General features: G+C 41.4%; 3 protein-coding genes across 11 annotated transcripts; 2 read left to right on the forward strand and 1 right to left on the reverse strand.

Moving 5' to 3' along the window:
- Positions 1 to 1,878: 1,878 nt before the first annotated feature.
- CBFB (core-binding factor subunit beta) lies at positions 1,879 to 46,938 on the forward strand. 3 transcript variants are annotated; one of them, XM_082319549.1, is made up of 6 exons: positions 1,879 to 1,963; positions 2,168 to 2,254; positions 6,837 to 6,953; positions 25,679 to 25,795; positions 31,595 to 31,721; positions 44,667 to 46,938. In XM_082319549.1, exons 1-6 carry the CDS (start codon positions 1,886 to 1,888, stop codon positions 44,687 to 44,689), a joined length of 549 nt encoding a protein of 182 aa, XP_082175675.1. In that variant the 5' UTR covers positions 1,879 to 1,885; the 3' UTR covers positions 44,690 to 46,938. The 3 variants fall into 3 exon arrangements, with proteins under 3 accessions (XP_082175675.1, XP_082175673.1, XP_082175674.1); XM_082319547.1 differs by having other exon boundaries at positions 31,595 to 31,690; XM_082319548.1 differs by having other exon boundaries at positions 31,598 to 31,690.
- Positions 46,939 to 59,570: 12,632 nt separating this feature from the next.
- Positions 59,571 to 96,754, forward strand: PHAF1 (phagophore assembly factor 1). Of its 7 annotated transcripts, none has more exons than XR_014229033.1 (18): positions 59,571 to 59,632; positions 60,021 to 60,147; positions 65,085 to 65,167; positions 69,061 to 69,144; positions 73,889 to 73,932; positions 74,230 to 74,309; positions 78,644 to 78,738; positions 80,957 to 81,054; positions 82,725 to 82,837; positions 84,877 to 85,010; positions 85,638 to 85,721; positions 86,419 to 86,501; positions 87,306 to 87,349; positions 89,376 to 89,419; positions 90,791 to 90,849; positions 92,434 to 92,506; positions 93,163 to 93,421; positions 95,049 to 96,752. XR_014229033.1 is itself a non-coding variant. In XM_082320108.1 (17 exons), exons 1-16 carry the CDS (start codon positions 60,084 to 60,086, stop codon positions 93,048 to 93,050), a joined length of 1,272 nt encoding a protein of 423 aa, XP_082176234.1. In that variant the 5' UTR covers positions 59,823 to 60,083; the 3' UTR covers positions 93,051 to 93,064; positions 93,163 to 93,250. The 7 variants fall into 7 exon arrangements, 3 of the variants coding, with proteins under 3 accessions (XP_082176234.1, XP_082176232.1, XP_082176233.1); XR_014229035.1 differs by lacking the exon at positions 59,571 to 59,632 and having other exon boundaries at positions 59,823 to 60,147; positions 95,049 to 95,398; positions 95,723 to 96,751; XR_014229034.1 differs by lacking the exon at positions 59,571 to 59,632 and having other exon boundaries at positions 59,823 to 60,147.
- Positions 96,755 to 102,894: 6,140 nt separating this feature from the next.
- Positions 102,895 to 104,142, reverse strand: B3GNT9 (UDP-GlcNAc:betaGal beta-1,3-N-acetylglucosaminyltransferase 9; the record flags this gene model as incomplete). The annotated part of the gene is made up of 1 exon (XM_082319383.1): positions 102,895 to 104,142. The coding sequence occupies one exon, from the start codon at positions 104,140 to 104,142 to the stop codon at positions 102,895 to 102,897; it is 1,248 nt and encodes a 415-aa protein (XP_082175509.1).
- Positions 104,143 to 104,429: the final 287 nt, after the last annotated feature.

Raw genomic sequence — 104,429 nt, forward strand, 5'->3', positions numbered from 1 at the left:
ACCTTTAAATGTGCTTGACATTCACAAGAATTTCACTTAAGGGTTGGTATTAATCTAAATGAATCAAGATAACAAATAACACTCATCTGTTCAGTCTCAGTGTATTTTCTTTTAAGATTTGGTTATTATTGAAGAAAGCTTTTAAAATAGTTTTCGGTGCTTTTAACTTCTGAATTTACATGTGTCTGCGTTACAGTAACATGCCAAAAATGGGAAGATGCAGCTTAAACACAGAGTTACCGCCTAAATGCAGTTCACAAATGTATTAAACATCTCTTAGAATATTTTCTACATTTAGAAAAAAAAAATTCTACAGTTTTTTTTATGAAGTCTGTATACAATTAGTTAAGGGATACAGACACTTCCCTCATTTTTTTATTAATTTGCTCGTACTTGATTCAAATCATGCCTTCTGGCTAACCTTAGCATTGCCCTCTCCCAATTTGCATGAGTACATGTAAAGTTAAGATTGTAATACTGAGAGATTAGAAAACCTCATTTCTTTATCAAAAGATCTAATACACTTTAATATTTTTATGTTGGCAATAGGTATCATAATATCTAACTGCTTTTTGGCATGTGCAGCTATTCTTACCATGCTCCAGAGCTGGTAAAAAGCTGGGAGAGTGGTTGTTAAGAAAAAAATAATCACAGTATGTATGAAAAAATGGATTTAGGGACAGGTGATGTATGTCCTGCTGTGCTCCTTGATTGAATTGGCTCCTGTAAAACGCCTCTTTGAAGATGAAGAATCCAGAGTTCAGGCTGCAGCCTTGGTGCTGGGTTTTTAGCATGTGAGTAAGTGAACTTCTTAAGGGCTGGTGAACCCAAGCGCTGGGTTTTTCGCCCTAGGCCGACACCGAGATTTCAAAGACGCCGAGCAGCCCTGCTGCACGTTTTGAAGTGGTGGGTGCTTCTGCTCCCCTGGGGAACCGGCTCCCTGCAGCCCCGGGGCCTGATGCAGCCCCGGGACAGCCGGGTCTGGGGCGGCAGCCGGGCGGCGGGTTGCGGGGGTCCTTCGGCAGCGGTGAGGTGCGGCTCTGGGACCAGCCTCGGGGCTAAGCCAGGCCTTCACGAGGCCTCCAGGGCCGGGGTCAGCCCCGGCTGGCCGGGAGGGGAGCCTGAGGAGGCCGGTGCGACGCCAGCACTGTCCCCTCCTCACCACCCCCCCCGCGGCTGGGCGGGGGGGCCACCACGCGGCCCCCTCTCCCTTCTCCCAGCCCAGGCGGGGCGGCCGTTGCAGGTGCAGGGGGCGGCCCGGGAGGGGCGGCCGAGGCCCCGCTGCGAGGGGGCAGCGCCCCACCGCCGCCGGGGCAGAGGGGGGCGGCCGCCGCCCGCCCGCGGCAGGGCTGAGGGTGCTCCCCTCGAAGCAGGAAGCCGGAAACGATCGAGACGAGCCGCGTTAAGAGCGGGGGAGCGAGGGGGAGCGACCCCGCTCCCCGCAGCGCCCCGGGCTGAGTCACCGCCCGCCCGTGGCGGGGGGCACTGACTCACACCCCCCCCGCCCCCCACCAAACGCCGCTTCCCGCCTCTGAGGGAGGCGCGGCAGCCCCGCGGCGCATGCGCGGCGGCGGCGGCGGAGTTGTGAATGGCGCGGCTGTTCGGCCGGAGTTTACGAGCCGGGAGGAAGTCGGGGGGGGGGGGGGGGGGGAGAGAGAGGAGAGAGGGCGGCGCGCGGCGGCGGCAGCGCGAGCTCCGGCGGCGGCTGCTGCTGCTGCTCTGCGCGCGCGGCGGGGGGAGGAGGGAGAGGGGGGAAGGGGGAGGAGGAGGAGGAGGGAGGGGGGCGCCGGCGGCGGGGGCTAACAAAGGGCGAGGCGAGCGCTGGGGCCGGGACAGCGCGGGGCGGGCGGGAGGGAGGGAGGGCAGCGGCGGCGGCCCCACCACCATGCCGCGGGTTGTCCCCGACCAGCGGAGCAAGTTCGAGAACGAGGAGTTCTTCAGGAAGCTGAGCCGCGAGTGCGAGGTGAGGCGGCAGCCGTGCCCCCCCCCCCCCCCCCCTCCGCCCGCCGCGGGGAAAGTTTCCGCGGGCCGCGGAGGGGCCGGGGGAGCCCCGCGCCTCGCCTCAGCCGCGGCGGGGGAGCCGAGCCGGGAGGCGCAGTCTGTGCACTCCGCTGCCCCCTTATCGCCGGGATTGGCCCCTCCTGATTGCGCGCCCTGTTCTCCGCAGATTAAATACACCGGCTTCAGGGACCGGCCCCACGAGGAGAGGCAGGCCCGCTTCCAGAACGCCTGCCGCGACGGCCGCTCCGAGATCGTAAGTGGCGCCGCGCTCCCCTCGGGGCCCGCCGGGACCGGGCCGGGGCGGCCGCCGGCGCCTGTCAGCCGCGGGCGGGGGAGCGGCCGCCCCGGCCGCTGCGCCCCGCGCTCTGCTCGCTTTGCTTTGTTTTAAAAAACGCAAAGTTTCAGGGAGGCTTTGAGGAGAAACCGCGCTTCGAAGCAACGGAGCTGGAACGGCGAGCGCTGGGTGTGGCGGGAGCGGAGGGTGCTGGACCCTGCGCGCTGTCGGTCGGGTCTGGGTGGCCGCGCCGCGCTGGAAAGTTTTCCTTCAGGAAGACAAGTGGCATCTGCCGCCTCTCAGGCGCTGAGGGAAAGGAGGCTGTCGTTAGCGGGCGGTCTTCCTTCCCCCTGAGAGCGGCGGCTTTTCGCTGAGCAGAGGCGCGGGCCGGGGCCGGCGGCAGGTGGCGGGGAGCGGGGAGCGCCGCTCCCGCCGCCCGCGGGCGCGAGTGGCTGCGCCTCCTTCGCGGGCACGTGTTGGCCCCGCAGCCGCTTGCCTCGATACTCGCCCCCCCCCCCCCCCCCCCCCCCGGAAACAGCAGCTTTCAGAAATGAGTAAAATCGGTTCAGAAGACGCTAGCTGAAAGTCTTGGAATGAGCTGTTTGATGTATTTGTGAACTGAATCAAATGCTTTTATAATCGGGCTTTGAAACTCGCAACTTCGGCCCTGTTTCCCTCATTCATTGAGGTTAGTTACAGACCACTCTCTTCGGAGCTAAGAAGTGAGATGAAGTATGGCTCGGAGTAGTCAAGAACTGACTAGTTATTTCCTGGTTTGATTTCTGCTGTGTGTTCCTTCTATAGGATCAGCATCTCATAGTATTGTTGTTAAGTTCTTAACTCCTCGCTGTTCTTAAAATGCAAAAGTAACCTCTTTTTCATTTACAGTATATAATGAAAGACAAGGTAAAAATTCCCTTCCTATAGAAAAGAAACCCTACTTTCACCGAGTTTGGTTTGTGATGATTCTTTAATTTCTTGTGGTATAGATATTGCTAGTCAGTTCACAATGAAATTATTCTTATGCACAATGAAATTATTCTTATGCACAATGAAATTATTCTTATGCACATCCAAACAAATGTAATTGAATACTAGTTACTGCAACTGATCTTGTGCATTTGCATTTGTGAGTAAAAGGATATACACTCAAGTACACAGTTATCTTTTACTGAGTAACTTTATTTTAGCTGAATCTTATCCCTGCTTGTTATCTGTAGTCTTAGAACCTGTAATATTATTCTGTGAGAGGCCCCCTGTACTCGATCTCTTAATTTTACTATTACTTTTATATTCATTTTTCGTTGTGCATGTTTGCTTCCTTTAAAAAGTCACCAGGGAAACAATGGGTACGTCAGGAAAACATAGTTTGCTAGCAGTTGACGTTCCTGAACAGGTGAAAGTGCATAGTATACCTGAGTCCTTCCCTAAAAAAAGGACATGTAGCTTATAAACTAGCTTTCTAATGTAGCCTATGTGGTTATTTATATAAATGGGAAATCACTGTAGTTTCACCTTTGTGTTTCTAAGCCTGCTGCTGTCTTTCTCTGCCAGAACTTCATCCCTTGGAAGCAACCAGTGATGCCTGTTCTACGTATTTTTACTTCTACTTCATTATAAAACAGCCTCTAAATTTCCTGATCTGAAACATCTGGTTTTGTTTTATGAACAGTGCACAAGTAGTCAGGTTTATTTAGAAATGTAGTGTGTGTAATGACTGATGTTAAAAAGAGCTAGCAATTTTGTTTTTTTTTAGTCTTGAATGTTTTTCCAGACATCAAGGATTTATTCTTTTATCTCCAAAGGGAGCCTTCGCAAATGACATTACATATTTTTAAGCAGGCAAAAAACCCCAGAGAACAGCTTAGGGATTTAATGTAGAACTGGCAGTAGGTTGTTGGTTACTTCTGTCACATAACTCTTGATCTAATAAACAAAATTAATTGCCAGTGTTACCGAGAAAATAACTGAAATATTAAATAAGATTTTGGGCTTACCGGTATTGCTTTGATAACTTGAAAATAACTTTACATGTTCAGTTTGGTTTGGGAGACTTCCTAACTACCTATTTGTTTGGAAGGTACTTGTATTAACGTTGTCTACGTGTGGGTCAGATCACCCTTGTACTACCTGATAAGCTTTTTGCAAAAGTTGAGGCATATGTGTATGATAGCATTTCAGACTGAGCTTTAAAAGGCTCTGTATAGAAAATTATAATTTTCATACTTTCAAGTTCAAGACCAAAGTAGTGGTGTGATTTTTTTAATTATTTATTTATTTTTAATTTTTTAAAATTCGCTTGTTACTAAAAGAAAATTGTTGCGTTCGGCGTAGTCCTGTGTGGTTACTAGCAAGACTGTTCTCGAGTTTTTTTCAGTATTGACTTATGATTTTGATTTGAGAAGCACGTGGGTGTTTTAATTGGATGGTTTTATCTGTTGAAAGGGAGGGAACAGGCTTCAAAAATCTAGAGAATAAATATCTACGTAGCTTTTTAAACAGTCTGTGATGTAAATGTTGCCCGCATGACTCCATGAGGATGTGGGAACTTGTGTACTTTCATTTTCTTCTTTTCTCTGATATTTTTCCCATGGTTTTTCATGGCCCTCTAGCATAGGTTGGGGGAGGCATGGGCACTTCACTGTCTCGCTCGGTTTCCCGTAAAGCAAGCACAGTACTTCTGGTCCAGTATCCTTGGGGCCTGCAGAAACTGGAGCGGTCTGGAGGGCTGCAGTGGTCAGCTGGTCTGCTCTCAAAGATCTCACTCCTTGGCGTTTTGTTTTAAGTGTACAAATGAAGGAGTATAAAACTCATATTTGCTAAAGATGCTCGGAGGTGGGAAGGTAGTTCTTGAACAGACTAAATGGTGATGACTTATGAGTCAAAAATATTTGGAGAGAGGTATAATTTTTTTGTTGATATGTAAATAGAATCACTTAGAAAAGCAAAGGGATAATACAAGCTAGTCAGCCTGGTACTGATGGTCTGCAGCCCTCACAGTTTTGATGCTTCCTGCTCATGCAAGTGTATCCTCGATGAAGCTTCTGTTACATTGATTGAAATGTTTGTCTTTGCATATTGTAGGGCAAACAGATATTAATGTACCAATACAATATCCCCCCTAGTATTAGCAGGACTGATTCGTCAATTTTAGTGACATTGAGAATGTGCTTAACAGGAGATTTAAAAAAAAAAATAAAAAAAAATCTGCTTTTAAGGATAGTCTGGAATGGAACCTGATTGCAGAGTATTAGTCTCCCTTGGCGGAGGGGAAAAAGTCAAGACAAAGCACTTCTACTTTCAAAATGGGAGGTATTAATCCTGTGACAGACAGCATTGCAGTGCGTGACCGGAACTATCTTAAATAACATGTAGAGCTATTGTGTCATAGGTAGCAGGACAGTTATACCATAAAGTTGCTGAATTCTGGGTTGCTTGAAAGGAATCTGCTTGTCAGGAATTCCAACTATTAGAGTAGTATTTGTATAGCTTTTAAGAAAAACTGTATTCTGGATTAATGACCATTTAAATCTAAGTGATTATGGTAATCAATACAGTTACTTGATTGCAACAAATCACGTTTAACCCTGGGATTTTCAGTAGAGTTATGTTGTGGGAGCATGTTCGAGTATTCACACGATTACAGGACATACTCACGTGTACCAGAGAAGGGTAGAAATACTGTGAATCCAACTTCTACTTGCAAAAATAATTTTTTATTTCATGTCTAGAAATGGACATACTCATCATGGATTGGAGTTGATAAGATACACAAATAAATACAGAGAGTTGATAAAGAAAACTGAATCTTATTTTCATTTGAAACCATAGAAAATTATTTACTTGAAAGCAATATATGCTTTTTTAATATGGTTAAGTCAGTCTCTAATGATTTTACAAAGGGCTGCAGCTGAGAAGAATTCCTATGGTTGCCTATTCTCACTGACACAGCATCTGCTGATGTGGATTTCACTGGTGTCCTAATGTGGCAAGAGGGCTTCATCCTGTGAAGTTTATTGAGCTGTATATTGATGCTGCTTGCCTGTAGACAATAGAATAGGAATATTTACGTTTCAGTTCAGATAAGTGTTTGTCTAGGTGCAAGTAGATTGTGGAAAGAAACGAGTCCTTTTCTTTCAAAGAAAGTTGTCCCTAGTAACAGGTCTCAGGAGTTAATTTTCCTTCAGCAGTACTTCTTTTAGAGATATGCAAGCTCTTTAAAAAGCATGGGCAATTTTTAACGTTGTAGGTACTAAGTTGGTGCAGGGTATCCAGACAGAACTGAAAGGACAGATTCTAATGTCAGCAAAACTGATTTGAAAGAAGTATTGATTCCATGTTGTATTTTATATCCAAAGCAGCCAATGGCAAATGTTGTCAAAATGGAATCAGATGTTTGTAACTTAATACTTAAGAAAAATGATGAGTGCATGTTTTTGACTTTAAGTATTCTCTATGCTGCCTGGCTTAAGACATAAACTGATGTAAAAATAAATGACTGCCTGCATAATTTATGTAATGTCTTGCTCCCTGATCCTGTTTGTATTGATTTTTCTAAAAGGCTTTTGTGGCCACAGGAACCAATCTGTCTCTCCAGTTTTTTCCGGCCAGCTGGCAGGGGGAGCAGCGACAGACACCGACCCGGGAATATGTCGACTTTGAAAGAGAAGGAGGCAAGGTAAGAAGGAAATTGTTGTGACTGACAGAAATTTTTATGTTGTGCTTATGATCTTATTAGAATGGGCTGCGTGTATGATGTGAAATTACTAATATTGCACATCCCTCTGCCTGTAGGTAGTCACATGAGTACAACTGAAGGCTGGTAGGGTAAAATCTGGTCTTGCTTTGTTTTAAAGCATGTTAATATTTTTGGAGGGAAACACGTGGGCAGTACTGGTGGCTTTTTATTATTTTGAAGAAGAGAACTATATTTCTACTGTCATGCTATGATAAAATTTTGGGGACCAACTTAAATTTGGTGTTGAGTAGGTGCTTCTAAAATGGTTCAGAAATTAGACTTTGGCCAATGAATTGTGGTAGACTAGTGAAAATTTGCGCTTTGAACAGGTTACTTCATTGGGTCTTAAGTTGCCAGTTGATACAGCAAGCATTCAGTGTGCTGCTTAGTGGAATGAAGCTTTTTTTTTTTTCTCGGTTTCGCCATGAGCTATAATACAGAAGAAGCATTGCTTTCAGAATTGATTTCCGAATAATTTTTTTTCTGAGGTGGTTGTCCCGTAGACTGATATCAAAGCTAGAATTCCCCAATGACAGTGATGGTTACTGTGAAGTTGTATTAGATTTAAAGTCAGAAACCTTGCTTAGTCTCATCGGGATAAAGTTACTGCAATCACTTACAGCTGATTTTGTTTTACAGGAAAAACATATCTTTAAAACGTAGATGCTGTCTTTTATTTGTGCTACTGTAGATGCTTTGGGACTGATCCAGAGATCGCTGAGCTCAATAGGAGACTTTCTGCAGACCTCAGTAGGTTTGGACCAGCACTTAAGCCCCCATAGCCTTTCTGTTTCGGGCTAGTTTCTGTATAATTTTTTTACTTCAAAGATTTTTTTAATAGACTGCAAAATTCTTGCTTTTGCCTAAAATTTTTTACCCATTCTTGTAACAAGTAACAGCTAATGCTACCAAACCTACCAGGCTGGAGGAAATATTTGAAGCATATTCAGGTTTAATGGCATATTGGGTCTTTTAAATGCTGCTAGGTGGAAGATAAATATTTCCTATAGTGGGAAAACTTGATTGGAAGGAAAAAAAATTCCTGAGGCCAGATATGGTATTTGGAATTCAAGTTAATGAGTTTTTTTGGAAAAAAATTGTTTTCCATTTAGTCCTGTGAGGCTTGCAGAAGTTTGACAAATTGGGGGAGAAGGAGTGAAGTTGGCTATGCTGGGTACTGACTGCTTTGCTAAGGAAACAGAATTGAATCTGGCTCTTATTGAAAAATATTGATTCTGGCTCACAATTGAATGAGGAATTTTTCTTGTAATGTGTAAGAAGACTGAAGTCTCTCTTCTTGCCAGTTCAAAACTAATTTTATTTACTCCTATGATTTTTTTAACTTTGTTTTCTCTGAATGAATTTTTAAAGTACTGAACTACTTCATCCATTTTCTTGTGTTGTCTTAATCATGCAAGAGCGTGGTAGATATGCTGTGTATTAAAATAGAACATGAGCCTCATTAATGAATGCCACTCCCTGTTTTATGTGTGTTTACAGTAAATTCTAGAGTGCTTCACTGAAATGTTTAGAAGAATTCATCTGAATGAGGCTAGAGGTGGACAAACTAATAAATGGGAATAGTGTTATGCTGTGGTATGAACAAATCACAAATTCACCGTTGTAATCAAACTTTACTGGTGTAAATCACATGCGAATGCAGGCTTGCTCTGCACAGAATTAAACTTGTCTGAAAGTAAGCTACTCCCGTAACTTCAGAAGAGGAATAAGCAGAAGGGGAGAGTGCTTGTTATGTTATCAACAGAAACAGTTAAATGTTTCATGTGACTTGTCTGAGATATTGTCCTCTACAGATTTTTGTCGTTTGGTTTTATTAAGAATTTCTTTCATAGGCTTCAGCAGTCTCTTAACACCATGTGATTTTTGTAGCTCTGTGCAACATTGTTTAATGAGCTTTGATTCTTGAGGCAGTGCATAATGTGTGTTTGTTCATCACTGGATTTAAGCCAGCAAGGCATGTTTTTAATTATATGAATAAAAAAAGGCTGTGGGGGGAGCTGTCAGTTAATTATTATTTTAGGCATTAGTTTGAGATCTAGAATGTAGATAAACTTACCAATGCTAGAATATTTTTATTGTGGAATTCTGCTTCAGTGTTTGGCTAAGCAAATGATGGCCCAAAATAGTTTATCCAGGGTTGAAGTATGTCACTATTGTGCCTAAGCAGTTTTGTACACAGATTGACAAAGCTGTCAATGCAGTATCTGCTAGAATTGCTTCATAAATAATTGAATTTTAGAAAGAGCAAGACCTTTGTGAATCCATGCAAAAGTCAGGATTCTGTGAATATCTGCTTCGTAAGCTTGAGGTTTTTCATTCTGGTATTTCTTAACTGAGGGTTTTTTCCTATGCTTAATTTGCCTTTTAATTTGATCCATCTGATGTTCACAATGGGTGGGTAGGCCTCTAGTGGGTACCCTGTCTTCATTAATTCAAGAATTGGATAGCTAAGTGTTCACTTAAGGTTTCTACTCATCTTAAACTCAACCTTAACATTTTTTTGAGATAGTTTTAACATTCTGTGCTGTCTTTGGCCTGTAGCAAATTTAATTGTGTGTTTGAGCCATTTTTCAGGTTTGTCATAGCAAAAGAAGAAGTAGCACTAAAAATAGGTCCCTAGATTGTAAAAAACATAGAACGTTGTATTTCATTGTGATTGTGGGGGTGAGGGGGTCAAATTCAGTGTATGTCCTGTTTCTGGATGTCCAAACCATACCTTTGTGTTGTCAGCTAATGTCCAGTTCTTTTTTAAAGAATAAATGAATAGATATTATTAAGAAATTCAGAGGCAGACAGTGTAGTAGTTTAACGTATTGCCTGAAATCTCACATAATTGAACCCTGGAATGAAATGGAGAGCTTTATTTTCACCTTGGTTCTCTATTATCATTACTTAGACTAGTTTTATTGTGCCTAATGAAGTTCTTTAATTTTTACTTCAGTTTTATATTGATACCATATGAACTTCAGGCTGAACTGTGTGTCTGTGGACTTCAGCGCTTCTTAAAAATCTAATTTTATTGAAAGTCCCCTTGTTTTGTTAACAACTGTGTGATCAGCTTTCTTTCCATGATTCATTTTGTATACTTCTTACAGTAAGATAAAATGTCCCCGGTTTTCATTTGTTACTCGAGATGTTTATATAGCTCTGGTCTTTCTTACCTGCAAGAACATTAGTTCTCAGATATTCTTTTTTTATTGTTTAAATACCAGTTACTACCCTGATGAAGTGTGTGAAGTTGTTTTACTTCCCCTCCCCTTTATAATACCATTCTCCATCTCGTTTCTAATGCAGCTTAACTTCCTGTCTGCTGTTCGGCGGCAGCTGCTCATAAACCAGAATCTTCAACACAGGCTTATTTCAGTATAATGCGCTATGAACTCCACAACTCTGGAGGAAAGCACATCAGACGTGATTTAAATTGATTGAGAGCGCCTGGTATGCCACGTGTGATGTAGCTAGGATTTCTACTTGTTAGACCATTAACTTTGTTCTAGCCATAACTAAAGATTGCTGGACTTCGTTTTTCTTTCTGAAGATGCTGAGTTTCTACTCGTGGAGTTTTTTCTGTCCTAACTAGGATATTTTATTTGGCTATAAGTTGATGTTAAGTGCTTGGATGAATCTAAAAAACTGAAAATCTCTGTTGTGCTGCAGACATTACAGCAGTTACAGAAATGTAATGAGAAAGAAAGGTCCCGTATTTGAATAAAAAGTATATTTAAATGGCAGTCAACAGCACCAGTTTTCCACTTGTGCCCTCGACAGATAGGACTTGTCTCCAAATCAACTTTTTCTTTTCTGACTTTAGCAATAAAATTTGCTAATTATTGGGATGGTGTATTGACTGCTCCGTTTTCTGAGCAAATGCAATTTCCAGTCAGACATAGGATCACAGTGTACCCAGTGGAATTTGCTTGGAAAGTGAAGGCTTAATTTATGAGAAATACCTGAATATCAGTGCTAACCTGTATTGAATTGGAAGTTTTACTTTCCGTACTTTCTTTGGTCCCCACCACTTTCTGTAGAATTTAGATGAAACATTAAGTCATTCAGACAAAGCTGGAGTAGCAGCTTTCTTTTTTCTTTCTTTAGGTACCCTTACTTTTTAAAAAAATCTGAAGGGGTGTCTGGGAAACTGATCTACAGTTTCGCTCTCGCTTTACCCTCACCATAGTGCTAAAGAGCCATATTCCTTAAGTCCCTGTATTTTCAGTCCAGCAGTATTTGGGGTTTTTGTTGCCATCTAAAATGTACTTGCAGTTAGCAGTTACTTGTATGTGTTCCCTGCAATCCACTGAGTCTCTGGACAAAAAGGATTTGGGTTTAATTTTTTTCCAGATCTGTGGGAAAGGATGTCTGATGTTAGGGATTTAGGGGGAAAAAAAAAAGTATGCTAGAGCCATAATATTAATTAAAGATCATACTGTGGTGTGCCACCAGAATAGGGTAGACCATCTCAGCCATGAGATCCATGTGGTCTTAACAGTTATTAAGGCTTCATCCTTTTATTTGTCTGTAGTAATTTAATGCTCCTTCAAATTACTGTGAAGGTCTCTGTTTAAAGCACTTCAGGAGACAGTGCTACAACCCTGAAGAGTTGGGCATCACCTAGTAAAAGTTCACGGAGCTATTTATGTGGTGGAGGCGTATGGGCATGTGAGATGTAACTTAGAAAACTAGCAAATGTCAACCTTTAAGTGGTACCATGCGTATTCTTTGTGAATCGTCTCTAAATACACGAGGACAGTTTGTTTCCCAGGAGCTGTCCTGCTCGTAAGTGGTTTCTCTTGCAAAACACTCTTGTTGCTTACAGATCTGAACTCAAGCTGAGGTTCATTGTGTAGCTCTGAACAGTCCTTGACTGATTTTTAGGCTAGTGCCTTAATGCACTGATGGGTTAGGATAAGGATATTTTGGGGTCAGATTTTTATCATGTTCATCTGCTGTTCTCTCCCTTTGTGTTAGCAGAATGATACAGAATTCCTCTTCTGGCTTAGTTTCAGCTTACTTCAGGCATGTGGGGCAGGGAAGATCTGACTGGTGCCTGTCTTCAGAGCTGGTGCTTTTCCTTAGCACCCTTAAACAACTGTTCATCCTCCTACTCGGGTCTACCTGATGACCCCACAACCCCAAAACATTGTGGTAACTGGGAGAGATTCTTCTGTGAAGAGCAGCTGGTGTTCAGTGAAGGCACATCAGCTGCTGAACCATCTGTGTGCTCGGGCTCTTTGAGGTACTTTTGCCTGCTTCAGCCGAGGGAGGTGGCGTTGCCCTGTTGAAGCCCACATCACTGTCATTCCTTTTCATCTTCCTCAGGCTTTTTCTGTAAGCTTTAAGCAAGAAAGTCAGTGTGTGGTTATTCTGATAGCAGATAAATGGATTTGGTGCTGTATCCAGTTTGTACCCAGCCTGGCTGAACAGCTTAATTTTTTCTTGGAGTTGTGTGGTGGGAGTCCTGCAAAGGCTTGGTGAATGAGAAGAATCCACTTTCCTGGATGGTCCCCTTGACCAATTTTCATCCAGGATCATCTACATGGTTTGGGTAAAATATTAGTTTTCTATAGATGCTTGTGATTCTAGATTTTATTATTGGGTTTTTTTTGTGCTTAAGAGTCTTATTTAGGAGAGACTGCTCAGTTTTTTCTTCCCCCCCCCCCCCCCCCCCTTATATGTCATTTCTTTGTTTATGTTCCTATACCATTTTTGCTTTAGAGGAGAGTGAAACTCTTTCTTGTTTTGCCTAGATACTTTGAGGTGTTATTCATTATGACCTGCTGTTGTACAGAGGAGAGCTGTTTAATTGAAACTCCATTTGAAGCCAGGTAGTCATAGTGTATCTTTGCTTATTCGCTTTCCCTCAAAATTGGGAGATGCCTCTACCTGCCTCCATTTTGTACACTGTTAACAGTTAGGAACTTGGCTTTTGGGAAGAGAAACCTTTCGAGCTCATAGCTTGTTAGGTACAAGTTGTCCTGTGCTGGCAAGCAGCCACTGGCTGAGATTTGGACAGTTGTTCCTGAAGAGTGATTTATCATAGGGTGCCCTCTGCCACTAGAGCATGAGTCAGAGCAGGCATCTCTCATGTGACAAGTATCCACAGCCTTTTCCCCATAACCCTTTCACTCCCCCCCCATCCTCCAAATACTTTTGTTACTGCACATAGCCTTCTTCATGCGTTATGGTGCATGCAGTGACGATGCCATTTTGAAACGGTGCTTGTGAACAGTACTTCCAGCACAGCTGTGCTGTTTGTGATGCCTACCTATCAACCCTTTCTGTAGGTCCTAAGCTCTTAAGATCTGCCGTCAGCAAACCTGCTTTTGATTAGCTTTTATTACATGTTGTAGAAGTAGTTATTCAGTCATATTTTATATATTACCTTAAACTTTTTCCAGTGGTCTAAATGCACCCATTAGCGTTGTATAGACAAGACTTCAAATTTACTCATACCATCCTCCTAAAGTTTCCCGGAAGAGGAACAAAAGCAGAGTTAGTGAGCTAAGTTTTGCATTTGGGAATGAGCTGTATATATGGACAGATGAGTGCTGTGTGGATGAAAGCAGTACTTGAGATCTCTGCAGCATAGATACTGGAAGAAATCCAGACATTTGGATTGTTGAATCCTCTTGTTTGCATATCAGTCTCTGCTTACTAAGCAAAGTTGTTAACATTATGCTTCTCTGCTCTTCTTATAAATGAATGAGAAAAGTAAGAGCATTGCTGCTGGAGGATGCCTGTTTCTTTGTGAAAAATCACTTAATACTTCATATTTAAAAAAAGAAAAATTCAATACGATGATGAAACATTTGCTACAAGAAACGGTAATTTTTCTGAAAGTTACTGCAATGTTTCTTCAAGTTTTATTGTCCAAAGCACAAGTAATAAAATGAGCTAATTAGCTTGCATAATTGCATATTTGATATTTAACAAGTCGGCCTGGTGAAATATGTATTGTGACAATAATACGGAAAAAAAATGAGGACTCTTGCACAAGACTGCTATTCCAAGAACATGAGTGCTAATGAAAAGATCATTTTTTGGTGAATAGCTGATGCTGCAGATGCTTTGTCTAAGCAAAAAGTCCATATATTTTCTGTTACATTAATATTGAGACTTGTATGTGAGATCCAAATTGTAGCTACTTCTGAGTAGAGCTAGAAGACCTTCTGCCTTCTTTCTGTATTTAAGGTACTTTGCTTAAACGGTTGCCCACAGCAGCTCTATGTTGTGGGACTTCTAGGTATGCAACTTTTTTTATCTGTTCATTTCATTATAAATATAGAAGATAAAACCTATGGAAGGTGACAGAAAGAGTTCTTAAACCTGGCATAATTTAACAGCAAGGGTCATTAAACTTTTAATTTTCTATTGAAGTACGGTGACTGAGGACAAAGTGTTGTCTGTCACATATTTCAAATGCTTTTTAGGTCTGAAATCTAGGGAAGAAGGCAGCAATGGAACACTGAACGGGGGCTTTTATGTCCTGGTGGAATATCTCTCGATGGCGGTTGAGGAGTAGCCAGCGTTGTTTGACAGAACAGATCGGAGGTGACAAGAAGAAATTTTTAGCTTCTTTTCAGCCAGTGTATTCCTTTAAAAAAATAAAATAGGTGAAAGAAAAAAAAGGAAAAGCTTACATTCTTTGGTAGAGGCGCTATTGGACTTTTTTCTTTTGGAAAACTAATACAAGCCTAAAGAATGCTTAAGAATAGGAAAACTAAGGCAGGAAGGCATCTAGACAAAGTAAAACAACTATAGTGGTATATTTTTTTCTCATGCTACTAAAGAGCATTTGGGGATTTCTTTATAACGCTTGTGTGCTTCTCTGATTTTTACTTTTCTTTTACTTTTCCCTTGGGTAGAGGTGTGTCGCAGATGGAGTGAGAGTGCACTTGCAAGAGCAATATGTTTATTGATAACAAAGTTTGATAATAAATGTGACAGTGTTTTAATGAGATTTGATGGCAAGATACACTTGATTATTTACTGCATAGAGAACAGGGTCAGACAAGACTGTCAGGGAGACCCTCCTGTTGAGTCATGAGGTTCAGAGAGGACCCCCTTGCTTTCTAAACTCCTTCTCAAAGAGGAGTCTAGGTGTGGCTGGATCCAATCCTAGTCCCAGACTTGGTCAATGGCTTATGTCTAAAGGATTATATATGCGCAATCAATCCTTTATATCACTTAGCTAAGATTTCAAAGTTTAGCATGCTATTAGTCACTTACTGAGGATCTGTTGTGGCAAGGAATCTCTCAACCTCGAGGAGTAACCTTGAGCGGCATCCCTACTCAAGGGGAGATCCTGGCGTGCAGCCCGCTGCCGGGCAGGAGAGCTCAAAGGACTCTTGGGCTGCTCGCTATTTATGGGGTTTAGATGATTGACTCATAGTCATATTTACATACCAACTCTGTATGTTAGTTTCTTCCAAATCTAGCTTGAGTTGGACACTGACCAGCACTGTGGTTAGGTAGACACATTGCTGTAAATTAGCCCTTGGCTGTTGTGTTGTTATCTGTCTCCCCCGAATCCACTCTGAGCTGGATGCATCCCTCACAACTGCCACTGGTGATTATCACTTGAGCAGGGCCATGGGAAAAGGTCAGATGGGGGGGCGGCAGGAGGGTACAGGGGAGCACACCGCCACAAGGTGCGGTGGGCAATCGTCTCGTGTCCAGATGCCTCCGACTCGGGAAGTCAGAGTACAGTACCCTCTAGTGTCATGGCACAGCCTGGTAGCCTGGCGGGTTTTTATCGTAGAAAACTATCAGGATTTTAGTTGTAGCACACCCGAAAGCTGTTGTTTCTAATTATTTCAAAAAGTCTTAGAACAGACTGTTCATTAAACATACAGGATGGTACTTTCTTGACAGAGCATTCAGAGAAGCAGCATGATTTTTTTTTAAGCTCTATTCTGATACCTGGAACTTGAGAATCAGACTTTTGAGGAAGTAGCACATACCTGCTATAAATTTTTTGAACTTCAAGAAAATGAATCAGTAGGTGGTTTATAGGGAATAAAAATAAATCATGCATAAGAATTTAAATCTGTTCCCCTCTCCCACGGATCATACAGTGTTGGTTCTGTCCTTTCCTGGTCTTGTGCTGGGAGAATTCTTGTTGCATTTTGGCTAACCAAAGCTGTATTTTTATTATTTGCTACCTTTATACTGTGTTGATTTTTTTCAGGATTTTGCTCTTTGAAGAACTTGGTGTTAAACATAGATCTGAAAGTGCTAATTGCTCTGTTGAAGAAAATTCACAGCCATTGCTAATGATGTTTCTCTACAGAAGCTGATAGTTTTCTACAGAATAATTATGACACTGAAATTTTGTTGGGTGACGGAAGCTAAGTAGTTGCTATGGTATACAAAAGACACAAAATTACTAACTTGCATTATTTTAAGGCTTGATGCAGTACTACTTGTTGAATAGATGTTCATGCGGTTTCTCCAGACTTGAATTCTGCTTGAGGGGGAAGGGTGAGGCTGTCAAAGTGCTCAAGAACGTAATAAAAGCCAAAGGGCAGAAGAGGCAACTTTTTTTTTGTCCCTCTCCTGCTCAGGTCAGTTCCTGGATGGTTTTTATTAGTTGCTTGCCCATGTTGTCAAAATCAGGTACCTTCTAGTTGAGTATACTTGCATTACATGTTTCAGACTTTCAGTTAAATACAGGTTTAATAGGCTATTTATTTGCACACAGGTAACGTGGTGTGTAAATGATACGGTTTGGATAAACCTCTCTTTCTAAACTCTCTATTGGAGTTTCTAGTTATAACTGCTTTTTGCTGTGCTATTTTCTAAAAGCTTGAAAAGAACTAATTTCCCAACCAATTTTGAAATTTCCGTCTGGAAAATGTGTTCTGTCAACGTGGCAGAAAACAGTGTGCGTCCCTGTTAGTTAACTGGTTTTGTGAGCATAAGCATTTGTCAGTTACATGCATGCATACTTGCAGCAGCAAAACAGCAGCAGTCTCCTGGCAATATTTTGCTGCAAAAACATTATTCTTTTCAAATGTTGTAAGTAAAAATTGGGTCTTTTTTTAACGCATGCTGTTTCAGGAGAGTAGATTTAAAATCCAGCATCTTTCTCATGTAGAATCTAGTGGTAAAGATATACCAATAAAAGACTCGGTAAAGTTTCATAGGGGAAAACCCCAGCACGTATTTGCCTTTCAGATTATCCTTATGTTCTGCTCATTGCATTTTTGTTGATTTTCAGTTCCAGCTGTATGGTCATGTTTGTCTTTTTGAAGGCAAATGGTGTGAGTCTGGGCATGAGATGCATTTCATGTTGGGAGGCATTAGACCTTTTTGTAGTGACACTGCAAAAACAAAACTTTGCTTTGTATTAGGGGTTTTTTGGTGGTTTTGGTCAAGTGTAGTGTATGTTTCCTGCTCAGTCCAGCAGTTGCAATATTTTGGAACTGCGTCTGGAGCCTTATTTGTTATTAAATGATGAGCATAATTTCTATGCAGTAGCATTTCAGTATTTTTGTCTGTTAACTTCTAAGCATAAGTACTGACCAGTGATCTTAATCCAGGAATAAAATGCCGTAGTCTCCACATACCTTAATCGCGTTTGTTCTGACATACTTAATGCTTCATATCTGTTCTTAGAGACTTGGTTTTTAGTTAACTGAAATAGTAACCTGCATAATTTAATGAAACATTGATCTGCTTTCAAAAAGGAGTCATGATTACATAGTTGAGTTGGCTACGTAGGAAAAAAACAAAAAACAATAACCTAATAATAAAAATAACTATATATATATATAACTAATAAAAATAACCTAATAAAAAAACAATAACCTAATAACCTAAAAAATACCAGGTTTTCTAAAAGTGTCTTGTAAATTCTGTCTCTCCAGTAAAGTGAGCAAGATTCTTCTGCTGTTCTTTTTTGAAGTTTTAGAAACCAAAACAAAAACCATCATTGTAGTATTTCAGTAATACAGAAAGCAAGTCGAGAGAGGTTTTGTCACAGTCCTGATACGTTAAAAATGCCGTTGTAAGTAGTGAGTCCGTACATGGATATTTTTACTACATAGAATTGTAAAATGGGTTGTGCTGCATCTGAATTTTATCTAGATGGGCATTTCCCGAAACTTTAGTTTTATTTGTAATAAAACCAGGTGATTTATATAAGCATACTTAAAAACTGGCCAAAGTACGTAATACCAGACAATCAGGTTTTGCTATGAAGTTGAAAATTGTAGCAACTGTTTTCTGAGATGGTTTTCCAGTTGTGAATTGGAGTGCATTCTTTCCTGAGGGAATACACTGAGGGAATGCTATCACTTGTTATCCAAACACCTTCTGCTATAATTGGAGAGCCAAAATAGATCTTTGTGTTGGTGGTGTTTTTGAATGGAACTTATGGCACAAGTTTAAGATTCCCCCCCCCCCCCTTGGCTGTGAAATGCCTTAAGCTAATGTTTCAAGCTGTATTTGAATCACCTTTGACATTAGCATGTATATATAGGCATGTATAAATGCATAGGTTTCCCTGGGGGGGGGAATGCATTTAAGAGTCTAAAGCTTGTATTAAAAAAAATTGCATTGCTCTGACTCCTGAATCTGGCAGGTACAGTATTTTGATAAAGGTCAGACTAAATTAAAAATCTTTCTGAGAAATTAATTCATAGTTACGACTTTTCTAATACACTTCAAGCTTTAAATTTATCTTAATAAGCTCCAGTATGCAGAAGCAGAATGAACAAGAGATATATTGCTCTAAAGGGGGGAAGATACAGGGGTTTAAAATCTTTAACAACAATTTTAACTGCTTGTATACAACAACCCCCAGCAAATAATAGTTAAATTAGTTAGCCCCGTGCTCAGCTATTTTTACTTGTTGCTGTTAAAATTCTAGTATAGGCTGTTAGCAATTTATGGGATATTTTGTATTTCAGCAAATTCTTTTCTTCAAGATATCTTGTTCCTCACAGTTGGTGAGTTTGTATTTCCACTGTTTTTGTGATCTTAAAACATCATGGTATGAAAGGCTGCATTTACAACTTTTATTTTCTTCTTTTTTTTTTAAGCATAACAGTCTAGATTGAGACTCTTAGCAAGCATACTGTTTTGTTAATATTTCTGGGTTTGCTTGAGGAATTGACCTTTGTCATAGCTGATGAAAAGGAGTAACCCTATTTCATTTTGAATGTTAAACTTAACTTTCCACAAATTCTTCTTGTGGTCTGTAAAAACGCCTGGTTTGTTGGTTTTTTTGGTTTATTTGTATTTGTTTTTTGGGCGGGTGTTATGGCATGTGTAGGTAACATAGAGGAAAGAGGAAAATTAGAAATTGAAATGAGCTTTTTCCAAAGAATATTTCATGCACTACAATAGGCTTGGTCATTCCTGATCTTACCAGGCTCTTATCAAATTATTTACACAGTCTAAAGTTGCAAGTGAAATGTCTCTGTGCGATCACAAAAAGGAAGAGCTATAGGAACAGGTCACAGGCCGAGAAACGATGGTGCTGGGCGCTGCGGGTGGGCCGTGCCCACTGTGGTGCCCCCGGCAGCCCTGCTGCCCGGCCGGCACCGTGCCGGCAGGCCCGCCGTGGCAGCCGCTGGTGGACCGGCAAGGCCCTGGTGCCGGTGGCGTGGTACAGCTGTGACACAGGGGCCACCCTTGAGGAACGTCGAGCTGTATTCATTTTGAAAGCCACAGTTCGGTCATCCATGTACAACTGTTTAGGAAAGACTCTTGTTTTGTCAGGAAGTATCGCTTCCTTTGCGTTTCTACAAAACAGCGTAAGGTTTGAATTTTAACAAAACCTCATTTTCTTGTAGTGGAAGCTGTTTCAAGATGTAGCTTTCAAAATAACTTAAAAAACATTTTCCTTTTGTGTTTAAAGGAAAACTAACGCTTTGAGGCATGAGACAGAAGGATTGATCTAAATTTGTTAGATTTTTGAGCTCCTATAGTTTGTAATGATGTGTCTATTGTTCTAAGATTAAAAACACTAAAAAGTCTATTTCACTCATAGTGACTTTCTAAATGGGATTCTTTTCATTGTTTCTATTTACTGTTTCATTCCCAGTTAAAACTATGTTACAACGTTTTTGTTTCAGACTTGGACTGACAGACTCTAAGTGCTGTAAACTCTGTCCATGGCTTGGTTATTTTTCATCAGTTTCTTTTAAAATATGAGTATCTAAAGTGTAGTCTGAAGCCTTGTATGGAGTTGTCAGCCTTTGCTGTAACTTCAGTTGTTATACTAACAAAGATACTATTCTGTTTTGCTCCCCAAATAATTGAGGATTTTAGTGTATAAATTCTGTTGCAGAGTTTTTCTGAAACTTTTTTCTTTTTTTGCCTTCCATAGATTGCTTCCTCTCTTATGCTCTGCCCCCTTTTGAAACCCAGGCTAGCAACCCGTCTCTGATTATGATACGCAAGTGGGAGCCCTGGTGTTTTTGGGGAGGGAGGGCTGACTCAACTTTACATTTCAAAACAGTCATGCCAAATCTGTATGGCAAGACTACAGCATTTTATTTATGAAAATGTATATATACGCCTTTAAGATTTCTGTTAAAGGAAACAGATGAATGCATAATTTCCTATTTTACCATTTTGAATAGATAGTCTCCTTTTACTCAGCAGTGTATACAGACCATGTTAAGAGAAGCTGAAATGATGGGGTTAGCCTTAACTGATTTAACATCTTTCTTACTTGGAGTAAATGTTTACAGCTGTTTCTTTCTTAGTGGTCAGTGTTTCATATATGAAGTCACTGGGGAGCCTGCTGTTTAAATATTTAAAAGTGGGGTATGATTCAGGGGGTGGTGGGATCAAAACTGGGAGGTACGTACTTGGCTTGGCCAAGAGAGAGGCAGCTTGTGTGCGCAGTTATGAATGGGCAGATGTGTGTGTGATGAGGCAGAGGGTGAGTCAGAACTGAGCCTCTTCTGAAAGAATGCGTTTTGCTCCAGCGTGCTGGGAAAATGAAAACAGAAGGGAGGGGACTGCACCACTTCACTGGGGACCGGTGTTTCCTGGGGGGCTGAAGTTGGTCCCAAGGGTGGCGGTGGCCGTTGCCAGCGTGCTGATTCATTAGTCAGTGGGTGGTGAGAACTGTGTGCAATCTCTGGGGGAGGAAATGGCTTGGTTGCTTTAGGGAGAAAGAACATTTTCTGTAACTGCAGGATGTGTGGATGGAGCATACAGATAGCATATCTATAGCACATCAGTTAAATACCCTGCTGTTGTGAGATAAGGATTTACTAGAGGACTAAAATAGGATGTGAAACTGAGGTTTTGGGTCTTGTGCTCAAGTAAAGCAGCTTTTTTTTAAAGTCATTGAGAACTGTCCTCTGTCTGCTTTACTATATTCAAATCAAGTTTGATTTTTAAAATATGAACGAATGGTGTTACAGGAGCTAAGTCCCTGCGTATTTTTAATAACAAAGCTAACTCCCAGTTAGTGGGAGTTGGAGGAGAGGGTTGCTCATTTAAATAGAGATGAAAAGAAATAACAGATTAGTTGAAAGAGTACAAAAAGGAAGGTGAGATACACTATATATTGAAGGTGTGGCACAGAGGTCTCTTGAGATCAAGCCAGCTGGTACGGTGAGAAGGAACAAACACAGCTCAACAACTCAGAGCCTAACGTATCCATGCAGCACCTCATCAAGTTTACGTGTGTTTATAGTGCTGTTCATCCTCCATGCAGATAATCTGCCAGGAGATAAGAGTGTTTGCTCTTGCTGGTTGTTCAGTCAGCAGGCAGAATATTTGTTCTGACACTAAAAGCCTGTTTCCAATGTAAAAGTAACGTCTACTTTTCTCACTTAAAAAATTCTAATGCTATTTTGATTTGTACTAGGAGTTTGAAATGGAAAGTGTAGTTTGAGGTGAAATGAAATTTTTGTATAACAGCCACCTGAACAAAAATTCAGCTGGTATAAGCTAGTAAAAATTGCACATTTCAGTAAGTGACAGTTTACCTCGGTCTCAAAATCTAACAAACTAATTAGCTTTGGCTGTGCCACTGTGTGGAAAATGAGGGTGCAAACTGAGGGAGAACTTGTTCTCTTCCTTCAACATGTGATAATAATGCTTAACTTAGTTCTACAACCGTCTACTGTCACTGTCAGAAAAGCCATACCTTGTCTGATTCATAGGATGGACTGTACTCTGGAAGGAGACAGATGTATAACGTATCTTTTCCTCTTGTATGTCCCTATAAGGGTGTTTCTTTATGTATCATTAAATTCACCCACTGAATATGAAATTGGTAATTGCCTGACTTCCAACCCCTCCTTCTTCCTACTGCTCTCTAGTGCTTTTCACCTAAGTGTCCGACTTTTAAAAGACTGACTTGCAGATACTATTATGAGAAGCACCTGGAGATGTGGGGAGGATTTATAAAATTATATAAATGCAGTTAATCTTGGGTTAGCAACAAAACCTTGAAAGAGTTATTCTAACAAAGACATCCTTTTATCTACTTTTAATCAAATTGTATAGCTCAGTAATATCAAGGGGGGAAGTTGGGGTCTTTATAGAAATTGTGGCTTTTGCCTTTGCTCTGTTACTGTGACTGTCTTAAGGCAACTTTCAGAATAGAGAATTCTGAAAGTTTTTAAAAGACAACTTTGTGCTGAATTTTGAGGTGCCATAACAGATCGTGTGCTCATAGATGAGCAGTAATTTATTAATAATTCTGTTAAGTTCGGAAATTGAAAGGGAACCAGCATGGCTTTATCTGAAAAGAAGGAAATATGTGGTTAAACGGTTTTGGCTGTGGTCTTAGGTGGTTTCCATTCTCCAGAAAGAGGAGAGGGGGAAAAGGAGTCTAAATTCCTTTCTCTGAAATAAAGGAAAAAGCACCAGTATGCTTTATTGTGTGTTTTAATGAGAGAAAAGTTCCTGCACAAGCGCATGTGGTTTCAATACGAATTATATTAAATTTGAATGATTGTATAGTCATTTCAAAACTCAAATATCTTGCTAAGGAATTAATCCTTTCGGAGGTGAAAAATGTTTATTATCTGAGTTTTGAAGACCTACTGAATCCCGTGGTGTAAGGCTTTAAGGGCTCTGATTCAGGAGCAAGGGCAGAGTACTTTATCTCGAAAGGTCAGGCTGCATGGCAGTGGTTCACAAGCTGCTTTCTCAGCAGCTCAGCTGTTGGTCAGTGTGCTTAGGGCAGATAGCAGGCATCGGCAATCACATCGGTCCTGTCAACTTGCTTCCCTTTTCCCCTTTGACTTCTGAAGACTTTCACAGAACTTCCAGCACTGCTCAGGCTTCCAGGCGACGCGTAAGGCGTTGCATTTGAAGTACGGAGCCCCCGGCAGCTGCTGCTGAGCTGCAGGCTGTTTGCACATGAGGCACTGGCAACTGCAGTGACCAAGGCAATTGAACAGCTGCTGAAACGAGGCAATTAGTGGCAGCATAATATTCCTAGCCAAAGAAACAAACAAAAAAATACTCTCATTCTGGACAATTTGAAAAGCTATTTGTCATATGCCCCCATGCTTTTGTTGTGGGCCGGAAGGATAGGGGAGGCCAGGTGAAATGTAAGCCCTAAATGAAGATGAGCAAAATGCTTGTTTGCTTCTGCAAAAAGTAACTAGCATTAGAGTACGGACTGTTTCATCTTTACAGACCCATAGTTAGGTTATGCTGCTTTTTTTTCCCTTTTAATTATTCTGCATTCTTCTTAGAATAGAATGACTTTTGATTCTAATAGCCTCTTTAACTGGTTTTCACTTTTAAACTAATTAAATGCATCTATTAAATTGATGGTACGTACTTCGTTTATTTCTTGTGAGATGAATGAGTGAAGACTGTGCTGAAAGGGAGTAATGTTGTATTTTGTATGCTTGAAATGATTAATCTTGAAATGAGGGCTGTGGGAGGTGGTTTCCTGCTAGTCCACATCTTACTCATGCTGATTCCGACGCCTCTGCTTGCAAAGGCTGTTGGCTGGTAGATCTGCACCCTGCATAGTGTGCTGTCATCACGGAAGACATAGGTGTGATGGCTTGCATAGCTAGTCTGTGAATACAAGGACAGAAAACCAGTCTGTGCTCTCCTTAGTGGAGACCCTGCAGTAGGAGAGCTGAAACAAAAAAAGATATGCTTGAACTAACTTTTATTTCTTTGTTGTTGAGCTACGGCATATTGTACTAATTAAAACTTCTGGAGTATATCACTTTATACTGAAGTGTGCTAAGTTGTAAAAATCAAGTTCAGAGATTAAATGTGTATTTTCTTTGGCAAATAACATTACTTCTTCGTCATTTGGTTTCATGTTATTTGTTCCCTTTCTTCTACTTATGGATTGCCTTTCATGTTGTTCAGTGCTTAATTTTACCAGGACAGCCTTTGCATAAGGAAGGCTTATCTTCCTTCTGTAACTCTTTGCCTTTCCTTTTTCTGCTTGGGTGATCTTAGCTGGTGAGTGTGGAACTGAGGAGGTAGGCACAGTCCGGGCAGTTTGAAATGCGCTGTAGCGCTAAACATCACTTATACTTTGGTGAGGATTTGACAGAAGATAGAGCTATTAGAGGAGGCGCTGTGTGAAAATTCCCCTACCTAGCTGGGCCACCCCTGAAGACCAAAAAGACTTGACAGGATTTTGATGTCTAGGCAGTCTTTCAATCTGAAGCGAGTGCTGGCCCGTATGCGTGGTTTGCCTCTCTGGCAATGCAGCATAGACAAACTTCTGTTCCATGAGGGGTTTGACTTGCCAAGTAGCCTGAAAAAACTACTGAAAGTTGGTTTTTTTCCTTAGCGATTTAGATAATTTTGCCCTTTTTTTTTTTTTCCTTTTTAAGGTTGATGTCATTAAATATAGGGCGTCAAACTCACTTAGTGTTGTATTTGCTTCTTTTTAAATTTCCTGTGTGGAGATTACTCTCTGGTCTTTAGAAGGGGAAATACTTCTGCTTTAAATCACTGTATCATCTACCATTATCTAGATGTAGGGCCTTAAGCTCATGCATTATTCCTTGGTGCAGCTCAAGGCACTGTGCATGTTGATGCTGTAAATGGGTCTTGATCATCTGGTGTTGCTTCTTTTGAAAAGCCTTCCACAAATGCTAGAATAGACACAGGAAGACTTTCTTATTTTTAGTATGGTGTATATGTGGTGTATTTTACTAAACTCTGATTAGTTTGTAAATTTGAGGAGTACTGAAACTGGTGCTTGTTCTTTGTTGAAAGAGCTCATGTATTGGGGTAAAACATAGTGCTTCTTGGGAGTAGGAAAGCCTGTGTTTGTTTAACCTTTTAAATGTGCTGTAAAGGATCCTCCCTGTCTGGCAGCATGCCACTGTCTTTGTGACACGAAGGTAGGCTGACAAGAAAAACAGTTACTTTAACTGAAAGCAGTAACAGAGTTCTAACCAAATCCTGGTGCACGCCAGTTTATAAAATGAGAACACAGCTTAAATTTATTCCATGCAGTACAGTAGGCAAAAGTTTACAGCACTCACTTGATTAAAACGGGTTCTTGGAAAGGAGGCAGGAGAAGCCGTTAAGTGGAGTCTCATGTTACCAGCTGGTTTGGATGTTCTTCTAAGAATACATATAGAAGCTTCCTGCATCAGTATTTTCATTGTGCAGGCATATGTGTAAATGCTTTCAAATTGATAGCATCTGTTTTGCTTTTATTTCAGGTGTACTTGAAGGCACCTATGATTCTCAATGGTGTCTGTGTAATCTGGAAGGGCTGGATAGATCTACAGAGACTGGATGGTATGGGCTGCCTGGAATTTGATGAAGAGAGAGCACAGGTAAGACAGTCTGCCCATGGCTACTGTGCCTTAGACATTTGTTTGTCCTTCTGGAAGGAAGCACGCAGCCAGCTAGTGATCACGCATTCTAATTTGCTTGTTTTCTGTCTTTACTTTGAGTACAAACTCTGAAGAAAATTTACAGTATAGAAGTTCAGAAATATGTGGTTGTAGCTAAACTAGTGTTTTAATTAGATCAAAATATTAGGGGCAGGAATCATCTGTAGTTTACAACTTTGTGGGTGACTTAGCATGATTACTGTGCTACAGAGTAGTAAATCTTAAAGTATGTGAAAAGCTGTGTCTGTAGCTTGAAATAATTTAACTGGCAAGTCTATTCTAGCTGTTCATTTTAAGGTGGTTTTTGTAAGCAGCTTTTTGTTTTATTACTTATGGGGGGTGTGAATAGGGTTTTTTCATTTGTTCTCTTAACAGTGGTAGACTCTCTGCTCTGTTACAGTATGGCAGCTTTTGAGAAACCTGCTTTCTACCACCAAAGTGACTGTCTAGCAGCTGCATCTTTGGACATGCACAAGAACAGAGTAAACACAGAGGAAACGACTATTTAAGTGCATATCACCGATGTTTCACTTACACAGCTGTAGGGTTCCTCAGTTTAGTCAAACTCGATACAGGCCTTTGCTTTTGAGATGTAGCTTGGTAACAAAGATACTTAACTGATATTAAAAGCACTGGGTTTGTGCGGGCTTCCACGCAGATCACCTGTCTCTGCAGTGTACAGTAAATTGGATGGAGTAACATCAGTTACCAGAGTTATGACTTACAATCTATATTTTATGGTGAACTCAGCAGTTCATTTCTGTAGTTTGATAATTTAGAAGTGTAAGAACTATATGAAGACATGGTCCAGAGTGCTTCTGAATACAAGGGTTTGTTAAGCATGCAGAGAAAAGAAGAAGGGTGAGCAATTTCCTGCAGCTTTTTTTTTTTTTTTTTTTTTCTGTATTAGTACTCCAGCAAATGATTCTTAGTAATTCACTCTGTACCTGTACATAGACATTTTCTCCTGACTTCTCTCTGAAGACTTCTTCTTTCACCCAAGACCATCATGACTTCCCCTAACTTTTCTGGAAACTTGAGTAATTCACTTTGAACCATTGTTCAATCTCTCTTCAATGGTAACTGTCTTTTTCATCTTGATAGCGCAATAGGATTGGAGATTTCTTTATCTCCTTCCTTTTGTTCTCTTAAACTCAGGGACCCAAACCAACTCACTCAATAACTGAACTGATTTGTGTGACACTGGTGATTCCCTTCATCTTTCTTTGTTACACCTCATGTATTTTATACATATGGGTGATTTTTGCAAAAACTTATTATCCATGCAAACTGTTTGCTTTTCCAAATTACCTTTACTTTCACTTTGTGTCCCCCTGCCCCAGGGCAGAGAGTCCTCTGGGGGATTGCTTCTGGCAGTTGTGCGCTGGAACCGAGTTAAATAAAGATGCATTTTCCATTCTCTCTGCGTGCTTCTTGTTCTCAGCCCTCACTTCCTTGCAGTTTCCCTTTTAGTCGTTCTAGAGCCACCGTTGGTCACTACTTAACAGGTAGGAACCCTTTGATTCCCCCTAAATACAAAGAGCACTCCTCTATTCCAGGCATGCAGAACTGAAGGGCATATTAATTTGTTTCTGTTCAAGAGCTGGAAGTATTCAAATAAAATTATATATGGCGATATGTATAGTTGCAAGCTTTGTGGTGCCTTGCCTCTCCCTAACTTAAGAGACCCATTCGCACATTAAGATCATGTTATTGTGACTATGTTCTGGGTTAAATCGAAATACTTTGTGTCAAAACAGTGTCTTTGAAGTAGTCACAGCCCTGCATGCTTTCTTCAGGATGCCTAGAAAGAGAAGGTATGCTATTCTGAGAATAGTCCTGCCACCTTTTGTTAATCTGCCGGAAAAGCCACAGAACCAAGCTTTTACTTGAATGCTGCTGTTTGCTGTGGCATTCGCTCCTTCCGAAGCTGGGTGCGGCATTTGAGCTAGCTCAGTTCCTGTTGCAGCAGCGTGCTCTTTGGAAAGAGAGTAGCTGCTGTAGACTCCATTGATTAGAAGGTCTTTAGACTATAATGGCTTACAAAGCAAGGTCAAATGTAGATCCCCGAGGACTGTGGAAGATAAATTCTGAGATTCTTCATCTATGACAGTTCAGTTTGATACAGAACGCTAAGTCCCATGACGTCTGAACTGAGAGGAGGCTGATTTGAACCTGCACTCAGAATGGGATAGTGTCACTCTTTTCCAAAACTGGATAATTCCTGAAAAAAGTGGGCACCCGTCCAAAAATGGAGGGGGACCTCCTCTCAGGTGACCTGTGGGTTCAATTTTTCTCTCTTTAATTTCCTGATAAATGTTTTTGCATGCTCCTGGATTATTTTAGCTTCCTGATGTGTCTTAACCACTCTTAAGAATTCCTTTTCGCTGTCTTCAGAAAGTGTGTGTGCACTGAGCATGTGATTGTGTGTGTGTGTGTGTGTGTGTGTGTGTGTGTGTGTGTGTGTGTGTGTGTGAGGGAACGTATGCATGCTCTCAGGTGTTGGTGCTTTCTTGAGTTTTGAGTACAGGGTGCTGAGTTGGAGGTATTACACTGTGAATCTAGAGAGATATGTTTGCACTCAACTGCAGGTGTGTAATTTGTTTTCAGTTCGTGCTTCTCGGTGATTATGAGGAGATCATTGGTCATCTTATTTGCTACAGTAGTAGCAGTACCTATGAGTTACCCATGTCGTAAGGCACTATACAGACACAGAGAAGTAGCTGCGCCCTTGATTTCGTATTGTGTCGTATGTATTTGTTAGTATTGTAAACATTTGGGCAATCTTTCACATTCTTCAGTTCCCTTTTTCCTGTATCTGTCATTTTGCTTCCTTTTTAAAAACTGTTTTAATATTGCTGGTGACAATTGACCTAACTGCTGACTTTGATCCCAAAATAACACTGATGCCAGAACAGGTTTAAGTGCCTCATACTGTGCAGTGTAGTGCCTGTGGTACCCACTGTCTTTTGTAATAAGAGGTCCTATTGGCATTCACACACACCACCATATGCACCCCTTACTCCCATTTTCTGGAAGGCTTGCCTTATACAAATGTAATGCTCTTGCATTTTCCTGTCTCTTAGCACTTCTTACTAACACTGGGATCGGATAAAATTTTTCATTGCTGCCACACTTTGGAAGTGATACTATCCTTCACCAGGTCAAAAAATACTTTGGGAAGAAAACCCACGTGCATAACAATAAAGTACTTTAATTGTAACTTTTAAGCTAGCATTCTTTCTATTGAATTCACAGCCTGTTAATGTCTTACTACTAAGCAGTCTTACTTTTTATTACTGGAGGCCCTGATTCAGCTGCTTGTTGAGACTTCAGTGGACTAACACACACAAACCTCTACATACGTGCTTGAATATCTTCCCCATTTGGGGCTGAAATTCCCCTGGATTTGATATTTGTCTTGAGTGTCATTCAAAGACTGTTTCTGTCTTCAGTACTTTGTACCTCTTCTGTAACAGAGCGTTCTTGCTGTGTAGGTTTGGTAGTTGTAAGTGGTGGTGGTTCTCACAAAGTCTTCTCCTAGGTGGCTGGGGGGGGCAGTGTATGTGTATGAGTGGTGCTGTGTTTAAGCTTCTCTCTTCTTTTTTGTTTTTCTGGGTTGGGGAGGGGTTTGTTCTGTTCTCGTGTTGATCTGGCTCGTGTTTTGCTGCTGCTTTTTCTTAGTAGATTCATACCAGGAGCATTTTTATTGATTAAAACTAAGGTGGATAAATGATTGGGTTTCATACAGCCGAATTCGCTAGACTATAATTACTAGATTTGAGTGACTTTTGTAAAAAAAGTTTGTTAAATTCCTGTTGTATAATATCCTGAGATGTTTGTTAATTTCTGTTATAACACATCGCTAGGAGTAGAGCAGAATTTTTTACTTTAAAAAAAAAAAAAATCTTCTGATGCTTTTTCCCCCTTTCTCAGACATCAGTAAACCGGTGTTTTAGCTGTCAACATGTGTTCATTCTGAATGTCAACATAGTGATTCTTCTATAAATTTCTAATTTAGTTTCTTTTGGTTACGGCCATTTCTTTAAAATATTCTGGTTGAGGCTATATGTTAGCCTTTTATTTCAAGGCCACTTTAAATTATGGTAAAATGCAAAAAACTTTTTTTTTTTTTTTTTAAATCTGCTTTCATTTAAGTCTGCTTTAAAAAAAAAAGAGGGTAACAAAGACATACATAACTTTTGTAAATTAGAAATAAGGCAGCTTTTCTGTAGTCATCTGGGAGACAAGCTTATCTGTTTTATCTCTGTCCTTCTGCATTATTAAGAACAAACTTACTTTCCACTGTCTGACCTTGGTTGCTATGCATTGCATGAACATTAAGATAGCTATGAAGGGCCAAATTCTACTTTTAAAAATAGTAGGTAGTGTTAAAATGTTATCTTATTGGCAGCTTTAAACATTGCCTTTCAACATAGCTTTCTGGGGACCTGGCTGTGCGGAGTTATTGATTGGCAGATGTTTGTATTTAACTGTGTTAGGCCACGAGGGGCACTCATTCACATCATTTCACAAAGTAGCTTCAGGGTGCACGATTGTGCCGATGGCAAAAGAAGCAATTTAACATTCTCTCAGACTAGAGATGCTTTATCTTAAATTAAAAAATTTATGCACTTAATCCCTTGGTATATTAAAATTTAGTTGGGTTCTCAACATGTTTTTGTCCTCTAACAGTCAAGGTTAGGAATTTTTTTTTTTTAAAAATCTATCGACTTGAAAATAACATTTGTGTGTATGTGGGAATCATAAGCAGAGTTAGTAGTAGTTATAGCTGAGGAGTTGGGAGGGGGAGAAGCAATACTATCCCTTACTGTTTTGTGGAACCTCTTTAGACTTGACTGTTCCATTCTGAACGTCTTGAAGTGGGGAGCAGAGCCATCTGTTTTCATTCTGAGCAATATATGTGCTAAAAGGTCTCTTTAAGAGAAATAATTTGTAACCCAATTAGTAATGGCTTACATATTAATAACACTTGATTTAAAACCTTTTCTAACACAAAGTATGATTCAAAGGATTATTTTAAGCATTAATTTATTAAAGCTATTCCTGTGCATAAGGCACTGTTGAAAATAAAATAAACAACGGAGCTGTTGAAAACCTGCAGGTTTCTTCTGCATTGTATGTGAATGTGTACGAATTAGTAGAGGAATAACTTCTGCTTTGCACTTCCTTATGCATCTCAATTTAAATAATGATAACACAAGGATTACGAATGTTCATACTGATGCAGCTTCTGATAAAATGGAGGATTTATTTCGTTGGTAACTTAGATAATATTTTTTTTTAAAGGACAGAATTAAATTACCATTATTTATATAATTATGCTAGTGAACTCTATCTAGGTATACCTGTGAATACTGCCTTCAAAATTACTTTTATAAGTAAAATAAAATGTATTGCCTCTTTCTCATAACTTTTGAGAATTCCTAGCTTTTAAAAAAACAGCACCTTTTAAAATTACTTTTGAAAAGCAGTTCTCCTTTGAAAATGTATTTTAGTAGTAGCTGTGTTGCAGCTTTGGTTATCTACTGCATTGATGAAGGTGAGTGTTATTTCATTAACCAGTATCAGCATTTGCTGGAACTCATCTGTGTTCTAGCAGATTCTGTAGGACGTACTTGTCTTTGCTGCCAAGTGATCCCTAATATTCAGAAGAAATGTGATCTGGTAGAAATGAGGGTAGCCTTTTGTGTCACTCTGTCTCATCTGATTTGGTAGCAGGAGGATGCATTGGCACAACAAGCCTTTGAAGAAGCTCGGCGAAGAACTCGTGAATTCGAGGATAGAGACAGGTCTCATCGGGAGGAAATGGAGGTGAGGGTTTCACAGCTGCTGTCAGTAACTGGTTAGTACTTTCCCAAAACTTTAGATTGTTTCCATTTGTTTGTTTGTACAATGTTGTGTATTTGCTGTTTGATGTTTGATGTTGTCATATAAAAATTGCAAAATGCATTGTTTTTAACTCTTGTAAAATGAATTTCAAGTTTTCAAAGTTTTGATAAGATTTCTCTGATTTTATCCTTTTTTCCTTTCTGTAGATGGCCTTTTCTGTGGGTACTTAAGCTTCAAGGCTACATTGTTCACGGAGCTGCCATATCTCCCTCAAAGGATACTTTCATAGCAGAGAGAGGGATCTTTTGCCCCATGCATTTCTCATGAACGCCGGAAAGGCTTCGCAGGCTGTGGGCACCTAACTTCGTAGCTTGCTATCCCATGTTGTGGGAAATGCTACCAGTGAATTTAATCAGATGCCACAGTATGCTTTCTTGTACAGGCTAGTTTTTTCTTTTTTCCTCTCAACCTTTTTCTTGCTGGCGGGGAGTCTTACTCCTCTATTTCACTGGTGTAGTTCCCTCTGTGTTGTTCTTTGCTTCTTTAGGGCCCCACAGTCTTGAATCTTGTTCTTTCTTGATGAGAGCAGAAATTACTGGGATCAAGAAAAGAGGAGCCAGAAAAGGGAATGGAAACCAGCTGCTCTGAGATGTCAGAAAGGCAAGAGCTGTAAGAGGACGAGTAATACGTAAGGAGAGTTGGCAAGTTAAGGCAGGCTGTAGGTCAGGCAGAGAATAGGGAGAAAACAGAAACACTTGGAATTTCTTTCCCTTAGTAACTGTTTCCTACTTCCCGCTTCATCAGTACAGCCTGACTTTACCGTAATCAAATGTGATCAATCTGCTGCTTCTCAGGTTTTTAGAAAATTCGATTATTGTTATTGCTAAGCTACTTTTCTTCTGGCATCTTTACTGATAATTGAGATGATTAGACAGATTTTCTTCCCTTCCAAGTACAAATGGAAGACACTGAGCATGAGAATGAGATGGGAAAGGCAGATGCAGAGAATAATATCTCTCACTTTGAAGGGATGGCTGATGTGCATCTCCTTGCAAACACTGATGTAGCCAGGTCAGATGTCAGCTGTAGCAAAGGTAAAATCCTTGCCTTGGAGGCCTCACCGCCACTGGATCCTTGGAGTAACAGCTAGATTACCTGAATCATTCTGTCTGTCACAGCATAGCTGGAACCTGCTTGTAAATTCAGTTTAAATGGAAGGTAGAATTAACTTAAAGCTGTTTGTGAGGATCTGTGGCAGCCTGCCTTAATTTTAACAACACAGTAGGAACTTTAAGCCTGGCCTTATGTCCTTGACCTCAATTTACTTCAAGCTTTTCTTGATTTATTTTCCTTTACTGTGCCCTTCTTCCCACTCCTGTTAAAACAGAGAAGCAGCCATGTGCTTACTGAATGCTGAAGGTTAAAGAAGAATGAGGCTTCCTGAAACAACTTCTGGAGTTCTTTGAGACTTATTCTTTCCTCTAAGTGTAGAAAACACTTATTTGCAGCTAGGATGCGCAAAAACTCTTTCAATTAACAGTGAGATTGAGGTAATGTCGAGCATCTGGGGTTTCATGATAGACATCAAAACTTGTGACACTGAGACACAAAAGGCAGCATCCCTGGCCAGCTGCAGGAGCTGGATTAAATAACTTCTGTAAAGACTCTTGCTTTTAATAAGATAGCAGGCAGTTGTTATTAAATTATGTCCTTATTAGCTGCTAGTACCCATTTTCTCTTAAAATAACAATAGTCACTGTCCCAGCTCTAAAGCACTGGCATAGATCACCTACAGAAAGGAAGAAAAGGAAAAATTACTGACTTGAAATATGTTTAAGCAGAATGAAAAACATTTTCAAAGGTACTTCAAACTTCTGTGATATCAAATACAGGTTTTTAATAATTGCAATATGTTTTGTTATGCATACTTTATTTTTTATTTTACTGTGCACGTTTAATGTGTATAACCAAGAGATGTTTGCCTCAATTACTCATAGTTCTGTAGTTGGTTTTTACATTTCAGTTTTCATTTGTGTGTTTGGGGGAAGATGTCCTGGCCACGTATCTGGAATGTTAAGAGATGAGCTTTAGCACTCTGGATCTTAGGAAGGCATAAAAATTGGGATCTTTTGGGGTGGGGTGGGGAAGAGAGAGACTTACAGTGCGTTCCTAAGGAGGAATCAGCATTCCAAACCATTCATGGTTTCCCTGACTTTCACTTCAGTTGTATTCTAATGCAGCATTCAGGCAGAATCAAATGAATTTTAATCAGTGAGCACTTACATAATGTGCTCATGGTCATCAGATAGAATTCTCAATAGAAAGTAATGCATAAATGTGCATTCCCACATTTGTTGTATTTATGGCCTGTATTGAATTTTCCAGTGCTCACACGCTTGGTAAGCTTGGAAATATGGTTTGTCAGTTGTACCCTTCTGATGATTGCATTGCTGACAGCTATAAAAACATGAGTCCAAGCTGTATTGTGTACTGTTTGTGTAATTTCAGTAGGTCAAATAATATCTTTGGTTGCACTACAGAGATGGTACTTGAAGGTTTTTATAGGGCAGCTAGAAAAGGTGGGTTCTAAGTGTGCTCAGTGAATTTTTATGTATGTTACACTACACACAGATGAAGATCCCCTCAGCATAATCTTTTTAATACGATATCTATACACCTTTCATCATTACTAAAACTTAAATTTTTTTCTTTCCTGCTAAGTTTGGCATGGACATTAAAACTCAGAATTGCCAGACCTGGAACAGGATCTCATCAGTGTTAATGATTGTTTTAGGAATTGCAACAGTGTATAAAATCAGGATATTTCAGACAGTAGAATTACAGCTGAAATGCCTTTAATAGAGACCAGATTCTGCTTCAGTGGGGGAGGGAAGGGGAATCCTGCAATATTCCACCCACTCCTACCCAAAACAGAGGCGCCAGCTCTTTGGAAACATTTATCCATCCAAAGCCTGGCAGCATATGAAAACGATCAGATTCAGTTCTTTATTTATACAGCTTTCTGTGTAGAAAAGATTCCCTATTCTAAGTCTCTCCGTAGACTTTTAAAACAAAGTGGTATATCCTTGCCTAGGAGTGATCAGCAAAGGTTGTCAAAAACAGTTAAAATGGCTTGTATATGGCGGTTGGATATTAGAATGGTGATACTTTGAAGGGGGAGGGGAATAGCAATTGCAGTAACAATTCAGGAATAATTGCTATACTAATTTTCATTAAGTATCCTAAAAAAACAACCAACCAATTAAAAAAACAACAAAAAAACCCCTGAGAGTGCTGTCAAGTTTGTTTGCTTTCCTTTCATCACATAGTATCCCTTCCGTTGGTGACTTTATTAGCACAACAGATCTTTATTTTAATGAACACATTCTTTGCATCTGAGGGCAGAATCAGTAGTGGTTGGTAGGTTGCGCTTGAATTTCCAGAAGTGATCATGTTTTTGTGCAATTACAGCACTCCTCTAATGTAAATAGGATGTGAGTGGATTTAGGAATTTTCACTGAAGTTTTTAAGTGCCTCTGAGTTGAACTGCATTCTGTTATATTTTTAACATAGTTTCAGTTTTGAATACAGGACGCTTTTGGGTTTTTCTGTCAACTTACGTAGTTTGGTCGCATCAGATACTGCAAATTCTGCCTCACTGTTCAGGATTCTTTTGTTTCAGAGATGCTTTTGAGGTCAGTGAGTGTTTCTAATGAATGCCTTCAAAATTAATAATGTATTCCAATGGCTTTCACTTTTACAAAAATGTTGGAATGCTGAGACAGTAAATGCTTAATGATACGCATGAAGAAAGACCTTATCCCCAGTTAAAGATTATTGTAAAAATAAATGCTTGTATGAAGCTTCATAAGTTTAGGAGCACTGAGCTACTTGGAAAACTTGCACTATTGAATGGCTGTGTACCAGTTGAAGGCAAAGTTCTCTTTCCATGACCAAGTACCACATCATGGGGAGCTTGGTCCAAGGCCATTACTTTAGGGGTGTATTCTGGAACTGATGCCATTGAATATGAACTTGAAGTATTTGTATGTTTCCCTTTGCCAAACTGATAGAAGAGAGTGAGGAGACTGAAGGGATATCAGTGAGGCAGATGCTTAATTTTCATTATCTCTTTATCCCCTTGTGTTTTGGTTGAGAGAGTCAAAACTAGTGTTTTCTTCTGTTTGGTATGGTTTCGGTATGAATGACCAGAGTTTGATGTCAGGATAAGAAGTGTTCTGCAGAAATTACTGTGAGGTTGCTGTCCACATGTGCTTGAATCTTCCAATAAAAACTTTTGCTTTTTATTCAGTGTTCTGGCCATAGTAGCAAGATGCAAAATACATTACACTGTTGAGAATGACTTTGAGAGACATAAACAGCCCCCCAGTTGGTGAAATTAGATTACATTGAAGGTAATGGCCTGTGTTCAGTCCAGAAAAGCAGCAAGCAGGTGCCTCCTGCCAGCTTTTTACTGGAGCAGAAGGGACAGTGGTGGATTTTCAGCAAGGGGATGGATAAAGAGAAGAGGCTATCTTGTGTGTTGCTGTGTGCAACACAGGGGGTTTTTTTTTTTTGTGAACATTTGTTTTGGGTAGGTGGACTATTAACGTCAAAATTATCTATTTGAGTGTGCAGTTTATCCTACTCTGTTACTCTTGAGCTTAGCTAAGGATGTTCTACTGATTGCTTTACCTAGGGGTGGGTCAGATCTCTTCTCAGTTTTCCAATGCAATTTGTTCAACCAGCATTTTTGAAATGTCATATTTTTCTATTTTGTGTTCATTTCCCATGTTACTGCCTTGCTCTTTATTTTAGCAACACTGTGAGTAAAGAGGCAGAGTGGTTTGCTCTTCCCTGAAACAGTCTAGTCCAGCAATCTGTCTGTTTGTGGTCTTGTGCTAAATATAAATTACATTAATGGCTAAGCAGAGCCATTTTAGGAAACTGCATGAAATTCCCATTTTAAAAACCTTCATTTTGCTGAAAAAAAACCTACCTGTTTTGAAACTTTTGTTTCTTTCACTAGGAATCCCTCTCAATACAAAACACCAAAAAAACCCACCAACCCCACCCTTTAGAAATTGCTGGAGTAAAAATTTACCTAAATTTTAAATACTCAGTCCTGCCCTAGGTTTCTACATATTTTTGCTGTTTGTTGGGAATTATGTGTTGAAATGGGAGAGATGTATTTCATTTAATTGTGCTGAAATCGTGAACTCTTAGAAAGCAGGATTTTGCTGCAGAAATGTAAACACTTCACAATTGAAACAAAATCAAGTACTAGGACTAACTTTCCTATTCTTCCAAGGTTCTAGACAGTGAAGTTATTCTCCCTTCTTTCTTTGAAAATATAATATTCCGATAAGGTCCTCCCCCCATCAAACTCTCTGACGTTTAAGGGTTTTTTTCCTCAAAAATTAATTTGGAATTAATTTAATTACTACTTATTGTGTGTACTCTCCAAACTGATAATGATAGAAAAAGAGTATAACCTTTAATACAGCTTTTTGGATGTGAAAGAAACGCAAACTGTTAATTCTTCGTATGCAGTGGGTAGTGCAGACTTGGTATATGCTTATGTGTGTGTATATGAGCACGTATATATTTTTTATATGTGTATATGATTTGTTTATATTCAGGATGAATACAACATAATTTAGAAAAAAACATTAAAGTATGTATATGAATGTGTTGCTTCAAAAGGCTCTACAACACAAGTACAGTACAAGTAGGGCAGTAATGTTATGACTAGATTGTTTCACAAGAACTTTAAATAGCTGGTATTTCTCTAAAAGTGCTATGGAATGCATATATCAGAAAAACAATTTGCGCTGTACAGAATCAATGCTGACTGTAGTACGGGGAGATCAATCTTGCAAATCAGGGAATACTGTAATATAAGCGTCTTCTTTCAGTCAATGAAGGTTAGAAAGGGGCTGAGCAACAGAGGAATACTGTCTGGAGGCAATCAATATTAATTATAAATTTATAACCTTTATCAGCCTTCAAACAATACTTTCTAAAAGGGAGGACTTCAAGCTTTTTTCCCTTGGAAAAGAAGTTTTCATACAAAAGTAAAAATTTTAGTCTGTACTTAAAGCTCTTAAGAACTCTACTCTTGCCATGCTTATGCCTTTCTTGGCTTGCTGTTACTTTAGTCCAGTTACCGATGTGGTTTACCAGAACCTGTAGCTTCATGATAGCTTATAAACAAAGATGCAACCGTTGCAAAGATTTCAGGCAGGAGAGTGCATCAGGATTGGTAAGCAAATTATGCTACTTGGCCTGGTCATGCTCTATAGCTCTCCAGCAGCTGGTGCTGGGAGAGCAGACTCAGCATATAACACGATTGATGGGCGTTTTTAGTGAAGAGTACCCTGTTTCTAGGAAGTAGATCGTTGGAAGCTTGAAATGAAATCTTGATGGAGGTGGGTGCTAAACGATTTTTATCTATGGCCTTTGTCAAGAAAATTGTTTGTTTTGACTTTCAGTAAGCTTAAAAGGCAATGAAAATGGGTGTAGGAATAAAAGAGCATTGGGTATAGAGTTCATAACATTAATCGTTCTGCAAGGACTTTAGTCTAACATCCAGATCTCTTACCAAATTTGAGAGACTGTTTTCCATTATTTGCATAATTTAAGTGGTACTTGACATTATAATTAAGAAAAACCAAGGCTACTTCTTCCCAGGTTCAAGTGAAAAGGAGAGGCGATTGCAAAATGGATGTTACAGCCAGCAAACAAAGCGACTCCGGAGACTGGATCTAGGCTACAGTGTCTCATGCTGATAGCTACACCCGCTAGGAATGCGGTAAAAATCATATCCCCTGCTGACTGCCAGCGGCTTATAAGATGCAGTATGTAGTGATGATGGGGTCCCTCAGCTGCTGTAGCTAAAGTTGTTCTGAGGAGTGACGACTGGGAGGGAGAGTCTCTTTTTAAGCCCCCCCAGAGACCTGAAAGCGTACAGGCTACTTCATCAGGCTGTGACTGTGACTAAAGAAGTTCTAGTATATATAAGCTGTCAATCTTACTGTGTTGTAGCAGCCCAGTTTTGCTGACTTTAATTCTGAGAAGGCTGAGTTTCCCCGCCCCTACTCTTCTGTTGAGTAAGGGTAATTGAAGTGGAGGCACGGCCAGCATTTTAACCATGTTCAAATCTCTCCGGGAGAGGTTGTTATTAACCAGCAGCTCAGAGGAGAGCTTTCAGTTTGTTGCTTTTCTTGATGTGGGTCTGCCTCAGTTAGCAGGACTAATGTGGAGATGTGCTTGACTGTAACTGGTCATTTTTGAGTATTGCTCTCTTTGTTTCAGGTTGGGGTTTTTTTGTGCTGTGGTTATATGCTTTTTAGAAAAGTATCTGCAATGTGTTCTCAGGGTTTGTTGTTTTGGTTTTTTTTAAATCCTTTTCAGGAGGTTGATAGTCCTTCTAAGAGAATCCAAATGTTCACTGTTTAGTTTTTCATAACATAGCCTGATTTTTCACTTATTTAGTAAATTATAGATGACGGATGCCAAGGCACATAATGCATCTGCTCTGTCTGTTTCAGCAGTATGGAGTTGCCAGAATGCAATTAAAGAATTGCAGTGGAGTTGTCCATGGAGAGACTTTATTTTGGCTAGTCTTTGTGACAGCCCTTCTTCAAATTATCTCCCCGCTCCTTCCCTCCTCTTCACCAGTGTCCCAAGTTATATATGCAGTGCATATTGTTGTTCTTGTGACTTCACTGCCTAGTATTGAGAGGTCGCAATTTTGCCTGCTGTTTTGTTGTTGGTTTGTTTTGGTTTTTTTGTTTGGTTTTTTTTTTTAAGTGATTCATTGAAAGGGAGGGCCATCTTCATGGCAACCCTGTCCATCCTTACTAAATTTGCCTCCAACTTTCCCACTTCTGCTTTCCCAGAGCTACCATGTAAACCACACGGTGGGACTGCATTGTCTTTTCCTGATGAACTCATGTGGTAAAAGGAGTTGGTTTGCTTAGGTATGTCAGAGGCTTCTGAACATGCACAGGAAGGAGGTAGTTACAGGTGCTTTCTCAAAGCCAGCTTAAGGAGTTTTATTGGCACTTTTGAAAGCACAGTCAACTGCAGCATGGGCCAGGATTGAGTGGCTGGAGGAGGAGGGTGGTATCTGACTGTCTTGGCTGCTGGAGGAGCTGCTTGTGTGCCTTCCTTAATTGCTACTACTCTTAGGTCTGTTTAATTTAAGTGCCCCAGTAACAGATGTAAATGCTCCAACATGATCCTTGTCCAAAAGAGTCACAATTTGAAGTTATGATTTGATTACTTCAAGCTATCTTAATCTATTAAGAAAAAAATTAATGTAATGCAGACATTACTGCATCATTCTCTTGATAGGACTTTTAGTCCATACCAGTTAGCCTATATTTAGGCTTGGGAAAAGCTCAGAGAAAACAGGGTTAAGAAGAGAATAGGTGTAAGAGTATTGCAGAGGATACTTTTTGCATTTGTTTACCCTCAAGTCAAAATGATTTTTTTAGTAACTTTTCCTCTGGTTTGTCAGCATGTTATTAGCCCTATGGTGTCGGTATGATACCATACTGATCAGTATCAGGTCAGCGTGAATAAATCTAGACTAGCATGTTACAGGAGGCTTTGAAATGGTTTTTGCCAGATACGTTCCTGCAGTTCTTTCAGTTGATCATCATACTGTCTCCAGTGTTAGAGGTTTTAAATGGCTTGTGGCCAGTTGTAATTCCTTCCGTATTGCAGAAGATTTGCATGGCTTCATGTGCTGAAAGCTGAGTGCGAAGTATTTTTGGGTATTGAAACTCCCTAGGTGTCCATCGCATTAACTATTCAATTTCAGGATATTTGGAAGGAAACTGGCAGTGTTGGTTAAAATATATTCATTTTTAAGAAAAAAATTGTGGTGGGATCTGTGTACTATTTACAAGTTTTTCTCGCAAGCGAATATTTGTGATCCTTTCACTAAGTAGCAGATAAATAACATTGGTAGTAGTGCTTCTTCAAACTTCAAATCATCATTTGACTGAAAAATGAAATATGCTGAGATAAGATGAATAACTACTGTTTTCTCATGACTCATTATGCATGACTCATGGCAGAGTATTCCATTTCCCAACGGCAAAGATAGATGCATCTTTCTTAACTGAAGCGAGCCTCCTTAATCTTTGAGAAGCTGAGCTCATTATTCACTGAGAGTAATTCTGATGCTTCTGCATGGCATCATAAGGTATGCATTTCAAAAATTACAGCAAATACTGCAATTCAGAGGATTGGATTAGCTATGCTGAGAGTATGAGACCCCAAACTGAGAGAATTCTGGAAATTGCCATTTTTACATCTGTAAAAGGGAACTTTTAGCTTCCTGTAATAGACTGAGGAGAACTACCAGATACTATCATACTGGTACTCACACTCCTTCTGCAAGTGAGAGTTAAGGATCTTGTGGCATTTCGTATGAAAGTTGTATTTTGCCCATTGTCTGGACAAAAATACCACCCAATGCCTGATGCTCTACAGCCTGCTTGCTGTCTACTTACAAGGTGATTTCTCCTGTCTTTTTACGAGTGTGTTTTTATTTTTTAGAAATATACGTATATGGTGCTTTTACTTTTTCTTTCCAGCATGTAGAGTACAGTTGTAGTTGTTACATACTGTGCACATGAGCCTTGGCAGGTTGGTGACTGATAGAATAAGCGTGTTTCACATGTGCATATTCTTGCATAGTAGTATAGCACAAGTACAGGTGGGTGCCTGAGTGAGATGGAGCTGTCATTCCAACATGTTGCAGTTGCTTGTGTAAATCCCCACTTACCGAAATGCAAAATTACACCATTATCCACATATACTAGTGTAAGATATTGTAATGACTGCTTTCAGTACATTTGAGGGTAATTTGTCATGCCTTTTGCATATCACTTGAAAGGACAAATCTGGTAGTTGTTCAGTAGTGGCTTCTGCAAACTCTACAAGTAGCAATGAGGTCATGAATAATACGAATTCTTTCATATGTTTTGAAAGAAAAGGCCACTTTAGGCAAAGCATAAATGCAACCATATGTCTGTACCTTGGAGTCTTCACTGAAATTTGACAATAAAATTGCTTTGCATATGATTTGTTTTCTGAAGAAGAAACTCTGTTTTAGAGCAGTGGTGTAGCAGCTATTAACTTGCTGGTTTTTTTCTAGTAAAGTGTAAAAATGTTTATCAAGTACAAAATTGGTAACTAGATTGGTCTAAGTAAGATTTTGGTAATTCTTAAAGACAGTGGATGCCTTTGTTTCCTTTAAGAAGAAAGAGGCAGCAGTTAAAACCAGAAGAAATCTTGTTACAGTCTGTTCAATAGGAGAAAAGTATGCGAAGTGGAACTGTTATCCTTTTGTTCATCTTGGTACAACTCTTAAATTAGCGTAGAAGTATCTATTTAGACTTGTTGAACAGCCATTTTGTATTAAGAAAAAGCTTTACAGCACAGTTTACTTTTCTGTTGAATAAAAAAAAAAGTGCGGGCTTTCCCTCATTAACTTTTCCACAGTGATCTCAATAGTCAAAGATGAATGATTTGGCTTTCAGAAACAATGTGAAAATCTCCATTAAATGCCATCTCCCAATATTCTGCATCTCTACAAAGAGGGCAGTTTGTAAAAGTTGCTTCAGGGTCTGAAAGGAATACACCCTTCAGCACTTAATCTTCAGCGCTCGATGTGATTACGGCTGTTTGTTTTAACGCGATTCCTCAGAAAGATTACTGAGAAATCTGTGGGTTTGTGCACCAGCAGTGATGTCGGTTGTCATGTTCAGAGTTCCGCGTGTAGGAAAAGCAGGTTGTTTCCTTCAGTCAGAGTACGACCAGTGCAGATAGAACAGAGCGAGATGATCATCTCACCCCTAAATAGCTGAAGTGCAGCTGGCAACAGTACTGGATACATAAATGTAGTAGGTAGCAATTGCGATATTTACAATAGTGAGGGTGTTTCCAAAACAATAATGACAATATGATGACTAAAGAAAGTGCAGGAGGGAATTGTCTTCTCTGGAAACATGCTGATTACTAGAGGGGTTTATTGAATGAGCTCTGTGTGCATCAGAATGGGATCATTGCATGTGAAAGGAAAACCTAACACTAAACCGGTATTTAAATGGGGGAGGAAGCAACAGTTCTCTGTTTGGGTGAAGCTAACCAATTGCACTGGGAGCATAAAATTAGGCAGACGAGAAGAATGGTAGATAAGGGAGGAAGAAGCGAACAGAGGAAAAGTCTAAACTAGAGAAAATGGTGTTGGCAGTACCTGCCAGAGGGTTTGGGAGCTGGCAGGCTCTGCTCGCTTGCCGTTTCGGATGGGCGCGAGCCCGCGGCACGCGGTGAGCTGGGGTAACTGCCGCGCTGGCGGGAAGGCTTCCTCTCTGTCAGTAAATGTGACTCAGAAGAGCCCAGGGAACACCTAAGAGCAGCACTCGTGTCGCTGTTAGTCACGGTTTAGTTGAAGTACTCATATTGTTCAGTGTGATCGTGTAAACATGGTCATTGCTTAAATTGCATATTTCAGTGGTGCAACTGCCTGCATTAAGTCTGTTCCCGCCTCTTTCGACAAAATACGAGAAGCCTTTCAAAGAAGGGAAGCGGTCACTTGTTTTGCATTTTTTTGGAGAGTGTTTTTTTGAAGCACTGAATGTGGCAGGTTATTGCAGCTGGTGAAACTAATGGAGCTCCACCGAATAATGCTTGTGTAGTGATGCCTTCCGCCAGCTGAGAATGTGGCCCTGATACTATTTGGGTTGCATGGTAGTTACAGGCCAAGGTGCCAGCTATTCACTCTGTAAATGATAAATAAAAGTATCGATACTAAAATGTCTTAAAAAAAAAAAAAAAAAAAAAAAGCTAGCATATATTATATATTCCCAGAATTGAAGTATTGCTTTAAAATTTAAGTATATCAATGTTTTTAAGTATTTACCTGCAGCATTTGTGTGTGGTACTTGAAAGCAGCCTGCACGTGTACAGGTAGAGAAAGTAGATAGCAGTGTCTTTTACTGTGACTGATACTACAATGACTGACCATCCTTACTTTCCTCTTTAAAATGCCATCAACTCAAACTGTTTAACAGAATCATTTATTTAAAGGAGAACTTATGTTACTTTTTTTTAATACAGGGGCTCAATCAAGTACCAAAGTTTTCTCAGTTTTGTATTATTGCTAACTTCACAGGTGCACCAAAGAAAAAAGTATGCTGCAGTAAAACCCCAACTTTTAAGAAGTGTTAAAATGTGTTGTCAATCTATAGATAAAATTGTGGTAGTGTGTTGCCATGTTATAAGTCTCTTTATTCCAGGAAAAGCTAAAATAAATGTTTCCCACATAAAAATACTGAGGGGAGATTTATTTGAAAGTGATGTAACATACTCTGCCATCTTGCATTGTAACCTTTCTCCCCAAAATCTTGATCCTGAAAACATGTACAGAAAAGGTTAACAGAAGGGAATTTCACAGGAAAGAAAATGTGTTTTGGAAGAAGAGACACAAAATTGTTGCCTAACTATTCGGGAAGTCTCCTGCTGACGGTTAAAGTGATGTTTGAGCCTGGCTGCGGAAGAGCCTCCGAGGCAGTCTGAGTGTGCACAAGCGTGTGTGCCCACTTGCTCCCGAGAGCACCAGCCCTGCCTGCCCCCAGGCTGGGTGGAGAGGCAGCGCCAGCGCTCCGTGCCCCTCCACAGAGAGGACGGTGCCCGACTGCTGGGTCCACTGCCCTCCTCTGAGATTCCTGTTGGTTCTGGGGGATTATTGAATTGAGGGGGAAAGAGAATGATTCTGATATTAAGAACTAATTCATTGGTTACTGTTTGAAATGTAAAGTTCCTGCCTTAGAATTGGTTATGGTCTTAGTCGTGTGCTTAATACAGTTAAGAAATGAACTAAACTGATAACTTCTAAGTCACTTTTTTGACTGTAAATATGTGTTTATTAATGCAGGCAAGAAGACAACAAGACCCTAGTCCTGGATCTAACCTAGGAAGTGGCGATGATCTCAAACTACGTTAATCAACAGCAGCAGGCGTACCATGGGTCTGCACACGTGCATTGCTTCTACTTGGCAAAGGATTTAATAAAAGACCAGAAACTGTGATAACTGGGTATACTATGGTCTGTTTCCTGACCTGCGGCAGTCAAAATCATCTTGAACTGCCATGGTTTGCACTATGTTTATGTTACAATACCTGCATTTCCCATTTTAAGCATGTAGCCAGTGGCAATTTGAAATTTTGTTTTTCTATGCAAACTTATTTTTGTTGGCACTATTTTAGTGAAATGGAAACGTATGCAGCTATAAAACCATTTTTCTCAACTGTAATAAAAATTGTCACTTAAAAATAGGTCAAGATATTACAGATTTAAAACTTTTTTTGTTTTTATTTTTTTTGGTCAACTGCTGGAAGCCAATGCATTCCAAGCTTAATTTTTTTAATATGGGCTTTTGGAATTTTGATTGTCCTTACTGTGCTCCTGCTTTGTTTTAGATATGCATTCTTATCTTTCTTTCAGTTTTCTTTTTTTCTAAATTTGCAAGACCTTCTTAAAACTGCTGACATTATTTTGCATTATTTCCAAGCTAAACCCAGTGAATCAGAGCTGTTGGAATCAGTTTTCGAACTTTGTGGGTTTGTAAACGTTACAGTTGCAGTATTCTTTTAACTGCTAACAATTCATTGGTTCCACTTTTTAAATGATAAAATCTTAAAATATATATTTTCCTGCATTCATGCATTCTGCCCCAGTATCTGTCTTAGATTTTATTCTGTATCAAGTGAGTTTGGGTGGTTATTATACCCCTGTATATAGTACTTTACTGAAACTCATCGGAAGTCGCAGGCTGGCTTCTGTTTTATTCAGGGATTTTTTTAAATAGTTCTTAAAAGGGATACTGCAACTCTACAATCAGACTCAACAGCATGTTAAACTGGGAACAAAAGTGATCAGCTGCCAAGGTGATATGTATTAAATCATGTTTAAGATAGCTGCTTTAAGTATATTTTATATCTTAGGCTTTTTGTAAAGTTGTGCTGAATGGTGAAAAGTTGAGATGAGGTTGTGGGCAGAAAATCTCATACTGTGCATAGGACACTTCTATTAAATCATATGCAAATTAAGACTACATTGCAGTATATATTGCATTTTCTAACAGGGTAAGATTTGGGATGAGTTAATCTGTGTGAAATATCTTTTTATTTGGGGTGATGGTGAATGGACTTGTTCCAAGTTTTTCATTGCATCCAATATTTGAAGAAAATTGATTGGAAATGTGATGTCATTTGGCTTTGTTAAAATGTGGTGCTTCCTGTACAGCCTGATTAATTAAAATGTCACTTAAATACCTTTTTAAAAATAGGTGATCTGATTTCAGTATTTTACGAATGATTTTGAAGGTAGAAACTCTGTATGGTTAGAACAGTTAAATCTCTGTTGAATTCTATAATTAGGATAATTACATTCCTTATTAATGGCAAAACAATTGATGCAAAAGAGGTCTTGCAAAAATGTAAGCAGATGTCAATGTGAAGGAGAATCTTTGTATGTTAATAATATGAATATTTAACATTCGCTTAAAATGTCAATAACTGTAAACTGTGAGAATGTCATCAAATAGAAATATTTTGATACTTCAATTTAAATATGATTCACCTGAAAGATAACCTTTTTCACTCTGTGGCCACGTATTCTTCTTGCTCTTCTTCCCCCAAAGAAATAATTTTTCTAAAGTGTTTCTGCAGTGAGTTATTTAAGGGACACACGCACGCATACGCACGCATCCCTAGCCTTGGCTCTTCTCTGCCGTCTGTGTATTTTTGATGGAATAGTCTGAAGATTTATTTTAAAAGGTTTTCCTAACGTTTCAGACAGTGGTTTTAAACCATAAGTACACAGGAAATTATGCTATCAGATATTAACGTTGCTGTCTTTGTGTAAATACTGAACTTTCCCTATCATCATTTAGCATTCTGCTGCTTTCGATATCTTAATGCTGGCATTAAGATCACAAGCCCTTACCCTCTGCTGGTTAGTGCAGACTTTTTAAAGTGCATTTTAAGTTATTGATGCAATTTGATATTTTTCATAATTTCTATTTAAACTGAAGTTGCATCATCTTTCTTGAATTCATCTCCTGTAAGAGTTGCCTTAAGCTACAAGATTGCTTTTGCTACTTTTTGTGTTGTATGTTTAACTTTCATAATAAACTTCTGTGTAGTGAAAACAAGTGGCTGTAAATTTATTTCTGACATCCTGGTCGTCCACGCTGACATATGTGTTTCTGGGGTAACTTTCCAACCTGCTGCCAGGGCAAGGCTGCCTTGATGTCGATGGTTAAAGCAATAGTGACATCCAGTGGTCACTTAACTAACCCCAACACCCCCCGTGTTTAGGGACTGTCCGAGGGGGTATTCATGGCACGCTCAGAACTTTTAATACAAGGGCATACACTAGAGAAAACGTGGATTTCACTGCCCTAAAACTCTTGTGGTTTTTTTTATAACTGATATGTGCTGCTTGCTCTGAAAGTGTACATCTGCTTAAGTAACCCTAAGAAATTTTCTTTCAATCTCATTGCCATGTTGTGCACGGTTGTAGAAGAGCATTGTTTATGGGCACGTTTTTATAGCAGCCATGGAGCCTTGCGAACTATGCTGCTTTGGACAAGGAGGAAAACAAGGTAGTTTGCACGTTGAAATTGAGGAAATGGAGAAATGTGGTAAAGTGCTGTGGGGAAAATATGAATGTTACGGGCTACACCCAAAAACCTCTTCTGAAGCTGCTAAAATTTTTGGTGGTATAACTTCCAATATCTAATATGGAATGACAGTGGTGGTTATGTACCGAAATCATGTAAAGGATCGCCGCCTTAAGAACTTGAGACCTGCAGTCTGCTTTGGAAGTGTTTACATGCAAAAGGACAAAGTATAACCTTACTTCATACTTGCAAAATCTGACTGTAAACAGATCAGAGAGTGCATAATAAAACCGGCATTGACTGTGACCTGTGGTTCTTCTGAAGATACTCTCTAGTTTGGAAGGGAGGCAGCTTTTAAAAGAGACATAAATGACAAACGATGTTATGCTGATTCTGTGTTCCTGACAGCAGGCTGTATCTTTGTTAGCTACTGCAGGCTCTGCCTTCAAAGCAGTTCACTTTGAAAGGCATCTTTAAAGAGCAGTTAGTAAAGCCATTAGGCAACTCCTTGGTTTACCCAAGTTCATGAAATGATTCACGTTTCTGCCCCAGGTGCATCCCAAGTGGAGGAGTGCCTTATTTGTAAAGCCTTTTCTTGAGTGGAGGCATCTGAAGGACAGCGGCACTCTGTCCCCTGGCTCCTCTTAGACTGAGTTTGCTTCTCGGGTGCATAAATAACAGAAGGAATCTGAAAATCTTCCTGTGTGAGGCACCTATGGCTTTTTAAAACATTACAATGCTTTTCCTCCGTTAGCATGACTTAGGGATGGCTGTGTTCAGTTTGGGAGTGAAAGACCACTGGAAATGCTGGATGTCTGGGACCTAGAGCCCAACCCAACCGGAGCAGGTGAGGTATGGTCACTTCTGGCTTGCTTTTTTAACCTTATGGTTACATGGCCTCTTCCTAACTTGAGAGAATCCGGAGTATTAACTGTTTAGTCCATTTTACTTAAGTTTCCAAAACCTGAATGAATGGGTTTCCTAGTCTGCCTTGAAGGAAGCGGCAGCTATCAGCTGTCCTGGCCTGGGCTCTTGGTCCCCCTTTTGAAAGCATGAAACTATGAAAATGAAACTGTGGGTGAAAAACAGCAGCTTTTCTGTTCCTGCAGGTCTGTGGCGTTTTGTCGAATCGTAAGCCTTGTTCAGGTAAGGGCTGGGAAGTTAAATGAAGGAGATGTGGTTTTCGAGAACTCCAAAATTGCATGGCCTGACAGGATCTTGGCAGAACTTCTCTTTTTTTTTTTTTTTCTTTTTTTTTTTTTTTGTTTGTCTGCCATTAGGTCAGGACTCCACTCCATTACAGATGTATTTATGAATCCATCCTGTCCACATAGAAATAGGACCAATTTCTGTAACGTTACGTTATTTTGTTAGTACATTTCCAATGCAAATAAGAGAATGACAAAAATGGCTTCAAGGATGAGAATTGCAGTGAGAAGTTACAGCAGAGCGAACATTTGCATAGGCACCATTTCTCATAACTCATTTGCCTGACATCCTGTCTTCACGCTGCCACGAAATGTAAATCCCAGTACATGCATATTCATCAGCTGCTGCACAGCTTGGAGCTGCTCAGGGTTTAAGTAACTTTATTAAATAGCTTTCTCAATTACAGGTTGAGATAAGTGAATTTCTAGAATTGCCTCGGGCTCATTTCTTAGAGCTCAGGAGCGAGGGGAAAGAGTACCGCCTCGGCCCCTGCTGTCACCCTGCAGTGTGTACCCCTGGAAAAACCTGTAGGAGGGGAAGAAGTTGGAAATGGGAATGTTTCTTGCTTTGCATTATGCTTACTCGTCCTGGTCCACAGTTCATCACAGCTGGTGAGACTTTTGCGAAGTCTTTGTTGCTCCCCACAACTCTTCTGATGAGTAACTCTGTTTTCCAGCCTGTTAGACTTAACCATGGTGTCTGGGGACATGGCTTTTCCCAGTGCTCCGCTTTCGTCTGTTCCACAGGCTGTAATTTTCTGTTTTTCACGGGAACTGGTGGCCTTTTCACCTTTCACCCTTTGCAATCCTCTCTCTTTCCCATAGCAGGTGATGAGTTAGCTTGAAAACAGAAAAACCTAGAGCTGGAGAAAAGTTTGTGCCTGAAAGCTCCTCTGTCTTTTCCAGCTCTTATCCACTGGTTTGCTGAAAGAGACTGTTCCGATGAGCCTTGCCTGCTTGTATCCCCAGCCCCTTTTAGCTACTATACCACCGTGTTTGCTGTTCACAACATGCAAAAGTCCAGCAGAACACAGGCCTAGAAAAACGAGCTGTTCAAGATAACAAACTTTTTGCCTGCTGGATGCGCTTGGCCTTCATAGCCTCTTATGTGAATATGCTGCTGCCAAAGCACGTGGCTGGGGTGGTGGTGCTGCTGCTGGGGTATTTCAGGAGTATTTCAGGGCTTTGGCCCTTCGTGGCAGTGATGCAGATCACGGCTCTTCAGGCTGTGCTCCTCGGGGAGATCTCGGACATGAAGAGCTGAGGTCTGCGTAGAGGGAAGTAAGCCGGTTCATGAAGAAGCCACGCGAAGGTAGATGTAACCGCGGAGGCTGGGTGGTAAGGCTTTGCCTTCGGGAAGTGAGCAGGTACCCACACGCCTCAGGTTGGAAGAGAAAATGGGGGCGAGTGGGAGGGAAGGGGGGACCCTGCGAGGGCTGGCGATCCTGACAGCGGCCATTTCCTTCAAGTCTGGCAGGCACTGTTGTGTTTGCCCTCGCTTTAGGTTGGCCAAAATGGTTGTGGCTCTTGGCTTGACTCTTGAGCGGAAGAGGGGACATGCGGTACTAAGGGCTCATAATTAGTGCAGTGGTTCTGGGTGCCAATTAGTGGATTTGGTGAGAGAAGCAGAAGGGATATCCCTCTGTACAAGCAAGGATGCCGGCGTCTGAACCCCCTGCATCCTGCTTTCTGGCCCGCCTGCCTCCTCTGCCTTCAGCTGGAGATACAATCTCAAGTCCCTGTTCTCCTCTTCCCACTGTGGTGCAGTTGAGCCCTTTGCAGAGCTATATTTAGGTCTTGTTTGTAATCATATATTGTATCATAAAGCCTTGCAGGAGGCGGGTCTGAGAGGTGAGCGGAGCCCGCTGCCACCAGGCAGACAAGCAGCCGCCTGGGCGAATGCTGCTGGACAGGGCGGCGTCCCTGCTTGAAGGCACCTTGCTGCCAAAGTTTCTCTGGGGCAGTTGGGCGCTCGGTGACATTCAGTGGTCGGATGTATTGAATGAATTGCCAAGGCTTGTTCCTGGCTTCTTCAGTTGGCTTGATCATTTTAACTCAACAGTGCAGCACCTTGTTCGTATTTCATACAGTTTTGCGGCAGTGGGCTGCTGTTCTTGGCTCCTGAAGGCAGCAAGGCAGGAGAGGCTGGTTGCAGCTGCCTGTGTAGTTGCAGGTTTCTCTTCTGAGCATTGTGCGTTCTTCTGCAGTACGTGCTGATACCTCTTCTAAAATCCTGCCCATCTCAATGTTGAAACTGCCCTCAAACAAGGCCCTTGGTCTGCACCTCAGCTGCCGCAGCAGCAATCCTCTCCCATGGTAAGCTATTTCTCCACAACCCCCATTTCTGAGTGCACAGAGCTGCACAGGGCGGGGAGTGACCTCCTGGTGAAACCCCAAGAGCTCTAAGCTTGGAGAAGAGCAGAGAGGTTGGCGGAGGGAGCACAGGTTTGCTGCTGGATTGCAAACAAAGCTGTGGGGGGAACAACTCTTATCAGAAGACGATTCTTAAGAAACGGGTGACTCCATCCAGAAACACCAGTCTAACCATCACCTCTGAGCCGGGAAGGCTGCTGAGCATCTTGCTTCCCAGAATGATGTGTCACCTACCCAGAAAGAGTGCCAGGTCCCCTCTTGCCCCACTGAGAGCCGAGCAGCCCTGTGCTTTGCAGCACCCCGGCCCATTCTCCCCAGCAGCCCCTGCTCCAGGGCAGCGCCACAGTGGGACACCTGCCCCAGAGCTGGGATGCTGCAGTCCCCTTCCCGGCACCAACCCTCTCCTTAGTGTCCTTCCCCAACACCCTGGGTCCTCCAGCTGCATTTGAGGACTGGGAGCCAGGGTGAGGAGGGAAGAGGGACACAGGCAGTGTTGCATGTACAGACCGCTCCCGAGCTGCCCAGCGCTCGCCTTCTGCTTGGGACAAAGCTGCTGCCGCCACTGAGAAGCCCCCAAGCCCCTTCCCAGCAGCGATGGCCCCAGCCCAGAGCTGCTCGGCAGATGCTCCCACACAGAGGCAAGGAGAGATCCTCTTTTTGGTTCTGCTTTCGGTTCTGCTCGGCAGAGCATGTCTGGTGTACGACCTTCAGGACCTGACCTGGTGTCGGTGGGTCCGTGGGGCACATGACTCTCCGAAACCACCAACCCCACCAAGGTGCCTTAGTCACTGGCTCCTTCAAACCCTCTGGCATCTTACCCTCTGCTTCTGCATCCCGAGCAGGATGTGCTGGCAGGGCCATGGGGCACCCCGCTGCAAAGTGGGATGAGAGGGAAAGAGGGAATAAACTGGAAAGTGAGACGCTGTGATCCAGGAGCGTGAGAGACGGCTGGAAAGGGAAAAGGAGTGGGGTGCAAAAGCAGGGTCTGCAGGAGAGACTTTGCTCCAGCTGGTTGCTTCTGGCCAGGGAGGGATGCTGGCCATCCCTCACAGCTCTCTGGCATGGCGCACGGCAGCCACGAGTCACTGGCCATAGCGAGACTTCTCTTGCCAGCAAACTCAGCTCATGCTCTGCTATGATGAGTTCATAAGAGACTTTTAACTGTGACAGATAGTGGGCCCTTTGAAAAGCTGCCTCATTACTGTATTGACGATCTGCCACCCTTTTACCGTGCTGCCCTGCGTTTTAGTGCTGTAGCCCCCTTGCTCAGGCTGGTGGCTTTAACAGTGCGTGCCCAATGCGTGCTGTGTTTGGCCCCCGGCAGGTAGCATGGGATCTGGCACCCCTACCTCTCTGAAACGATTTATTTCTCCAAAGAAAATATTGGTGACGGTGACACACCAGTCAACAGAGGTGGAGGGTTTGCATGGGAGACCCCCTCTCTGGCAGACACAGAGGGGAGCTCAGCTCCCTGCAGAGCAGATTTTCAGTGTTTTACAGCTTTCTGGTGTGTGAGCTGGACACCATGAGCCTGCGGCAGCAAGCACAGATGTCGGTTTGGGTGCAAAACTGATCCTTTGGGTGCAAGACCCTTTCTTGCCAGGGCTGGGCTGGCGGTGGGGGATCTGCACAGTGAAGTCCTTGCTAGCAGCACCGGCGGCAGCATAGGGTGAATGCACGTGCTCCTCCCGGCTCCCCAAAGGCCTGCAGGGCAGTTGGCTGGTATCCCACAACCATGAAAAACCAAAAATGGGACAGAAATGTAACTATGGCTATGGGCAACACAGCCACCGCCAGCCTGAGCGAGTGCCCGGGCAATTTCACGTGCTGCTCCCTGAAACCTAGTGAAATCTGGCACGGCGGGGACCGGGGTTGCTCTCAAACGTCATTTAACAAAGCTTGGCTGCAGGGAGGAATTTCCAGTGATGCGTGCATCGCACCAAGTAATTTCCCGCTGTGCAATGAACAGGCTGCAAAGGGGGCTGGGAGCTGTGAGCGAGGCTTAATGAGGATCTCTTTTGTTTGTTTTATCTGTCACAGCCTGTGAGTAAGATTCGAGTCACCCCGCGCTGCTCAGTTGCCAGAAGTCAGCGACAAACCGGGCAGCCAGAGATCTTCAGGGGCTCTGAGAGGGCTCTGTCACCCAAACCTGCTGTGCTCTGACTCATCTCCCGTTAAATGATGAAACCCCAAGCACTGGGGCTGGAGCAGGCTGGGGGGGGGGACGCTGTCCCCTCTGCCCCCCTCCTCCGCTTTGCCCCATGGCCCTTCCTCATCGTCCACTCGGACACTCAAACATCCCTTTTAGAAACATGTCTGGAGGTGAAACTCAGCCTGGGTGAAAGCCCTGCCACCCGCGCAGCACTCCTGCCTCTGTAAGCCCTTGGGATAAGGCATTTGTGGGATTCTATAGAATCCCATCTTTTGCTTTTTTAATAAAACCTGTGCTTTAAATTTTTTTTTTTTTTACAGAAACCCTGTGGTCTGCCCCAGGGTGAATTTTCCCACGAGTTTTTGATGCACGCTTAAAAACCCCAAGCACCTCACCTCCGAAGGAAGGAAGCGACCAGCAGCTCGCTGGACAGAGGCTCCCCTTGCGCCAGCTGCTGACGCCAGTGGCTCCGTGCTGACGGATCTGAGAAGGGCCGAACAACCCTCGCCTCTGCTGGCTGCCCCTTGCCCTGCTGCACCTCCGGCTCCCTGCCCGGCAGTGCCAGCACCGCGGGGAGCTGCACTTCGCACCCTGCCCACGCCTGGCAGCATCTCCCAGGCTAAACCGCTCCAAGAAGGAAAGAGAAACCAGCGCATCTGTTTCTAATGAAGCTGAAGCCAATTTAGATCTAGCTCTGCATGAATCAGAGCTTTTAAAATATATCTGGAGGGGCCGAGTTCTGCAAAACACACGTAATCGCGCTGGCCATCGAGCAGGGAATGCTGCCACAGCACCCAGGCAATGCAGAGGAGCTGCTGCTGTGCAGTTAACAGCCCCTCCTGCCCCTGCTTTTACTGCTGCTCCCTCTTTTTCTTGGAAATGCTTTATCCTCATCCATCCAGCCCTCCTCCCCGGCCCCTGCCCTTGCCCCAGCCCTGCAAAATGCCCTGTAAGGGGCAGGGGCCATGCCGGCTGCTCTTCTCAGTTGGTATTTAACATAACGTCTTGGCATCTTTGGGTGAGTTCTGGGAGCCTCCCATTTCTGCCCATCTCTAGACACCAAGCATGTTGTAAAAATGCAGGGGAAGTTTTGTAGCTGCCAGGTGCCCAAATCTGGGATTTGGGAAGTGATGCCGGTGGCCACCGTGGTCCTGATTGAACAAAGCATGTGCCGAAGCCTCACTGTGCTCTCCAGCCCATGCCAGGCACTCATTGCCTTCCTTGCCCTGGCCAAGCACAGGATCACCTCGAAAACATTTATTCTTGATGGGCTGCACGGCTGCGAGCCCAGCACACCCTGGGGCCGGTGGGGAGGAGGATGCTCTCCCGGAGTGTGCAAGCCCTAGCCCGCAGAGGCTTTCTGGACGAGGCTCATGACACGCTGGAGACTTTGTGTGCAGGTAATGGGCCTGTTGAAAAAAGGTGCTTTCTGCCCTGCCACCCCTTGGCTGCAGCATCCGCAGGCGGAGCAGCGGGGCTGCTCCTCACACCCTGGCTGGGTGCTGACGCTGCACATTCTGCCTGCGTTAACCTTGGCCACAGCTCCAGCGGGTTTCTGGGTGATTGAAAACATCCCAGCAGGGCGTGCTTAGTGCAGGCAAGGAGGGGAGAAGCGCTGAGCCAGGAATAATGGAGCCAGGGGTCTCCCCAGGGAAGGGCCAGGCTCAGTGCTGCCAGCCCCTGCCTGGCCGGGGACCCTCGTTCCGGCACTGATGGGGCGCAGGGTGCGGCACGGCTCTGCCCGAGCTGAGTCCATGGGTGCTGCCCACCTCAATGGGACTCAGGGCACCCGAAGCTCTTGGTTGTGGGATAAATTCCCTTGAAGAGGTGGATAAATTCCCCTAGAGAGTTGGGATAAATCCCCTGCAGAGAGTCTCAGCCCTTCCCCCAAGAGTGCAAGCAAAGCCCCCCTTGCTCTGCAGCTGGAGGAGCTGCAAACGCTGTTTGGAAACATTTCTAACTGCAAATCCAAAGCTTTTCAGCAGGAAATGCACCTCCAAAAAAATAAGAGCAACTTCAGAGCTTTATAGCAAATATCTTTCTCCCAACCGAAACAGCGCTGCCAAGTTTGGGGTCTGTTTCCAGCGCATTTTTCTGGGCAGCCGCAGGGCAGATTTCCTTACAGACATGATTTGCAGCGTCGCTGTTAAATCTCATCGGGAGAGGGCAGCTCGCCTTCACTGTGAGTTGTCGGCGCTTTTCCCCACGCACGGCTACAGCCCCACGCTCTGGAAGTCCTGGTGTATTTTTGGTCCCTTCTGGTAGCTTTTTCATTTTTTCCCCTTTCCTTTGACCGGCTGGATTGCAAAACCCAGCTCTTCTCTGCTAACATCTCCCCGCAGATGTGTCGAATTTATGAAAGTCAAGTAAAAACCTAGTAATTCCCTACAGCTGCCAATCCCACCCCAAAACGTGATGGCATCGTAAGCCTTTGGTAGCAGGGAACACAGATTGCCTCCAACGGATGTACCTGCTGCGGTTCCTTTGGTCTGAAAGATTAACAACTGAGCTAGTCTTTAAAAAAAAAAGTTATTATAATTTTCAGAAAGCCCTGCATTGCTTCCTGAGCCCTGGGACCAGACTCAGGTATTTTCCAAGAATTGCTCCATAATCAGGAGAGTGAGAATAATCTTTTTTTATTTATTTATTTAATTTTTACCTGTCCCAAGCCGCTGCCGAAATGCTGGTGCTTTGCCCAACCTGTCTTGAAAATGCCATCCTGCCTGGTGTCACTGGTGGAGCACGGGAGGGCTCCTCTGGTCGCTCCCAGGGTGTTTGGTTTCAGTTGCCCAAATCAGTCTCCACTCACGACCTCCTCAGCCAGGGAAAGCACCTGGTCCACGGCGGGGACACGTGGGGCAGCTCTGTCCCTGGCACCCCTGCCCCTGGCACCCCTGCAGACACCAGCTGCTCCCAGCTCCTGAACGCAACCTGCAGCACAGATGTGTCCAAAGGGAAAAACATCCCTGTGTCCCCAGGCAGCTCGCTGGTGCTGGCCACGTTAGGAGCAGAATGGGTGCTGGGGATTTTTCATAACCACTGTCTCAGCTGTGGGATGTGCCCAGAGGAGATGGAGGTGACCCCGGTGGGTTTCTGGCCTCTCTGCAGAGCTGATGGTCCCTGTGCAAAGCCCCCACTTCTGCTGCCTTCGGAGCAAGGGGCCCAAAGGCAACCTTCAAGCTGCTTGCCTTTGGTGCTGCAACTGTCATCTGTGCAAACGAAGAGGGGTTTTCTGGGATTTTTTTTTTTCTTTACTGATCTTGGCCATTGGAACAAGAGCTGTGGTCTGAAAGGAAACCAGCCCCTCTGGGAATCCAGGGAGGACGCCTTGGGTGCATGGGGGGTATTTTCCTGCATCCAGGGAAGCAGAGGGCTGGGGCTCGGTGATGGGCACAGACACAAGGAGGTGCTCTGTCTCCAGCTGTGCCTGTGCATTCTCTCTGTCAGGATGCTGCGGTGGGATTTTCAGCCAGCTGGGATTTACTGCTGCTCCATGCTTGCACCCTGGGACCTCACCTGGGAGAGTCACTGCAGCCACACAGGCTGGCCAGAAAACACCCAACACGTCTGCTGTACAGTGCTGCTGCCCTCGCCTGCCCCCCTTTCAGCTTTGCTCTGCCCTCCTAGTTATTTAAGGGGTGTATTTTAAGCTCAGAGACGTAGAAGGAGCTGGCATGCTCCCTGGATGAGATCCCCCTGTCAACACACTGGTTATTATTTTAAAGAGCAAAGCCCTGGCGTGGCGGTGGCTCAGGCACCGGCCCTGGCAGCATCGAGCCCTCCTCTGCCTTTGGTTGAGGTTTGGGGTGATGTGTGAAAATGGATGGCAGGGTAGAGGTGCATCCAGAAATCAATTAGCTCAGGATTTCTTTTTTCCTCAGTTGTATTTGGCTTGCTTTCTCTTTGCTTTCTAACCTCTGAACCTACACCGGGAATTCAGCTCGTACTTCCCATATCCTTTTTCAAAGGATACTGATTTTTTTTTTAATGAAAGCCCAGCCTGTTGCATTCCCCAGTTTGCAGCACTGGGCGTTCAGAGGGCATCACCCAACGCAGGAGTGATTTGGAGAAGAGTTTCTGCAAAGCCCAGCTATTCTGCATCCACCTGCTTTCCATCCAGCATCCCTACCTGAGGGGTGCGTGTGTCCTGGGCCCAGTTAAAAGTGGGTGCTGGGGGTGTCCTTCAAGCTGCATTATATAAATGGGGTAACAGAAGACTTCTAGCTAGATATTTCTTCTCTCAAGTACGTTCCTTAGATAGATAGATAGATAGATAGATAGATAGACAGACAGATAGATATGGTGAGTCGGAGTGCCGCGGGTGGGTTGTGATGAAGGATCAACCCGTGCTCCCAGGAGAGGAAGGGCTAATTCCTCTTTTTGAGCCAATAAAGATGTGTCAGAGGGCTGGAAGGAAGGGGAAAAATTGGCAGCACCTCTGCGCTTTTCAGCATATTAAGATGTCACCATGCTTAGATTAAAAAAAAAAAGCAAGGAAGGCATGAATAATAAATAGAGCAACGTGCAGCTGACTTCAAGGGAAAGCTAATTTCCCTGGGGCTCACTCCATGCCGTATACATTAAAATCTGGCCTGCTTTGACAGCTCTGTGACCCGAAGGCAGATGCTGAGAAACGCAGTGCTTAGAGCAGAGCCTGGCCGAGGTCCTGCTCCCAAACGCAACTGGGATTTTTTTTTTAATGCTTTGATTCCCCCTGCCAGCGATGGCTTAGTCTGCCCATGGAAAAAGAGGTTTGACTACGCCTGTTGGTATTTATGTATACTGGTTGTTAAAAGAGTTGTTTGAAATGATGATGGACAGCTTTTCTTTGCAGCTGGCTTGGAAGTGGTGCGTGCACAGCCTGCCCACATTGGGTTTTAGAGAGCAAAGCGTAATGCTTTGCCGTGCAAAGGCCGTGTCGGTGCAGCAGGCAGCTCACTGGCAGGCATCAGCTGAGGCAGGACCAAAAGGCAAATTACTGCTTTTCCACCCAAGAGCCAGGGCCTCTGGAGCAGGCTGGCTCGCTCTGGGCTTTATGAAGACCGTATGTTGCTGGTGACACAAGGGGTACACGGAGTGTCTGACGGGAACACGAGGCCGCTGGTGGGAAGGAGATTGCAGTGGAAAACCTAGCAGGAATTTTGTTTTTCTCTCTTTTTTTTTTTTTTTTTAATATGAGCAATTCAAACTTCTGTGGTTAGCTGCATGAAGGGTTTTCCTAAATGGTATTTTCCGCCCCGCTGCAGGATATTCTGTGTGATGGCTATTCTGTGCGATGGTGCTGGCCTGCTGCAGACCTCCACTGGGACGTGGTGGGCAGCATGCAGATGGTGGGGTCAAGCCAGGACCGAGCACCACCGCCCCGAAGGATGCAGCAGAGGAGAGGGGACAAGAGATAGGTGTCACCCAAGGAGAGGTTTTTCTGCTACCATCCTACAATAAACATGGAAAAAATGCATCTCCCTCCACTCCCTGCCCCTCCTGGAGCCTCGACCTGCCAGCAGAAGGAATTACAGCTGCTTCCAAACCCTCTGGACCCTCTTGAGTTTTCCATCACTTGTGCAGCCCTACTCCAGCGGGCGTGTCGCTTCACGTGAGTCTGGCACGAGTCCGTACCCTTGGGTTTTGTCATGTTTCTCTTTAATTCCCTGCTTATGTTGGGCAATGCTTGACCTGGTGCCATTCATCTTGGATCAAATTTCTGCTGTAAAAATGAGTGTGACGTGGGGTGTTGAAGGTGGTGGCAGCCTTGGGAGGGCAGCAGCATCTCAGCATCTTGGAGAGCTCCGTTATCCTCGTTCATTGCGTGGATGCCAACTGCTTGCACCTGGGGTCTTCTGGGTCTGAGCAAAGCAGGTTCATGCATGGTGACCACCACCCCAGGGGAAAGGTTGGACTTCTTTAGGGAAAAAAGCTCAGCATTTGGCTACCACAGCCGCTTGGGTGGTGATCCACCTGTTTTCTCAAATAATATTGCAAAGCCAATGACCTCGTTAGGACTTTCTTCCTCATCGAGTCATTCCTGAGCTTGTTCCAGTAACTTTGCTCGTGCCAGTGACTAATTTCTCCTTACCTCCTTCCTTCATGCCTTTGGCCTCCACCCTGGCCTTTCAACTGGAAAAACTGGATGCGACTGGGTTGGTTTGGGTTTGCCTTTTTTTTTCTAATCCTGAGCTTACTGTGCGGGCTGTGACACGGTGTAATTAGGGCTTGTGTTGTAGGTCTGACACTCGTCTGGAGACAAGGGCAGGGGGTGACAGTGGGGCTGGACCCACCACCCCGAGGGCAGCCCTGAGGCTCCGGCGGTGGGACTCGAACCGGCGGACTCCGCCTCGCCAGGCCGCCACCTTCCCCTCTCCCCTACGCTCTGGGGGCGGGGCCGGGGTGGCTCGCCCCGCCCCATCCCCGCCCTCCGCCCCGCCCCACGCGCGGGCTCGCCTGACGACAGCTGCAAAGCACTTTTTCAGCAGCCGCAAGTGAGGTGAGTGGCGGCCCGCAGCGCGGGGGGGGAGTGGGCTTTAGCCCCCCCGCTCCCCTCCCCGGCGGGCCGGGGCCGCCGTCGGTACCTCCGGGCCCAGCGGCGAGGCGGCGGCGGCGGCTCCCCGTCCCCCGGGGGGGCGGGCGAGCGGGGCAGCGGCTGCCCGCGCTCGGTGGCCGGCCCGGGGCGGGGGGAGGCGCGGAGAGCGGGGCCGTGAGGCGGTGCGGGGGGATCCGGTTGCCGTGGCGGCGGTGCCCGGGCCCCCCCCTCAGCCCGGCGCGGGGGCTCCGCTGTGACTCAGCGCTGTCCCCCGGGGGGCTGGGGTGGCGGGTCCCCTCGGGGGGCGGCTGCCCGGCGCGCAGGCAGCCAGCTTCCCTCCTGCTTCCCTCAGAGGTCCGGCGCAGCGACCGGGTGACCTGCCGTGCCAGCCCGCGGCCTCCAGCTACCTGAGCCAATGCTAGATCTGGAGGTGGTGCCCGAGCGGTCTCTGGGGAACGAGCAATGGGAGTTCACCTTGGGTAAGTGTCTGCCTGTGTCTCCCCGGAGCTCGCCCCGGGGCCCCGTCTGCGTGAGCGGGGTGATTCGGGTCCGCTGGTGATCCGGCTCTCGTGAGGCTTCTCCCAGCGCTTTCAGCGAGTTGCAAGAGTGAAAGGGAGAGAGAGTTAAAGCTCACCTTTTTCTGTCGCTAAAAATGTTAATGTACAAGCTTTAAGGATTCTCTTGTAGTGTATAGTCTCATCTTTAGCTTTTGCACACCGAGTTGTGCTTTGTTTATCAGCTTGTGTGCGTTCTTCTACTCATTTACCTTGACTTGTCTTGCCTTGCCATCTTAGACTGGTAATATTTTTAAATAACTCCTAAAAGAGGGGGCGTGGATGTGCTGACTGTCACCTGAATATCACCTGACGTGTATCAGCATCTTCAACTGCGCGCTAATACTTAGCATAAATGCTGTGCTTTTCTGTACAAACCTTTCATAAATACGAGTTGAGTTTCACAGTTTCTTTGTGTCATTGCTGGATTGCGACATTGTAGTGGAGAAGGTAAACTTTTGAAGGGTTTATCTCAGGGTTAGATAATGAGTATTTCTCCCCACAATGATTCTTATTTTTTCATCTCTCTGAGAGGTCCTTCCTTACCAGCCATTGCTCTATTTACTGCCATGAGAAAGAACTTTCCCCCAGCTGATGGAAATTTGGCTGGTGCTCAGCCCAGGGCACTTAAATGTACTGCTGAAACTTAGATTGTATGGATTCTTCAGACGACCTGTGTTTTCAAGCAGATACTGGTAGTCCTTAAAACTCTCAGAAAATACTGTAGCTCTCTCATTTTCCAAGTGATTGTTTGAGATATAAGCACTGGATGCTTTCTCTCAGTTTTCCGTCTGCTGTTGCTCTGTCTAAAGCGCAGTTAATGGTAGTAGTAGTTTGGCTAATGTAAACAGGGCTCTGCATGGCAGCCGACTGTATCTGCCAGAACTTGAGTTACACTTCTACTTCTGTGGCTGCTGCTGTTGTCACCTGTGACGGCAGGGGGACAGACTGTTCCTTAAAAACAGTTACACAGCTTCCGTGAACTTGGTTTGCACCAAAAGAGGGTGCTGTGACGTGGGGTTGTTTATATGAAACCCCTCAAACACAAAGGGCTGTTTATGCTGCTGTGACTTCAGAGTCAAGTACAACTTGATGGTTACCGGGAGCGTTAGAATGGCTTTTGGAGGCTAATTATAGTACCTCAGGTCCCACCCTTTGAAATCTCAGTGATCTTATACCGCTAACGCGTTACTGTGCGCTCTCAGCTCTGCATGACCTTCTGTGATCCTTTAGTGCCTGTATTACCTGGAAAGAAATGCAGTTTCAAATTATATACCCTGACAGTCTTCATACATATGTAGTACTGGCTTCCCCCTCATTCTCCTTATAAAAAACAAAAAAGGGGAGAGAGAAAACGATTTTCATTTTCCCAAGAACCTCTGAAGAAGCTCATTAATGCAATCTCATGGTTAAAATTATATATTGTGTCTCTGTCTATGTGTACACACACACAGATGCATAGATGTGAGAGGAAGGAAACTCAGCTGTAATTCCTGGAGTAAACATAGCCACCACGTGATGCGTCTAATATATAATTAGCATGACCTGCTGGTATAGAGCAGGAGGCTGACTCGGTATTAAGATACTTAACTTTGTCTTGCGCTAGTGGTGCTGTATGAAAGTTGTCCCTGCTGATAAAGCTGGTTCAGCTGTGTTCGTGGTAGCGAGGTTGGAAGCGCCAGTGTAAATGGGATTCTCGCTGCCAGCGGTATTCTACTCGTCGTTTGTTTAGATCTGCTCTTAGCAGAACTAATGGCAGTATTCCTGAACTGCTGCTGACTCTGGCTTCCAGTATTGTGCCCACAATGGAGATGACTGAGGGGAAATGCCAGGAAAATTTTTTACATGAGTTTTTGGATTCTGTTTCTGGCTCCAGTGTTGACTCACTGTGTGACCAGAGCATAAAAAATTCAACCAAGGCTGAGTTTTGTGTTCAATTAGATAGGTACCTGTGTCACTGCACCTCTCGGGCTATGTTCCTGCTGTTTTAAAGGAGGACAATTAAATACCTATTCTGTAGTGCCTATAGCTGTATTATTAGCGTTTGAGATGTATAATTTCTAAGGCGTACTTGAATTTCTCTTGCTTTTTATACTTTCTTTTCCTACTAAGTTTCACTTCTCTTTATTTAATGTGTTACGATTGATCTTCTCTTGGATTTCCTTGTATTCTTCTCTTTTACTCTTTATTCACTCCTCTATCCCCCTCCCCTCCAAGACACACAGTATGAGCATAGACTAACGCTTCAAGCCATGTTGTTCACAACCAGTGTATGTGAGAGGAGTGTCTTGTGTCACTTGTATCACTCCAGCATTTAGAAAAGGGAAAAGTCTGTGACAGGAGAGTCCTAGCACTGATTTTTGTGGGTGTTATTTGCCATGGCTCGGTTTGGTTGACTGTCTGATGTGCTGGAAACCATGTTTGCCTCCCCGTTCCCCCTGACTGGTGAGCAGAGGAGAAAGAATTCTTTGTTTTCCTCTTTGACTGCAAGGCTGACGAATGTTGAGGAAAAGGGGGTGTTGTATGTGTGTGCGCGTGAGAAGGGTGGAGAAAAATAACCCAGTTTCTTTACTCCTCCTTTGGCTCTCTGCTAATGGAGGCAAAGGGAGGATACTGGCTCCTCCATGCATGTTTTAGGAGAAACATTCAAACTGTTCTCAAGAACTATTCTCAGAGAACTTAAGTTGCTCAGTGTAGCTTTGCTAAGCAGCTGCGTGGCAAAATCTGCTTTATTTTTAGTTGCTGAAAACTGAACAAAATCAGTCCATGTCCATTTGCTTGCAGCTTCAGAAGGCTCTGAGTAAGAGAGTCACATGAGCCATCTGTTTGCACACTTACCAACCCAAGATTGCATCAGTTTACATCGGACTACAAACTGAACTTCGTGTTTGTGTGCACTTTTTTTTTAACTGCATGCTTTTTTACTGAAACCTTACCTACTTCTGGCGCTTGCCGTCAGTGTATAGATCCTGTCAGCTTGTTCGCTGGCTTTGTTTGAGCCTTTGCCACTTGTTTTTTGAAAAGAGGTCATGGTTTTACCTCTGCAAATCTCCTAGAAATACTGACTTTTAGAATGAGTTTTATACTCTTAAATTGTCTTTACTTTTTTTGGAATCATAGTTTTTACTAGGTTAAGAAAGGTGGAACTTTTACAGCAGCATCTTTGATCTTAGCTTCTTGCTGTTATTTATGTTTCTGTTCCATTTTGAAAATATTTAACACATAGTAACTGTCTTTTTAAAACTCAGCTGCTTAGACTATAAGACAATTGTTATTTCCTAGATGATAAACAGTGCTGTTTTATTGTGTGGCTCTGTGCATTTTAATTTTATTACCATTATTAAAATAATAACTATTCTTTTTTATTTTATATCATCTTCGGGTGTATAATTTCTAGCTGCAAAAAAAATTGTTTCCAGGATTACGGGCTGATGTGAAAAACAATTTCACAGAAACAGTTGTATATTGTATTTACAAATTGAGTCACTGTAGTTCTAATCTATAAGCCTGTTTTGGCAAAACTTGGTTTCGTAATTGCAGAAAAACTGCAATGTATGGGTGCAACAGGTGCCTAGCTTAGTGCGACAGTGAAAAGAATTTTTTTTTTTTTAGTGTTATGCTAGTATTACATTAAAGCAGTACCTATGGTGATCTAGGCGTGTGTGTGATATATGTATATATGGAGAAAGAGGGAGTTTTCTCACTTTGGTACTATAGATAATGTCTAAAAGGTGCTTTGGAACATGATGTACGGTCTGAATTTGAGAGGTGTAGCTAGTAACTAAAAATTTGAATGCCTGAACTGTTAACTAAATAAAAGTGTAGGTCCTGTGGTAAATTTGCCTTAATCAAGGCAACTTTCTTCATGTTTAAAAACTAGAAATAGAGAAGAATGGGACAAAGAATGTAAATAAAATGTCAGATAACTAATCTAAATTGATGTGCAGTAATTAGTAGGGAAATAAAACTTTACAATTATGAGCTCATAACCTCTCTTTATAAATGTCTGCTTTGAATCCAGGAACACGATCACATTTCGTTTGGAAAGGTAACAAAGGTTTTAAGTGTGATAAAGGATGAGATGGTGTGGTGCTATTCTTTCTGCAGAATCAGCTGCTTCATTCCACTTCAAAAATTTGTAGCTGTAAAGATAAGATATACACTGAAGAAAAATAAAAACAAAACAACAACAAAAAAACCTTGAAATTGTGTTAGAGGGTGAATGACTATTAAGTGTATTACTTCAATTGAACCAAATTGTTTAGTATGTTTATCTTGTCTGTAAACGGAGAAGATAAGGTTCCTTCCTTGACACAAATGCAGCCGTACCAGCGGATAATGTGGCCTGTTAGGTCTAAGGAGAATCATTTCTCCATTTTATTATTTGTATCTGTCTTGTACAACTACTCAGTACTTTATCAAGTGTGATAAAGGGTATGCCATAAACTGTGGTCCGGGAGCCTACTGAATGCGTACAGGAGTGCTCTAGCCAGCTCTAGTGGAGTTTGGTGTAGGCTATTTTATCAGTTATCGGTTGTTTGCCCCAAAAAGCAGAAAATTTTGTGCATGGATTGTAAAAAGACCTGTGCTTTTTCTGCCTGAACTTTGCTGTTTAATTGCTAGAGATACTTCTCTTTCATATATGCCTAACAAACTGGTAGATAAACAGTGACTTTTCTGTTTCAGGAAAACAGGTCTGTGCTGATATCATGAGTCAAGTAGGCTTATTTGTTGATTGCACACCTTTCTGTTGTAATGTACTGTTTGCTGATGACGGCTCTGTTACCTCATCTGTAACCTTTCTGTTAAAAAACAGTTAGCTGGTCTCCGAACTGAAGAAATACAACTGTTTTTATTTACAGGAATGCCATTGGCTCAGGCTGTAGCAATTCTTCAGAAACACTGTCGCATTATCAAAAACGTCCAGGTTCTCTACAGTGAGCAGGTGAGTAGTGCACGGTCTGGCTGGGTCATTTGCCATATTGTGTCCCAGAATTAAGGCATTAGGAGGTATACTGATGCTGTGTCATGCTAACATACGTATTGTATGAGTTGTGGAGCTACTTGAAATTGAATTACACCAAATTATTGCCACCACATCAGAGGTGTAGCTTTTATAACAGTTTCACGTTAAGTGTAATAGTCCTCAGCACAGTGCAGTGATTTAACAGGTATCGGTTTTGTATATGCGGTGGTGGGGTTCATATTGCTTTTCCTTTAAGAAAGGAAATGTTCTGTAATTAGCTGGATAATTTAATTCTAGTCTTTTTACATTATCATTTTCAAGCATTGCAGTATTTTTGAAGTACTGAATCGTTCATTACTTTCTGCTTTCGTGTTTGGTTCAGTGGTGATGAACCCCCTGAAAAGGCTTCAGTGCTTTCTCTCTGGATCTGCAATTTTGTCTGCAGAAAGTGGATGCAAGAATTTGAACCAGCTGTAGATGTTTCAGTCATTCTTCATAACTAAGTATTAAGTTCCTAATATGTTTGACTTCCATCAAAAAGGGGACTAAAAGTGAAACCTTTCTGCTAGATCAAATAAAATGTGTTATATACCCACCTTTACTTTCAAGGAAGTGGAAGGGAAGAGGTGACAGGACAGCAGAAGATTGTGACTCTCCAAATGTGTATTATGTGAAATGCACGTTAATCAGAAGGTGATATTCATATGTTGTAGGTTACAAATCTTTGCATCAGGAAAAAGGCAAAGTCTGCTAGAATGTCAGTTTGTATCAAAATACTGATTGAGGCCTCATGCATTCGCAGTGAATACTGAAAGGCTAAGGAACAAACTTGACTCTGGCGTTTACTGCTGGATACGTATTTCATATAATTAAATGAATTATCCTTTTTTGTTTCACATTATGTAGATTTATGGGTTTTATGATGACTGAATTGCAAACTGAAAATCTAGCTCCTTGTACTTAATGCATGGGAGCATCTGTCAGCAGTGAATGTATTCCTTGTTTTTTGTATACTTTGGAGGTTTTTTTTAGTTTTTCTTGCCACAGCACACTCCAGAATTATTTCTAGGTTTGTTTAGATAAATGATGAGATTCCCATTCCTCTCAGGTTTGTAGAATCACAGAAGGATTAAGTGGTCCAGTGCTAGAAGGCAAGGTATACTGCTGCTTGGCTTTTTACGCCTCTTGGAAAGCTATATTGTGCTTGACCACGTATACCGAATTTTCATTCGATCTAGGAGGGCTGGGGTTAGGGTTTTTCTCCCCAGGCTGTAATAAATGTAAAGATATTTTTAACATCTGCACAGTCCAACAAAATAATAGTTCTCAACTTCATGGAATAGTTGTGCTGATGATATTTTTTTTCTCTATATTATTCCAATTCAGTACCTGATATCGGTGCAGGTTTTTTTTCACATGCCACTCAGGGCCTGCAGTTGACTGTCTGGCTATATCCTCACCCTTGTGCAGAACATCATGCACTTCATTAGCAGCTGAGCTGCTGCTGCAGTTCTGAGAAGATTGAAAGCTTTAAATAAATTTTGCCATGCACAACTTCTATCTAGCTAAACTATACATGAACAGCTTTCATGTCTTTCCTCTTTGCTTTCTAAAAGAATGCCTTTGAGCATAGTGATCAAATGTTATTTAAAGGCGTTGCATCTAAAGCGCTGAATTTCTGATTCTGGAACTCCAGCAGCGAGTATTTCCTTTCAAAAATTTATATGACAATTCAATGCAATTAGATCTGCCCACAGCTCTCTCTTTTACTTGACATAAACGGGATGCCCAAACTGTGCCAAAAAAGCTTGATGAACCCTTTTCTGTGACTAAAGAATTTTAACTCCTTTTTGGTCAGTTTAAGTGGGGTACTTAATTGACTTTGTATGTTTTCCTAAGCCTCTTCCTCTGGACTTGTGTCGATGGGATTGTTCAGTGATAACAGTTTTTCCTGCAGCTTTATGTAGACTAGCAGTGTAACTGCACATCTGAGTTGCTTCCTTCAGGAAGGACGCTCCTGTTGCTTCCTGGCATCATCTTTCATACTTGAGGTTCTATTTTGTGTATTAAGTCACATGAACTAAATTTGTGCCCTTGAAACTTTTCTTCTATTAGAAAATACGCCAGCATAGAACAGAAGCTATTTGCTGTACTAATTATCAAGCTTTTCCTCAGATGTTTGGGTTTTTTTTCCCACCCACTCGAAAGTACTTGTAATGCTCTCATTAATTTTGGAATACCCTTATGAAAATTCTGTTTAGAAACCAATGAAATGCAGAACATATCCCATATCAGAACTCTCTTGGTATATTTAAATGTACCATGACACATGTTTTTTTTGCTCTGTCTGTAGCCTTTCTAAATTAGATTTATAAGGGATTTAAAAAAAGACCGTCAGGATCAACATTGGACCTTTTTCTCTCAGACTCATGGCTATATTGCAGTGCTGCTTCAGTTCTACACAGCATCATAAAAGTTTGCCAGCAATAGTGAAATATTGATGCCATCGTGCAAGGCGCTGTGAAGATTTCATTTCGAAGACAGCTTACATGCCAGATCACCGGTGTTCAAGAAGGATGAGCTCGAAATGAACCTGCTTCAGGAAAAGCTACTGCAGTGATCAAGGGGAATGGGAAATCTGCATCACAGGGGATTGAAAGCCCTGTGGCTTGTTTTGACCTAGTGATGTGAAGTCTAGGATCTGGTTACTTAAATACATGGTTTGGGAAGGGGTGGGGGATGCATGTGAGAATGCACAAAAAGTATCCAGGCTAGAAGACAGTGCTGACGTGAGAATAAAGAGGTGGGAAAATTTAGGATGATTTAGACTTCTGGCAGTCAAAACATAGACCTTCTCCCAGCAGAGCAAAGGGGAGAGTAACAGTTTTTAAGATAGCTTATGCTTAATTCGTAGAAAGGGCTGTATGGTGTGGCTGCCTGCTTTAGAAGCCTGTGTATGCCCCAGATGTCCCATCCCCATTCTGTCTTTTGCTAGATAACTGCTTGGTGCAATTCTAGGACATGAATATTGCTGCCTGTCTGTTGTTCAGCCTTTTTCCTCCTCTGAGGAGACAGTTGTGGAGGGTAGAGCTTTTTGAAGCAAATGTGCTTTAGATGGTATACGATCAAATAGCTGAATTAGAGCCAACTGACTGTGTATGCATGGATTGTACCGGTATAGGAGTGAGCGGCTTCCACAGTGTTGCAGCAGACTGAGATGGCTTAGAGCCTATACAGACACCAGTGAAGCCAGTGGAATGTCTCCTATTGACTCCAGCAGACTGCAAATTAAGCCTTTAGTTGTTATGATTCACAGTAACTAAGGAAACCTAAATTCACAACATAAATCTGAAGCCTTCCTTTTGAGGCCTGAAAAAAGACTGTGACACTCTCGATTTTTTCTTTTTTTTTTTTTTTTTGAAGTGGAAAGCCCTCTCACCATCTTTTTGTCAAGCGTATGCTTGGTTCTGATGCGAGACTTGGTGAGATGGGCTATTATTTTTGTGCGCCAGGAATGCAATGGACTGTCCCTGCATGATGTCTCTGATGCTAAACTTGGAATGTTAATTTTCAAGGTGGTGGGTTTTTTTCCCCTCACTTAAAGTAATGGATAGCTGCCCTTCTGGGAGTTCTTGCAGGTTGCAGATCTTGCACAAGCACTTCTATTTCTTTTCATAAGGAAACTGAAGGGGTTGAGAGGTTTGGTCAAATGTATTTTCATTATGCTTATTTGTTGAACAAGTGGTTGTTTTCTGAGACAGTTTTGTTTTTCCAAAGTAACTAATTAATATTTATACAATGATATATATCTTCACAAGGAAGCCTTGAAATTAAAAGCCTAACAGCTTTTTTTTTTGTTGTTTGTTTTACAGTCACCTCTTAGCCATGACCTCATCCTTAACCTGACTCAGGATGGAATCAAACTGCTGTTTGATGCTTTCAATCAGAGACTTAAGGTAATAAAACACCCTTCCTGCAAGCAAAACAATGCAAACCAAAGCCCTAGGATATATTGACACTTAACAGAGCATAAGTATGTGGTTCTTTTAGACATTTAATTTGCCACATACAGTGCTCTCTTGTGATTATGAACTGCCTTTCTTCAGTGTGGGGATTAAATCTTTGTTTATAGGATTAAGGTACTTTAACGTTGTACTGGAGACTGTAAGAGTGCCATTGGAGTGTGATGGTCCAGTGTGGTCGCACTTGCCCATCTTGTCTCAAGTTGCAGCAGAAGCTGTGAAAGGCCGTTACTAAAGCTAAGCCTAGGATTTGAAATCAGATCATGGGTTAATGCAAACCAGACAGTGTTGTTTTCTGCCCAGGTTGTTCCTTTATCTGTGCTGCCATTTTATTTTTGAAAGTAAACTTACTTCCTCCTATTCTTAGTTTTCAGCTGAGTTAGGTTCACAGGGTACTCATGTGGCGGTGAGTGCACGATTTCTCCCAGAAAGCCACATTCAGGCCTATTGTGAGCAGCTGCCTCCTGCACTGACTTGAGTTTGTTCTGGATGAGCTTTTGTTCTTGCGATCAAAGCCTAGCAATTCTGCTTCTGTGCTTTTAGGTGATCAAGTGTTGATCTGCCTCTCTCTAGGATGCTTTGTGTGGTTAAGATTCAAAATAAAGGGCAGGCTGGTCACTAACCTCCCATGGCATTTATGTTTGCAAAAAATCTGTTATGAAAGTGGTAAGTTTCATCCATACAAAATGGGCAACTGTGGGACTGTAGAGATATGACCAGATTAGTACAAAATTTTGAAAAACTTTCTTAACCGAAACATTTAAAACATCTATATGTAACTTCTTATTTATTCATGGTGGTCCTTCTGGCAGGACTAGCTGTGCTGAACAATTGTCAGTATGGTTCTCACCTGGCGTGTGTAAATTTCTCTGACTGAAGTGCCCAGGTGTTGATTTAGCAAATTGAGTGACAGTCTACTGCTGTAACTGCTGTGCTACTTAACATTTGAAAGCAGAAGCGTGGGGTTAAATGTGATGTTAAAAAATGGAATGCTTACCCTTTAGGCAAGTCTGGAATATGGTGCTGACATCCATATTTCCAAGCTTTGGAACAGTGGTAGGTGGAGCCTTGTTTCCCTTACTCATGTCTCTAATAAAACCAGCAGCAAAACGTCATTCTCCAAAACGTCAGCCTAGTGCTTTATCCCAAAAATGATTGTAAGAGTGTAGCAGTGTGCTATCAACTGAAACCTGAGCTCTTCATGTACTTCAAATGTATATATAAAATAGCTCAATAGCAACCCAAATTAGTAAGTTGTTGGAAGTACTTACTTCTCTAGTAGTAACCTGTAGCACCATGGTACATTTGTATTTTTCTTTTTCAAAATCTCTTCTATATTAACTATAAAAATACACATTTTTGAAGAACAATTTTCAGTTCAAATTGAGCTCAGATGGGGGACAACTGAGCACTTTTTTGCCAGATTTTAGTTTGTAATTGCCTTATGGTAGTTTCTCTTCATGAAGTCATTCTGTAATAATGGGATTTTTATTTTTGTCAAGATTTAGAACTTAATTATTCAGGTTGCTTATGTGAATTCACAATTTTTAAGAGAATACCTTGAAAATTCTCTTTGTCAGGTGGATCTTTGTCAGTGTAAGCTATGCCTGCTGTACGAAATCTTTCCAAAATATATTTAATTCTTAAGGAGACTGAACTCAAAACTGACATAATCACTTCAAGTGCATGGCTTGCTTACTGATGTTTTTTGAAATGTTGTGATCTTGTGGTGTTTTTGAAGTGCTGTAATTAGTGTATGCCATGTCTCTTCATCTCCAGGTTTTGAGGGTCTGACTTTGTCATTTCAGCACCTAGTGTTCTAAGAACTATGCAAGAGCTTTTCTTCTAACCTTTCTCCACAATGTGTTTTAAAATTTGTTTTAAAGAGAAAATAGAAACAACAAACTCTTCTGGTATGTGGTTTTAGGTTTGTTTAAAAAAAAAAAAAAAATAGAAAAAATTCTTCTGGTATGTCCTGGTTCTGTGGTCTAGTGATACCTTTTGTTTGTTTTAACTCTGAAGAGTAAAGCTGTGTAAATGCATACAATGCTATGAAAACATGTACTTGTAAAAGTGTTCAGAAAGCTTTATAGAATAAATTCTATGGGACTAGTTCAGAAGTGAGCAACAGGACTTGTTAAAGAATAGTGTAGGTGTAGATGGTATGACTCTGTGTTTTCAGTGTTGCTCAGCAGCAGCAAAACTGGAAAAATCAGGATGCCTTTTTTCTTTGCTTTGTGTGTTGGTTTTTTTAATGCACGCTTGCTATTAGGTTTGGTTGTGAAAAAGAGATTGAAATACAGGCTACTAAAATGGAAAGTCTTGACAGACCCAAAGAATCTGGTGCAGGAATAAAGCCATAGCAATATTCCTAAAAAGTTTCCTCCCTTTTTTCAGGGAGGGGAGGAAGGCTTGTGCATAGTCTCTCTACTCACCTTCAGTAGCCAAAGCACTGCAGGAGATGTTACTAACGTGAGCTAATGTGAAAGAGTATAGATCCAGGACCACGTTCTGAAAACATTGCTATGAATTTTTGCAACAAGGTCTCTTGCACACGTTCCCTCTGAGGTGGGTAAAGAGTTAGATTTCCCAGCATTGGTCTGTTATTGCTGGTTAGTAGATACCTAAGCATTTTTATGGGTCTTACTCAGCAGTAATTATCAAAACTGAGTGTGACAAAACATCAGGTTTTACTCATTTAAACCAACCGCCTTCTGGCAGTGTAGCAAACCCATCACTGAATAGTTTATTGGTCTTCTCAGATTTTGTTCCTCTGCGCATAGAAAGAATCACGTTAATCCTTTTGGCAGTGTAGCTTCTGTAGGTTAAAAAATAACTCCTTTTCTAGTGCTATGGCCTGTTGCAGTGGTTCTTCAATATATGTCTTTCATGACTTTTATGAGATCTTTTGACTACCTTTAAATTTTGCAAAGTTGCACTTGTTTCTTCATCTGCTGTTAGTAAAAGGAAATGTCGACATGAATAGATCTGTCTGAATCGTGGCAAGAGGGCTGATTGGTGCCTGTTGGCTGCTGTCAGGGTGTTTCTGTCACGGGGGACCTTGTTTGTGCAATGTGCTATTCCTCGTGCATTGCTCCTTCTTGTTGTTCGACTTGTGCTTTTGTCTTGTACCACCGCAGCGTGTTTCAGCAGAGCTTCAGGAGAGTGCCCGATGCTCTCCGGTAGTTGCTGCAAAACTAGATCGGGTGGGGTGGGGTGGGGTGGTTTGCTCTATTTTCAGAAACATTTTCTGGGGGGAAAATAAGATGTGAAAGGTCACTAAAAAAATGTAAAATCAGTCCTAGCTTTTCATAAAAGTAGCCTTTGTTTTTAACAATCTGTGCAGTAAAGGAAACCTGGACATGTCAAACTGCATTTGAATTAAAATACTGGATAACCAGGTTTTTCCAAGAAGCATAATTCAAAGTATATTTATTAAGAAGAAAAATTTGTTTGCTCTTCTTTGTTGGTTCTGCCAGAATGTTCATTTGTTACTTGCTTTGTGCTGTACTTGTTGCTTATATCCTGAAATGTGTGGGCTTCCTGAGCAAACAAAGTGCTTCAGAGAACTCTTCCAACTTTTTTTTGAGTCAATACCATACCATTAAATGTTGGGGTTTTTGTTTGTTTGTTTGTTTTTTTTAATATAGGTGCTTAAGCATTGCAAGTTGTTTTATTTATTTATGGTTATTTGCCAGGCATCTCCTAAAACCAAGACTTCCTTCTTAGCTGGTGATATTTTTAGGCTTTAAAGCCACATTTGGTAGCAAGCTCCCTGGGGAATTCTGCTTTATTCTCTAGGTGAAGAGTGAGTCCTTTCTAAATCTGCTGGTGATTTGTTGGATTATACAAAGCAATAAAAAGTGCTTTATCTTTTCTTTACAGCAGTTACGATGTGCTCTACGTATTTTCCTTTTCCTGCTAACACAGGAACACATACGTAGGGTGGAAGAAGCTTGTGTTTGACCATGGTTACTCACCAAAAATGATCTGCTTAAAGCCCAGTCTAGCCTCAAGGTCCAGTAAGAGTCACATAAAACCCATAGGAAATCAGTCTCAGATGCATGTTTGCAGTAATGTATTCAGAACAAAGGATCCATACCTAATTATCTTCTGTAATGCTTGGAGAGATTGCTAGATGTCTTTTTATGTAGTATTGAAATGGAGTACTACTACTTAGTCTTGCTGTGTTCATCTTTTACTTTAGAAGGAGTAGGAAAGTTAGAACAGTGCGGTCAGCACTAGGACTTACTACCCTGCACAGGCATTCTTCAGGGTAACAAGAGCAACCCAAGGAATGGTCTACTGTTTGACATTCATTAAAGGATTCCCTGATTAGCTAACCTTTGCTATTACTTTCTTTTGAACTTGCTTAAGAGATCAGAAATCACAATGCCGAAGTATTAGTGAAGAGATTACTTTCTGCAGGTCAGTCCTGATTTACACGGGATCTGGAGGTACCGTACTGAACCCATAGTTGTTCTTCAGTACTTGTTTCAGGTGCGCAGTTGCTGAGTCAGTTTTGACAGAGATGAAACTCCAAATGTGATCCTAGCAGAGTTCTCTTAAGGAGGTGAATGAGCAGCACTAGCTAGTCTTGCCTTTTGATGAGAATTTGCCTCTGTAATGATTTGCAAATGTGTGAAGTATGGTAATGTTTCCATTTCGTGTGTTTCAGGTGATTGAAGTTTATGACTTGACTAAGGTGAAGTTAAAATATTGGTAAGTGATTTAAGACCTGCCATGATTTCTTTTGATTACAGTGACTGGTTTCTCTCCTTTTTTTAAATCCTGAACTCACTTTTTTTTAGTCATTCTTGTTAAAAACCCAAAATAACTGTCAAAAAAGAATGTAGATAACTATCCTTTCTTGAACATAGTACTTGGTTAAATTACCAGTTTACTCTTGCCTTCACTCTTGGAGACTTCTTCTAATATAAATGTGATATCGCCATTACTAAACGTTTGTAGCATCTGTTCAATATTCTTAAGGCAGATTAATTTTGTTTTCTTTTTCAGTGGTGTCCATTTTAACTCTCAGGCAATTGCTCCAACCATAGAACAAATTGATCAGTCATTTGGAGCAACACATCCAGGAGGTAAGCTGAACTATTTTTAAGAATCAGAAGCACACCTAGATTGACAGACTTCTTTCTAAGAAGTCTTTCCCATATGTCTGCCTAGAGAGATGTGTAGACATTTCTGTTGTCAAGTGATCTGAAGTTGTGTTCTGGAATGGTCATGTTCTTATAGCTGGGATATCACGTAAAATGTGCTGTAAGTTCAATTGTGACTTTTCTTTAAGTGAAATAGCAAGGCAGAGAGTCATTGGCACAGAACAGTATGTTCAGGTATCATTAATGATCTGTTTTGAACTGCCAGTACCAGAAAATTGTGAGCTTTGTTGTTGATGCTGTTGTTTTTACACGTTCTTATGCATGGTCAGCTCTCAAGTGTCCTTAGGGATTAAGTATACCATGAACATACAGACGTTTGAGCTGATCTCTCTGCGGAGTCAGCCAGGACTGTTTGCTCAGGCTCCATGCTCTGAGAACGTGGTTATACCCCTGCTAGGACAGGATCAAGTCTGAGCCTGTGTATAAGTGGCTTGCATCTCCCCGTGCCTCCTTCCTGTTACGGGGAGCACTGGGGAGGTGTGAAGTCAGCCTACATGCAGCATGACCAGAACCAGGACAAATTAAATTAACCTGGCTGAACCAACTCTTGACTCTTGCACAACTACTTGGCTGTTCACCACCTCTGTAGCAGGAAAAAGGCTATCTTTAAGCTCCTTGTTTATGTATGGAAACGGAGAGTGTATTTCAGGGGTTTGTTAGGTGATGAAAATAAGCCTGTGGTGAAACTTTAAAGAGGGTATTTATAATTAAACTACTCGTGAACCTTCAAGAAATAGAGCCAAAAACTGACATAACAAGAAAGATGATTAACTCCATATAGGCAAGATACCCTTTTTAGAGCATCATTTTCTATTTTTAGCTTAACCCAGTCCATTTGCAGTAGTCGGGCTGATCCCAAATAGGCTAGCGTTCTTTGTGATTGATGGCGATTGCATATCCGGTCTTTGTCCCTGTTCTCTGCAGACAGTCTCTTGCACATTACAGAACAGGATTTATTAACTGTGGAGGGTCATGTGGCTAAAGTAATATCATAGCATAAAAGCCTGCTGTAGTAGATGAATATCAGATGGAGATAAATGAAGCTTGGAGGATTTCTAGTCATAATACTCCAAGGACCAGAATCAGCCTTTTTAAATTTCGCTTTGGTCATGCTCTTAACATTTCCTCTTCGGCAGAAACTCTGAGAACTTTAGTTAGCTATTATGGAAACAGTATGTACAAGACTGTTTATAATTTTAGCTTGTTCTATGACAATGGCTTATTTGCAAATATTTAGAGGAGAAGTGCTTGCAAAACTATGGTGTTATGAATGATAAAAATAAATAACCAGCTGTAAGCATTGCGTATGATACCAATAGCATGTCTTATTACTGCATAAAATTGTATACAAGAACTTAAAAGCATAGCTTGGCACCACATGTCCTCGTGCTAAATTTGCCAGATTTTGTGTGCCTATCGTATTCAATTAAGAAAACTTTCACACTTGCTTCATCTGATGATAGTTTTTCATGACATCTTTTCATCCAATGACGCATAGATATGAGAAAAGGCAAAAAAACAGAATAGTTTTCAGCATGTGGGAGGGATAACGATGGTGTGTTCATGTCCCACAAAAATTTGAGCTGGGGTGGGGAGAGAAAGGTGGGGAGAGAAACCTTCCTCTTAATGTGACCAAAGTACCAAATGTCAGTTTTCATGAATGAAAGCATGACATAAGCATCCCTTTTTCTTCCCTGTACCAATACTCCTCCAAAACCCCAATGCAAGCCCTTTAAGTTTAGAAGTATTTTGTTATTTATGTCCGTGTTAACCTCCACTAGAATTTCAAACAAAATGTTGTCTTTCACTTAAAAGAAAGGTGGTTGCAGCAGAACTCTCCTGCAACAGGATACAGTGGTACTTTCAAAACACATTTCAAAAGGTTAGCAACTGTTTTGTGTTGAAACCAACCTTCAGTGAGCAGTTTTGGTTTTGCCAAATCAGTGGTTTTAAAAAAGAAGAGTCATCAGGAAAATTGCAACCAGCTTCATTACTTTTTGGCTAATGTTAGTTTGAAACATTGTAGTATCTTTGTCACGGGGCTGATTGAAATATGACCACTTTGGAGGTCAATAGCTTAATCCAAGCCAAGATTTTATCCCACATTTCCATGAATCTCTGACCTGACCTCCTGCTGGGGAGCGCTTGCTCTCGCCAGTGGTTCTGTTGAAATTACATCCTGTTCCGAGTCCTTCTGGATGCGGCTGTTTGCCGAAGTGCCATTCAGCATGGATAAGGGCTGTGGGATTGAACTGAAGTCATAATGTAGAAGAATAAAACCATCCTTCCCTCCTGCCACAGTGGCCTTGCAAGGATGGGGGAAGATCCTGTCTTCTAGCTCTGTAACTCTCAGACTTCAGAGGTTGCCCAGACTCCCCTGGGGTGCCAGAAAAGTTTTGTGCTTGATACCAGGAAGACTTGACTTTTGGATCTGCCTCTGCTTTTATCAGGACTGTGTCTGTTCTGCAGGCTTGCTGGTGTCTGTGGCTTTGTCCCGTCCTGCTCTACAGAAACATTTTCCATTTGGTCACACTCTGCTGCTTTCCTGGAAGGCAACCTCTCTCCCTGTCCTTCACCCAGAGTGCAGCAGCAAAGAAGCAGTCTTTTTGCTTCTGTGAGCAATTTTGAATGGAATTATTCTGCAGGGTACCTGTGTAGTAAATAAATTTAAAAAAAAAAAAAGCTTACCTTGTTCAGTCACATGGTTGTGACATATGGTCTTGAGGGAGACATGAGGCAACTTTGTAAGGATAAAAACATTCCTTGCCCTTCAAGTCTAAACATCAACAAACATTGCAGGGGATGGGAACTGATGCGATTTATATAATCAGATATCACACTTGGCATGACTAGGGGAAAAACACTTCTCCAGCTGGCTGTGGGCTTTGGAAAAGATGCATCATAATTTATCACATGAGAGAGATTTGTGTCATTTTCCTGCAGATCAAAACATTTCCCTCTCCCCACACATTTTCCTTTGAGTGACAAGCAGGGAAAATGCTCTTAACCAGCACATTCTGCAGAAAAGGCAAATGATGAGTTTTGAAAGCTTTATGCTTATTGCTCAACTATTATTTTTCTATCCTGGGTGGTCTGGCATTGTCCAGATATCTTGTGACATGTCTCAAGTCGAACATTTGAAAGACACTTGGGGGGGGATATATTTATATGCGTTTTCTCTCTATGCTATGTCATCTTAAATATAAAATTGTAAGGGAAAAAAAAGAGAATATTGAACCAATTTCCTTTGGTAAAGTGGAAGAAAGCAGCTTCTCTTGTTGGAGTGTTTCTTTATTGGTTTTTGCCTCTGCTGTTTTCAAACTGTTTTGCAAATGAACCAGATTCTGTGTGTTAGAAGAACACTGCATTCCCCCCAGTGGCTACCAGGCACAGGTAGTTTGGTAGCATGAATCCCAAAACTGTTCCCAAGCTCCCAGTCTCCTGGGATTGTTTTTAAGCTTTCCACAGTCTCACAAAACAGTATGTCTTGTAAGTACTGGGATGACTTTTATTGCTGTTTATAGTTGATGTGCAATTTATTGCAATAAATCAGGACATCTTGTGACATGATGAGAGCTGGAAGTCTGCGCGTGTTTTAATTTATTTGTTCTTTGCAAAAGCTGACCGATCGACTGGTGTTTCTGGTGATACAATGATAATTAAAAGTAGTAAATGGCCTGCGTGTCTGAAGCATTTCCTTCTTGTGTCATATTACTCGGGAACACAGGTAGCTGAACTGGGGCATGCAAGCTGGAACTCCTCTTGGGAAGGAGAGGTGGAAGTGGCAGGGAGGTACCTGCAAGCTCCTACTCAGTAATGTGCTTCCCTCTGGTGTGAAATACAGAATTTATCAGCATTCTGGGCACATCTGTCTGAAAGACTTTCTTGGTAATATTGTACAAGTGTTTCACATAACAATGAACAGAATTGTTTTGTACTAATAGTAGCTCTTTAAACTACTTTAGGGATATTAATTGATTGTGTCATATTGTATAATTGTATCATTAGGGATAGGTTAGTGCCTACAGGCTTACATAGGCAACTCTTACTTTAATCAATCTAAGGTTTCTCTTATTGCTATGTTTCTACTGCAACAAATTAAAAGGAAAGCTATTACTGTCCTGTGTAATTGTGTTTCTCCTGCATCTTGAGATGTAGTAAATTCATTGAGGTGATGAAAATGCTGTTAGATATTAACTGGAGAATTCTTAGTTTATTTTGGTAACTCTATGTTTTTACTTTCTTTTCCCTTTTAGTGTATAATTCAGCTGAGCAACTCTTTCACCTCAATTTCAGAGGACTGTCGTTTTCTTTTCAGTTAGACTCCTGGACTGAAACTCCGAAGTACGAGGTCAGCAATCATTCTTAGTTAATGGGTAGTCTTTTTTGCCTCTATGGTACTTGCAAAATATCACATACAACATGTCTTGCCTGCAAGCAAAAGAAACCAGTAATTTGGTAGGAATTTAACTCCTCAGTTGTGCTCTTATTCATACTATGTAATCACTTAAAGTGAAAAATTTTCTTCCTTTTAGCAGAAGGCATATGCTTAGAGGCTTTGCTTGCATCATGAACTGGGACTCGCAGTTCTGTTGTTGCAAAGAGTCTTCTAAAAATATGAGCGCTGTCTATGCAAATACATAAATATTAAGCAATCTACTGGAAGGCTGTTCTTTTATCAGATATTTTTGAATCTCATCAAAGTGATTACGCAACTAAACTAGGGTAGAGTTCATCAAATACATTTTCATCTTAAGTGTCCTTCAGTATGAGTGCTTTTAGAAAGCCAAATGAATGAGCTTTATTTGTAATGCCTGTTTGCATATTCACCAAATGTTCGGATGAGTTACTGAATAATTGAATGTATTACTGCGTTCTCTGACATTTTTGGAAATCACTGTCTATAGTGGAAATGAGATCAGGTCTTCTGTGATTTCTACTTATACTAGCAAAAATGTATGTATAACTGGTTTTGTGTGAGGATGGAAATACTCTCAGTTGTATTATCTAGGCTTATCAGTTAAAAAGAATGCATGCTGTATGGTATTAAAATAAAAAGGAGCGTCCAAAGAGCCAAAACAAAGTGGGAGAAATCAACCAACATGCTGATGCATGTTTTTATGTCACAGCCTAGCACTTTAGTAGTTATGTTTTGATATGTGAGAGAACAGGGGGTAACCAGGGGAAATTACTATTAGCAATAGTGAAGGTCAGTTGGGTTTCAGAAATATTGGAAAGTAAATAGAAACTGAATAAGCCAAACAGAAAGAATGTCCCAACAAAGAGTAGTTGCTTTTCATGCAAGGGTTCCCAGGGCATTTATGAATGAAATGGCCGAGCTGCTAAGAACTTCAATTGTTATACCAAAGATTTGAAAAGATCATAGAATATCTCAAGTTGGAAGGGACCCATAAGGATCATCGAGTCATCTCTACTTATGGAAATGAAAAAACTCTGAAGAAAACTTCGGTGTTTTCATATAGCTGGTAACAAACTGCAGGTGAGGAGAACATGAAAACCTACACACACTGTTTCTGTTAAGAAATGAGGCATATAAGGCTCTAGAGAAGATTTCTCTGTTGCTAAAGCATAAGTATGTTAAAAAGTAATCTAAAGTCTGACTACTTTAGAAAGCTGTGTTTTGAGGTGTTCATGTTCTGGGCAAGTTCAGAAAGAGGCTTGAAATCAGGGCATCGCTAGATTTGCTAAGTAGTAGAGGTTCCCTTCTAAATACCTACAGCAGTGAAAGTCATTGCTCTGGGTTAATTTTGTTTTTCGAAGAATAACTTTTTGTGTTTACCTTACGTGATGTCCTGCTAAAGTAGACCAGGATAATAGTTTGCATATTATGCATCTTGTTTTTGTTGACTGTTTGTGACAAAGTTGGCTTCTTTTCTGTCCAGTGCCAGCAAAATATGTTGACAGTCTTGAAGAAGGTCCTGTCATCTTCAGAGTTGAAAGAAATAGGCTCTTACCACACTAGAAGAATGAATCTGACTTCCTTAGCACGCTTTCTATTTGATGAGAACACTCAAAATCCCTATCAAAACAATATGTGTAAGAATGTGGTGATAAGGAGAGCGGAAAATCTATTTAATGAATGGGTCTCCGTTCATCAGATAAAGGCATTTTACAAACCAGCAAAAATGTTAAAAGGCTGAAATTAATGCAGTGGGAGAGAAAAAAGAAGTTCTACCTTTATTTATGTTCTAAGAAATTGGCTATCTTACAGCTTATCAGTACAAATACTTTTATATTGCTAGCTGCCAGTGATCAAGCCAAGAAAACTTGAATTCTCAGTACACCACCATGGCTAATTGTCAGACTAGTGCCATCTTTTGGTGGATAAACATAGTGAGCATTTCACCCCAGCTTGGGAATCCAGGAGTGGTGTAATGTAAAGAAATACCATCTAGAAGGGGGTTTTTTTGTTGTTGTTTTTGCCCCTTGTCTTTGGCTAGAGACTTATCTGAATTGGTAAGCATATAGTGTATTTCTAATGTAATTTGTAACTTTGACCTGAAGAGTCGACTGTGTCATGTAACAAGAATGATTTTGTATATCCACAGCCTAACTTTGCCCATGGTCTGGCCTCTCTGCAAATTCCACATGGTGCGACTGTGAAACGTATGTACATCTATAACGGAAACAGTCTGCAGGATACCAAGTATGTACAGCTGGTTGTGCTGTTTTGATCATTTAGAATGTACTTTTTCTTCCTCATTTATTTAGGGTTTTGCGAATGCTAAATATAATCATACACTTTTTTAGTTCAGTTTAGGTCTTTTATGAATTTGGTAGAGTGCAGAATGCCTTTAGATACCAACCTCTCTCAAATTTTCATGGGCGTTGTCCTCAGACCTTATAATCAAATGTTGGTTTGATTTATGTTGCTATAAAATCAGCTTGGCTCAGCTGTAATAGGCCAATTCAATTGACCTGAAAATTAATTCATTAATTAAAGGAGGAAATGTAGTGAGTCTAGTAAGAGACTAGGCTATTCTTACTCTAGATTTTGTTTGCATGCTAATGACCTCTCCCTAGACAAATCAAACTTTGTATAGGCAGTCAGTAGTTTTGTGGTGTATTGGTACTATGTATGTCATGGCAGGGTCCTGCCAAGGGTCTCAAACTCTCTCGCTATACAAAGATAATAAAATATGTGTTTTCAGGCTTAAGCTATATGCACAATCTACCATATATTCAATATATTTGCAGTTACCTGACTGAACTTATCATTCTGAGGAAACTAATCTTCATGCCTTAATACTAATGGAATAGTTGTATTTTAATACAGTTAATGTTTTCTGTGGTATTGTATTCTGTCTTCTTTTAAGCAGTAATTTATTGTACAACATCTGATGTTTTGCTCTTTCTAAAAATGTTGTTCCTGGGGTTCATTACTCGAGGAGAAATTGAAAGGACTTCTGTAAATTCTTCCTTTCAGCTTATAAAAACCCAAACTGATAAGGTAGTTTTTGTAGAGACAGTTGTGTTTTAATGCTAGGAGAAGATTAACACATCTGTGGATTACTGCTCAGAAGGGAGGGAACCTTTTTTATTGCAGATGTTGTCTCCTAATTAGGAATAAGTGCACTTCAGAAAAATGTTGTTGTCTGTGCCTATCTGTCACATGGTGGGCTTTAGTGAAAGCACTAATTGTCACATGGGGCTCTGGGGTGTGTGTGCCATTCACACAGAGGAGAAATTCACAAAGAAAAGTGAATTTTACAGAGCATATACAGACTAACACACAAAAAAGCAGCCTTTCTGTTGAAAATGTCTTTCTTGGGGCTGTTAGAATTTTCTCAAATATTATTGTAATTAAATTGAAATGAGAACTGTCCCAGTAAAGCAGAGCAATTGCTTGTGGTGTACCTGCACAAGCTGAATTCATGTTCTGGGCTATGGAGTATCATCCCAAGAGCAGGGAGAGCATCACAGAGAAGGCTTTTCCACCGTGTTTGTGTGATATGCTGAGTTCAAGGAGTAGGTATCTAAAAACTGTACAACTTCCATTTTCCCTGAAAGAAGTCTGAAATGATATGTCCTCATAGGAGGTATCCAAAGGCTAGATACAGTTTCTGGAATTTCTGGAGTCTTTGAAACTTGCTGTTTGTTTCATTAATACTAAAGGTCCTGCATTTGAGTGCTGCCTTGTTATTCCCCTTCCTTTTTCCCCAGACTTTCTGATCCTTGTGTTTAATATAATGTTTAATCTTCTGAGTTAAATGCAGCTTTGTCAGAATTAATGTGCTCTGTTCCAGTGAACTGGTACCAGCTTGTTAATGGAAGATTTGATGATTAAGCAAATCCTATGCACATTTTTGGTTTCAGGGCTCCCTTGATGCCCCTCAGCTGTTTCCTTGGTAATGTGTATGCTGAGAATGTTGATGTTCTGAGAGATGGAACTGGACCCTCAGGTTTACGGCTTCGCCTACTCACTGCAGGTATTAGTGACACTCAGAACATCAAACTGGTTGCTTTCCTCAGGAAAAGAGGGATAAACCTGTATAAATTAAGCATAGGTTATTTGTGATGATTTTACAGGTGATTTCAAGGTGTTCTATATACCTTATTTTGAACTATTGGAAACAAAACCCAATAAAAACCCTGTGAAGGTGAGTTTGCCTGCTGCTGCATTTCCCTGGCCCTGGAGAAATGATGGAGGACTGTAGCCCTGCCCTCTGTAGTTCTGAGTCTTTAGACTCTGTTTACAGAAATGGAGTTCGTCTCCAGGTGTATGTGTAGAATAAAACAGATGAAAGTACATCACTGAAAAAAAACATGAGAAATCAAGAAACCTTATATACATGTGCTTTTTCTGAGATTTCAGTGAGCTGTATAATGTTGATATTTTTGTGATTAATTCTGGAAGGCTTTTAAAAATGCCAGCAAGAGACTACATCAATGCTGCAGCCTTAGACTGCACTTTAAATTCAATTCCGTTTTCATTTGCTGTAGGAGACAGCAGTGAAAGTGACAGGCTGATGAATACCTTCTTGTGTGTGCTTTCAGAGACGGGGGGGGAGTGGGCTTAGAAATTAGGGAAAGATATGGTGACTGCAAAGGAGCCTTGTTCAGTCACCAGGACTTGAGACTTGACAGTGTTTTTAAGAAAAAATACTGAGGTGTTTTTAACACTTTTCATTAGCAGGCTCGGCTTTTGACCTCTCCTGATTACTAGCTGTATGTATCATGAGGAAACACTTGGAATGCATTCCCAATATGCAAAAGTTGAAAAGGAGAAAATTTAAGATGAAGAATAAAAAATTTAAGATGAAGAATAAAAAATTATGAATAAAAATGGAGCAGATGCTTTCAAGTTACTTTGCTTCTCTCTTTACAGAGGAAGATAATGGAGAGCTGCCTAGGACAGGGAACATATATCCTCGTGTACTAGGGAAGGAGTTAGCTATAACATCATAGTAATATAAATGATTTTGAGAAATTGGACACTTCTAAGGTAGAGTGTCAAGTTTAGTTAAAAATATATATATGTAGCTTAAAGGAAATGTTGTCAATGACTAAAGTAATTATTAAAATATATCAGTAATGTTCAGACTAAAACTTGCAGAGAGGCAGTCTGGACATGTGCTGTTCTTTTCTTGTCAAAGTTTGCAGAAACTCCGTTGTAGAACATATTACACACCTGTTCTGGCACAGGTTTCTCTGCAAGTGTATTAATTTGAAGTAACCCTTGCTTAAGAAATCAAGGATGACTCAATCGGATTTTTATGATTTATTTTATTGGGTAACTGGCTACATAAATAATGTATAAGTGAGAAAAGCAGTGTGTATTTAGAGCACATCCTGTATATTGCAGTAACTGCTGCATATGTGTACATGCATTCTCGTAAATGTAAGATGCTGCATTCCTGAAAGCAAATGGGGTCACAGACTGCAAGATCTTTGTTTCTCAGCATCTAGTAACGTATGTCAGCCATTCATCTATGTAATGGCTATTCAGCGAGATCCATTTTTAACATTGTTTGTGTAGGAACATACTTACTATTGATTTAATAAGCTATGGGAATCTTCAGTAAAGAATGTATGTTTTCTGTTAATATGGATGAGGAATTTCACTTCATGGGCTTTACTTTTTTAGCTGGAGATACATCTCTAGTTGCTAAAGTAGAATATTTTAAGGATAGAAATAATTCCTGGTATTTACTGCTAATAACCAGCTGATCAAATTGAGACTGACTAGGTCAACAAGTCACATTCATGTGAATGGCAAGGAAATGAAGACAGCATTGCTGAAGTTGGAGGTTAAGGTGGGGATCTGTGCAACCGTCAGCATGTACATCACTTTGTTAAGAAATGTTGAAACTGTTGCAAAATAAAAGGTTAAATTTAGTTTGGCACTGTTGTCTAAAGAATGCAGCTGGTTTGTGACAAATAGAGGAATGCTAAGCTTTTGGTGTTGATTTGCTGATGGATTCTTTGATCAGAAAGGATGAATTTTGAGTTGTTTTCCGTTCCTCAGGTTGTGGCCCGGGTGTTTTAGCCGATGCCAAGATGCGGGTATTTGAGCGTTGTGTGTACTTTGGTGATTCGTGCCAGGATGTGCTGAGCACCCTGGGGTCTCCGCACAAAGTCTTCTACAAGTCCGAAGATAAGGTGAGGGAATTGATTCAGGCGCAGGACTTTGTCTCTGTTCACTGCTGTCCGAGTTTAATCACAGGGCCTGCGTTTTGCAAGGCCAGTGAAGTTAAACTTCCACGTAGCACAAATTATGAGTGCTTCATTTGACATATAATAGACCAGGATGAACTGTTATGTAATTTGATTATAAAAAGCTTTTTTTAAGCTAAATCGATGCAAATCTGTTTAAATTAAAAAAAAAAATTGCATCATTTTAACTGGTTTAAAAATCAATAAAAATGGGAGCACTTTTGAATCCAAATGAGCCTTAGCAAGTGTTTTTAATTATATTTTATAATTCCCTATTTTTTAAATTATATTTTATGTAACATAACTTTAGCGCATACTTTGATCCTTTCCTAATGTTTTTACATAGCAGTATATGTGTAAACCTTTTACTTCAGATAACTAAAAAAGAAAAAACCTCATGTGTCATTGTGCCACTGCAGGCAGCTGATCATCCTGTCATGAAGCACAGTGTTTTACGTGTTTGAACAAGGCCTTCAAATGAGATTATGGCAATTTGTTTGAATGTAGTGATGTTGTTAATGGCATTTATCTTTGAGCGTTATTAAATACACCTAAAAAATTTGTTTCTTGCAGATGAAAATCCATTCGCCCTCGCCCCATAAGCAGGTCCCATCAAAGTGCAATGACTACTTCTTCAATTATTTCACACTTGGAGTGGTGAGTGGGAAGCTTCCATAAACAAATTAATGTAAAGTTTAGATTTAGCTACACAGCAGTCCTTTCAGAAGGCCGAAGGCTGTGGGAAATGAAAGACTGGAAAACTCTTGATGACTGCCTTAGGAATCTCTGGATGTGAAGAACAACATTGACTTTTCTCTAGCACTTGCAAATTCAATCAGTAACGTTTTATCATCTTCACCAGTGGATGGAGGGCTCCTTTTGTTTGCACTTTGGCACTCTCTTAGGTTTTCTCCCTCTGCCATGCCTGATGCGTAGATATACTAGTTCTTGTTTCTGAAATCCATGCTCCTGTCCCACAGAACTGAGATAGGTGTATCAACTGTGAAAGTTTGCCGAGTTATGTATGTAATTCAACCTTCATGTCCCTCCTTACGGCTATTTTGCTTCAGTCTACATTACTGTAAATAATATGCAGAAAAACGATGTCCTTAGAAAACCTGCCAACATTAGCAAATGAAACTGCAGTTGTGATTGAGTGCTGGAGGAAATGTGCATTTATTTGAATTTACAAATAGTCTCATTTTCAAATACTACTTTTCATAGTTCCATTCGGTTCCAATGAGCTAGATACATATCACTGTATACAGGTACTGTTGTAACTAATCTCAGGTTACTTTGGGGAAAGCCACCTTCCTCTATCCAAATTGCTTCATGTCTGTCTTTTCTTCAACAGGATATTCTCTTTGATGCAAACACTCACAAGGTGAAGAAATTTGTCCTGCATACAAATTATCCTGGTCATTACAATTTTAACATGTGAGTGTAAAGAACTGATCTGTTAAAGAGTATTTTAAAACACCTGAAAAGGAAATCTTATGTTTCCTTTATAGAATTCCAGTATTTTTTTCCCCAAGTGTTTTTGGTGTATCTGGTAACCTGTGCAGGTTTCAGCCGTCATTATTAGCACTTTTTTTTAATGATTTTCTTTTTACTTTTAAATGTCTTTATATTGTCAAGTAGGTCTTAAAGCAGTAAATGAGGTAAGGTAGTTCTTGGTCCAGCTATAATGTGCAAACTCTCTTGCTAGAGGCAAACTTTGTATTAGCAAGAGTGTCCACTTACTGGTAGGTAGGCTGCTGGTTTTCTCCTGACATTTCAGTTAGTGATTAAGAAAAAAATGTCTCTCCTGCTTCTGAACGTATTTTCAATACATTTTAAATGTAAACTTTTTAGGGGAGTAATATGAGTTAAGGAATAAGTCGTTGGTTGTCTGATTAAAGCAAATGTGTCTTCAGGCAGTTGGCGTTAGTGATGGAGAAATCTATAGTACTGTTTCTAAGCTGAGTATTTCTCCATCCTCTCTGTGTAACAGCAGAGTAATTTGTGCTGAAGGACCTTTCGTGTCCTTTAGAAAATTGTTAGAACATTGCCAGGCTGCTGCCTTTTTTGATATAGAAAATAGAATGAGAACTTTTCTTCTTAATCTGTTAGCATTGAGACTCTCATTTTATTATTCATGTGACTCTTCATTAAACAGGTTATTAAAAGCCCTAAGTTTATGCTATGCAGTTTATTTTGGGTCTTCCGTTTTCTAATAGCTTTATGATTTGCACTTTCTAGTTACCATCGCTGTGAATTCAAGATTCCACTAGTCATTAAGCGAGGTGAGTAGTTCATCTCTTGTCGTGCTTCGGGGGGCATGTACCACAAAATGCTCAAAGGGGAGGTATGATCAGTTTTCGTTTCTAATGCATCCTTCATTATCAGAGGATGCTAACAGTGAAAGTCATTGAGATGGAGGAGAAATTTTGGGGTTAGGTTTCTATTTGTTAGGTGAAAAAGATACTTCAGGACAGGTTAGCAGTTCTCTGATTTTATGTACACCTTGTTTAGTTACTTGGATCATATGAATATTTAGCTGCAACATCACTAATTTTCTGTAATGCTGCCACTCTGCTAAAATGAATTACCTTGTATCTGGAGGCTCAAAATCTGTAAGGCAGTGTTAGTCTGAGCTGGTCTGTCCAATCCACTGTTGAACTTTTTAATCCTGAACTCGCTCTTGAAAGGCTTATTCATGATATTTAATATAAACTGGTTTAGCTGGGAATGAGGACAAACATCTGGAATATGTTGGCTCTATGTGCTATAGACTAAGTATGTCTGTTGTGTTCACTTGAAAATCTCTACTTGAAAAAAAAAAATATATAATCAGTAGTGCTGAATTCTACAAGATATTTAGATGTGCCCAGCTCTGTGTATGTAAGTAATTGCAAGAAAGCATGGGGAACCTTGTTTGTTTGAAGACCATAGAGATCAAGGTAGACTTCTTTTATGTAAGAATTAACGGGTGCACTGGGAAAGCGTGTATTTTGATTATCCAGGGAATACTGGATGCTGGGTAAGGTTTTGGCCAGGGATGATTTCTTCATTTTGATTGGTTTTTACTGTAAGCACTTCCCTGTGTGAAGTGCAGTTGTCCTGTGGCTGTCACAGCAGCTTGAGCATGTAGAGGAATAAAAACCTGGAAAAACAATGTCTGTATGTACAAGCTTATATGAAAGTTGATTTGTACTCCAGCCAAGAGAATAAGCATGAAAGTTCTCACTTCTTAAATTATTTCCCCTTAGGTTATTGTGCAATACTTCAGAGGCATTCATTTCTGATTATTTTTATGCACCTCAAGTAATACCATGAATCTCTTCTGAATATGTCTGGGTTTTTTTGGTTTTTTGTCTGGGCCTTTTTGGTTGGTTTTAATTCACCTTTCTGGTCTCTAGCTTCTGTTCAGGACACGTAACAAGCTGAAAACAAATGTGACGAAATTTGTCAAGGGCCCATCTTCTTCTATCTGGTGGCAGCGCCTGATGCAGCTTTATTAACTCCCTTCTGTAGTTCAACTTCAGACAATAAATTGACAGCCAGAGTTCAAGTGAACTCTTTCAAGATAAAGAGAGCATGTTTATTTAGCAGGTGGAAAATACAGAGGAGCTTTTGATCAAATTAAAGACCATTTGCTATGTTTGATGTGTTTAGTGTCTAGGTCCATTCCCACTGCTTTAGGAAGGTGCTTTCAGTATTCAGAAGTCCCCAAATATATGCATGAAACAGTTCTTGAAACCACCAGCAAACAATTTATTTTTAATTGTAAGCATAAATGTAATGCTGTCCTCACCTGCAGCTTTTTTTTATTATTCAATAGATAGACTGCAATTCCAAAGCGCTCTGTTATCTTTGTTTTTGAAAGAGTGGCGTTTTAGTTGATTTGAGGTCTGCCAGCTCCTGAGTCTCAAGCTGTCAGCTTTAGCCAGCTTCCTTCCCAAGAGCGTTTGGACTTGATGAGCGGCGCATCGTGTTATTTCAATGAGTGGCTGTGCTAGGCATGTTGACTTTGTGCAAAGAGATGTAGTTTCTTTTACACTGGTATTCTTCTATGTAAGATTACAGCTTAAACATATATAGTGTTAGAACTTGGAACTTGCTGTAAATAGGTTTGTTTAATCACCTTAACTGGCATTTAATCAATGTTGTTGACAATTCTGGGTGCTAGTAAATGCTGGTAAATTTGTATATGAACTGATCTAATGCTCATATGTCTCCTGCTATCTGAACTAACCTCCCAAAATAAAGGATTATATAGGACACTGTTCAGGCATAAACTGTAAAGGCTTTTCTGTTTTTCTTTCGTAGATAGTGCTGATTCACAGACTGAAACATGTACAACATACAGTAAGGTAAGTCTGTGCAGAACTGAATGTTTTCCTTGTTTTCTTAAGCTATCTAAATGATCTATGCTGAATTTGCAGTACGCTTTGAAGAAATAATAGCAGTTGTATCATGTTGTTTTGAAATAGAAAAGTTGAAGGCCAAAAGTTAACGTATGTTTTGTGGTTTAAATGCTTTGTTGTGTTAAGGGTTGGAGGCATTCATAATAGCACACTTCTAGTAAATTAAATTTGTTGCGTTATTGCATGCTTTGAATTTTAAGATAGCTGCAGGTAGATATAGAACAGTAAAATATGTGATATGGGAAAGCGATAGCAGTGATAGCTGAATGTTAGCTGGAGGAGATCTTTCTAAACAAAACTTTCACAGAGCTTTTCTACTTAATGTAGCTCTTGAAGACATTTAGTATTTAACGAAGAGGGTCCAGTGTCCTTCCAGCTTCTTCTGAAGCGTGCCACTAATGGGACGTTTCTCAGGCAGCAGTAGGCCTTACAAAAACGTCACTGCCAGCACAACACCTCCTGATGACAGCAGGCTTCTTGAAGACTGTATAGCCTTACTACCTAAACTAAATTCCCAACTGGGCAGTTGCTGCTGCATGTTTGAGAGCTACATTAAGTTGAAAAGCTTCTCAAAAACTGTGTTCAGTAGCATCTCTACAGTTAACATTCAGCCAGGCTCAGTGCTGCTCTCTTGGCTCCTGGGGTGCCAAATAAAGACTTTCCGTGGTGGATTTTAGGTCCCATATTGGGAAGAAAAAATAGGAGTCAGCAACCTGGAAGGTGCCATTCTTTGCTTTTTGATTTGAATTACTTACATCCTTCAGTGCTTTGACTTATTTCAGTCTTGTGTGTGAAACTGCAGCTTCTTAAGTCTGCTTAGAGTGATGAAAACTGCTGGAGGTTCCCAATCATTAAATAGTGCAGCTTTCTCTTCTTTTCCAAACTGTTCACTTAAACCAAGGAAAGGCTTTTGGGAGAGGTAGCAGTGACGCTATTTTTCCCTCTGCAAAGGTATGTAAGAGGATATTTTGCTGAGGTTTCCCACAGCTGCTTTGTTCTCTGTGACATCCCTGAAATGCTACAAGACTTTCCAGCTGCATTTTACTCATAAGACCCTTAGACTTTTTTTATATTGATAATTCTAATTCAAAGCTAATATGAGACAAAAATGAGAATAAACCCTGAGAGGATTTCCTAGCCCTACTAGCTTCCATTACTGAGTATGGCTTCAGTCACAAAATACTTCTGTAAATACAACCTCTGTGTTATTTGGCAAATGAGCATGTCACAAACAAAAACGTACACGACTCTCTTCCTAGATAGAAAAAGAGTTTTTCCATGCCTCATTTTAACACTAAGTCTTTGCTATGTTTACAGTGGGACAGTATTCAGGATCTTCTGGGGCACCCTGTAGAAAAGCCAGTGGTACTTCACAGGTAAAGATCTCTATTTTTCTTGCAGGGATTGAGCTGATAACAGAGGATGAGTTTAGGCAGAGGAAGGGGGTTTATTGAATTAGCTACTTTTAGGCTGCTTTGCTGATACAGTTTCAGACTTTTTGGCCGCTAACAAGACTAGATAGCTGCTCTCAGATGAAATACTGACATGCAGAATGAAAACTTGGAAAATTTCGGAATGAAATTTCCAAAATCCATTGAACTCTAAAATCTGGAGAAGAGCTAAGCAGCATATAAAGAAGTATCTCTGTTCATGTGTAATAAATAGTGTAGATTTTTTTTTTATACTAGTCACATGGATTTCAACAACATGACATCATATAGCACAGTGTGTCGTGTATATGATAGCAATCTGTCTGAAGAAGCCTTGCTTTTAGAAACATACATAGTTGTTCTACAGTTCTTTTAGGCTGACTGAAGATAGAATGGTGTGCTTACACTTGCTCAGTTCCTAAAGGGATTGAGCTGGGTGTTGGGTTAAATAGGCATTACCTGCTTGCAGTGCTATCATTCTATGATATGAAACTATGACTTATCTTTAGACAAATGTAAGTCATGGGTACTGTGAAAATACTGCAGTAATTTCAGATATACCTAACAAGGTATTTTCATCAGGCTTTCATGTGATTTTTGAGTTTGAGGGGGTTTTTTGGGTTATTTCCCCCCACCCCCAAATCAGTGTGCACTTTGCTCCCCTTTACTCTTGTTTTATTCCAATGAGATCATTAGAGCAGAAGCCATGTAAAGTAAAGTTGGGGTGAAATAGTGATAACATAGTCCTTCTGTTTTTCATCTGTGTTGTAGAGTAGTTCAACCACAGTTTGCTTTACTGAGCACATATCAAATGTCTCAAATATGTAATTTGAGAAACTAACCATTTACAAGAAAGGCCAAAAGGTAAATATTTTCTAGGGGGTGGTTTTGGCTGTAATCTAAAATCCATTGCAGTCAGCAGGAGTCTGCTATTGTTGTATATATGATCCAAAAATATCAGAAATATCTGAAGGACAAGTGATACACTAAGCTTGAAAAATACTGTTTAATAAAATTTGGATTATTCTATTTCAGCATCTTACAGGGTAATTTTTTAACATGATAAAACCAGTGAATTAATAGACAGCATATAGTAAATATATTTGGTAAAGGCTGAGAAAGAAAGTAGATTGAAGAGTGGGAAAGGATCTTGCACAAAAATAATTTGTAATAAATTACATGGTGCTTCTCTCTTCCTAGGTATCTGCTTATTTTCAGGGTTCTTCCTGTTCAAGTTCAGTGAAAGACAGTTTTCCTGTAGAGGTCGTTAGTAACTTTTTGATTACTTTCTCCCTGAGTGTTAGGAATGGCTCTGTGACATTAAGCAGAGGTATCCTCTGGCTCACTTGTAGTCTAGCAGTGGTGTTGCATAATGTAGATTTACTTTCTTTTGATGAAAGCCATGATAAAGATGCCATAATTTACCTTTATATTACTGAATGGTTATTCTTCCCTAAGAAGTTCCTGATCCTCACACATCATTTTGGTTTGTTTTTTTTTTTTTTTTTTTTCCTCCTCTTTTCTGTTCAGGTCGTCATCTCCGAACAACACTAACCCATTTGGGTCAACCTTTTGCTTTGGACTGCAACGAATGATCTTTGAGGTTAGGAGAAAAACTTTCCTATTTGTTTGAGCAAGAGAAGATGAGGAGTTTGCTATTATTACTACTGGCTTCTTATCTCCCATTTCAAGAAAAGCCAGCACTTGGGCATGGCTGTATTTTCAGAGCTTACTGACAGGCAACTTTCCAGTCTCTTTCCTGAGGTTGTACATTTGCATGTTAAAGCTGGGACTTCAGTTTTGTCACCTAGAACTCATACTAGCAGGAGATGCATGCACTCAGCTCTGAATAGTGGTGGAGCATGCTGGTGTTTAAATGTGTCACGGAAATCTAGAGACCATTTTTAGGAGCTAGCCAAGAGCTTGTTGCTTTCTTTTGTTGTTGTGATTTCTTTTTTAAGGCAGATCAGTTCCATATACGCTGTTTTCACTCTTCTGAGTTCCTGTTTGGTGTACGGTTCTTTTAATTTCCCTTTTTCCCTGCTGTCCTTTTGCAGGTGATGCAGAATAATCACATAGCTTCTGTTACTCTGTATGGCCCAACGCGGCCCAGCAGCCAGTTGAGAACATCGGACCTTCCCCAGTGAGCATCCCCTGCAAAGTCAGCTAATCTCAATGCTACAAAATTAGTACAGCGTGCCTTGATTTGCTGCCACTTATAATATGGAAAGCACGTTATGATTTTTTTTTTTCAATAAGCCTTTCCACCCAGGAGCGGTGTGGAGGGGATATTCTCTCAACCCTTCATCATGGGGCATGGAACTGTTGATGGAGGAAAGCAGCTTAGGTGCCTGTGCCGTCGTTTATTCCTCTCCGTTGCCCTCATCCTATGCAGCACAGACCTGAAGAGACTGTCCCCCCTTCTCAGCTGGCAGAAGGGGGAAATGGAAGAGGGGCACGTAATGACTGCAAGAGTTAGAAGCACAAACTTTCTGAGCCTTGGAGCATCTGGAAGCAGGTATTGATTTTAGTCTGTTTGTGTTACTGTATTGATGTGGTGGTCACATTTTAAGAAAACGTGTGTGTGTATATATATAGATATAAACACATCGGTATTTCTGTGGCTTAGGACATTGTACCAAGTGTGACAAGGATGTATATATGTCCATGATTTCAGGCACCACATCTTTGTGTAACTTTAAACCAAGCAAGTAGCATGTGCATAATACTTGGTTGTAACATTTGCACTACATACACTTTAATTACTTGATAAACGTTTATCTTCACTGAGGAGCATCTGTGTACTGGGTGTGAGTGGGGTGTGATGGTTATTTAATGTACGCTGCGCATAAAGCTTATTTATACAGTGGATCAAACTTATCCACCTTCCTGCACTAATATGTACTTGATATGCTGAAACAATTTTTTTCTGCCATGGCTGGTTTACTAATTTTTTTTTCATATGCAGTTTAAAAAAAAAAAAATTCCGGAAGAGGTTGTTTCTATGATTGAATTATGTTTTAGTGAAAAGGTTTGATACAATTTTTCATACTACAGAAAAATTTAATGAAGAAATAGTGTTGCCTCATTTGCCTCTGTTCCAAAATCCTTTATTCCTACTCTGTTTCCTTAGAGAAAGAAAAGCTGTATATAATGGTATCTCAGAAAGAAATTCCCGAGCTCTGCCAACACCAAGAAAACCTTTTCTGTAACTTTTGATGTGTGATTTTAATTTATGCCAAAGGTTTAGCCAAAGACATCCTTATTGTAGTTTTGCCATTTCTGTACATATATGCTAACTGCACACCCCACCCCAGCAGACAGGATATAGGCTTCTTTCTAGTTGGGAGATGCTGCTCGCAACATTTTATCCCAGGAGGATACTTTAGGTTTCTAGTTCTCTTACCAGTCTTATTTGGGGGAAATAGGTGGTCTGTCTTTGAAATACTGAACCCTTTTTAAAAATGGACAAGAGAAATGTATAATTTTATCCCATTTTTAATATTTTGGTGTAGCAACTTGTGATACATAGATGACAATTTTGTGAGTTTTACTATGTGTGTACAGATTTTGTAAATATGACATTTTTGTAATTTTAACTCCATGTACAGTGTAATCCTGTATAGTTTATCAATGAATGAGAGATAGGAAATAGAATGTTAACTGAAGTTTTGGATCCTGGACCAGTAGCAGGGATAAATGTGGTGTGTGTGTGAGACGTTCTTTGCCATTTAGTCTTCCTGTATACTGTGATACTCCAAACTGTTTTGCTAAAACAAACAAAAAAGCCCCACGGAGAATCTAATGGATAAGGAAAAAGTTACTGTTTACCTTTGTCCCTAGGTGTCACTCCTGTTGAATCCCTGTTCAATCTGTGCTGTCTCCTGTGATCATTGCTTGCTAAGAAAATTCTATGCCTCAACCTTCCTTTTTGTTTCCTCTCTAATTTTAATTTCATTTTACATAGCCCCTCTGTAAATTAAATGGAATAATAATGAGCATGTACACTGAAAGAAAAATAAAATGAGACTCTCAGTTACTGTTTTTGTGTTAAATACAGTTGCTGGGTGTTTTTGTAATAAAATCATGGATGTTTTTGCTTTTTTTTCTTATCAATTAGTCCTTTTTATTTTACTGTCTTTCAGACGTTATATTTGAAGTACCTGACCAGTGTTCCTCCTTTACAGCCGGTGCAGTATGTTCTCCGAAGATGCAGTATAAAAACTAACATAACTTGCAGTCTGTTTCCTAGTAGATACATGAAAGCGTATTATAATTTTTTGCCCCAAAGTGGAGAAGGAAGGTCTTTATAGTAAATAACACTGTGGCTTCTGTATTGTGTTCAAAAATGGGATTGTTACACTCGTGAGCCTTTGGGGTATCATTAAAATCAATCAAGCTTCAAAGAGTTTGAATATCTCACAACGGAATGGAAGAAATGACTGCAGTAAAAGGAGCGAACGTGAATTCTCATACTGCTTTCTTGTGCCCTAAGGTACTTCAACAGAAAAGCATCAAAAGTACGCTTACGCTGAAGTAGCTTAGAGGTTAATGCAGGGCATAAGGAATGGGACTCCTGTTGCCATTCGCATTTCTCCTGCACTGGCTGCATAATGCAAGACAGAGCACTTAGCTCTGCCTCCTCTAGCATCCTTCCGTTTTGGAATATAAAATGAGCTTGCATAGTGCTTGGCTCAGTGTTCTCTTGGAGAATTTTATGATCTCTGAATTGAGATGGTGTGCATGCTTATGCTTGTTACTAAAATATGATAGCAATCCTGATAATAAATTATTTTTAATTAATCCTTTTCTAATAAAGGCTCCAGATTAGCTGCAGGAGGAGATAAATTCTTGATGGGATGATTTTTGAGTAATGGCTACGCAGATGCTACTACTATCCTGCTCTCGAGCATATTCAGTTGAAATTCTTCAGAAGCATGAGGTCAGGACTGCTGCTATAGCACGCACCGTGGGACTTAGGCCGGGATGTCAGCAGCTAACCAAAGGCATTTCGCAGCTTCAGTGACCCCCATCGCCACTTGTAATACGCTGGTGAGTCAAAGCGACTAAACCAGTGTAGGCAATGAAATGCGCTCTCTTAACAGCCCAGATACTTCCCTAGGTCAGTCCCTTCATCTTAAAAGTTCCTCTGTAACAGGCAAAAATTAAAGGCAACTTTACGTCTTGGCCGCTGCTGATGGGCTGAGCACAAAGCATTTGACTTTTGGGAGAGGCAGAGCTGAAGAAGGGCATGGGGAGATAATGCCGGTTTGGGTTTCCTCGCTCTTCCTTTGTGATTGCAGCTGTTCATAGCTTGCTGCTCTGAGCTGTTTTGATTTGTTCACTGCTATTTGGACTAAGCCAAAGCTGTTCCTGTGCGGATGCATTAGGGGAGCGGGTGTGGAGCCTTAAGGACTTGCATGAAAAGGTTAGGACTGGGTGGAGGGGACTGATGGCAGTTTTGAATCACCAGAACGAAGGGAGGAAGGAATAGGGGAACAGAGGAGCTCTGGGGGAGAAGGTGAGGATGGCAGTGCGGCAGGAAGGGCGGGCTGGGACAAGCCTATTTATTTCAACCAGAAGCTGTTCCTTGCAGAGGGGGGCTCGGGGTGCAGCAGTGTGCCAGCTCGAGCTCTGCCGCGCCAGCTGGGCAGGGTGCATCACCTTCCCCTCCCAAAGGAGCCAAGATGTTTGGGCTGTGTCAGATCCCATCTCAGCCGGCGCCCTTGTTAGAATTATGTATGGTTTGATAAGATCCTGCGTGTTGGCAACATGTGCGTTGGTCCATCATTTTGGTTTCATATGATAAAACCGTTTGATATAACATTAAGTACAACTGCATTTTTAATAAAACACATTGTGCATGTGATCCCATTTTGATGTGTGCCTTTTTCCTTTGTATAGAAATTAAGAGTTTGTGTGTGTGTCTGCTTAACTTGAATATTGCAGCATTTTCCACAGTATTTCATTTGTTTACACTTAATAAAACTGATTGTTGTACCCTTCTTTTTGGAGGTGAAGCTGACATTTCTTCCTGTATTCTGTAGGCCTGCAAGCGGTCCCTGGGCTCCTGTGAGTATTACAGGCAGTACTATATAGATCAGTGCTGCTGTGTAATACTAGAACCCTCTGTTCCCCAAAATGCGATTCCTGTCAAGAAAACTCAGTTTTCTGTTGGCAGGAACCATCACACTTCTAATTCTAAACAGATTTCTTTTTTTTTTTCTGAAATAGTAATCAGGTGGTGTGTGAGAACTGATTCATACGCTCATCATCGCTCATATTCCAGAACTCCCATCAAACCTGTTTAAAATAAAATCTTTCCTGTGGCTCAGCGTTACAGCACGGTGGTGATTCATCGTTACCAGGGGCTGGCTAGAGGTTAGACTCCAGCTGGCATTTTCCAAAGGGAAACCAAGGGTGTTGGTGCCCACTTCACATTGACTCTCTACGTGTTGTTAGAGCCTGTTAGTCACTTAGCAGCTCTGCTAAGCTGAACTTGAGTTAGGCTTTGTGTTTGACAGCTCCAAATGTATATGAGAGTAAATCTGCATGCATGTGAAGCTGTGTGGCTGTTACTTTGAAAGAACTGTTATGTCCAGGCTGTAGTTATGGCTTCAGAGTATTACGACAAGGACCAAGATGTCTGATCTGGCAGAATTTGACGTGGGCTGGTTGTGTTCTTTGAGTTCAGAATAATTTTTGGTGTCATGATGCAAAAAAAGGCTCTTCTGTGCTAGCTCTGCAGTTACAATTGTTCCATGTTAACTTTTGCCCCATAAACACCTTTTATTTTACCTCCTTTATCTTGATTACACCAACACAAAGGCATTCTCCTCTCTGGCTGATCCCGTCAGACGCAACCTGACACAGCATGTGTAGCCAAATAAATACATCACTCTGTGTGTTTGAGGAGTTGATAGAATACAAATTAGTTCTGGTTGGTTCTTTTCGTGTAAGGTATGGCCCAGGATATTTCAGAGATAAAGTAAGGTTGAAGCAAAATAAGGGAAAATTAAAACCAGAGCTTACTGAAGATGTAACTCTTGAGCATTAAAGTAGGATCAGGAGTTAATGAAACGGGGACTTTGTTCAAGGTCAGGGCATAACCAGTTCACCAAGTGAAAACCGCACCTACGAAGGGGTTTGCTTTTGCAGGGGGCGTATCTGTTATCTGGAGGGTTCACGCTGAACTGAATTCCGTATTCTCTGTCTAGGTGAATTTTAGCTGTAACTAATAAAGTCACTGTTTAAAAGTTTTACCTGCCAAAGCTTATATCCAAGGCTTTTGTTTTGTTTGTGGGGATGTGTATTTTTCCAGCAAGCAAAATCATTCGTTTTCATGATCTGGGAACAGTGACTGCTTGAAACAGCGGGAAAGGTAAGCGAGAGTTAGCAGAATCGGTCATTTACTGTGGTGTAAGGAACCATTATAACAGTAACTTTTGTTCTGGACTAGACTGTAATGATTTAACATAACCTTTTCTCTTTCATACCCTAATTAATTCCCCTTTAAATGTTTGGTCATTTTAAAGTACTGCATATTGCAGTTTCAGAAGCTGGTTTTAAGTGCCTTAATGTTTCACACCTACGCTACATATTCCACTTAGCGTCTAAGTTTCATTCCAGTCTTAATACCCTTCAGAGAGACATGTAGTTTAAATACTAATCACAAAAAAACCCCCTCTGTGATTATGCAATGTGCAGTCTAATCCACTAAGTAATCAAAACAGCCTGAACCACTGTATTCCCTTTTCACCTCCGCTGGTCTCTCTTAGAAAAACTGAAGGCCTGAAATCCCGAGTTTACCCTCTTCCTCACTGGGTAGCTCCGTTGCATCCACGAGTATGGAGGCTACTAAGACTATTTGACCCTTTTCTTCTGCTTCTATGGACGTAGGGTGCGTTTGTCTTAATATCACGCCTTTATTCCCACCCAGCTCAGTCAGCCCCCCTGGGGACAAGGCAGTCACCGCGGACCTGTGTTATTTTATGTTTTTTCCCTGGTCTTGGCGCTGGGCTCATCAACGGACAGGCTGGGAAAGGGGGAGAGAGAAGATCGGTGAGCTGGGTTTGGGCAAATTGGAGAGCGAGCGTCGGGCTGGTCAGGACTGGTGGGGGAGCTGTTTGCTGCTCTTGGAGGGACTCGTGCACTCACCCTTCGGGGTTTAGTTTCCTCTCTCATTTCTCAATATGGTTGTCTTACTGACCATAAGCCTAGAAAATCACGAAAAGTTGGATTTAAAAGTTTTCCTGGTTTTGATAAATGTCAGTAGAGTTAGTAGCATCGTTAGGGAAATGTGGTGGGCTGATTTTCCAGGCTGCCGAGACCTGCAATTCCAGCTGAATGGTACAACTCAGGGGCTCAGCAGTTCTTCAGACTGGGCTTTGGGGTAGCCTTCCCCCCTCCCTGCCCCAATCTGATGGTCTTTTAGCACTCTCCAGGGAAAGTTCTCAGTGCTAATATTTAGTGAGGGTTCTCTGAGCCCTTTGATTATTTTGTACCGTTTGATTTTGCAGCTGGGGTTTGCTTCCGAGAACCTGCTGTAGAAAGATGAATAATTAAACTGCAGTCAGGAAGCACAATATTTTAAGCCTCAATTGCTTCAGAGCCATCTTTGGCTTTCTTTTTTATGATGTCTAAGTCAGCAGTGGCCTGACCGAATGATGGATCTTGGCATTCACCACCAGTTTGTGTTCAGAGATGCATTCGGAGGTGCTGAATGTGAGGTTCAAGCCAGCTCTGCTCGTTATAGCGACCAAATCTGGCTACTTACGTACAGTAGAAACAAAATTTGACTGTGTGTGGATCCCTGGGATTCAATAAAACCTACTGTACTATTAGCTTCAGATGTTTATGTCTGTCTGGAGGAAGTCTGCTTGCTTTCCTTGCTACTGGTGGAATCCACTTAGAATGTTTTTTTGTTTTCTTTTCTCATCGTGGGTTAGTCATGAAAAAAATTGCCAAGCAAGGCTTTGTAGCAAAACCCTGACTGGTGCATCGAATTAGCCAGTTACTAAAAGCTGCTCAGAATGTCATTCTGAAATGGATGGGTTTGGTTTTCTGAGATGCATCAGAAAGGTTGGCGGAGGGTCCTTCCTGCCAGTTCTCATACACGCCTAGGGTTTTAGGTTATCTGAAAAGACCCCCATCTTTTAGGAAACAGTCTCCAGCTTGGCTGAAGTCAAAGACTTTTTGCCTGCTGTAGCAGTAAGTAGAATTTAATAAACTGCAGGGGGTGCAGCGCTACCCTCCAGCATTTCCCCAGTGCATTATGCTCATGTACGGGGTCTGTGAACTTCCAGCTCAACTGCAGAAGCAAATGGAAACTTTTAAAACCAGGTCAAACAAGCTGTGCAGCAGAGGATGGAGAACGAAAGCAGACGTATATTTTATTAATAGATACGAGATTTAGTATTCACTGGATAAAAGAAATGAGCTATTCCATCGACTAAGTCAACGGAGTAAACAGTTTGCTCTAGTTCTGTTTCTGCCAGCTATCAGGGTATGTGCTGGCACAGGTGGATGTTGAACAACAACTTTCATCCAGGACAAAATGCACTCATTAATGCTGTACTATGGGTAGATTGCAGATCTGAAGACGTTATAGAGGGAGGAGCCATCTGTGCATCTCCAAGCTTAAAAGGAAGATCTTAATAAGGACTGCTGAACCTGACTAGCTGCCTTGTAGGAAATCATAAGGTAAGCCCTGTTTATTTCTCTGTTATTACCATTAAATTAAGTCCAGCACAAGTAAAGATTTACCAAGTTATCCAAAATAATGAATAATGTAGTTTTCATGTCGCTGTCTTCATGAAAAATACCTGTGGTGTCAGTCTTACAACACGTGTGCAGGTGTACTTGACAGACTCACTCTGACAACTAGAGGCACGTCTGCATGCTGTCTTTTAATTATGCTATAAATAATTTCCCAAACGGTAATCTAATCACAGGTAATACTTTTCTGTACAAGCGCATAAATACCTAAGTATCACACATGTTAGCAGACAGGGGCGTGACTGGCTTTCTCCCACCGGCTCTGGCTCTGGCTTATTTCCACACCCTACAGAGCTCCTTGTAAAGAGTGCATGAGCAGTTCATATTTCGGGATTGCATCCTAAAAATATCCCAAATCAACATATGGTCTTTTGATTTCTATATAGCCAACCTTTCCTTGGAAATACATTATTGTAAGGCTTAAATTTTTATGATGAAGATAACACGTAAGACAGTTGTTAATAGTCTACCAATAGATACTACCAGCTTGCTTTCCTCCATGCTGTGCATAGTTAATAGGAGTACTGAGCCCAGACTGCTGCTGGATGGGGGGAAGGTTGTACCCAGATATGAAATGCAGCTGCGCCACAGGCTCTGTTGAAGGGAAAGCAACTTCTTGGACATTCATGACGGATCGTAGTTTCCTTTGAAGCTGTGAGCGTGTGCCCCCCTGAAGTGGGATGACATTGGGGGTTCTCTGATGGAAAGGGGAAAAAATTGCAAAAGAATTAACAAACAGTATCAGAGGTGAATTCAGGCTCTTTGCCCCATGAATTTCATAGCTTTTTCACCCTGATGTAGAGGAATTTACTTCCTCTTTTATGTCCAAGAAAAGGATGTTCTTTTAAGGTAATCTGCTGCTGGAAAAAACAAAATGCTTCAAAGTATTGACTATTCTTTGAAAAACTAGGCAATCCAGTGTTCTTGTCCGATGCTTAAAATACTTATGAAGTTACAGACTGACTGAAACTTGGAAAGCCGAACAGAAAGATTGCTCTGTGTGTTTGCTTTCTTGCAATAAACTTAGAAAGGCTTTTATTCTGAAGCCCTTTTGTCTGAAGACCACTTTCTCTCTTCACATGACACCCGCAGCAATATGAAAAGTCTTGGCTGCTCTTTGCAGTTGACGGTATGCCTGGAAAGAGCACCGAGGTCTACAGAAACCAGCCCAGTCCACTGACAAGTTTTCCTTTGGTTTGAAGAAGCTCCCAAATGTGACGCAAACAGCAGCTCTATGTGGTTTTACCCTCACAAGCGAAGACGAAAGGATCTGTCCAGATGCAAACCTTCTGAAGATCTGGATTAGATGATGAGAGGTCAGATACTGTTGGATGACTTTGAGTTTTCACTGAGCGCCAGTCAGAATAGTGTAGAGAGCCTGAGCTCATGGAAGTGCCAAAAACTGGTCCCCTGAGTCCTGAGTGTGTCAATGAAGCAGATATTTGAACTAAAGAGTTGCTATGAATAATGAAAAATCAAGACTCAGAGGGATCAACTCAAAGTTCTCCTTGTCATTTCTTTAAAGGCCCTTTGGAAGTCTGCCACTTCCCAGTTATCTACTTACCTGTCCTTTGCTCAGCCAGCCATGCCAGCCTCAGCCTCCAGTTTGTTTTCTTGTAGTCCACCCTATCTGCAATGTACAGGACCCCACTTCAATAGCTGTTAGTTGTTCTTTTCTTCTCTTCTTAGGAGGCCTACAGGAAGCCAACCAGGCAGCGGTGATTTGATTTGAGCGTACGCTACGGTGACTTGATTTCCTTTACTCTAGTTACTGTGTAGTTTGGTCATTTCTCAATGAGTCTGAGTCAAGGTAACGAGTTGACGATGATCCCTGTGCTCCTTGGCATCATCTCTTATGCTCTATCTTCTTTCATTTCTCACATTTCTAACAATGCTGAAAAATCTCCAAGGACTGCATTTTGCAATGTGCTTTTTTACACATTGGCCCACTAAGCACTACCATAATTCTAATAAATAATAATAAATTAAAGATACTGTTATAATTCTTTGGACTCATTAATGGAGAAGGACCTACATGGTATGTGTGTGCAAATGTGGAATTTTGGCAAATTCCTGCAATAATTCATCGTCTTCTCTTAACATTGTAAATAAGATGTGCTAAAATACTTCTAAAGTCGGTTCATTTGGTTGCAACAGTTCCAGGTTCACTTTCTCAGCTGGTTTGCTATGTGCTTCTGCTGCAGGCTGCCTGCATTATCTGAGGGGTGATGCCTGTGTTGTTATTTCAGCTTTCTTTTTCCATTGGAAAGGCTTCTTCACTTGCTTCTTCTGAGTACAGGAAAGACGTGGGCTGTGGAGCAGGTTCCACATTAGCCAGATCTCAGCAACTTTCAGACTGTGAACTACCATGAGATCTTTGTAAAAACAAGGGTCAAATGTCTGTAGGTGTGGGGCAGCAGAAGGCTTGACAATGCCAAAGGTCTTGAATCCTTCGTGCAAAATGGGTTTGAGGTTGATTCTCTGTAAGCACATGCCCAAAAAGACATCATCGATGGGGAAGAGTTCCACCTCTCTGCAAGCCCTAGAGAGCTTCTTCATGGTGCAGCTGGACAGCAAAAACCCTCCTCCTCCTGCGTAGGCTGGATAGATGCTTAGCCCATACATGGTCTCTGGGATATAGTATTTGCTCTTTTGGACACGGATGGGACGGGCATTGTAGATGATGTCCCCAACAAAGAGGTCCTCAGTGGGGTCATGTCTCTCAAGGAAGTCAACAATGTTCTCAACGTTGACAAAAACATCGGCATCACCTTTAAAAATAAATTTCACGTTGTGACAGAATTCAGCAGCCCAGTTCAGGAAGTGGATCTCCTTCAGGGTCAGATTGAAGAAAGTGTCCATGAAGTCCCAGAGTAAAATGTCCCGGTATGTCTGACTCTCCTGGTGGATCAGGGTCTCCCATGTTGCTAGCACTGTCCTATTCTTTGGTGTTCCCAGGAGGAACACTCGCTGGATCTGCTGCCCGTTCACCAAACCCTCCCTGCCCCAAGTTTTCCGGACAATCTCACGTCTGTCAAACTCTTCAACTACCGATTTGATAGCAATGAGCAGAAAGGGACCTCCAGGTGTTTTCCTGCATTTCTTGGGCTGGTTAATGAGGAGGTTGAAGTTCCTCTTATCCTTGTTTAGGAGATAGCGCTTGAAGTTGAAGGCAGAATCGGTCAACGGGGCTGGAGTTGTAGTTTGGACCCTGTTGTTGGCCACTTCTGTTCGTCTAATGATAGGAGTTACATGGGGTCTGGGTACTGTTGCTTCTGCTGGTATCTGTCTCCAAGGTGCTCTGGGGTCAGAAAATATTTTTGGTGTTGCGGAAGGCTTCTTCTGTGTCAGCTCCTTGTTTCCTACTGGGACTAAATGTTCCAGTTGGGAGTAGAGTAAAGAGCAAAGTGCTACCAGCAGGAAGAGGGTACAGACGGCATCCCCTTTGAGACGAACTCTCATTGTCTCCGCAGTGTTTCTGGGACTGTTAAAAGCTGTGTTTGAGCTGCCTGGCACCAATGTCCATCTGTAAATAAACGTACGGTGTGTCAGCAATGAGGGTTCAGCAGCCTTGAAGCACGCAGGCAACACTAACTGAAACACCATTTAAAAAAATAGGAGCAAAGTGCATTTTACTCATACAAACACTGAGACCCGTGAAGGAACTTGCCAAAAGGCACACGGGTTGCAAACCTAGCACTGATCCTAGTGCTCTGGCTCTGTGACTTGGTTAGTTAAGTCACCAAGCC

The sequence above is a fragment of the Platalea leucorodia genome, assembly GCF_965183815.1.
Source record: "Platalea leucorodia genome assembly, chromosome: 8".
Lineage (NCBI taxonomy): Eukaryota > Metazoa > Chordata > Aves > Pelecaniformes > Threskiornithidae > Platalea > Platalea leucorodia.

What these genes read in the sequence shown, in the direction of transcription:
- CBFB (XM_082319547.1), top strand. Translation starts at nt 1,886, where the DNA reads ATGCCGCGGGTTGTCCCCGACCAGCGGAGCAAGTTCGAGAACGAGGAG. An exon ending in TTGAAAGAGAAGGAGGCAAG is followed by an intron (nt 6,954 to 25,678) that starts GTAAGAAGGAAA and finishes CTTTTATTTCAG; the next exon opens with GTGTACTTGAAGGCACCTAT. An exon ending in TTGATGAAGAGAGAGCACAG is followed by an intron (nt 25,796 to 31,594) that starts GTAAGACAGTCT and finishes CTGATTTGGTAG; the next exon opens with CAGGAGGATGCATTGGCACA.
- PHAF1 (XM_082320106.1), top strand. Translation starts at nt 60,084, where the DNA reads ATGCTAGATCTGGAGGTGGTGCCCGAGCGGTCTCTGGGGAACGAGCAA. An exon ending in ATTATTTCACACTTGGAGTG is followed by an intron (nt 85,722 to 86,418) that starts GTGAGTGGGAAG and finishes TTTCTTCAACAG; the next exon opens with GATATTCTCTTTGATGCAAA. An exon ending in CATGTACAACATACAGTAAG is followed by an intron (nt 89,420 to 90,790) that starts GTAAGTCTGTGC and finishes CTATGTTTACAG; the next exon opens with TGGGACAGTATTCAGGATCT.